This window comes from Nomascus leucogenys, chromosome 10 (assembly GCF_006542625.1).
Source record: "Nomascus leucogenys isolate Asia chromosome 10, Asia_NLE_v1, whole genome shotgun sequence".
Lineage (NCBI taxonomy): Eukaryota > Metazoa > Chordata > Mammalia > Primates > Hylobatidae > Nomascus > Nomascus leucogenys.
The window spans coordinates 54725092-54866165 of NC_044390.1; the positions used below are offsets into that span (position 1 = coordinate 54725092).

General features: G+C 50.4%; 2 protein-coding genes and 1 pseudogene across 14 annotated transcripts; 1 reads left to right on the forward strand and 2 right to left on the reverse strand.

The window, feature by feature from the left end:
- Window positions 1-11659: 11659 nt before the first annotated feature.
- On the forward strand, window positions 11660-99726 carry EPS15L1 (epidermal growth factor receptor pathway substrate 15 like 1). 13 transcript variants are annotated; one of them, XM_030820523.1, is made up of 25 exons: window positions 11661-11954; window positions 12151-12240; window positions 13235-13282; window positions 16592-16687; window positions 17458-17520; window positions 19966-20091; window positions 26259-26318; window positions 30176-30409; window positions 34003-34160; window positions 37370-37526; window positions 37841-37926; window positions 41650-41722; window positions 50997-51158; window positions 51820-52017; window positions 53251-53415; window positions 60334-60457; window positions 60891-61010; window positions 61785-61835; window positions 63304-63440; window positions 69493-69553; window positions 70508-70590; window positions 78317-78449; window positions 81605-81652; window positions 92941-93146; window positions 99125-99726. In XM_030820523.1, exons 1-25 carry the CDS (start codon window positions 11832-11834, stop codon window positions 99269-99271), a joined length of 2949 nt encoding a protein of 982 aa, XP_030676383.1. In that variant the 5' UTR covers window positions 11661-11831; the 3' UTR covers window positions 99272-99726. The 13 variants fall into 13 exon arrangements, 12 of the variants coding, with proteins under 12 accessions (XP_030676387.1, XP_030676393.1, XP_030676383.1 ...); XM_030820528.1 differs by having other exon boundaries at window positions 11910-11954; window positions 13235-13259; XM_030820527.1 differs by lacking the exons at window positions 92941-93146; window positions 99125-99726 and adding an exon at window positions 92798-92933 and having other exon boundaries at window positions 11660-11954.
- LOC100586875 lies at window positions 41914-42800 on the reverse strand (annotated as a pseudogene).
- Window positions 99727-127811: 28085 nt separating the features above from the next.
- On the reverse strand, window positions 127812-130606 carry KLF2 (Kruppel like factor 2). Its single transcript, XM_030820536.1, has 3 exons — window positions 130372-130606; window positions 129322-130138; window positions 127812-128499 (listed from the first exon to the last, which is right to left on the reverse strand). Exons 1-3 carry the CDS (start codon window positions 130444-130446, stop codon window positions 128324-128326), a joined length of 1068 nt encoding a protein of 355 aa, XP_030676396.1. The 5' UTR covers window positions 130447-130606; the 3' UTR covers window positions 127812-128323.
- Between the last annotated feature and the right edge of the window lie 10468 nt (window positions 130607-141074).

Genomic DNA, 141074 nt, shown 5'->3' on the forward strand with positions numbered 1-141074 from the left:
CCATTTGTAAACATTCTGCTGTTTTGACTGCTGTAAGGTATTTGTTCTGTCCCATGGAGACTCAGCAATTTATTAGCAGCTTAACCAGTCCTCTGCTGTTTCCAGTGCCTCGCAGTCTGCATCTGTGCCCTCAAGAGGGGAAAACAGCGAACCCTCTTGCCCTTCCCCCACTCCTGCATCACTTCTCAGTCTCCCAGGAGCAGACCTTGTAGCCATGGTAGGGCACACTTGTGTGTGTTCTAAAGGAATGCCAGTTTGTATTGTTTGACAGAAGCACGATCCTGTCACCAAGCTCTCCTCATTTGTCACACTTAAACCTTACACAGCTTGTGCCATTAGGGTCCTTGCCAAGGCAGAAGCACATCAAATGGCCTTTTTTTTTTTTTATTAATAGAAATTCTTTTTTCTTTCTTGGATTTCAGCTTTTTTTAATTGTAGATACAGAGAGAGTACATGTGCCTATTTGTTACATGAGAATATTGCATGATGCTGAGGTTTGGAATACGGATCCTGTTACCCTGTTAGTGAACATAGTACCCGATAGGTCGTTTTTTTTTTTTATCCTTTTTTTGAGACGGAGTCTCGCTCTGTCGCCCAGGCTGGAGTGCAGTGGCGCGATGTCAGCTCACTGCAAGCTCCGCCTCCCGGGTTCATGCCATTCTCCTGCCTCAGCCTCCCGAGTAGCTGGGACAACAGGTGCCTGCCACTACGCCCGGCTAATGTTTTGTATTTTTAGTAGAGACGGGGTTTCACCGTGTTAGCCAGGATGGTCTCGATCTCCTGACCTCATGAGCCACCCACCTCAGCCTCCCAAAGTGCTGGGATTACAGGCGTGAGCCACCTCGCCCAGCCCAAATGGCCTTTAAACCCATTAAAAGTCGATGGCTGGGCATGCTCACGCCTGCAATCCCAGCACCCTGGGAGGCCCCGGTGGGAAGATCTTTTGAACCCAGGAGTTAGAGACTGGCCTGGGCAACAAAGCGAGACCCTGTCTCTACAAAAAATAAAAAATAGTAATTAGCTGGGTGTGGTGGCATGCACTTATAGACCCAGCTACTTGGAAGGCTGAGGAAGGAGGATCCCTTGAGTCCAGGAGGTTGAGGCTGCAGTGAGCTCTGATGGCACCACTGTACTCTAGCCTGGGTGACAGAGCAAGTCTCTGTCTCTGTGAAAAATAAAATAAAGGCTGGGCGCAGTGGCTCACACCTGTAATCCCAGCACTTCTGGAGACTGAGGCAGGCGGATCACGAGGTCAGGAGATCGAGACCATCCTGGCTAACATGGTGAAACCCCGTCTCTACTAAAAAATACAAAAAAATTAGCTGGGCGTGGTGGCGGGCACCTGTAGTCCCAGCTACTCGGGAGGCTGAGGCAGGAGAATGGCATGAACCCGGGAGGCGGAGCTTGCAGTGAGCTGAGATCACGCCACTGCATTCCAGCTTGAGGGACAGAGCGAGACTCCGTCTCAAAAAAAAAAATAAATAAAAAAAAAAAAAAAAAAATAAATAAATAAATGTAGAGGGAAGGGTTTAATGAATTCCCATGTATCTACCGCCCATTTACAACAGTTATCAATATTTTGCAGGTTTCTTTGTACCACCCTTTGATATTTTTAGTTCTTAGGTTTTTTTTTTTTTTTTCCAGATGACATTTTGCTATGTTGTGCAGGCCGGAGTGCAGTAGCCATTCACAGGCCCAGTGATCATAGCTCACTGCAGCCTGGAATTCCTGGCCTCAGGCAATCCTCCTGCCTCAGCTTCTTGAGTAGCTGGGACTACAGGCGAGTGCCACTACACCTGGCTCTGGCTCCTGTTTTTTTTTTTTTTTTTTTTTTTTTGAGATGGAGTTTCACTCCTGTTGCCCAGGCTGGAGAGCAGTAGCATAATCTCAGCTCACTGCAACCTCTGCCTCCCGGGTTCAAGTGATTCTCCTGCCGCAGCCTCCTGAGTAGCTGGGATTACGGGTGCCCACCACCACGCTTGGCTAATTTTTATATTTTTAGTAGAGACGGGGTTTCACCATATTGGCCAGGCTGATTTAGAACTCCTGACCTCAGGTGATCTACCCGCCTCGGCCTCCCAAAGTGCTGGGATGACAGGTGTGAGCCACTGCACTTAGCCTCCTGTTGTGTGTTTTTTTTTTTTTTTTTTTGAGACGAAGTCACACTCTGTAGCCCAGGCTGGAGTGCAGTGACGTGATCTCGGCTCACTGCAACCTACGCCTCCTGGGTTTAAGCATTTCTCCTGCCTCAGCCTCCAGAGTAACTGGGATTACAGGCACATGCCACCGCACCCGCTAATTTTTTTGTATTTTTAGTAGAGACAGGGTTTCACCATGTTGGCCAGGCTGGTCTTGAACTCCCGGCCTCAGGTAACTGCCTTCCTCGACCTCCCAAAGTGCTAGGATTACAGGCGTGAGCCACTGCACCTGGCCTGTTTTTTTTAATCTTAGAAATTGTAGGCCAGGCGCGGTGGCTCATGCCTGTAATCCCAGCACTCTGGCAGGCCGAGGCGGGCGGATCACGAGGTCAGGAGATCGAGACCATCCTGGCTAACACGGTGAAACCCTGTCTCTACTAAAAAATACAAAAAATTAGCCGAGTGAGGTGGCGGGCACCTGTAGTCTCAGCTACTCGGGAGGCTGAGGCAGGAGAATGGCGTGAACCCGGGAGGTGGAGCTTGCAGTGAGTGGAGATCTCACCACTGCATTCCAGCCTGGCGACAGAGCAAGACTCCATCTCAAAAAATAAAATAAAATAAATAAATAAAAGAAATTGTATTTCAACATGCATCTCTAACAGTTAAGACCGTTTTCCTTTACATAACCACAATGCCTTATCACACCTTACACAACTAATAATAATGCCTTTGGTATTATCTGATACCAAGACCATATTCACATTTCCCTGATTGTCTGCAAATGTCACCTTGCATTTGGTCATTAGGTTTCCTAAGTCTCTAAAGAAAAAAACTCTCATTTTGAGATGATTGTAGACTCACTTGCAGTTGTTAGAGAGTCTGGGTGGGCGCAGTGGCTCACGCCCGTAATCCCAGCACTTTGGGAGGCCAAGGCAGGCAGATCACCTGAGGTCAGGAGTTCAAGACCAGCCTGGCCAACATGGTGAAACCCCGTCTCTACTAAAAGTATAAAAATTAGTCAGGCACAATGGTGGGTGCCTGTAATTCCAGCTACTCGGGAGGCTGAGGCAGGAGAATTGCTTGAACCTGGGAGGCGGAGGTTGTAGTGAGCCAAGGTTGCACCACTGCCATCCAGCCTGGGCAACAGAGCGAGACTCCATCTCAAAAAAAAAAAAAAGAGTCTGTACCATTTATCCAGTTTCCTCTGAAGTAACATTTGCGTAATGGTGGTACAGTATTGCATCCGGGATATTGATGATGATGGCTATGTTCAGGATCTGAAGGAAGAGTCCTGGATTCTCTGGGGACCCAAGTGACCACCTTGCGAGACCAGCAGAAGTTGGACATGCCCTGGCCAGGCAAGGTGGCTCACGCCTTAATCCCAGCACTTTGGGAGGCCGAGGCGGGTGGATCACCTGAGGTCAGGAGGGTGAGGCCAGCCTGGCCAACATGGTGAAACCTTGTCTCTACTAAAAATACAAAAAATTAGCCAGATGTGTTGGCATGCATCTGTAATCCCAGCTACTTGGGAGGCTGAGGCAGGAGAATCACTTGAACCTGGGAGGCGGAGGTTGCAGTGAGCTGAGATCGCACCATTGCACTCCAGCCTGGGCAACAAAGTGAGACTCTGTCTCAAAAAAAAAAAAAAAAAAAAAAGATGGACATGCTCAGGGCCTCCATCCAGCCCAGACAGAACTCAGGGCCTGCAGTGGGGCATGGCACAGGGGTAAGGCATGCATTCCCTGCCCTGGAGAGGAACCGAGAAGCAACAGAACCACCCCTGAGAGTTTAGACATTCAGCAAAGCAGCAAGGTGAGTGACATGGACTGGGGAGGGCGTCAGAGCACAGAATCAAGGTTTGAAAGCTTTTTTTTCTTTTTTAAGAGACAGCTCTGTTGCCCAGGCTGGAGTGCAGTATCACGATCGTAGCTCACTGCAGCCTTGAACTTCTGGGCTCAGGCTATCCTCCTGCCTCAGCCTCCTGAGTTGCTGGGACCACAGGCATGTGCTACCATGCTTGGCTATTTTTTTTTTTTTTTTGTAGAGATAGGGTCTTGTTGATAGCCAGGTACAGAACACGTCCCTCCTGTTGCCCTTTTATAGCCACACCCACTTCCCTCCCAGCCCATCTCTTCCTTATCCCTGGCAACCACCACTCTGTTCATTTCTACAATTTTATCATTTTAATGATGTTATCTAATGGAATTATTCAGTATGTAACCTTTGAGGTTTGGCCTTTGTCATTCAGCATAATTCTCTGGAGATTCATCCAGATTATTGCATGTGTGTCAGCCCTTCATTCCTTTCCATTGCTGAGTAGTATTCCACGGTGTGCTTGGACCACAGTTTGCTGAACCACTCACTTATTGGAGGACATCGAGGTGTTACCAGTTTGGAGCAGTGACATATAAAGCTGTGGCCAACACTGCATACAGGATGTGGTATGAACATCACTCTTCATTTTTCTCGGGTAAATGCCCAGGACAGTTGCTGGTTCATGTGGTAGTTTTGTGTTGTGTTTAGTTTTTTTTTGTTGTTGTTTTTTTTAAGAAACTGCTAGTCTGTTTCCAGAGTCACCGTACCTTTTTACTTTCCCATCAGCAGTGTATGAGTGGCCCATTTTCCCTGCATCCTCACCAGCATTTGATGTTGTCACAATATTTGTTATTTTAGCCACTCTGATGGAGTGCAGTGACATCTCACTGTGGTTTTAATTTGCATTCTCCTGTTTGCTAATGATGTTAAACATATTTTTGTATGTTTATTTGCCATCTGCTATATTTCCTCTTTGGTAAAATGTCTTTTTGCCTTCAGATCTTTTGCCCATGTTTTTTTCTTCTTCGTGTTTTTTTTTTTTTTTTAAGAAATCAGATCTTGTTATGTTGCCCAGGCTGGTCTTGAACTCCTGGGATCAAGCAATCCTCCTGCTTTGGCCTCCTGAGTAGCTGGGACTACAGGTGTGCACCACCACGCCTGGCTTGCCCGTGTTCTAATTTGATTGTTTTCTTTTTTATGCTGTTGAATTTGAGAGCTCTCTAGTATATATTTTAGATAGTAGTCCTTTGTTGGATATGTGCTTTGCAAACCTTTCTTTCTAGTCTGTAGCTTGCCTTTTCATCTTTTTATCTGGCTTTTTTTTTTTTTTTTTTTTTTTGAGACGGAGTCTTGCTCTGTCACCCAGGCTAGAGTGCAGTGGCACAATCTCGGCTCACTGCAGCCTCTGCCCGCTGGGTTCAAGCAATTCTCCTGGCTCAGCCTCCTGGGTAGCTGGGATTACAGGTGCACACCACTACACCCAGCTATTTTTTTTTGTATTTTTAGCCATGTTGGCCAGGCTGGTCTTGAACTCCTGACCCCAGGTGATCCACCTGCCTCGGCCTCCCAAAGTGCTGGGATTACAGGTGTGAGCCACTGCGCCCGGCCTTTTTTTTTTTTCAATACGGAGTTTTGCTCTTGTTGCCCAGGCTGGAGTGCAATGGTGCAATGGTGTGATCTCGGCTCACCTCAACCTCTGCCTCCCGGGTTCAAGCGATTCTCCTGCCTCAGCCTCCCGAGTCGCTGGGATTACAGGCATGCGCCACCATGCCTGGCTAATTTTACATTTTTAGTAGAGATGGGGTTTCTCCATGTAGGTCAGACTGGTCTTGAACTCCCAACCTCTGGTGATCCTCCTGCCTCGGCCTCCCAAAGTGCTGGGATTACAGGCATGAGCCACCACGCCAGGCCTTACGTGGCTCTTTCATAGTGCAAACATAAAGTTTGTCTGCCGATCTTTCCTTTTATGAATCGAGCTTTTGGTGTCAAGTCTAAGAACTCTTTGCCTTGCCCTAGATCCTGAGGATTATGTTTTACATTTGAATTCATGATCCATTTTGAGTTACATTTTGTATGAGGCATAAGACTTTTAGTTCGAGGGCCATGTTTTTCCTATGGATGCCGATTGCTCCAGCGCCCTTTGTGGAAAGGCTGTCCTTCCTCCTGAAATACTTTTGCACCTTTGTCAAGAAATCCACTGGGCGTATCTGTATGTGTCTGTTTCTCAGATTCTCCATTCTGTTCTGTGCATTACTGTCTGTGCCCGCCCCCTGCCAATACTCCACTGTCTTAACTACTCTAGCTATAGAGTCAGTCTTGAAATCAGGTAGACTGACTCTTTCCACTTTATTATTCTTTTTCAGAATTGTTTTGGCTTCTCTGCCTTTTTTTTTTTTTTTTTTTCGAAGATGAAGTCTCACTCTGTCGCTCAGGCTGGAGTGCAATGGCGTGATCTCAGCTCACTGCAGCCTCTGCCTCCCAGGTTCAAGTGATTCTCCTGCCTCAGCCTCCTGAGTAGCTGGGATTACAGGCACCTGCCGCCATGCCTGGCTAATTTTTATATTTTTAGTAGAGACGGGGTTTCGTCATGTTGGCCAGGCTGGTCTTGAACTCCTGACCTCAGGTGATTCACCCACCTCGGCCTCCCTAAGTGGTGGGATTACAGGTGTGAGCCAGCATGCCTGGCCCTGTGATACTTGAATTACTAGTGAGATGGAACATTTTCTTTCTAACTTTGCTGCATCTCTTCTTTCTGAATTGCCTCTCTCTTCTCTTTGCTCATTTTTAATTGAGATGTCTTTTTCCTTGTGATTTGGAAAAGCTCTCTTTTCACTTGCCAAGTCTTCTCCTTCTCTTGGTAACATTTACCTTAGCTCTGGTGTAGAAACCTCTGATGGAGCAGTTGGAGAGAGCTGCCCATCCAGTCCAGGAAGGTTAGACATGCCCCAGCATTTCCCTGATGCCTTTTGAATGTTTTGAGTCAAGTCCCAGTTCTGCCACGTGCTTGCCACATGACTGAGCCAGGTTACCTCACCCGCAGAATGTGGGCTGGCCTGCCGGGCGGGCTGGGCTCACATCGGGTGATGGTTGTGCAAGGCCTGTGGGGGCCTCTAAGGGGAAGGCAGAAATGGAAGGATTACCAAGCAAGCTCTACTCCGGGCTATGTTTTTGCATCCGTATGTTTTTCTAAGTAGGAACTCAGACTGAGATGTGTTTCAGTGTTATGTGCCTAACTTCCTGCAAAACTTGGCAGTGGCATTGAAAAACACAGCCATTATGGGGTCTCAGCTTTCCTGGGGAAATGGCAGGTCATCGAAAACACTGGCTTTCAAGTCCATTTATATGCTCAAATCGAGTGTTGCCTTTTGACCTCTTCTGTTTAATAAAATGCTCCAGCACGTCATCACGGACGTGCATTTTCCCAGGCCAGCATATGCATGAGGCTGTCCTGTGGTCCGGTGCCCAGCCCTGTGACACCTCGGCTGTCATTACGGGGTGCACAGTAGGTGAGGGTCTGACTCCAGGACCACCCATCCTGGGTGCTTCACTCACTGTTGCTCATTGGCTGTTGTGGTCCTAAGTAGGGCAAACTCAGTTTCCCCACCTGTCAACTGGACTAGTAATATTACCTGCTCTTTAGTGTTGTCGGGAGGATGAGAGGTACTGGATAGGAAACAAGGGATTATAGGTACTTCTCTGAACATTTTACAGTGAAAATGGATTGCTTTCCAAAAGTCATTTTGAACCAAGGCTGATGATCATTGGTTTGTTTTGCGCAAGAGCGCGTACTTTGCTGGCAGAGTGAGAGAGTTCGGGCAGGAGGCAGCCAGGCATGAAGATGTAGGAGGTGTCCTGCCCTTGGCCACGTGCGGGGATCAGAGTTGGGTGAACTCTGTTTACGAGTTGTTAGAACACAATCCTGAGACAGTTTCTCCTCCGAGGTGGTTCTGCTGGGTTTCTCCATCTCAACTGCTGTTGTCCTGGGTTACAGTTACAGGCGCTTGTGTGAATTGTGGTGTTTTAAAGCCTTCAGAGCAGAAGGATGTGAACTTGTCCTTCTCCATGTGCCCCTCTCTCTGTCATCCCACTTGTAAATTGTTTCTGGGCTGGAGGATAAGTGAGGAGGCCACAGGAACTTTGCATGTTGTCTCTTAGCATTTTGAGATAGGAAGAGCAACTGAAAGACCGAGCTGAAAGCTACACTGAACCTCATCAATAATTCACACACTGCAGAGGCGAAGATGGCGTCTTCTCAGCACAGTGGGCTGGGTCAGGAGAACACCATCGGGTCAGCTCTGCCACACTTCCTTCCATTCCTACAGCCATCCTGGTGCCACCTGCAGCCTTACGCTGCAGGCCTCATCCCCTGGTGCATCCCCTCTCTGCCTTTGCCTCGGGCTTGCCCCAGGCTCACTTTGGGGTCAGACACGGGTGGGCAGCTCCAGAGGCTGCTCTCAGCACACAGAGGGCTCTTTCCCGGTAGCTGTGAATCTTCCTTTTGGGGGCCAAGAAGTCTCTGCACAGGGACCAGTGACAGACTGCCTGGGGCTGGGGATTCATGTCATTAGCAACATGTATCTTCAGTTCTGTCGCAATGACATATCAGGGCAGTGTGCAGGTGTGACTCCATTGTTCCCAGGAAGAAGCCTGGCATAAGAGGAAGTGGCAGTTGGGGCCTGGTGCTTTACCTTCTTTCTTCCCCCTTCTGCTTTTGCATATGCAAAACCTGACATATGTGTAATTAGATCAAAACCTCTGACCATTGTCATTGTTCCGGGTTACCCAGATGGACTCCCGTGGTGATGAGCAATGGTTGAGCCATACTCCCTGGGCTTTCCCTCAGCTGTAGGTCTTTTGAGAGTGACACCCGGTGGTCATCAAGTGGTCGAGCCTGATGGGCCTTTAGCATGGATGGGCAGAGGTTGGAGCTCTGGGCTGTGTCCTTCAGCGACTCTTCTGGATTAGTCCAGGCTGTGTTTCTCTTGGTTGCGGATCTTGTTGCTCATTAGCGCCTGGGAAGTAGAGCAGAGATTTAATAACCCTGCATGCCTTAAAGACTGAAACTCTTTTTTTTCCACTGGAATCACAGTAACTTGGAAACCTCTTTCCCTTGCTTCCCATGAGATCGTTAAAAAACTCGGCTGGGGCTGGGCGTGGTGGCTCAGGCCTGTAATCCCAGCACTTTGGGAGGCCAAAGCAGGCGGATCACCTGAGGTCAGGACCAGCCTGGCCAACATGGTGAAACCTCGCCTCTACTGAAAATACAAAAATTAATTGGGCATGGTGGCACGCACCTGTAGTCCCAGCTACTTGGGAGGCTGAGGCAGGAGAATGGCTTGAATTCAGGAGTCAGAGATTGCAATGAGCTGAAATTGTGCCACTGCTCTCCAGCTTGGGTGACAGAGCAAGACCCTGTCTCAAAAACAAACAAACAAACAAACAAACAAAAAACTAGACTGGAAATGTGCTTCAGATCCAGACCTCTCTGATCATTGGCAGGAAGGGCACCTTTGTCATCTGAAGTGAGGGCCTCTGGAGTCTGTGAACCCACGGCAGGCGATGTGCTGTTTGCTGCCTAGACCTGACCCCTGTCACCTTTACTGACAGATGAGAAACAGCCTGCCTGCCTTGGCCTCCTTTCTGTGGGTCTTCTTCCTCTGGGGAGACATATTTTGGAAATAAGCTGGAGTTTGAACCCAGAAGGTGACATAGGTGTGATGGCTGGACACTGTCATCTAACGAGGTTGTAAGATGCTAAGGGTGACAGCCACTCCTTCCTGTACCCCTCCCCCAGGAATGGTATTACTGCCTCCAAGCACGAGGGAGGCAGCCATCCGGGGGCTGCTATTGCTATACACTTACCTCCTAAGTCTTTTCCATGATGTCTTTGTCTGTTTTAAAATGATAGCTCCTAAATCTCTGGCATTTCTTGCTTTTTCATGTTGTTCTAGTTTTTTCTGCCTTTTCGGTGTTTCCCCCTTTCTTTTCCTCTTTTTTTTTTGTTTTGATTTTTGCCTCTCCCCTTTCAGATCTTTATGCTATTTTCCTTCTATTTTCATTTTGTCTTGGTAGTTTTCTCTGTACTTTCACTTCTTTTTTTTTTTTTTTTTTTTTTTTGAGACGGAGTCTCGCACCGTCGCCTGGGCTGGAGTGCAGTGGCGCGATCTCGGCTCACTGCACTCTCTGCCTCCCAGATTAATGCGATTCTCCTGTCTCAGCCTCCTGAGTAGCTGGGATTACAGGCGCACACCACCACACCTGACTAATTTTCTGTATTTTTAGTAGAGATGGGGTCTCACTGTGTTGGCCAGACTGGTCTTGAGCTCCTGACCTCGTGATCTGCCTGCCTTGGCCTCCCAAAGTGCTGTTTGGGATTACAACTTTCACTTCTTTGTACATTCACAGGTGTTGGTGTCCCCCAGAGAAGCTGACCGTAATCCAGGCATTATTTTTTTTTCTTTTTATTTTTGAGACAGAGTTTCACTCTTGTCACCCAGGCTGGAGTGCAGTGGTACGATCTTGGCTCACTGCAACCTCCGCCTCCTGGGTTCAAGTGATTCTCCTGCCTCAGCCTCCCAAGTAGCTGGGATTACAGGTGCACGCCACCACGCCTGGCTAATTTTTGTATTTGTTGTAGAGATGGGGTCTCACTTTGTCATGTTGGCCAGGTCTCAAACTCCTGACCTCAGGGGATCTGCCTGCCTCAGCCTCCCAGAGTGCTGGGATTACAGGCGTGAGCCACTGCCCCCGGCCCGGGCATTATTTTTAGCTTGAAATGACCCTTTGTAGCACAACAATATGCAAGTGGTGGGTGCATATTGGTTCATATCCAATGACTATAACTGGAAGGAGTCTGCGTCCCCCTGGTTTTATTCATTGTGAGAAATCGTACAACAGCAGTCCAAGAATTTGTTGGATAAACACTGTAATCCTGCCCCCAAGACAGTCCTCTTTTCCCTGCCCAGTTCTATTCTCTTTAGCTGTTTACACACCCATTCTGTATAATTAGGTGTCATTGTGCATTCTTCACTTTTATCGCTTATTACATCAGTGGCAGGTTTGTGTGCTCTTTTTTCACCTCACTCACTAAAATATCAACACACGTAAACTTTTACAGCCAGCATTTCAGGGACTGCATAATTCCCCGCCAGGTTGGCACACTCCCCTGGGTGTCCCTCCCCTTCCCTGGGAGACGTCTGGAAGAGGTCAGGACACAGTGGGAAGTGTCTGGACTTGGCCGCCAGCCAGGTTGGATCCAGGTGTGGCCTCTGGTGGCCCCGATTAGCGGCGTGACCCTTGATGGGGAAGTGACCTCTGAACAGCGATGTCTTGGGGCTCTGAGGTGTCGGGAAGTGGAATATCTTCAGTGCCAAGCTGAGGACACTGCACTTCCTTCCTGCCGTGGTGGGAACAGTCACTGGCCAGCGCTCTCCGGGTGCGGGCTGGTCAGTGCGCATCTCTGAGCACTCAGGTAGCTGGAGGAGGATGGATGGGATGGGTGAGAACCAGACTCAGGCCAGGGAAACTGGTCGAAAGCTTGCAGGCCCGGTGATTAATGATAACGCGTGGAAACTTCTTTTCTGATTCCGGAGCCAGAGAACAATCTCAGAGGACAGAGTGTCTTTTCCCTCTGAGCTCTCCAGGAGCTGAAATCCCTTTGCCCAGTGAATGGAAATTGACACTGGGCTGCTGCTGCTGTTTCCTGAGTGACTATATTGTTTGCCCTAGAATCAGGATTTATTAAAGAACATTAAGCTTACTTTTTCTAAATCAGGTAAGCATAATAATATCTGTGTCTGAAGATAAACTGAATTCTGTGTTCAGAGGGTGTTTAAAGTGCATGCATTTTGACTCTAACTATCATCATATATTTTGGTCATGACAAAATTGAGGGGCAACCCTTTTGTTCCCCAAGGGGGTGTGTTCACTTTTGACCAATATCTGTGGTTTCATTTACAGATTCCCACTGGAAATTCGTTGTATGAATCTTATTACAAGCAGGTGAGTTTAGCTGATGTCTTTTCAGATGGAACTAGAGCATGCCTGAGCTGAAAGCACAGTACAGAATAGAAGCCCGGCTGAGCGGCCTTTTGTCCTTTTCTGTTCACTGTCAGCGGATAGTTAGCGTGACGGGTGCCGCTTCACCTGCTGCTGCCTTTGCTGAAAAGTTATTTTGCCTCTTGCTCTCCCATCTCAGGTGGATCCGGCATACACAGGGAGGGTGGGGGCGAGCGAAGCTGCGCTTTTTCTAAAGAAGTCTGGCCTCTCGGACATTGTCCTTGGGAAGGTATGTGAAGATGAATAGTGATTTCTCTTCTGTGGCTGCCCTCACAGCTCCCCCTGCAGGTCAGGGCCAGCCTGTGCAGGCCTCCTTCCATGGGGCCGGGCCTCCTGGGGAGCGGCCTGGTCACTGCAGACCTCTCAGGCTGCAGCTGGTAGATCCAAACGCCCAGGAGGCACCCCCAGCACTACTTTGGTAGCAGACAAGAAACCCGAGTACTTTTGGGGTCTTGATAGCTTGTGGACGTTTTTTTTCTTTTTGAGACAGAGTTTAGCTCTTGTTGCCCAAGCTGGAATGCAGTGGCGCGATCTCAGCTCACTGCAACCTCCTCCTCCCGGGTTCAAGTGATTCTCCTGCCTCAGTCTCTCGAATAGCTGGGATTACAGGCGCACGCTACCACACCCAGCTAATTTTTTTTTTTTTTTTTTTTTTTTTTTTTGAGATGGAGTGTCGCTCTGTCGCCCAGGCTGGAGTGCAGTGGCGTGATCTCAGCTCACTGCAAGCTCCACCTCCTAGGTTCACGCCATTCTCCTGCCTCAGCCTCCTGAGTAGCTGGGACTACAGGCACCTGCCACCACGCCCGGCTAATTTTTTGTATTTTTAGTAGGGACGCGGTTTCACTGTGTTAGCCAGACTGGTCTTGCACTCCTGACCTCAGGTGATCCGCCCACCTCGGCCTCCCAAAGTGCTGGGATTACAGGCGTGAGCCACCGTGCTTGGCCACTTGTGGACTTTTGTTGGGGGAGAAGGGTGTCATAAACACCATTGGCTTGGGAGCTGAGTGCACCTGGATGTCCTCTGGGCCCTGCCGCTGACTGGCTGTGCGCCCCTGGGCAGATCATTCACCTGCTCTGAATTGGCCTCTTCATCTGCAGGACAACCTGGGGATGGTCAGTCCTGCCCCGCAAGGCCAGTGATGGGGTGGTGGCGACTCTGGTTTTTGTTATCATATGGACAATGATCAGCAGTCATGCTTATGAGCATTTTTGTGTTTCCGCAGATATGGGACTTGGCCGACCCAGAAGGTAAAGGGTTCTTGGACAAACAGGTATATACACATGTACACAGAGCAAGTGGAGGGACTGGGCAGAGCCCCCAGGCCGGGTGACCTCCACGGCTCCTTCCACATTCCTCCACTGTCAAGTATTACTAGGCATGAGCACAGCTGTCAAACTTAACACGGGAAGTTTTCATTTTGAAATAAAGGTCTTTTAAACACTTGGAGCCATCTTTCATGGCTAGTGTATCTTTTAATTAATTTATTTATTTTTATTTTAATGTTTTGTAACCTTACATGTGATTAAAATGTTGTCCAGACTTTTTATTTTGGACCAGTCTCTCGTGGAAGTTGCACAAATAGCTTGGAGGGTTCCTGTGTATCTTTTGCCAGCTCTCCCCAGTGATGGTGTCTTACATAACCACAGCACAGTGATCAGAGCCAGAAAATAACATTGGTGTTATTTTTTATTTTTTTGACATGGAGTCTCACTCTGTCGCCCAGGCTGGAGTGCAGTGGTGTAATCTCGGCTCACTGCAACTTCCATCTCCCAGGATCAAGTGATTCCCCTGCCTCAGCCTCTGGAGTAGCTGGGATTGCAGGCGAGAACCATCATGCCTGGCTAATTTTTGTATTTTTAGTAGAGATAGTGTTTCACCATGTTGGCCAGGCTGGTCTTGAACTCCTGACCTCAGGTGATCCGCCCACCTCGGCCTCCCAAAGTGCTGGAATTATGGACATGAGCCATCACTCCCAGCCACATTGGTGTTATTAATGTAACAAAGTAGACATTGGTGTAACTTTGACTAAAGGCCTTAATCAGAGGTTTTTTTTTTTTTTTTTTTTTTTCTCTGAGACAGAGTCTCATTCTTGCCCAGGCTGGAGTGCAGTGACACGATCTTGGCTCATTGTAGCCTCTGCCCCCTGGATTCACAAGATTCTCATGCCTCAGCCTCCACAGTGAAAACCCTATCTGAAAAAAAAAAAAATCTGAAATCTGAAACTCTTCTGATCCCAAGCATTTGGGATGAGGAATACTCAGCCTGTACTTATAAGTGATTTTAAGTAGTCGTAGATGGCCATTTTGTTAGAAGGGACCTTGTTTGTGCTGTGCCATGACTTGTGATCCAGTCTGTCAGGAAGCCCCCTTTACTTGTACCTCCCTTCTTTGAGGTTCATGGTGCATGTCTGCATGTTTTTTGTTTTGTTTGTTTTTTTAGTTTTTATTTTTTGAGCCTTGCTCTGTTGCCCAGGCTGGAGTGCACTGGTGCGCTCACGGCTTACTGCAGCCTAGATCTTCTGGGTTCAAGTGATCTTCTGCCTCAGCCTGTCATGTACCTGAGGCCACAGGCACACACTGCCACACCTGGCTAATTTTTATTATTTTTTGTAGAGACAAGGTCTCACTATGTCCAGGTTGGTCTCGAACTCCTGTGCTCAAGCAATCCTCCCATCTTGGCCTCCCTAAGTTCTGGGATTATAGGCGTGAGCCACCATGCCTGGCCTCATGTCTGCATGTTAAAGGTTCTGAGAATTCCTATGGAAAAGAAATTTGACTTTGCTTAATGCAGTTCCCCTAAACTTACTTAATTCCTTTTTCTTTTTTTCTTTACTATTTATTAATTTTTCTCTTTTCTCAGACCTTGCAGGGATGAAAGGTCCCCTTTTCTCAAAACCCTCTTATGATCCTCTACACTCTGCAAGGGCTTCTGAGGACAGCAGGCTGAGAAAGGCCAATCCTAGCACTTATCTCTTTGAAGACACTTTTAAAACTGTTAACAGTGTTTATAACTTTAAAAGTATCCATGTTCTTAGGCCAGTTAATAAAAAAACAACAGGCCGGGCGCAGTGGCTCATGCCTGTAATCCCAGCACTTTGGGAGGCCGAGGCAGGTGGATCACAAGGTCACAAGGTCAGGAAATCGAGACCATGGTGAAACCCCGTCTCTACTAAAAAATACAAAAAATTAGCCGGGCGCTGTGGCAGGCACCTGTAGTCCCAGCCACTCGGGAGGCTGAGGCAGGAGAATGGCATGAACCCGGGAGGCAGAGCTTGCAGTGAGCCGAGATTGCGCCACTGCACTCCAGCCTGGGTGACAGAGTGAGACTCCGTCTCAAAAAAAAAAAAAAAAAAAAAAAAAATTAAACAACAACAACAAAAACAAGCTAAGTGATGCCTCACAAGTCCACTGAGCCTGTGTGTGGTGGGTCCTGGGTTAGGAGGGGAGGCACCTGACAGCCTAGTTCAACTTCCTTCCGCTGTCTAGGTGGGGTCCACGTCAGGCCACTGGGGGTGGGCAGGGGATGTTTCATTCAGCGAAGCTGAGGGGATCGCGATGAACCACAGATATGAGTTTCTGACCAACCGTGTGTATTTAAGACTGCTTTTAAAAAAATTCAACACATAGCCAGGTGCAGTGGCTCATACCTGTAATCCTGTCTACTCAGGAAGCTAAGGCAGGAGGACAGGAATTTGAGACCAGCCTGGGCAACATAGTGAGATCCTACCTCTAAAAAAAAAAAATAAAAACTTAGCTGGGCATAGTGGTGCACACCTGTGGTCCCAGCTACTCAGGAGGCTGAGGCAGGAGGATCACTTGAGCCCATGAGTTTGAGGTTGCAGTGAGCTGTGATTGTGCCACTGCACTCTGGGTGACAGAGTGAGACCCCATCTCTAAAACAAACAAAAATTCAGCATATATTTGGTCCATCATTCGTAACCTTAACCATGTTTAACTTTGCTGCTTTATACAACCTAACATTTCCTAAATGTTGGGAGCTCATAGCTTTTGGAAAATACATGCATCTGAAATTTTACAGATTTCCAGATGCAGTGGAATAAGTCCATTTTATTTTATTTTATTTATTTATTTTGAGATGGAGTTTTGCTCTTTTTGCCCAGCCTGGAGTGAAGTGGCGTGATCTTGGCTCATTGCAGCCTCCACCCTCTGGGTTCAAGCGATTCTCCTGCCTCAGCCTCCCAAGTAGCTGGGATTTCAGGCACCTGCTACCACGCCTGGCTGATTTTTATATTTTTAGTAGAGATGAGGTTTCGCCATATTGGCCAGGCTGGTCTCGAACTCCTGACCTCAGGTGATCCACCTGCCTTGGTCTCCCAAAGTGCTAGGATTACAGACATGAGCCACCACACCCGACCAGGATAAGTCCATTTTAGTGTATTCATTTAAGTGATGTCCCCAAGGTGAGTCTAGTTCAGCCCAACGCTCCAAGGGGTTTTTGCACGGACAGTCTTCCTTGTTGAAGTGGACATCCTCTTTCCCTGAAGCCTGCTGTTAGAGACAGCTCCCCTACCCTCACTGGCGATGTGCTGTTTACTCCTTCCCTTTCTTTGGACTTGCAGGGTTTCTATGTTGCACTGAGACTGGTGGCCTGTGCACAGAGTGGCCATGAAGTTACCTTGAGCAATCTGAATTTGAGCATGCCACCGCCTAAATTTGTGAGTGTCCAAGTCCTTCAAGTTCACATTCTTCTAATACCAGATGTGTGTGCGTGTGTATGTGCATGTGTGTATGTGCATGTATATCTCCATGTTTTCTCTAGCCTTCCCCTTTTATTGTGGTGAAATTCACATAATAGAAAATTAGTAATTTTAAAGTGAACTATTCAGTGGCATTTAGTACATTTACAGTGTTGTGTCGTCATTACCTCTGTCTAGCTCCAGAACATTTTCATCCCCCACCAAGGAGACCCCATCCACATTAAGTAATCACTCCTTGTCTCTCCCTCCCAGTCGCTGGCAACCACTAATTTTATTTCTGTCAATGGATTTGCCTGTTCTGGACATTTCCTATCAATGGAATTCTCTAACATGGTCTTTTGTGTCTGGTCTCTCTCTCAGCATCGTGTTTTCAGGGTTCATCCATGTGGTAGAATGGATCAATGTTTCCATATTCCATTTACTGGATGGACCACATCTTTATCCATTCATCTCTCTGGACATGTGGGTTATTTCCACCCTTTTGACGGTTGTGAATAGTGTTGCCACCAGCATTCCTGTACAAGGATTTGTTTGGATATCCGTTTTTAATTCATTCGAGTCAATACCTAGGAGTGGAATTGCTGGGTCATGTGGTGATTCTGTGTTTAACTTTGTGAAGTCTTCCCTTTTTTGAAAGCACTTTGAAACGTGTATCCTTTTCAGCAAACCTACCCACCTATGATTTAATTCTGTGCCAACCACAAAGAAATGTTTCTCTCTCTTCTCAGCACGACACCAGCAGCCCTCTGATGGTCACACCACCCTCTGCAGAGGCCCACTGGGCTGTGAGGGTAAGTGAACGGGAATAGCTCCCTCCTTGGCTCTCCTTCAGATAGAATTGTTCCAGCAGTTGTTCTAGAATTGTTCTGGAATTGTTCTAGTTTGGTGTTGTTCAGAACATTTTATAGGATGATTGTGTCAGCTCTTCTGTCTCAGTGTGAGTGGCCACAGCACTTGGATGAAACGCCTCTTCTAATGAACACCTTTTACAAAGGCTGTGGCCCTTCACTGGAATTGGGAGTTGCCTACCCAGACAACTAAGTGTCAGGAGTTGGATTATTAAAGGGCTGCAGTTTAAATCTTGCATCTTTAGGTCACATTCTGTGGTTTTTGCTGCTTGTGTTGGTTATTCAGAATAGAAGAGGAAATGGTGAGAGCTTGCAAGCACGTGGACCCCCAAATGTGTCCCTTGCTTTCTCGCTTCTTTCCAGCCACTTTGCATGTTACTATTCTTTCCTCCCTGATGTTCTGATTGCTTTGTGAAAAGCCTCTCTCAGCACTTGAAGTGTTATTTTTAAAACAGAGGATGTTGTGGCTGGAAAGATAAGCTACTGCTTCCAGAAAGAAGAAAAAAAACGAGGGCTGTCTTCTAAGTACAGAATTCCTTCTAAAGGAAGTGAGCATGGTCCCTCCAGATAACGTGAGGCCTCCTCACCTTCCCTTCACTTTCAGACTGTCACATTTCCTCACGTTTATGTGGCTTAAATCCTGACATGAATAACACTCTTGCTATCAAATAAAGGTCCCAAGCACTTTTGTCCCATGTTTACACGGGTGGTTTGTTCCCTTCTTGGAGAAGTCGTGGGCTGGGTAGGGGTATCTGTGCAGGGAGAGGACATGAAGACATGTCATGTGACCGAGGAGTCATGCAGTCACCTCTGTCATCAAGCACTTTGCCAGTGGCGATCACTGTGGTGAAGGGTTTCTCCCTGTCTCCCAGCGCATTGTGTGGACTTTGAAAAAGAGCTACTTTGTCATGGGAAACAGTGCCAAGAGATCTTATTCTTTTAAATGTGATGGCTCTTTTCCAGCAGGGGTTGTGTCCAGGCCTCACTGGAAGAGCTAGGACTGAGGGGCCTGGGGACCTCGCAGAGAGGAGTCAGGGAGCGCAGGACCAGGCGCTGTAATTGGGGTGGACTGTGGTCGAGAGAGATTCTGCATTCCATTCACAGCCACAGTCAGAAAGAACAAGCTGGAAGTGCCAAGTGTTTGTTTCCGTTGTGAACATTTCTGGGCTTCTGAAGGCACTGAGTCAGCAAGTCCGATGGCCGGGAGAGGATCCCAGGCCCCCGAGACAGACCTGCAGCGCTCAGCTTCTTAGCACCAACAGCCATGAGAGCATGCGGTGTCTGCCAGTGATCTCATCTCTGTGACTGAGGGCTCTGTCTTGGTTTTTCTCTTTTAAAAATTACAAAGTTTTTATTGTGGTTGAAAGACACATCACGTAACATTTACCATCTTAACCATTTCTAAGTGTACAGTTCAGGAATGTTAAGTTTCTTTTGGAGGGTGGAACAGACTGGAAGCCACTGCCTCACTCATGGCCCCTTTTACGGGCTGCCTGCCCTGTGTCTTTCAGAACAGCAGGAACTGTGACTCCCCATCCTAATGCTGCACCTTCCCTCTGTTCATGAAGAGCTATTCCTATTTATGTATTAATTTATTTACCATTAGAAATGGAGGGCTTCCTGTGTATGGCCAGGCTTGGTGGCTCATACCTGTAATCCCAGCACTTTGGGAGGCCGAGGCAGGTGGATCACTTGAGGCCAGGAGTTCAAGACCAACCCGGCCATCATGGTGAAACCCCATCTCTACAAAAAATACAAAAATTAGCCGGGCGTGGTGGCGCATGCCTGTGATCCCAGCTACTCGGGAGGTACGAGTGCTGAGGCATGAGAATTGCTTGAACCTGGGAGTTGGAAGTTGCAGTGAGCTGAGATTGTACCACTACACTCCAGCCTGGGCAACAGAGCGAGATTTTTGTCTCAAAAAAAAAAAAAAAAAAAAAGAAAAAAAAAAACAGAGGACTTCCTGTTGATTTTGATAATTATTTGCTCAAGCACTAACATCTGCTCACACTTTTGTCTTTCTGGTACAAGTAGGCTCCTTGGAGGCAGGTGAGACTGATCTTTGTCTCCCTGCAAAGACACTGCCCCACCGTGGGAGACTCCTGCCCCACTCAGGCAGCAGATAGGACGAAGGGCAAGACCGGGGGCCAGGACCTTCCTCCTGAGGACCTTGGCTCCCAGATCCGAGGTTGCCATAACGTTATTTCCTTCAGGGCGTATGTTCGCTTTGGAAACCAAGGGGCCAAGACTGTTTTAAGATCATTTTGTGCTGTTACCCAAGGGTGATGATGGGTCCGTGGCCATTTTCACTTGGCTTTCGGTCAGAGCTCGGTCTGGACACACACAGGTGCGCTCTCCTACTTACTTGGACTATTTCTTTCCAACTAGGTGGAAGAAAAGGCCAAATTTGATGGGATTTTTGAAAGCCTCTTGCCCATCAATGGTTTGCTCTCTGGAGACAAAGTCAAGCCAGTCCTCATGAACTCAAAGCTGCCTCTTGATGTCCTGGGCAGGGTAAGTGGGCCGCGGGTTTGGTTCTTCTGCACTCAGTGTCCCTGCTGTGTGTGGGTGCCACTGTTCTCTTTCCCCACGGTGCTTACAAGGCTCTTGCTCTGTTTTCTCCCTGTGCCATCAGGGGCTTCATCAGCGCTCCTGTGGGTCCAGCCCCAGCTGGCTCAGGGCTTCCTAGGGTGTGGCTTACAGTGTTCACACAGTCCCTGGGGAAGGTGCCAGAATCCTTCCACTTCACAGATGAGGAGGTGGACTCAGAAGTGAAATTGCTGCCTGGGGCTTTGGGACCAGTAGAGCTCAGTCTTAAGCTCCCCAACCTGGGCTTTCCCCCTTTCCATTGTGCTGAATGTGGGAATGTGTGTCTGTATTTATTTATTTATTTATGAGACGGAATCTTGCTCTGTTGCCCAGGCTGGAATGCAGTGGCACGATCTCGGCTCACTGCAACCTCCGCCTCCCTGGTTCAAGCAATTCTCATGCCTCAGCCTCCCAAGTAGCTGGGATTACAGGTGCATGCCACCACACCCAGCTAATTTTTGTATTTATAGTAGAGATGGCGTTTTACCATGTTGGTCAGTCTGGTCTCAAACTCCTGATCTCGTGATTCATCCGCCTCGGCCTCCCAAAGTGCTGGGATTACAGGTGTGAGCCACCACACCCGGCCTTTTTTATTTCTTTTTTTGAGTTTTTAGAGATGGGGTCTCACTATGTTGCCCAGGCTGGTCTCAAACTGCCGGGCTGCAGCCATCCTCCCACCTCAGCCTCCGGAGTAACTGGGAGTGCGAGAGCATACCACCACTCCCGGCTCTTTTCTACTGTTAATTACTCTTTTTCTTCCTATAAAGCTCAAAGTAAAAGTATTTTCAACTCTGCTGCAAATTTAGGAAAAATTTGATGCATTCTCTTTGAAGAAAGTCTTGGCTTGGTGCGGTGGCTCACGCCTGTAATCCCAGCACTTTGGGAGGCTGAGGTGGGTGGATAACTTTAGGTCAGGAGTTTGAGAGCAGCCTGGCCAACATGGTGAAACCCTGTCTCTACTAAAAAAAAAATACAAAAATTAGCCAGTTGTGGTGGTGTTCACTCCCAGATACTTGGGAGGCTGAGGCAGGAGAATCGTTTGAAGCCGGGAGGTGGAAATTGCAGTGAGCTGAGATCGCACCACTGCACTCCAGCCAGGGCAACAGAGCGAGACTGTGTCTCAAAAAAACAAAAAACCCTCAATTTAGGCTGGTGTGGCGGCTCATGCCTGTAATCCCAGCACTTTGGGAGGCTGAGGCAGGCAGATAACTTGAGTCCAGGAGTTTGAGGCCAGCTTGGGCAACATGGTGAAACCCCATCCCTACTGAAAAAAAAAAAAAAATACAAAAAACTAGCCAGTTGTGGTGGTGCGTAACTGTAGTCCCAGCTACTCTAGAGGTTGAGGTGGGAGAATCACACCTGAGCCTGGGAAGTCGAGGCTACAATAAGCTGAGATCGTGCCATGGTACGCTATCCAGGGCAACTGGAGTGAGACTCTGTTTAAAAAAATAATAGGCTGGGCGCGGTGGCTCACGCTTGTAATCCTAGCACTTTGGGAGGCCGAGGCGGGCGGATCACGAGGTCAGGAGGTCGAGACCACGGTGAAACCCCGTCTCTACTAAAAATACAAAAAATTAGCCGGGCATGGTGGCGGGCGCCTGTAGTCCCAGCTACTCGGAGAGGCTGACGCAGGAGAATGGCCTGAACCCAGGAGGCGGAGCTTACAGTGAGCCGAGACTGCGCCACTGCACTCCAGCCTGGGCGACAGAGCAAGACTCCGTCTCAAAAAAAAAAATAATAATAATAATAATTAATTTTTTGTTTTGTTTTGTTTTGTTTTTTTTGTGAGACAGAGTCTCGCTCTGTCACTAGGCTGGAGTGCAGTGGCATGATCTTGGCTCACTGCACCTTTCCTCCCGGGTTCAAGCAATTCTGCCTCAGCCTCCCGAGTAGCTGGGATTACAGGCATGTGCCACCACAGCCAGCTAGTTTTTGTATTTGTATTTGTATTTGTATTTGTATTTATTTATTTTATTTATTTATTTATTTATTTTTTTGAGACAGAGTCTCGCTCTGTTGCCCAGGCTGGAGTACAGTGGCACAATCTCTGCTCACTGCAAGCTCCACCTCCCGGGTTCACGCCATTCTCCTGCCTCAGCCTCCTGAGTAGCTGGGACTACAGGCACCCGCCACCACACCCAGCTAATTTTTCATATTTTTAATAGAGATGGGGTTTCACCGTGTTAGCCAGGATGGTCTCGATCTCCTGACCTCGTGATCCGCCTTGGCCTGCCTTGGCCTCCCAAAGTGCTGGGATTACAGGTGTGAGCCACCATGCCCAGCCAATTTTTGTATTTTTAATAGAGATGGGGTTTCACCATGTTGGTCAGGCTAGTCTTGAACTCCTGACCTCGTGATCCACCTGCCTCGGCCTCCCAAAGTGCTAAGATTACAAGCGTGAGCCACCGTGCCTGGCCAAATTAATTAATTTTAAAAGCCTCAATTTGTTTCTATTAACTAAAAGTACAGTTGTCCCTTGGTATACTTAGGGTGATTGGTTCCAGGGCCCCTATCATACACCAAAATGTACGCATACTCAAGTCTTGCAATCAGCCCTGCAGATGCAAAAGTCAGCCCTCTGTATATTCAGGTTTCACGTCCCACGACTATTGTATTTTGTATCCACGTTTGGTTAGAAAAATACGAGCATAAGTGAGCTCGCACAGTTCAACAAACCATGTTGTTCAGGAGTCAACCGTGTTTTGCTTTATTTTATGTTTTATTATTTTTATTTTTGATGATACATAATAGTTGTAGTGTGGGGTCCACGTGGTGGTTTGATACATGCACACAATGTGTAATGATCCCAGCAGGGTAATTAGCATATCCATCACCTCAAACACTGATCCTTTCTTTGTGTTAGGAACATTCAAATCTTCTCTTCTGGAAGACTTTGAAAGATACGATAAATTATTGTTCGCTATAGTTCCCCTGTTGTGCTATTGAACTTTAGAACTTATTCCTTCTGGCCGGGCATGGTGGCTCACGCATGTAATCCCAGCACTTTGGGAGGCCGAGGCGGGCGGATCACAAGATCGAAAGATCGAGACCATCCTGGCCAACATGGCGAAGCCCCATCTCTACTAAAAATACAAAAATTAGCTGGGCATGGTTGGCACGCTCATGTAGTCCCAGCTACTCAGGAAGCTGAGACATGAGAATTGCTTGAATCTGGGAGGCAGAGGTTGCATTGAGCCTAGATCACACCACTGCACTCCAGCCTGGGCGACAGAGCGAGACTCTGTCTCAAAAAAAAAAAAAAAAAAAAAAGTATACCTTCTATCTAACCATAAATATAAGTATTATTTATTTTTTTATTAAAAAAAAATTTTTTTTTGAGATGAAGTCTCGCTGTCACCCAGGCTGGAGTGTACTGGTGCCATCTTGGCTCACTGCAACCTCCGCCTCCCTGGTTCAAGCAATTGTCCTGTCTCAGCCTCCCAAGTAGCTGGGACCACGGGTGCACCCCATCATGCCCAGCTAATTTTTTTTTTTTTTTTTTGAGATGGAGTCTCGCTCTGTCGCCGAGGCTGGAGTGCAGTGGCGCAATCTCGGCTCACTGCAAGCTCCGCCTTCCGGGTTCACGCCGTTCTCCTGCGTCAGCCTCTCCGAGTAGCTGGGACTACAGGCGCCCGCCACCACGCCGGGCTAATTTTTTGTATTTTTAGTAGAGATGGGGTTTCACCGTAGTCTCGATCTCCTGACCTCATGATCCGCCCGCTTCGGCCTCCCAAAGTGCTGGGATTACAAGCGTGAGCCACCGTGCCCGGCCATAATTTTTATATTTTTAGTAGAGATAGGGTTTCACCATGTTGGCCAGGCTGGTCTCGAACTCCTGGCCTCAGGTGATCCGTCCGCCTTGGACTCCCAAAGTGCTGGGATGGATAACAGGCGTGAGGCACTGCACCTGGCCATGCATACATCTTTGTATCCATGCATCTATGCACCCATGTCCCTCCGCATCCCTATGATCCATTCATCTGTGTGTGCACACGCCCATGCAGTGTATTTATCCACATCTGTGCATGTGTCTTTGTGCCCATACATCTATGCTGCCGTGTCCCCCTGTGTCCATATTTATACATTCATCCGTGCGCACTTGCATCCGTGCTGTCATCCATCTGTGCATCCAGGCACTCACACATCATGCATCTGGTCAGTCATTCAGTAAGCATTTTTCAGAGCCTGCAGTGGACCATGCCTTGTGCTGGGCAGTGGGAAGGTGGGGATGATTAGATGCTGTCAAAGAAGTCAAATAAGTAATAGCTAAGATGCTGAGACTTATTTACTGAGGGTTTAGTATGTGCAGGCCGGGCCCTAGTGCTCTGCATGAAGACACACATCCAGCACTTGCAGCCCTCCTGTTAAGGACTGTGTCTGCTTCCCCATTTTTCAGATGGGGAAGCAGATCAGGGTGGTTGAGAAGTCACCTTGGTCACACAGTTGTGGAAGGGTGGAGAACAGATGAGGTCCTGTTGCGGGCAGGGCGGGGCAGGGTCCAGTGTGCATTCTGGAGCAGCTGTCCCCAGAGCCTGCCCTCTTCACCTGCCCTGTCCATTAGACACCCCCCACAGCATCCCTGATAATCACAGTTTGGCCCAGTGAGGGCAGTGGTAGAGGGGAGGGCCCCTGACCCACCCGAGCACGGGGAGCAGGGCAGCTGGGGAAGACTTTCTAGAAGAGGTGCCTCTGGTCACATCCTCCAGGGTGAGGGGGACTCTGGCAGAAGTCTGGGCATGTGGGCAGCTTGAGTGAAGGCATAGAGGCCTCAGGCAGCCTGGCATGCCAGTTAGGGCCAGTGCTCCCCCTGGGCACTTCCGCCCCCCAGGGGACATTGGGCAATGTCTGGGGACATTTTTGGTTGTCACACCTGGGTTGGGTGCTGCTGGCATCTGGTGGGTCAAGGCCAGGAATGCTGCTCAACACCCTGCAGTGCACAGCATGGCCCACACCCCAGAGCATGATCCAGCCCTAACAGGCAGTAGTGTCGAGGTGGGGAAGCCCTGGGCTGAGGGTGGACTGTGGAGCCAGAAAGGCCTGTTGGAGTCCTGGATCCCTGGCAAAGTAGGTGGAGGTCCCCGTGGAGTCTGTGGAGGCTGGGTTGGGGTGCAGGGACCTGCTACCGTCAGGGGCTCAGCAGCAGCCAGGTCACAGGGCCCCATCTGCCAGGCTGAGGAGCAGGGTGGGGCAGGGTCAGGTGTGTGTTCTGGAGCAGTCCCTGTGGTAGCCACAGGGACAAGACTGGGACAGGGAGGCCAGCTGGAGGTTCTTGGCTCTGCAGGCTAGTGAGGCCTGAGCCTCGGACGCAGCAGCAGAGGTGGAGAGGAGGACCAGATGTGAGAAACCTGCATGGACTGAAGCCCTGGTGATTGGCTAGAGAGACGTGATGCTGACACATGAAGCATCATGGATAGAGCCACGGGCATCTGCTTAGATCCGGGGACTGGCAGCCTGCCCATTGTTGGCCTGGCAGGCAGTGTGCCCATCCAGGAAGGCTGGCATGGGTCAAGAAGCTGGCAGCGTGATGGTGCTTGAGATCTGCACATATCTTAGGCACACTCCAGAACCCACGCCTGCCTGCCTTCTCTTCAGCGCACTGAGTGGCCTGACACCTGTCTCACCATCCACTGCTGGGGAGAGGGGACGCGACCCACAGACCTGCTCAGACATGAGCTCGCAGCCCTGCCCAGCTGAGAATGCAAGGGAGGGGTGGGGTTTGCAGGAGTGAGCATAGGGAGTGTGGGTGTTTAGGGCAACACCTGTACTCAATCAAAGCTGTCTTTTCTAAGATGTCTCTGTAAGACAATAAAGAAGAAACTCAGGCTAAGTTTAAAGTATAGCCTTTAAACTTATAATCTTATAATCAATATGATTATAATCATGATGATTGTCAGACCACGGATCTGGTAGTTGACAGTACTTCACAGGTGATGGTTTTTCTGAGAACTCGCGGACTAGTTCTGAAATGTGTATTGACCGCCGTGTCCTGAGCCCAGTGAGTGCCACGGCTGAGAGTCTGAGTTCCAGCAGGTGGTCTCATTCTCACCCAGTCCTTCCTCCCACAGTAACCCATGCTGGTCTCTCCCTTGCAGGTCTGGGACCTCAGTGACATTGACAAGGATGGGCACTTGGACCGAGACGAGTTCGCTGTGGTAGGTCCTGCTGTTTCCTTCCCACCCAGCCCAGGAAGGAAATGTGCAGTGCGCAGGGGTTGCTAGATTCGTTTGTCTTTCTCTCTTTATTTCTCTTTCTTCTTTTCTTTTCTTTTTTTCCTTTCCTTTCCTTTCTTTCTTTCTGTTTCTCTTTCTTTCTTTCTTTCTTTCTTTCTTTCTTTCCTTCTTTCCTTCTGTCTCTCTCTCTCTGTCTCCTTCCTTCCTTCCTTCCTCCCTTCCTTCCTTCCTTCCCTTTTCTTTCTTTCTTTCTTCTTTTTTTTTTTTTTTTTGAGATGGAGTCTCACTCTATCGCCAGGCTGGAGTGCAGTGGCCCGATCTTGGCCAGGATGGTCTTGATCTCCTGCCTCGTGATCCACCCACCTCGGCCTCCCAAAGTGCTGGGATTACAGGCATGAGCCACTGCGCCCGGCCTTCTTTCTTTTCTTTTTTTTTTTTTTTTTTTTGACATGGAGTCTTGCTCTGTCACACAGGCTGGAGTGCAGTGGTGTAATCTTGGTTCGCTGCAGCCTCCACCTCCCGGGTTCAAGCAGTTCTCTTGCCTCAGCCTCCCAGGTAGCTGGGATTACAGGCACCTGCCACTACGCCCACCTCATTTTTGTATTTTTAGTAAAGACAGGGTTTCACCATGTTGGCCAGGATGGTCTCGATCTCCTGCCTTGTGATCCACCCGCCTCGGCCTCCCAAAGTGCTGGGATTACAGGCGTGAGCCACTGCGCCTGGCCTTCTTTCTTTTTTTTTTTTTTTTTTTTTTGACATGGAGTCTTGCTCTGTCACCCAGGCTGGAGTGCAGCGGTGCGATCTTGGTTCAATGCAGCTTCCGCCTCCCGGGTTCAAGCAATTCCCATGCCTCAGTCTCCCAAGTAGCTGGAATTACAGGTGCACTCCATCACAGCCAGATAATTTTTTTGTATTTTTGATAAGAGATGGGGTTTTACCATATTGGCCAGGCTGGTCTTGAGCTCCTGGCCTCAAGTGATCCACCCGCCTCTGCCTCCCAAAGTGCTGGGATTACAGGCATGAGACACCACACCCAGCCTTCCTTCTTTCATTTTTTAAGTGTTTGTCTTGACATAGTTCTTTGTATGTAGGAAAGTTTCAGTACAGGTTGAGTATCCTTAATCTGTCTGAAACCAGAATGCTTCAAGATCTGAAATTTTCTGAGCACCAACATGACACTCAAAGGAAATGCTCATTGAAGGATTTCAGATTTTGGATTTTTGGATTAGTAATGCTGAACCAGTAAGTGTAATACACACATTCAGAAATTCAGAAAACTCCAGAAATGAAACCCTGTGGTCCCAAGCATTTTGGATAAGGGATACTCAACCTGTAATACAGAGAATTATTTTTTGTTTTTGAGACAGAGTCTTGTTCTGTCACCCCAGCTCCAGTGCAGTGACGTGAACACCCTTGCTGCAGCCTCGAACTCAACTCAAGCGACCTCCCCGCTTGGCCTCCGACAGAAAATTCTTTTGAAAACTCTTCACTCAAATTTCCCAGTGTTGCTAATTTACTACATTTGTTTTATCTTTCTCCTCCCTTCTTCCTCCCTCCCTCCATAACTCTTTCGCCCTCCCCACTGCTGCATGAAGTTTTCCTGTGAACCATTTTAGAGTTAAGTTGCAGACATGATGCCTCTTCATCCACAAACACTTCAGTGCGTATTTCCTAAAAACAAGGACTTCTCTTACACGTAACCATTATCCACTTCAAAATCAGGAAATTCACATGATAGCATTGCATTTATGATGTTTTCATTATATCCTATATATACACCTTATATTCTGTATGAGCATATCTGTTATTATCTAATCCCAGGATATTACTCAGATTTTATCAGTTGTCCCAAAAATGTCCCTTGTGTCTAAAGAGAACCCAGTCCTCTGTGTTACATCCTGTTGTCCTTTGTCTTTCGTTTCCTGGAATCTAGAAAAGTTCTTCCATCTCTCTTCGTGTCTCTCAATGTGGACTTTCTGTTTTTTTGTTGTTGCTGTTTTGTTTTTGAGAGGGAGTCTCACTCTGTCACCTAGGCTGGTGTGCAGTGGCATGATCTCAGCTCACTGCAACCTCCACCTCCTGGATTCAAGCGATTCTCCTGCCTCAGTCTCCCAAGTAACTGGGATTATAGGTGCCCACCACCATGCCCAGCTGATTTTTTTTTTTTTTAATCTTGTTATTTCAAGAGTGTTATACAAATGGAACCATACAGTATATAACATTTTGGGATTTCTTTTTTTTTTTTATATATATGCTTTTATTTTTCTGTGATTACAAACACAACTGAATATCAAATGCACGAAGTAAGAATTATACGGGGAAAAAAATCAGATACGTTCATATATATATCACCTTTTCAAGGCTGTTTCCATCCAGAATAACTTGGTTTGCCAGGGCCGATAGAAAGAAGTCACAAAATCGCCTCTAGTCAAATTTGCATGTTTGCTTTCTTCTATAATTCCAATACCTCCACCATTAACGACTCGAGATAGCTGCCAGGTGTTATACAATCAGTGCCAGTGTCTTCATTCATTCCACAACGAAGGCTGTCACCTCACACTTGGAAGGTTGCACAGCAGCCAGGCAGGGGCGCTCCTCACTTTTCAGATGGGGTGGCCAGGCAGAGGCGCTCCTCACTTCCCAGACGGGGCAGCCCATGCCCGGCTAATTTTTTTTTTTTAATTTTTAGTAGAGATGTGGTTTCTCCCTGTTGGCCAGGCTGGTCTTGAACTCCTGACCTCAGGTGATCTGCCCGTCTCAGCCTCCAAAGTGCTGAGATTACAGGCATGAGCCACCGTGCCTGGCTTCACCGTGGACATTTTGAAGAGCACAGGCCAGCAGTTATGGAGTGTCCCTGGGCCTGGGCCTGGCTGCCGGGTCCTCTTGATGACCCAGGTCATGCAATCTTGTGAGACAGGAATCCCACGGAGGTCACACATGCCCCACATGGTCCTCCCACCTGAGGGAACGTGATGTCAACATGTCTTCTTACTGCCACGTTGACATTCATCACTGGGTCAAGGTGGGTCAAGGTTGTGGGTTCCTGTGGGCAGTTGCTCTTTTTCCGTCTGTGCTCAGTTCATCTCTTGTGGGGGACGCCTTGATACTGTCAACACCCATGACTCTCAGACTCTTCCGTGAGAGTTCCACCATCGCTGATGAGTCTTGCCTTAATCTGGCAAGATTAATTACGATGATGGTGGCTGCCAAATGGTGATATGCTAATCAAAACCATCATTCCTTGCACTTTTATTAGTTGGCCTTCTACAAGGAATTTATTTCTATGGCTGTGGCCTGCCTCATGGATGCATCCTCAGTTCCACTGTTTTTTGTTTTGTTTTGTTTTATAGAGACCGGGTCTCGCTCTGTCACCCAGGCTGGAGTGCAGTGGCGCGATCACAGCTCACTGCAGCCTCCATTACCTGGGCTCAGGCGATCCTCCCACTTCAGCCTCCCAAGTAGCTGGGACTGCTCCTGAACGTCTTGAAGTACAGGTCTCTCTTTTGGTGTCTTTAGACTTCCAAATCCAGTACTGGGAAGGTGCCAGCCCTGGAGCTGGTGGCCTCCCTGAGTGGTGAAGGGATGCATACGGAGTCTGGCTTGATTGGATTCTTTTCTGTGTGCATTTCAGTCTCAAGGAATAATTCAACACATGTCTTGGAAAGTTACACATAAAAGATAACTCATAAGGAACGATTTCTTTTTACTCTGGTCAGCTTGGGAGCGTCCTCACAGAGTGTCCTGTCACTGCAGCCCCCAAAAGGGCTGCCCTCTGCCTTCTCCTGATGGTCCCAGCCCCAGCCTTGCCCCTTCAGTGCCATTGTTGTTTGCACCTGCAGGCCATGCACTTGGTGTACCGAGCCCTGGAGAAGGAGCCTGTGCCCTCTGCCCTGCCCCCGTCCCTCATCCCACCCTCCAAGAGAAAGAAGACTGTGTTCCCTGGCGCCGTCCCCGTCCTGCCTGCCAGCCCCCCACCAAAAGACAGTCTCCGCTCCACGCCGTCCCATGGCAGCGTCAGCAGCCTCAACAGCACAGGGAGCCTGTCCCCCAAGCACAGCCTCAAGCAAACACAGGTACAGAGCCCTCAGCGGGCACAGCCCCCTCTCAGAGCACAATAGGATGTTTCTCGGGAGTTATTAACATGCAACCCCAGAACGGTCAAGCTTGTGATGAAATGTCTTTAAAAAATACTTGTGGCCAGGTGCGGTGCCTCACGCCTATAATCCTATCACTTTGGGAGGCCGAGGTGGGCAGATGTTAAGGTCAGGAGATCGAGACCATCCTGGCCAACATGGTGAAACCCCGTCTCTACTAAAGATACAAAAAAATTAGCTGGACGTGGTAGTGCACACCTGTAATCCCAGCCACTCGGGAGGCTGAGGCAGGAGAATTGCTTGAACCTGGGAGATGGAGGTTGCAGTGAGCTGAGAGTGCGCCACTGCACTCCAGCCTAGGCAACAAGAGCGAAACTCTATCTCAAAAAAAAAAAAAAAGTATTCATTTATCTCATTATTTCAACATGGTGTCCCCATGTTACCCAGGTTGGTCTTGAACTCCTTGGCTCAAGTGATCCTCCTGCCTCGGCCTCCCAAAGTGCTGGGATTACAGGTGTAAGCCACCGTGCCCAGCCTGTGTCTGCAGAGCTCTTGCCAAGAGTTTTATTAAGTATTGAAGGTCAAGTTAGGGGAGGTGCTTTACTGGCAACGAAGCTAGTGGGGCCAAACTCACTGGCGGGCATAGGTCACCCAGCTTCATAACCTGCCTCTCTAGTGATCTTCTGGTGGTTCTCTCAAGACCCTCTGACTAGACCGATTTTACCAGTGGCACCTGTTGGGGCGGGGTGGAAGGGTATAGCTCCTGCCCCCAGGACGGCACTGGTAGGATCACAGTCATGAAAACGAGCATTTCTGGGGGCCTACAGTCCACATGCTCCCCCTACTTCAACTTCCTCATCTCCAGGCCAGCAATGCTCTTGTCTGGGGCTCCCAAGGGCCACCCGATTTTGCCCTCATGCCAGGTTTGAGTGAAGCCACTTCCAGCCACCAGGGTCTGATCTCCTTCCTTTGGGACCTGTGGCTGCTGAGCCGGCCTTAAAGCCCAGCCCTCACTGGGAGAGCCAGCTCCACGGGCAAGGCTGCCCTGTATTGGGTTTATAGTCAAGTTGGCATCAGAATCTTGCTGCTAACATACTCTGAGGCTCCAGAAATCAGGCAGAGTTCATTTTGTTTGCCCAGCAAATATTATTAGGACTCTTGTCATCCCAGAGCTATAATTTCACACATAATTTCTTCTTGGGACCCACGGGACACAGAAACCCCCTTGTTTCTGTGTCCCGCCACAGCTCAGCTTGTCTGACTCCTGTTACCTCTTTGTGATCCCTGGCTTCTGAGGTTAGCTTGCTGTAGCCCCGTGACTTAAAGGCAGCAAGCCCATTTCTCATTAGAATTCCTTTATTTGCATCTTTACGTCCACCAGACTTGAGAAGGCTCACAAAATTTACACAGTACAATGCCACAAGTAAAAATCAGTTTGCTCTTGCCATCTGAACTCTCATCATTTGAATTAGATCCATAGATTTTTTTTTTTGAATATAAGACAGGATCTTGCTCTGCTGCCCTGGCTGGAGTGCAGTGGTGCAATCACGGCTCATTGCTATCTCAACCTCCTGGGCTCAAGTGATCCTTTCACCTCAGCCTCCCTAGTAGCTGGGATAGGTGGATGCCACCACACCTAGCTAATTTTATTTGTTTATTTATTTTGTAGAGATGGGGTCTTGCTGTGTTATGCTGGCTGGTCTTGGACTTCTGGGCTTGAGGGATCCTCCTGCCTTGGCCTCCCAAAGTGCTGGGATTACAGGCATGAGCACTGTGCCTGGCCTAGCTCCATGGATTTTGCTAAATTGTTTGATCAAGTCCTTGCTGTACTTCATCACACATACTTGCTACATGAAACCCCTGAACTAAGCTGATCTGGGTCACATGGTATCCCTTGTTTCCCAAGCTTGCTTTCTGAATTCCCTGAGTTGGTGTCAGGAGCCCGTTAGATTTGGACATCACAGGAGACTTGTTCATGAAGAGTAAATGAGTTTAACCATTGTTTCTCAGTCTTGACCGTGAGTCCCTTCTCCTCAATCCTATGGACATCTTCGGATTGTCAACACTGTGAGAACTCTTTGAGAAATCCTTTTTTTTTTTTTTTTCCCTGTGATGGAGTCTTGCTCTGTCGCCCAGGCTAGAGTGCAGTGGCACAATCTCAGCTCACTGCAACCTCCACCTCCCAGGTTCAAGCAATTCTCCTGCCTCAGCCTCCTGAATAGCTGGGATTACAGGTGCCTATCACCACACCTGGCTAATTTTTTGTGTTTTTAGTAGAGAGGGGGTTTCACCATGTTGGCCAACCTGGTCTTGAACTCCTGGCCTCAGGTGATCCACCCACCTCAGCCTCCCAAAGTGCTGGGATTATAGGCGTGAGCCACTGCACCCAGCCTAAGAAATCCTTTCATAACTAAGAGGAATGACTTTGAGTGGCACTTTCAGGCATCATGGCGTTCATCGAAGGTGAGGAGTGGGGTGCGGCTTTTCTGTACAGTTGCTGCATGGAGGAGGAACAGTCGATCCCTCCAGCCACATTTGCCTGTCCTTTTTCTCTCCACTCCCTCATCATCTAGATAATTCAATCAGGTATTTATTCTCATTGCTATTATGAGATTGTTTAAAGGAGTGATTTGTATAAATATTAAAAAAAGAGAAGAGGAAAAGCACGTCTAGAGTTCGGGACACAGATGCCATGAACTGTGGCGTGGTGGGTGTATTGAAGGCCCGCGGTAATGCAGGCGGAGTAGGCCATGGAAGGGCCTGCTCCTGAGTGCCTGAGGGGCCTCGATGCCTCTGAACCAGGAGGTGACCGGGCCCTGGTTGACCTACGATGGTGTTTGCCTCTCTCAAGTTAACTGTGAGCCGGTGGCGAGAGGGGCCGCACGTGCGGCAGGTGGCCCAGCCCCAGGGGTGTGAACTTCAAGCTGCACTGGGCTTGTGGCTCCATCTGCCCTGGCGGGGTTGGGGCTGCATGAATGTTGGTGGGGCCTCGTGAGTGGTGGCCCTCTTGGATGGTGGGTCTCATTTGTTACCTGTCAGTGACGTGTGTACTCACACCTTGGGGGTATCTTTGTTGTCTCAGGAGTGGGGTCAGGGACATAGAAGGGTGGTCTTCAGAGTCCTGGGATGGGACACTTTGGCTGCCTGCAGGGCGGAGGAGTGGGAGGACCAGGGAGGCTTGCATGTGGCCAGGCTGGCTCTCCAGGGACGGTCCTTCCAAGTGGATGCTCGGGAGGGTCTTTCCTGGCATGCTTGAACCCATCCCTTGAAGATCACAGCCTCCCTCACACCCTGGGTGGCAGGGTGGATGGACAAGGAGAGCGGGTGATGGGGTGGAGAGAGGTGCAGACTGGCATCTGGGTGAGCTTCACAGAGCCAGCCTCAACCTGTCTCAGCCTCAATTTCACCAGTTACAGAACAAGGATCTCATCTGCCCTCTTGGCTCATGTAATTGAGGAGAGTTTGATGCCAAATGTGCATGGAAGTGCTTTAATCACCCCATCATCAAAAAGCATGTGTCTAGGGGTCATAAAAAGCTTCCAGATTAACTGTTTTGCCAAAAACTGTTTCAGCCAACAGTGAACTGGGTGGTGCCTGTGGCAGACAAGATGCGATTTGATGAGATATTCCTGAAGACCGACCTGGACCTGGACGGCTACGTGAGTGGCCAGGAGGTGAAGGAGATCTTCATGCACTCGGGCCTCACCCAGAACCTTCTAGCACACATATGGTAAGGCCGGACAGGTGGCAGTTGTGGCTGTGGGTGGCTCCAGGGGGCCTGTGGGTGAAGACTGTGGAGGGTGGTGGTCAGGGGGCCCCCCTCTAGCCTGTCACAGGCTTCCGCTGTGTCTGGCATCCTTTATTCTCCCTGGCCTGACAGGCTGAGCAAGGTGCACGTGCCAAGGCTCGAAGCCCACGCTCCGTGAAGGTCAGTTCACTGTCTTTTAGTAGGAAGGGCCTCTGGTCCATCTTAAGAGCTCCCAGGCCATTTGCTTACACAGCTGGGCCCTATTCTTGCTGGCCATGATGCTGGTTCTAACAGGAGGCCTGGCCTTTGTCACAGCCGCCTCCGGGAGGTTGGGGCAGCAGGGCCTTGGAGCCTCTAGCACAGTGGCCTGGAGGGGTGAGGGCGGGGGCGGGGGCTACAGCTGCCTCCTGCAGTAGGCCCTGCTCTGGAAAGGCCAGTGCTTTGGCTCCCGGTGGGAGGGTGAGCACAAGGAGACCCTGTCTGTGCCTCAGAGCCCAGTTGAGGAGTCGGCCTCAACCCCTCTTTCCCTGCCAGGGCTGGACACAGCCGACTTCATACGGCTGGGGCGCTCCTCTTGCCATTGGCCAGGGCTGAAGTCACTTTTGAGCTTGTTGCTCAGAGCCCTGTGGCCTTAGAGAAGGCTTCACTTGGGAGCTATCAAAAGGAAAGAATTGCTGGATAATTCTCAAGAGGCAAATCCCTCCAAGTAGAGCAGTGAAATTCAGGATGTTACTTAGTGGCTTAGGGGAAATGACTGTTCTTAGTGGTAATTCACAGATGTCCACACTGTGAGGTGGGAGCCTGAGAACCAGCTGTCCCAGAGTCATCACCCAAATGGCCAAGCTGCCTCCAACTGGCTAGGGACAGTGGGTCTCAGCTGCCTCAGATCCACTGTCCCTTTTAGAAACCAACAAAACACAGTGTCCCCTTTATGACTCTGAAACCAACACACATAGTGCCCTGACACCCTGACTGTCAGGTCCAGGGGGCAGTAGAAGGAAAGTAATTTATAATGCATGCTGCAATTGATACATGATGTAACGACGTGGAAATGACACAGGAAATCACTAATCCACCTGGATCAAAAGAAGGAACTCAGAGGTCATTCCATGTGGGCAGCAAAGGGGAAGGAAAGGATGATCGGGCTCTTGAATAAACAACCATGAGAAAAGAAGTCTAGATATGTCTGCGAGTGGCTGGGGTGGGGCATGGCCCAATGTAGATGACACACCAGGAGGGACTGGGAGGAGGGGGAGCATGAAGACAGAGGCTTTGTCCCTGCGATGTCTGCCACCGTATGGGTCAGCAGAGCAGGATGTGGTGTCAGAGCCAGATGGCCGCTGACTGAGCTACCCCTAAGCTTGCTTCTCCTTCATTCTCTCAGAACCTTCCACAGGTGGGCCTCGGAGCCCACGCTCCTTGAGAGATGGCAGGAGCAGAAAAGGGGCAGGAGTGGAGAGGCAGCTGCAGCCCATGAGCAGGCTCAGGCCCGCATGGGCAGACTGGGGAGAGACAGTGGCAGTACGAAATCGTCAGGGCCTTGAACTGTGGGGACAACTAGGCATTTATCAGCAATGTTCCTTGAGATCTGCTCATTCTCTGCAGCTCTGTTCACGGACCGCATTTGGGTATAAATAAGTCTGTTAGAACGGTCCCAGCTCTGTTTTGGTAAAGAGGGGGAAACTTCTGTCGTAACGGCTTCTGCCGCAACTACACGGGAGGCGGGAAACGAGGTCCCACGTTGAGAAGGCAGCATGGGTGAAGGAAGACATTTTTCATAGATGCCAAAGGCCTTGTCCTTATTCCAAAAGGGTCCCTTCCCTTCCTGGCTGGCTCGTTTTTTTTGAGACAGACTCACTGTTGCCCAGGCTGGAGTGCATTGGCGTGATCTTGGCTCACTGAAACCTCTGCCTCCCGGGTTCAAGTGATTCTTGTGCCTCAGCCTCCTGAGCAGCTGGGATTACAGGCACGTGCCACCATGCCTGGCTAATTTTTGTATTTTTAGTACAGGCGGGATTTCCCCATGTTGGCCAAGCTGGTCTCGAACTCCTGAGGTGATCCGCCCGCCTCAGCTCCCAAAGTGTTGAGAACACAGACATGAGCCACTGCACCCGGCCCTGGCTGGCTCCTTGATTATGAGTGTCGCAGAGCCTCTCACCTCAGCTCCATAGGACCACTGTGTACTGCTATTCAAATGCTGCCTTGGCCCATCTTTCAGGACATCCAAGAGCCATGTGGGCAGGGGACGCTTAGTTGTGGGGGACTGTCCTGTGCATTGTGGCCATGCCCCTGTGGCAGCCTCATCTGGGCACAGGAGGAGTGTTTTAGACCATTGGGCTGCTGTGACAAAGTGCCATAGACAGAGTGGCTTAGAAACAGACGTTTCTTACAGCTTTGGGGGGTGGAAGTCCGTGATCCAGGCACTGGCAGATCCAGTGTCTGGTGAGGGCTCACTGCCTAGTCTGTGGATGGCCACCTGCTTGCTGTGTTCTCACATGGCAAAAGGAGCAGAGAGAGCCTTCTGGGGCCTCTTTTATAAGGGCACTAATCCCACTCCTGAGGCTCCACCCTCATGACCTCATCACTTCCCAGAGGCCCCACCTCCCAACACCATCCCATTGAGGGATAGGATTTGGACATAGGAATCTGGGGGGACATAAACGTTCCGTTCATAACAAAGACAGAGAGTCGTTGCTGATTCTTCCTTCATCATGATGACACCCCAAAGTGCTGCGGTCATCCCCATTGAAGGCCAGTGGCCGGGGCCATTCAGATGACCCAGAGCTACAGGGACAATGCTTGGTCTCAGCACCCATTTCCACGGAAGGGCTGGTCTACTCCACGCCTGCGGCATCAGAGCCTGCCCCACACATGAGATAAGCCAAAGGAAGAGGCAGCTGCATCTTAGCCCTAGTGAGGTTTTCCCAGGGGGTTGGCTCCTCAGCCCATGGTCAGGGGCTTGGGGTTCTTCAGCCCCGACAGCCCTCCTAGGGTGGGGGACACTGGGAGTGGGGAACCCCTGGGTCACTTCCTAGGAAGGAGATGTGAAGTAGGGAAGGAGCTGGCGCTTGCCACCACGCCCTGCCGTTGTTTTCGTCGCTGTCGTTTTTGAAAAGCTTGGGATCGGTGACTTGTGTTCAGGCTGAGTTGGTGCCTGTGATGTGTAATTAGCATCCCCACGTTTCTCCCAGGGCCCTGGCCGATACGAGGCAAACGGGGAAGTTAAGCAAAGACCAATTCGCGTTAGCTATGTATTTCATTCAGCAGAAGGTCAGTAAAGGCATCGACCCCCCTCAAGTCCTCTCGCCGGACATGGTCCCGCCTTCGGAGAGAGGCACGCCCGGCCCGGTGAGTGGTGCTGGTCATGCCCTGGGGGTATTGACATCCCTTCCCACCGCCTGCCACCAGGTGGCACTGGTGGCACACATGAGCCCACAGTCGGTGGCGGGTGCTGCCTGTGGTCCTTGCCTTCCTCAACAGGGGACCCCGGGAGGGTGGCTTGGCTGCCCAGGTATTTCCCCAGGCAGGGGGCTGGCACTTGTGCTACCTCACCCTGTGTACTAAAGGGACAATTTTATCCCTGGGCCCGAGACCTGCTGGTGCCTCCTGTCAGGTGATGTCAGGTTGCTAATTAGAGATCTCGCCTCTGAATTCGATTCTAGGACAGTTCAGGCTCTCTCGGCTCCGGGGAGTTTACTGGCGTGAAGGAGCTTGATGACATCAGTCAAGAGATCGCCCAGTTACAAAGGTATGTTGGAAACGGCCCTTCCCTCCACATCCAAACGTTACATGAACTCTCCCAGGTTGTTATCGGAAATATCAGAGACTCACCTGGAAGTTTGCTCATCATAGGTTTATTCAGAAGGAAGGAAAAGATACAGCTTCTGAGGTCCTAAACTGGCTCAAGGGGCTCAAAGAGTGACATCTTACATTTGAATCAGCCTCAGCCAGAGCCCATAGCAGCTGTGTGGTCCCAGGCAGGTCTTGACCAGATCCTGTGGGTGGCAGCTGTGTGGTCCCAGGCAGGTCGTGGGCAGAGCCCGTGGCAGCTGTGTGGTCCAGGCAGGTCGGGGCAGAGCCCGTGGCAGCTGTGTGGTCCCAGGCAGGTCGTGGGCAGAGGCTGTGGCAGCTGTGTGGTCTCAGGCAGGTTGCAGCTCAGTAACCCCAGGCATCAGCCCCTCCCCAGTGCTAGGAAGGCCTTGTTATCCTTGACAGCTAGAGCAATTGGGTCTCGGATGGCGAGGAGCAGGCTTAGGACCCAGCAGCTGAAGGTGTGAAGGGGCCTCCAGGTCTCTGGCTCCCCTCCTTGCCTAGTGCCTTAGTTTCCTCGTGTGTAAATGAGGGCTTTGGATGAGCTGTCTGTACTTTTAGAGTCTGGTATAAAGAAATGCAGCCACTTCCTGTATTCCCCTCTGGATCCTCTTCAAGAATGACATCCTTTTTTGTTGTTTGTTTTTCAGACAGGGTCTTGCTCTGTCACCCAAGCTGGAGTGTAGTGGCGTGATCATGGCTCACTGTAGCGTCTGTCTCCTAGGCTTAAGCAATCCTCCCATCTCAGCCTCTCAAGTAGCTAGGACGCACCGCCATGCCGGCTAGATTTTTTTTTTTTTTTTAATTTGAGACAGAGTCTCATTCTGTCACCTAGGCTGGAGTGCAGTGGTGTGATCTCAGCTCACTGCAGCCTCTGCCTCCTGGGCTCAAGTGATCTTCCCACTCAGCCTCCCAGGTAGCTGAGAGTACAGGTGCATGCCACCATGCCTGGCTAATTTTTTTGTATTTTTTGTAGAGATAGGGTTTCGCCATGTTGCCCAGGCTGGTCTCGAACTCCTGACCTCAAGTGATCCACCCGCCTCGGCCTCCCAAAGTGCTGGGATTACAGGCATGAGCCACTGTGCCAGCCAGCATCTTTTTTCCAGTCGATTCTAGGACAGGGTGGACTCGTGATGTTAGGGCACCGTGCAGAAGGGCCCAAAGGTGCTTTGCCCTCTGTGGGAAAGAGATTGTTTACTTGGCTGAAAATGGAAAGGGCTTTGACTTTCCCAGGGAGGACTGGATCCTGGTCCTAGCTGGGGGATCCATGGGGGTCATATTAACAGGTGCAGTATTCCGTCAGCTCCTCTGGGCTTGGTTTTGTGCTGTTAGCAGAGCCCTGATGAGCAAAGGCAGGTTAGGTCTTGGAGGGGATCAAGGTGGGTGGCTGGTTAGAAAACCTCAGCCACGGCCTGAGCCAGGCACCCCACTTCATGTTCAGTGCAGCGGACGGTTCCTGTTCTGTCTCGGCTCCTGGGGGCCGTGTTATCCAAACTGGCAGTCAGCAAGGATGTGCAGCCTAACAAGGCTGAGCGTGTCTTGAGGATGCAGGGCCAGCATGCTAGAGCCTGGGCAGGCCTGAGAATCAGGACCAGCAGGCCAAGGATGGAGGGAGCCCCTGTTGTGCAAGGGTCCTGGTTTAGGAAGGGACACTGGGGTGTGAATCACCCCAGTGTGGCCTCAGACAGCCAGGAGCCTTGTTTCCCCAATGTGGAGGTGACAGGCTGGTGTGTGCAGAGCGCCCATCTGTAGGAGGCTGGGGCCTGCAGTGGCCCCTTGAGCAGGTGGCTCTGAGAGTGGCCCTTGGATTCAGGGAGTGTGGGCTGAGCTTTCCTCCTATGATTTCACACTGCCATAAGCCAGCAAGGGCATGTTAGGTCCTTCAGTTTAAAGAGCACTTTGTATTGTAAGTTTCCGAGCTTGTGGAAATGAATATTCCAATGATCACTTATTGTGTGTTTGTCGATATGTCCCTGAGAGGGCCTTACTGTTGCACAAGTCCTGGGTCCCCAGGCAGGAGTCAGGGTCTGTTAGACACATGGTGTTCCTGTCCCTGAGGCAGCCTCTTTGGGCACAAGAGGAGGGTCTTAGTCCATTCAGACTGCTGTAACAAATCACTCTGAATGGGTGGCTTAAACATCAGACATTTTGCACAGTTCTGGAGGCTGCAAAGTCCAACCTCAAGATACCAGCAGATCCGGTCTGCTGAGGGCCCATTTGCTGATTCCTGGAGAGTCACCTTCTTGCCGTGTCCTCACAGGGCAAAAGGAGCAAAGGAAGCTCTCTGGGGTCCTTCTTATAAGGACACTAAACCCTGGGCAGTCACCTTCTTGCCGTGTCCTCACAGGGCAAAAGGAGCAAAGGAAGCTCTCTGGGATCCTTCTTATAAGGGCACTAAACCCTGGGCCTTGTGGTTCACACCTATAATCAGTTTTTCCTGTTCCAAGCCACCCAGCTGGTGATTTGTTACAGCAGTGCTAGGAAATACATGCATGAATTCTATCTCAGTTTAAAAATAAAAGAAGGCCAGGTGCTGTGGCTCATGCCTGTAATCCAAGTGCTTTGGGAGGCCAAGGCAAGAGGATCGGTTGAGCCAACCAGGAGGTCCAGACCAGCCTGGGCCACATAATGAGACCTCGGCTACAAAAAATAAAAAATTAGCCAGGCCTGGTGGGGTACACCTGTGGTCCTAGCTACTCAGGAGGCTAAGGTAGGAGGATTGCTTGAGCCCAGGAGGTCAAGGATGCAGTGAGCTATGATCATGCCACTGCAGTCCAGCCTGGGTGACAGAGCAAAAGCCTATTCCAAAAAAAGGCCTGGCATGTTGGCCCACGCCTATAATCCCAGTACTTTGGGAGGCCGAGGTGGGTGGATCACAAGGTCAAGAGATCGAGACCGTCCTGATTAACACAGTGAAACCCCGTCTCTACTAAAAATACAAAAATTAGCCGGGCGTGGTGGCACGTGCCTGTAGTCCCAGCTACTTGGGAGGCTGAGGCAGGAGAATCACTTGAACCGGGGAGGTGGAGGATGCAGTGAGCTGAGATTGCACCACTGCACTCCAGCCTGGGTGACAGAGCGAGACTCCCTCAAAAAAAAGCAGTAGTTCAGATAGGCTCTCCTGGGCTGTCTGGGGTGTCATAGGCTGTGGTCAAGTTGTCAGCTGGGCTGGGCTCTTGTTGGAGGCTCTAGGGGAAGAATTTGTTTCCAGGCTCATTCAGGTGTTGGCAGAATCCATTTCCCTGTGGCTGGGGGTCCGAGGTCTCTTTTTCCTTGCTGAGTGTCAGCCAGGGCCACTCTGTGCTCCTGGACACTGCCCCTGTTCCCCCTCACGTGGCCCCTCCACCTTCAAAGTCAGCAAGGGCGCGTTGGGTCCTTATTACACTTGGGATGTCTCTGACTTCCACTTGGGCCACCAGGTAGAGAAAGCGTGCTGCTTTTAGAGGGTGGTTACGTTGGGAGCAATCCCTCCCGTGGTCACAGGTCCTACCTACAGTCGACGGGGAAGGGACTGTACAGGGCGAGCGGTCGCTGGGGCTCATTCTTAGACTTCTGCCAGCACACAGAGGGGCTTTTGTGGGGGTAAACAGAATCAGGTCTTGGGAAGGGGTGGAGGATTATTATTCACTCTTGTTTTCACGAAATATTTTTAAACATTCAGAGAGAAATATTCACTGGAACAAGACATTCGAGAAAAGGAAGAGGCAATCAGACAGAAAACCAGCGAGGTGCAGGTAAGGGTCTCACTCGTTTTGGTTACATCTACTTTGTGCTAAATGTAGTTCAGGAAAACTTCCGTCCCTGGCTGGTGGTGGGGAGGGGCGAGGGTCTGCCCTGGATGGAAACATGAGCTCTTGGGGGCTGCAGAATGAAGTTTTTTTTTTTTTTCAGGCTTAATTCACTTTATTTTTCTTGTATAAAATCCCTATGTTGTAGCCACAGCTGGAGCCTGGGTCCTCTGCATGGAGACTCTGGTGTAGGTCTTGGCAAGGTGGTCAGTGAATTCCTGATAGGGAGACTTGGTGAATACAGTCTCCTTCCAGAGGTTGGGGGTCAGGTAGCTGTAGGTCTTAGAGATGGCATCAAAGGTGGCCTTGGCGAAGTTGCCCAGGATGGCAGTGCAGCCCCTGGCTGAGGTGTAGCAGTCATTGATACTAGCCATCATGAGCGGCTTCTTAGGCACAGGTGCTGAGACAATGCCAGTGCCCCTGGGCGTGGGGATGAGGTACACCAGCACAGAGTTGCAGTGGCCTGTCACCTTGCAAGGGACAATGTGGGGTTTGCCGATCTTGTTCCCCCAATAGCCTCTGCACACGGGGACAATGGAGAGCTTGGCCAGGATGATGGCCCTGCGGATGGCAGTGGCCGCCTCCTTGGAGCACTTAACACCCAGACTGATGTGGCCATTGTAGTCCCTGATAGCAACAAACGCTTTGAACCTGGTGCACTGGCCGGCGTGGGTCTGTTTCTGCACTGGCATAATCTTCAAAATCTCATCCTTGAGAGAGGCCCCCGGGCAAAAGTCAATGATCTCAGATTCCTTGATGGGCGGGAGAAGAGATAGCTCTCCTCCAGGGACTTGATCTTCACATCGTTGACCAGGCGGCCCAGCTTGGTGACGGGCATCCACTCCTATCCTTGGCCTTGCTTCTGCAAGCTCCGTGGCCTTGGCCCTGGCCCCGGCCCCGTCCACGGCCGGGACCCCAGCCCCAGATGCCATTGCTGAAACCTCCGTGGAAGTTACTGTGGTTGTCCATCCCAGGGCCTCTGACACCGCCCCCCACCCCCCTCTGCACCGGTGTCATCCGCCATTTGGTGTTTTCTTTTTTTTTTTTTTTTGAGACGGAGTCTCGCTCTGTTGCCCAAGCTGGAGTGCAGTGGCGCAATCTCAGCTCACTGCAAGCTCCGCCTCCAGGGTTCACGCCATTTTCCTGCCTCAGCCTCTCTGAGTAGCTGGGACTACAGGCACCCGCCACCGCGCCCGGCTAATTTTTTGTATTTTTAGTAGAGACGGAGTTTCACCGTGGTCTCAATCTCCTGACTTCGTGATCCGCCCGCCTCGGACTCCCAAAGTGCTGGGATTACAAGCGTGAGCCACCGCGCCCGGCCACCATTTGGTGTTTTCTAGGAGAAGAAGTTGGTTTTTTAAAAAAATAATTTTTTTTTTTCCCCAGATAGAGACTGGATCTCAAACTCTTGAGCTCAAATGATTCTCCTGCCTTGGCTTCTCAAAGCGTTAGGATTACAGGTGTAAGCCACCAAGCCTGGCGAGAGTGAAGTTTTTTTTTTTTTTTAAAACGGAGTCTTGCTCTGTTGCCAGGCTGGAGTGCAGTGGCACGATCTCAGCTCACTGCAGTCTCTGCCTCCTGGGTTCAAGCGATTCCCCTGTCTCAGCCTCCCAAGTAGCTGGGATTACAGGTACACACCACCACGCCCGGCTAATTTTTTGTATTTTAGTAGAGACGGGGTTTCACCATGTTGATTAGGATGATCTCAATCTCCTGACCTCGTGATCTGCCCACCTCAGCCTCCCAAAGTGCTGGAATTACAGGCTGAAGTTTTTAAAGTTGCTTATAACCATAGAGAGTGGCTTCTCTTTTTCTAAAATTGAGACAAGTTGGCCCTCTGTATCCAAGGGTTCTGCATCCTTGGATCTAACCAACCACCGATTAAAGATTAAAAAATAAAAAATAATCCAAATTGATAAAACAATACAATATGATAACTATTTACATAGCATTTACATTATATTAGGTATTATAAATAACCTAGAGATAATTTAAAGTATACGAGGCTGCCTGTGGTGGCTCACACCTGTAATCCCAGCACTTTGGGAGGCCGAGGCCGGAGGCTCGCTTGAGCCCAGGAGTTTGAGACCAGCCTGGGCTCAAGCCCAGGTGTAGTGGCATATGTCTGTAGTCCCAGTTACTCAGGAGGCTGAGGTGGGAGAATCACTTGAGCCCAGGAGTTTAAGGCAGTAGTGAGCTGTGATTGCACTACTGCACTCCACCCTGGGCAACAGAGTGAGACCCTGCCTCAAAAATAAATGGATAAGTAAGTAATATGGGGTGGTGGTAGGGTAGGGGACGTGTGTAGGTTGTATGCAAACACTGAACCGTTTTATGTCACACTTGAGGATCTGCAAATTTTAATACCAATCTGAGGGATGACTATATAGTTCATGTCAAATGTGCTGTATTAAAGTGTACATTTCAGTGGTGTTTCGCATAATCACTGTGTTGATTAACCATCACTCTATCGAGTTAGAACCTGATTGTTTCACCCATAGGCACCAGTAGGCCCATAAAAACATCTAGCCCTGAACAGTAAATGGAAGGTTACTTTCTGAAAGATTCATTGTTAACTATTCTCTTTCAGTGAGTGGAGGAGTTTGACACTAACTTTCCATTAACCCAAAAGGAAACCTCATCCCCATTAAGCAGTTACTTCCCATTCTCCCCTTTCTCAAGCCCCTGGCAACTACTCATCTTTTTTCTGTGTGTATGGATTTGTACCCAGCCACAATAGGGCACATTTTCTTCATCTGTTCCTCCCATCGGTGAATATTTGGGTTTTCCCACTTTTTGGCTGTTGTGAATAATGTTGCTGGGAACATTTGTCTGCAGGTTTTCATGTGAACACCTGTTTGCATTTATCTCAGGTGGATACCTGGGAGTTCCGGACATTTCCTATCAGTGGAATCATACAACACATGACCTTTTGCTCCTGGCTTCTTCCACTCAGCATCATGTTTTTGAGGGTCATCCATATTGCAGCATGTATTAGCATTGCATTCCTTTTTATGGCAGAATAATATTCCATTGTGTTGATGGAGCACATTTTTTGTTTTAAGAGGCAGGGTCTCACTCCGTTGCCCAGGCTGGAGTATAGTGACACAACCTTGGTTCACTGCAACTTCCGCCTCCCAGACTCAGATGATCCTCCCACCTCAGCTTCTCAAGTAGCTGGGACTACAGGCATGCACCACCATGCTTGGCTAATTTTTAATTTTTTTTGTAGAGACAAGGTCTCACTATGTTGTCCAGGTTGGTTCCAAACTCCTGGACTCAAAGCAATCTGCCTGCCTCAGCCTCCCAGAGTGCTGGGATTACAGGCATGAGCCACTGTGCCAAGCCACGATGGGCCACATTTTACTCATCCATCCCTCAGTTGATAGATGTTTGGGTTTTCCCACTTTTTGGCTTTGTAAATATTGTTGCTAGGATCATTTGTCTGCAAGTTTTTATGTGAACACCTGTTTGCCTTTACCTTGAGTGTATACCTGGGAGTGAATTTGCTGGGCCACATGGTAACTGTTGAGGAGCTGCCAGACTGTTTTTCAAAGTGGCTGTACCATTTTACATTCCCATAAGCAGTATACGAGGGTGCCAGCTCTGCACAGCCTCACCAACACTTACCCATTTCTCGTTTTTCCTTCTAGCCGTCGTGGTGGGTGTGGAGCACTGCCTCATTGTAGATTTCATTGGCATGTCCCTCATGCTTCCTTAGCGACATCAAGTATCTTTCCATGTGCTTATTAGCCATTTGTATGTAGTCTTTGGAGAAAAATCATTCCAATTCCTTGCCCTTTTATATTGAAATTTTTTTTTTCTTGCCGATTTTTAAATTGCTTGTTTTTTTTTTTTTGAGATGGAGTCTCACTCTGTTGCCTAGGCTGGAGCGCAAGGGTGCAATCTCAGCTCATTGCAGCCTCCGCCTCCCGGGTTCAACTGATTTTTGTGCCTCAGCTTCCCGAGTAGCTGGGATTACAGGCATATGCCACCACAACTGGTTAATTGGGTTCTTTTTATAGCTGATTTTTTTTTTTTTTTTTTGGAGACTGAGTCTCACTCTGTGGCCCAGGCTGGAGTGCAGTGGTGTGATCTCCGCTCACTGCAACCTCCGCCTCCCAGGTTCAAGTGATTCTCCTGCCTTAGCCTCCCAAGTAGCTGGGATTACAGGTGTGCACCACCACACACAGCTAATTTTTGTATTTTTAGTAGAGACAGGGTTTCACCATGTTGGCCAGGCTGGTCTCAAACTCCTGACCTCAGGTGATCCTCCCACCTCGGCCTCCCAAAGTGCTGGGATTACAGGCGGGAGCCACTGTGCCTGGCCTATAGCTGAATTTGAAGAGTTCTTTATCATTTCTAGGTAGAAGTCCTTGTCAGATATGTGACTTGCAAATACCTTCTCAGCATCCACTGAGAGTCCACTCTGGATTGTCTTTCCACATTCTTGATGGTGTCTTTTGAAGCACAAGTTGTTAATGTTGGTGAAGTCGAGTTTATCCTTTTTTTGCTGCTGTTGCATTTGGTGTCATAGCTGAGAACCCATTGCCAAATCTCAGGTCACATGATGTACTCCTGTGTTTTTTTCTAAGAGTGTTATAGTTTTCGCTTTTCCATGTAGGTCTTTGATCCATTTCTAGTTAATTTTTGGATATAGCATAAGGCAGGGATGCAATGTCATTCTTTTGCATGTGGACATCTAGTTGTCCTGGCACCATTGTTTTTATTATTTTACTTTAAAAAATTTGTTTTTAGAGACAGAGTCTCGCTCTGTTGCCCAGGCTGGAGTGCAGTGGTATGATTCTAGTTCACTGCAGCCTCAAACTCCTGGGCTCAAGGGATCCTCCTGCATCAGCTTCCTGAGTAGCTAGGACTACAGGGTGTGCACTGCCATACCTAGCTAATTCAAAAACAATTTTTTTTTTTTTTTTTTAGGAGACAGGGTCTCGCTCTGTTGCTCAGGCTCATCTCAAACACCTGGCCTCTAGGGATCTTCCCACTCTGGCCTCTCAAAGTGTTGGGATTACAGGTGTGAGCCACTATGCTGGGCCAGTGCCATTTGTTGAAGAGACTCTTCTTTCCCCCATTGAATGGCCCTGGCATCCTTGTCAAGGATGAGTTGACTGTAGCTGTGTGCGGTTTATTTTTGGACCGTCAGCTCTATCCCATTGACCTATCTGCCTCTCCTCATGCCACTACATCACTGGCTTGATTACTGCAGCTCTGTAGAAGTTGTGAAATCAGGAAATGGGCATCCTCCATCTTTTTTTTCTCTGTCAGGGTTGTCATGGCTATTCTGGGTCCCATGTGTTTCCATATGATTTTTTTTTTTTTTTTTTGAGATGGAGTCTCACTCTGTCGCTCAGGCTGGAGTGCAGTGGCGCGATCTCGGCTCACTGCAACCTCTGCCTCCTGGGTTCAAATGATTCTCCTGCCTCAGCCTCCCGAGTAGCTGAGAATGCAGATACGTGCCACCACACCGAGCTAATTTTTGTATTTTTAGTAGAGACTGGGTTTTACCATGTTAGCCAGGCTGGTCTCAAACTCCTGACCTCAGATGATCTGCTTGCCTTGGCCTCCCAAAGTGCTGGCATTACAGGAGTGAGCCACCGTGCCCGGCCCCATATGAATTTTGGAATCAGCTTGTCTATTTCTGCAAAGAGGCCAGCTGGGATTCTGACAGGGATTGTGTGGACTCCATGGACTGTTGGGGTTATTTTTGTCTTCTCTTTGCTCTGAGCTCCCCTTCCTAACCTGGAGCTGGTGGGTCTTTAAGTCCCTCTGGGACTTTCTGATGGCTCCTTCTCCATTACGGAATGAGATCCAGATTCCTTCAGTTCCACACTATTGTTACCTGGTGTCCAGAGCTACCCCACCGGGCCTAACCCTCTTCCCGTCTTCCCTTCCCTTATCCATCACTCCCCTTAGATGTGGCCACCCACATCCCCAGGTCCCACAACTAACTCTGTTTCAATTATTCTGTGTTATCACCCCCAAACTTGTTAGACTTAATGCCTCAGTTCAGGGGTTTGGAGACAGTCACTGTCCCATCAGCAGCCACCCCTTCTGGCCCAGGGTCTCCACTAGTGTCTAGGGGAATCCAGGAGTTGTCATGTCACGGGGGTTGGCTGCGCTGTGGCCTGACTGAGCAATGACATTTTTCAATGAAGGGGGAAGACGGAGACTGCCCTGAAAGAAACTGCAGCTCGGTTTCCTAAATGGGGGAGAAACTATGTGCAAAAAATTACCCAGCAAGGTTTAAACAATTGTGTATTTCAGTTTTATTGATTTTATATATCAAGAAGGGAGAAAGCAAGAATCAAGAAGGGGAACAGAAGGCCAGGCATGGTGGCTCACACCTGTAATCCCAGCACTTTGGGAGACTGAGGCTGGCGGATCACTTGAGGCCAGGAGTTCAAGACCAGGCTGGCCAACATGGTGAAACCCACTCTATACTAAAAATACAAAAAAGCAAAAACAAAAAATCACCCAACTGGGCGTGGTGGCGTGCATCTGTAGTCCCAGCTACTCGGGAGACTGATGCACGAGAATCCCTTGAACCCAGGAGGCAGAGGTTGCAGTGAGCTGAGACTGCACCACTGCACTCCAGCCTGGGTGACAGAGTGAAATTCTGTCTCAAAAGAAAAAAAAATGCTGGGGAGTGGGGAGAAGAAAGGGAAGGGAGAGCCAAGAGTGAGTAGGGCAGGAGCTTCTGAGGAGGGGTTGAGACTGTGAAAACCCTCTTAGAGAAGTGGTGAGGTACCCTGAGCACCTTTGTCACTGCAGACGCTGACATGGCACGTGTGTCTTAGTGCATTCGGCTTGCCATAACAACACACCATGCACTGGGAGGCTTATAAACAACAGAAGTTTACTGCTCACAGTTCAGGAGGCTGGGAAGTCCAAGATCAAGGGGCCTGCAGATTCAGCGTCTGGGGAGGACCCACTTCCTGGTTCATAGGCAGCACCTTCTTGCTGTGTCCTCACTCAGTGGAAAGATTGAGGCAGCTCTCAGGGGCCTCTTTTATAAGGCCACTAATCCCACTCACAAGGGCTGTACCCTTATGACCTAATCACCTCCTAGAGGCCCCACACCTAATACCATCATCTTGGGGAGTGAGAATTTCAACAACAGACATTCAGTACACGGCATGTGGCCAGTGAGTTCCCTCTCGTCCTCCTGTCATGCCTTTTCTGGGCAAATATTCTCTGCTCTGTGCATGAAGAGTGTGGTGTACACATTTTGTCATCTTTGGTTTGAGGAGGAGGTAAAGGAGGGACCTTCTCTGGGCAGGCCAAAGGCATTGGAGCCGCTAGTGTCCTGGAGCCATGGGCCGTGGCCTGGAAGGAGCCAGTGTGGTGCTAACTAGAACCCTGAGGCCCAGGACATCAGGGAGTTGCTGCCAGCGTTACCCGGTGGTGGGGCCAGGGTTAGACTTAGGAGGCTCTAGAGGCTTCTGTCCCTGGTGGGAGCATTGCTCGGAGCATTGGGCTACCTCGGGCTCTCTCCGTGCCCCCCACTGGACACCTCACCCATTCCCACATGTTTAAATACCACCTTGATGCTGACACGCCTGACTTTGTGTTTCCCGCATCTTTCCTTCCTGGCACACTCACTGGAGTCTTTCTCCTGGGTTTCCTGTCGAACACGTCCGGAAGTGACCCTGATTGTCCCCTCCAGCTCCATCCCTCAAGTGAAAGGCCAGGGGCAGGGAGACTGGGGAACAGAGACCCCAGCTTCCCGAGGCGTGATTTGCCTGTCGAGGCAAGGAAGCGCCATGTTTTTGTCCCCATAGTGAGGAGAGGGGAGACCCTGGGCCACCTCTGGTTTTGTTATCTCAGGGCGCCAGCCACCGCAGCAGCCCAGGCCGGCTCTGGGACTTAGCCCCACCACCCAGCCATGGCTCCCTGCAAATCCACCCCTCCTATCCATTCTCACAACCACTACCTCACTCAGGCCCCAGCTGCTGCTGCCTCTCCCTGGACCCCACCCGAGGCCCCTGCAGTTCCTGCGTCCTGATGGCCCCTTGCACCACGCTCCACATGGCAGCTGGAGGGAGGAGGCTTGTCACAATGCCCGTTGTGCTATTTCAGCTTTGGTTATTTATCTTAAAGACAGATAATGCATTTGCATGGTTGAAAATCAGGAGGTGAGAAGCCTCTGCCCCCTCCTTGGGTGTCCCCATTCCTGGAGGTGCTGTTCATGAGCTCCTGGCGGGGGGCCTTCCAGAAAGGTTGATGCACACCACACATACCCTCCCCTTCCCATTCGCACAAATGCAACGTGCTCATGTCCCACTGTAAGGCAGAGCACACAGAGCCATCCCATTCCATGGCCAAGGAGCATCCCACAGTGTGGGCTGTGCTGGAACCTTCCAGCCAGCACTTCATGGACATCTGCATTGTTTACAGATTTTGCTGTCATAGACGTTGTGTGCCTCTGCACACGCTGTACGCTTCCAGGATGCTTTTCTTGGAAGTGGAATCATGGAACGGTGGAGCCTCGGGCTGACCATCTGGATCTATCCCACGGGGTCAGAGAGAGCTTCAGAAACAGAATCATGATGTCCCACCTCCCACGCTCACACATCCCACTGGGCTCCCCATTGCAGAGCCCAGCAGTCTCCTTGGTGTGGCCTGTGGGGTGCAGCCTCTGATGCCTCCACCCATTCCCTTTTGCTCTAGCTGGAGTGCGACACCCCCCCACCCTGGGGTCCCTGTGGTTCCCTCCGCCAGGCTCTGTCCCTGGCTCTTCACCTGCCTGGCACCTGCTCACCTGTTGGCACCCCCTAAATGCTGCTTTTGTGGGCATCTTCCCTGCCCACAAGGTGTGACAGCAGTTTCCCTGTGACCCCCTTGGCGCCACTTGTCCACATTTATTTGCGTTTGGGTGATGTTCCCCTCCGCAGCCAAAGCTGCATGTCATCCGGGAGCTGGGGCCTTTTTCTCACAGGGACCCAGCCCCTTCTCTCGCACCTGGCCTCTGTTAGGCCATCGGGAAATACCTGCTGAGGGAGCTGGTGAGAGAGTGGCCCTGGGCCTCCAGCCCAAGAGGCACACATTGGCTGTGGGTGTGCACGGAATGCTCGCTCTGAGCACGGTCACAGCGGGTGGTTTCGGAGGCTTCCCCTGGACTTCTGGCCCAGGCTGCCCCCCGTTATCTTGGACATGCTTCATTTTTCCCATCCTCACGTAAACCCCTGCAACTCCTCCCTAGGAATTACAAAATGACCTAGACCGGGAAACAAGCAGTTTGCAGGAGCTCGAGGCTCAGAAACAGGATGCTCAAGACCGCCTGGATGAGATGGACCAGCAGAAGGCCAAGCTCCGAGACATGCTGAGCGATGTCCGGCAGAAGTGCCAGGATGAGACTCAGATGGTGGGTCCCGGCCACCTCCGGGGCAGCGCCCTGTGCACGGGCAGGGGCTTCCCAAGGACTCCCCTGAGCTCATGTTACCTGGGAACACAACACTTAGACATCCTACTGGGTCAATAGAGTTCCTCCAAATACCATGTGGAAAAGTGTCTAAGCACCTGTGGCTTGACTTCCTGGCCACCCCCCTGTGCTCCTAGAAGTCAGGTTGTATAAGTGAATGGCCTTGGTCCCTGTGAACCTGTGCCCTGAACACACCCCACCCTGGCTGTGCCCCACAACACAGGGAGTTCCAGGGTGCCTGTGTCCCCTCCTCAGGTGTCTCTGAGGCTCCTCACAGATCTTGGAGGCTGCAACCTCAGAAAACTCTATGGGGACGCTCAGCCTCTGGGGGGATGGAGAGATTGTTCGTGCTTGGTCATGCCCCTCATTATTCCAAAGTGATCTTCCGTTAGCCCCAGCGGGATGAGCCCGTCTGCCTTTTCATTTGTGTCTCTATTTTGGGTGTAGAAAGAGGCCTGTAAGGAAGCCAGGTGTCCGGGCCTGGGTTAGGTGTCTGCCTCCTGGGTTAGCTTGTTTCAGGGATGGGGGCTAAGAGTTCTTTCTCGGAGTCCCATTTCATCCTGCACTGTGAATCCCTTTAACATCTTTTAACATCTCATTTCAGATCTCATCATTGAAAACGCAAATCCAATCTCAGGAATCTGACTTAAAATCCCAGGAAGATGATCTGAACCGAGCCAAGTCGGAGCTGAACCGATTGCAGCAGGAGGAAACCCAGCTGGAGCAGAGCATTCAGGCTGGGCGGGTCCAGCTGGAAACCATCATCAAGTCCTTGAAGTCAACACAAGACGAAATCAACCAGGTACTTCCGTGGAGTTGGGTCCCTGCCACATGCCGGGGACCAGCAAGCCCCAAGAGCCGAGGCTGCCACTGCTGAACTCCTTTGCTCTCACCCTTGTTACTTATGTGAGGGTCTCTTTTGGGAGGCTGTGGTGCTGGCCTGCAGGCGCAGGGCCAAGGACTCCCCAGGGCATGTTCCAGAGTTTGTTGGCATTGGCCTGGAGGAGTTCACTTTCCTTTCCTGAGCACACAGCATCTTCAGGGATTAGGCAGGGCGGAGTGGGAACATTTAATTAATGGCTTATTTGGAGAGAGCTTGGGGTTCCTTCCAGCCTGGTCCTCACACAAACAAGAGGGACAAAGTCAGGGAGATGACTTCTTTGTCCCTGGGCAAGAGAACAGACATCATCCTCCACAGCCACTGGTGTGTTCAGGAGGCGCCACCCTGGAGCATCGCGCCATGCAGGACCCCCATTCTCTAAGCTGCCTGGGACGTCCCACCCTCTTCCCAGTCCAGGGGGTCGCTGGCTTCTCGTGGCCTGCAGCCGTTGCCCTTCCCTGCTCTCCTGTGGGCAGTAGTTGAAGGCCTCTGTCCTGGCCCTGGGCATCCAGTCTACATAGTGGCTGTGACACTGGCCCTCGCTTGTGTCGGAGTGGCCAGGCACACTTCCTTTCCCAATTGAACTGGTCTCTCTCTGTGCTCCATTAGCCAGTTTATAGGCCACAGTTGATCACAAGCATGGACCGCTCAGAGATTTACCACCCTTTCTTGTGCTTTATGGTTAATATCTGTAGGATTACTTTCAGTGTTTTCTCTTCTAACCCTTAGAGTTTGTAGTTGGGTGTCAGGAGCAAAGATATCTTGCTTTGCTCAGTGCAGTGCCTTACACCTGTCATCCCAGCACTTTAGGAGGCTGAGGCAAGAGGATCACTTGAGGCCAGGAGTTCAAGACCAGACTGGGCAACATAGTGAGACCCCCATCTCTACAAAAAATACAGAATTTTTTTGTATTTTTTGCAGAGATGGGGTCTCAGTTTGTTGCCCAAAAATATAGGTGGTGACATGCGCCCGTAGTCCCAGCTACTCAGGAGGCTGAGGCAGGAGGAGCTCCTGAGGCCAGGAGCTCAAGGCTACAGTGAGCTATGATCACTCCAATCTGGGTGACAGAGTGAGACCCTGTGTCTTAAAAAAAAAGATCTTTCCTGACATGTTTTCCTGACCCTGCTTAATGCTGATGATGTCTTTATTGCATAGGCAAGGAGCAAACTTTCCCAGCTGCATGAAAGTCGCCAGGAGGCCCACAGGAGCCTGGAGCAGTATGACCAGGTGCTTGATGGAGCCCATGGTGCCAGCCTGACCGACCTGGCCAACCTGAGCGAAGGCGTCTCCCTGGCAGAGAGGGGCGGTTTTGGAGCCATGGTAAAGGTTGAATAAACATATTACAGTACAGGGCTCTGGTCCCCTGGTGTGACAGCAGAACATCCCACCCGCCAGATCTGTTTATGGCCAACGTTGGTTCCATCCAAGCGCAGGCGGCTGTCTCTTGTTTTTGCTGCCACTTTGCGCGTTCACACCGGGCCTCGCAGCCTGGCACAGTTGGCCATGCTGAATCCTGGCTTCCAGAACAAAGTCCAAGATAGGCCTGGATCCTTTCAGAACCTGTTTTGAATGCCCTCCATCTCTGCAGAAGTATTTACATTGGGCCAACCACCCAAATTCAGAGGGCTTCTCAAACTTAACCAAAATTGGATCAGTTTCTGCTCATTGTGGAAACCCCACATTCTACTAATCAGGGGGCAGGGGACATCTGAGGGGCATGTGTCTATGTGTATGTGTGTTTCCACAAGGAACACCTTGAAAAGCAAATGTGTAACTAAAGATGAGGAAGTGATGACAAGCAGCGCCCCAGGTGTTGCTGTTTCAAGTAAGAATTGGCCTCTCCTGAAATTTTGGTTATGTTTAAAAACCTCTGCACTTTACTCTGACCTCATGACCCTGGAGTTGTGATCAGGCCTGGGGCAGGGGACTGTCAGCCCCTTACATTTTTGAGAGCTCTCGAGCCCCTGATACCAAGACAAGTGTGACCTTTTCCTTACGTAGTCACATCCCCCCTGTTCACACCAGAGTCTGCCCCTGCAGCCTTGAACCTGGGGACATGCAGTTTCTCATTTCGTCTTGGTGCTGTTCCGGGAGTGGACGGGCTGGGCCGCGCAGGTCTGGATGTTTCCTTGGTGCTCTGCTGCCTCCAGCAGCTCTCTCTGTGCTGCCACCCTCTCTCCCAGGGCTCCTCCCTGGAGCCCTTCTGCTCCTGGGCTTCTGTACATCATGGATTCCTCTTCCTCCCTGGAATAAGAGTGAGCACTCATGCTCTCTAAACACCACACTTGCCTCTTTGTGTTCAATGCTTGACGTATTTCTTTTCTCAGCAGCCAAGTCCTCAGTCCCAAGGATTTATGGGGAAGCACACGCATCCCCTGGGCTGCTGGAAAGGCACTGCTGGCGAGCTCATCTGTCTCTTGTGTCTGGCCCCCGCTGGGTGCACCGCCTCCCTCTTTCCTCCCATACTCTCTTTTCTTGTGGACTCGTAATGAGGTGGTTTCCATAGCCGCCCCCGGGCCCGTCATCATCAGCTTTATCGTCTAAATTTAAACGATGAGCATTCATCCTTCATGAGTTACGAGAAGCCAGAACTCCTCGCTTTGCTCCCTGGCTGTTCTCGGTGTGTGTGTTTCCGCCTCACAACCCGGCTCCTACTTTCGCCATCTGGCATTGTCCCCTGGCACCGCTTTTGGCTTGTCCTGCTCAGTCTTCGTTCAGGGAACAGCTTCGTCTTAAACGTCCCTTTTTCAGGTTTTTAGAAACCGGTTTTCTTGGATAAAAGTTGGCAGTGAAGTGGCAGTTTGCAAGTCGCCAGTGATTCCCCCAACTCCAAAGACAGATTTTTACCTTTCTGGTTATTTTTGTTCATCTTTTGGGCAGGGCAAAGGTTACATGAGACACAATTACTTTGGGAATGTAGATATAAAATATGTTACATGGAAACTTGCAACTGGCATCCGAAAGAAAAACTGTTTTTATCTTGTTGTACAAATACAGTTTTTAAAGCATTTTTCTGGCTTGTTTCTATTTCTTAATAAATACTTGGAAGAGAGATTTTTGTTTACTCCTGAACACTTCAAGACTGCTTCAGAACCGACAGAGAGGTGTCTTAGTTCTCCCTTGTGGGTTGAAGTTAGGGGTTTTAGGTCCCTGAGAATAGTGTATCCACAGTGGTACATCTGGAACTTCCTATGTTTGGACAGTTCTACTCAGGTTACTAAATTCCATGTGAAGCTCACGCAGTGTGACTTTTTCTCAAAAGTCAGGGTTTTTTTTTTTTTTTTTTTTTTTTTCTTTTTTGAAACAGAGTCTCACTGTGTCTCCCAGACTGGAGTGCAGTGGCACGATCTCAGCTCACTGCAACCTCTGCCTCCCGGGTCCAAGTGATTCTCCTGCCTCAGCCTCCCAAGTAGCAGAGATTACAGGCACATGCCACCATGCCCAGCTAATTTTTGTATTTTTAGTAGAGATGAGGTTTCACAGTGTTGCCCAGGCTGGTCTTGAACTCCTGACCTCAGGCAATCTGCCCGCCTCGACCTCCCCAAATGCTGGGATTACAGGCGTAAGCCACTGCACCCTGCCAAAGTCAGGGTTCTTAAAGCCATATTTATTTCTTGTCTCTCATCTGATTATGAGAATATTGGCCTCTTGCTCACTATCCAATCAACTTGTGGAGAGAAGCTAATAAATCATCCCAGACTTAGGCCTTACTGAGGACAGATTAAGAAAGGTTGGATGATCTGTCACATCCAGACCCACTGGCATGCTGGAGCCAGTTTTTATTGACTTTCCAGAACCGATTATTAAATAGAAACTGGCTGGGCACAGTGGCTCACACCTGTAATCCCAGTCCTTTGGGAGGCTGAGGTGGGAGGATTGCTTGAGGCCAGCTGTGTGCCACTGCACTCCAGCCTGGGTGACACAGCGAGACTCAGTCTCTAAAAAAAAAAAAAACTCCAAAAAGCAAAAAACAGGAACTTGTGAGCTAGTTGCTCGGAAACTTGAAATCAACCATGATGAGACTGTTTACACCACAGGAATTGGCAGAAGCTCTAAACCAGGGCTTTTTTCTAAGAGAACTGATTCCCAGCACACCCCTGCTGCCCAGCACACCCCTCATTCCCAGCATACCCCTGTGCCCAGGTGTACACCCCTGCACCCCTGCTGCTGTTCCTCTAAAGGGCAGGAATGTCACAGAAGCTTCTTCAGCCCCCTTTCAGAGTTGCTGTGTGTATTTCCTAAGAAGGGCACAACTTCACACTGGTTGCTGAACTTGCTCAAGATATTACATCTCTGCAAAGGGCCGTGTCATTCATCCTGGCCCTTGTCTGCTGTACTCGTGTCCCCCAAGTTGGCAGATGGGTCTGTTCTCCTTGATAGGTTGTCTGCAGGGGGTAGAGTTGATGGTATCTTTGTAACAGGGAAATCTCATTTCCCACTCTGATTCTGTGCAATGGAATCAAAACCACCATTAGTTACCCTGACCTCCTGAATCCTGCTGGGGTCTCAGGCTTCCCCTTGGAAGGGGAAGGAGTGATTGTGGCTTCAGGCCAATGACTCCTGAGAAAGTGATTGCAGGCCTGACTGTCAGTGCAGGGGGCTTGCAGCCAGCATTCCCAGAACCTCAGTCTCTTCTCTGCCATTGTTTACTGTTATTTGGCAGTCTTCCAAGTGACGACTGAAAACACTGAAAAAAAAAAAAACCTTATAAATAAATGCCAATTAAAAACTAAATAGAGCCAGGCGTGGTGGCGAGTGCCTGTAGTCCCAGCTACTTGGGAGGCTGAGGCAGGAGGATCCTTAAGCCCAGGAGTTCTGGGCTGTAGTGTGCTATGCTGATTGGGTGTCTACACTAAGTTAGTCATCAGTATGGTACCTTCTGGGAGTAGGGGACCACCAGTCACCTAAGGAGAGGTAAACCTGCCCTGGTCAGAAACGGAGCAGGTTAAAACCCCCATGCTGATCAGTAGTGGGATTGCATCTGTGAATAGCCATTGCCCTCCAGCCCGGGCAACATAGTGAGATCCTACCTTTAAAAACAAACTAAATAGAAGCTTTCATTCTGAGGTCAAGCTGGCATTCTTAACTCGCTGCTTTATCCAGGTCATGATTCTTCTCTTTCTTCTGGAACAAATACATTCCTCCTTCCATGGGGCAGTGTGAAAGGCAGATTTTCCACGTGGGCCTCCTGGCTTCCGTAGAGTAGGACTTCTCCATCTTTATCTGCATCCGAGACCCCCATCAGATGCTTGCTGGGCGTGTGTGTCTTGTGGTCGTCAGCACCTGACGTCCACTCAGCACTGTCTCCAGCTGCGGTGCTTGTGGACATCTGTACTTAACTTTTCCAAGAACCTGGCTTGGTTTCCCCACCTTGGGAAAACCCTGTGGTCGGAGGCTCCAGCTAATCTTTCCCAGGTAAGAAAAACCATTTCATGTTCATCAGATGGCAGGGATGTGGGTGCATTCTTCTGAAGCGGGGGCCAAGGAAGCGGCACTCACGCTGATTCACACTCATTCACAGCCCAGACCGGTGGCTTGTCTTAACTCTGTACCTCTCATAACTGTCCTGCACCCCTAAGTTGGCTGCCCCAGGGTGGTGGCAGCCTTGCTAGGAAACTTTCTTTTGGACCTTTGATGTCATTGCCCCAAACCATTGTCCCTATTTTCGTGGAAGCCCTGGCTTTTTAATGATTTTGTTTTGGTCGGTTGGAATACTGGACTGGTTTGTGAGCCCTACGCAGGAATGCCAGTGTGTCTGCCAAATTCAATGAGGGTGTTGTGCTGTTTTTTTAATATCACAGTGAAACATTCATGTTTTCACTGAGGGTGTGTCTTTATTAACTAAAACAGAGTCCTTATTTAAACCAACTGTATTGTTCCCATGTATATGACAAACCCACCCTTTTCAGACTACTTTCCATTACAAAAATGTGCTCTTCAAAAGTAAATATTTTTTTCTTCTCGTTTAAATGAACCTGTTTGTTTCTAGAAATACACACTTTAAAAAAAAATGCAAAGCGTTGTGTATGCTCTAGTAATTCTAACTGCATAAGTACTCATTTCCTCATAGGACAGAAACAACCAGCATGTTTCTTGGTATGAAAACTCCATTTTCTCAAATGCCCATCTAGGTACATACTCACTGAGAAAAGGATGATTGAGGAAGGTCACACCTTTGAAATGAGGCCTATGCTGCTGTTGTTGACTGGCTCTTTACAGTTTTCTTCATGGCATTTCCAAGTTTATTATTTTTTTCTGACTCAGTGATTAAAAAAAATTGTTTAAATTTCAGGTAAAATAGACATAAACAGCTAGGCACAGTGGCTCATACCTGTTATCCCAGCACTTTGGGAGGCCAAGGCGGGTGGATCACTTGAGGTCAGGAGATCAAGACTGGCCTGCCCAACATGGTGAAACCCCATCTCTACTAAAAATACAAAAATTAGCTGGGCATGGTGGCGCATGCCTGTAATCCCAGCTACTCAGGAGGCTGAGGCAGGAGAATCACTTGAACCCAGGAGGTGGAGGTTGCAGTGAGCCGAGATCGCACCACTGTACTGCAGCCTGGATGACAAGAGTGAAACTCTGTCTCAAAACAAAACAAAACAAAAAAGACATAAACTTGACCATCTTCACTGTCTTTAAGTGTACAGTTCAGTTGTTAGGTATATTCACATTGTTGTGGAACCCAGCTCTAGAACGTTTTCATCCCCATGAAATACCCACTCCCCATCCCCCCACCCACAGCCCCTGGCAACCACTGTTCTGCTTTGTCACTGTGAATGTGATGACTCTAGGGTCCTCATAGAAGTGGAATCATACCTTGTGCATCATTTTGTGACTGTTATTTCACTCAGCATCCTCTCCTCAAGGTTATTCCATGTTGGAGCATGTGTCAGAATTTCCTTCCTTTTGAAGGCTGAATCAGATTCTGTTGTGTGGCTCTTTACAATTTTCTTGATGACATTTCCAAATTCATTATTTTTTTCTGACTTAGAAACAAATTTTGTTTTTCCATTTTGTTTATCCATTCATTCATCGATGGACATTTGAGTTGCTTCCACTCAATGATTTTTTAACGAACTTTTACTTTAGAATAGTTTTTAGATTTATGAAAAAATTGCAAAGATAGGCCAGCTGCAGTGGCTCACACCTATAATCCCAGTACGTTGGGAGGCTGAGGTGGGAGGATCAGTTGAGCTCAGGAGTTCAAAACCAGCCCTGGCAACATAGTGAGAGACTTCATTTCTGCAAAAAATATAAAAATTAGCCAGGCTTGGTGGTGCGCGCCTGTAGTCCTGGCTACTCAGGAGACCGACGTGGGAGGATCACTTGAGCCTAGATGGTCGAGGCTAGAGTAACCCATGAGCGTGCAACTGCACTCCAACCTGGACAACAGAGTGAGACCCTGTTTCAGAAAAAGAAAAACTGCAAAGATAGTGCATAGTTCCTCTATATCCCACACCCAGTTCCTCCTGTTAGTCACATCATATGTAGTACATTTGTCACAACTATTGAACCAGTATTAAACATTCACTCAAGTTCATACTTCTTCAATGATCTTTAATTTTTTTTTTTTTTAAAAGATACAGGGTCTTGCACTGTTGTGGCTGGAGTGCAGTGGCACAATCATAGCTCACTGTAACCTCCACCTCCTGGGTTCAAGCAGTCTCCTGACTCAGCTTCCCAAGTAGCTGGGATTATAGGTACATGCCACCACACCTGGATTTTTTTTTTTCTTTCTTTTTTTTTTTTTGGAGATATAATCTCACTCACTCTATTGCCCAGGCTGGAGTGCAATGGCGTAACCTCAGCTCACTGCAACCTCCGCCTCCTGGGTTCAAGCAGTTCTCCTGCCTCAGCCTCCCAAGTAGCTGGGATTACAGGTGCCCGCCACAACGCCCAGCTAATTTTTTGTATTTTTAGTAGAGACGGGTTTTCACCATGTTGGCCAGGCTGGTCTGGAACTCCTGACCTCAGGTGATCTGCCTGCTTTGGCCTCCCAAAGTGCTGGGATTACAGGGGTGAGCCACCATGCCTGGCCTCATTTTTAAATTTTTGTTTTTATAGAAATGGGATTTTGCCATGTTGCCCAGGCCAGTCTCGAACTGCTGGCTAAATCATTCTTTTTAGGGTCATGCTACTCAAAGTGGAAATGTGAGTTAAGTATGGAATTCTGTAGTTTGCTTTAACTCAGAAATAATAAAATCCCTGTCCTGTTTCTTCACAAAATTATAGGATGATCCTTTCAAAAATAAAGCCTTGTTATTTAGCAACAACACGCAAGAGTTGCATCCGGATCCTTTCCAGACAGAAGACCCCTTCAAATCTGACCCATTTAAAGGAGCTGACCCCTTCAAAGGTATCTCACTTGCTACCCACTTTCTCATTGAAAGACTGTGTTTTATGTCAAATTTAGAGTGGTTGAAGGGCTAGAAAAGTAAGGACATGCCACAATCTGAAATGGAGGGGGAAAGGAACGCCTTTTTTTTGAGATGAACTCTCGCTCTCTCGCTGTCACCCAGGCTGGAATGCAGTGGCGCAATCTCAGCTCACTGCAGCCTCCATCTCCTGGGTTCAAGCAATTCTCCTGCCTCAGCGTCCATCACCGCACCTGGCTAATTTTTGTATATTTAGTAGAGTCGGGGTTTCACTGTGTTGCCCAGGCTGGTCTCGAACTCTTGACCTCAGGTAATCCACCCGCCTCAGCCCCACAAAGTGCTGGGATTACAGGTGTGAGCCACCGCAGCCAGCAGGAACGCCTTTTAAGCTTCTTATCTCACCCTGTTAACCAGAGAGCCAAGGCATCGAGACGGTGGGAAGCGTTCCAAGCTCACCACAAGACCCACATTTGAAGGCAGCTTGGCCAGGCCTCTTCAATTCTTCAGTACTTCAGTTTCCTAATCCCTCAGCAGGTTAATAAATTTCCTCCTTGCTCACCTCACAGGGTTGATAAAATAATCAGAGCTAGTAATGATCATGAAAGTACCTGGCAAACCATGGATTCCTACATAAACCTAAGGTCTGGATAATTTCAGGAGTCTGTCCAGAGCCACACCTGAGTCAAGAATAACTAAGAATTCCAGAAACAAGATTTCCAAGTTTCTCTCCATGTTTCAGAGCAAAACAGTATTTCCAGGAGGATGGTTCTCTACATTTCTGAGAAAAACACTGAGGTGGGGAGTGGGCAGTGGGAGCTTGAGCTTCAGCTTGGGGTTGAAGCCTGCCAGGTCTGAGAGGCGAATCTGGCAGCCCCTGAAGCCCAGGGGTGCTGCTGTCTCATTGCTGCAGGGCTGGTGATGAAGTGAGGGACAGCCCAGGGTCCTGTGTCCTCTTACCCAAGGAGGTGGCAGGCAGATGGGATAAAGGAAACCCAGCATGGGAAGAGAGGAGTGGCTTCTAGCCCACTCTGTGTCTTCCCCAACTCCAGTCTGTGTGGGACAGCTAGCAGTACCTTCCTTCTCATCTTAAACATTCTAGCCAGAAACAGCTGCCTCCGCCAGGTCCCCCTCTTTGATTTGCCAAGATTTTGAGGGCAGGTGGATAGTAGAGAAGGAACTAACATTCTCTCCCTACACTGGAGGAGTAGAAGGCAATGAAAGGCCTGGCAGGTGGGTGGCTGTGTCCAAGGGCCCGGCCCGCATCCTGTGCTCTAGAGCTAATAAGTGTTTCTCTCCTCTTCCACCCAGGCGACCCGTTCCAGAATGACCCCTTTGCAGAACAGCAGACAACTTCAACAGGTAAAATTCAGTGTTTCCCAGACCAGTCTTTAGACTGTGTCCAGTCCTGGCTCAGAAGTCGCACGTGGTGGGACTTGTGTCCACACGCACCGGGGAAGGATGGCCGTCCATCCGTGTTGCACCCATTCTCGGTCCTGTTCCCTTCTGGAGGTGGCTCCCCTCCCCAGGTGCGGTCACTGCCTGCACCCCACCCTGGAGTGTGGTGGGATCACATTGCTTGCTAATTTATTTATTTATTTTATTTTTTGAGACGGAGTCTTGCTCTGCCACCCAGGCTGGAGTGCAGTGATGTGATCTTGGCTCACTGCAACCCCCGCCTCCCGAGTTGAAGTGATTCTCCTGCCTCAGCCTCCCGATTAGCTAGGACTACAGGCGCCCACCACCATGCCCAGCTAATTTTTTGTATTTTTAGTAGAGACGGTGTTTCACCATGTTGGCCAGGCTCATCTCAAACTCTTGACCTCAGGTGATCTGCCCACCTTGGTCTTCCAAAGTGCTGGGATGACAGGCATGAGCTACCATGCCCGACTGATTTTTTTTTTTTCAGGTGAAATTTATGTAACATAAAAGTCACTGTTTTAAAGCATCCAATTCAGTGGTATTGTGCACACTCACAGTGTTGCGCAATGATCACCTTCATCTAGTTCCACAACATTCTCATCCCCCCAAAAGGAGACCCCATCCCCATCAGCAGTCACTCCCCATTCCCTCCCCCAACCCCTGGCACCCACCAACCTATTTTCTGTCTCTATGGATTTACCTGCATTGTTTATTATTATTATTATTATTATTATTATTATTATTATTATTATATCCAGCTCCTGCAGGATATATTATTTTATTTATTTATTTAGAGATGGGGTTTTACTCTATTGCCCAGGCTAGAGTGCAGTGGCACAATTATAGCTCACTGCAGCCTTGAGCTCCTGGGCTCAAGCAGCCTTTCTGCCTCAGCCTCCTTAGTAGCTGATACTACAGGTGCGTGCCACCACACCTGGCTAATTTTTTATTTTATTTTTTTACAAGCGGGAGTCTCTCTATGTTGCCCATGCTGGTCTTGAACTCCTTGGCCTCAAATGATTCTCCTATCTCAGCCTCCTAAAGTGATGGGATTACAGGCACGAGCCACTGTGCCTGGCCAGGATATTATTATTTTTAAAGTCAATTTTATTGAGTGGTATAATTTACACAGAACAAAATTCACCCATTTTACTATGTAATAAGAGTTTCGATAAATACGCATGGTTGTGTGCAATTTGAGAACACTTCTGTCATTCCTGAGACCCCTTTGTTGTCATCCTTCACTCTCTCCCCAGGGTCCCCTGGCCACCACTGTCCTGTTTTCCGTCACTAGCGTTCTTACCTTTCTAGAATTTCATGTAAATGGCATCATTCTGTGATGTGTTCTTTTATGCCTGGGTTCTTTCACTTGGTATAATGTTTACTTACGGGGCATTTTTCCTTCCAGATCCATTTGGAGGGGACCCTTTCAAAGAAAGTGACCCATTCCGTGGCTCTGCCACTGACGACTTCTTCAAGAAACAGACAAAGAATGACCCATTTACCTCGGACCCATTCACGAAAAACCCTTCCTTACCTTCGAAGGTGAGTGGGGTGGGACATTGTCCGGGAGAGCTGCGTGCCTGCTCTGTGTGTGTAAGGGTGGCACTTCCCGAAGGCCCCCTTCCCTTCATGGAGTGTACGTGGTGCCTGCGAGTGTGGGCCATGGTGTCTGTTCTCCGGGAGCTGGTATCCCAGGCTGATTTCATTCCTGCCGAGTGAGGGAGCTCTCTGGCCTAGTCACTGCATTGACTCATCCTATGAGCCCCAAGGTGCAGTTAGCGGTCCAGTGGCCCCACGTCGGGGCAAGGAGGATGTCACCCATAGTTCTTATTTCTCTATCCCCATTCCTACCCCTCAACTCTAGTCATCTGCCCCCACTGCCCCTTCATCTCCCAAAAAAGACTAAATCACACAAGCACCACATGCTCGCACAGACCCAGCCACCCTGCACGGTCCTTGTAACACACAGCACTGGTGGGGACCTTAGAGTCACGTTTGGTAGGTGCCCCCATCACGGCAGGAGTAAGTACAGGCATCTCAGCCCGGCTGCCTTGCCTGGTGTCGTCTCCTGAGAGCATCAGCCAACTCTGACCCTCCAGTTTCCAACTCCAGCATACCTGTACTCCCATCCTCAGATGTGGCAGACACCGGGTATTTTGCACATTATGCCCAAGAGATTGGGTTAAATAGGTGTCAACTTGGATTTCAAAGCCAAAAAAAAAAAAAAAAAAAAAAAAAAAAAGCCTCTGGTGATGGAGGAGAGGATTTTCATGATGGAGTGAGCGTGCTTCATAGTCTTCTTCCATTTTCTAGGCTGCAACCCAGGCCCGGGGCCTGCTCAGAGACGCGCACTCATCCCTCCTTCTCAGGGCTCCTGCTGTCCTGGTGCCCACCTCGCTCACTCCCTGTGGACCTTTTGGTCTTTAGCGCTTGAAGCTCCTTGAAGGCAAAGATTCATTTGCAGTGTTTTCTTACTGGCCCCTTTTTAATGTCCTTAAGACCTGTAGTGAGAATTTCCCTGGCATTCCTGGTATTGGTGATCTGTTTACCAATTTCATTGACCTTTTCCATAACCAGCTTTTGGCTTCATTTTTCTCTACTGCTTGTTTTCTGTTTCATTGATTTTCTCTTTTCTATTTCTATTTTTTAGAAATTTCCTTCCATTTTCTTACTCCTATTTATTTGGGGTTTACTTTGCTCTTCTAACGTCTTAAGATCCAACCTTCATTCACTGATTTTAGACTTCATTTTCTAGTACAGGCGGTCCCTGACTTACAATGGTTCAACTTACAGTTTTTTGACTTTACAATAGTTTTATTGAGATGCAGTCCCATCATAAGTCAAGGAGTGCCTGGACTTACGTTGGTTTGACTTCTGATTTTTTGCTTTGTGATGGGTTTATTGGGATATTACGTACATTTTCGACTTAAAATATTTTCAACTTACAATGGGTTTATCAGGATGTAACCCCATGGTAAGTCAAGGAGCATCTGTATACATTGAAAGCATGTATTTCATATATTTGAATACTTTGTCTCTTCATTGCCATTCAGTTTTGAGATATTTCCCAGTTTCCCTTATGAATTCTGTTTACTCATGGATTACTTAAAAGTGTGTTGTTTCATTTCCAGATACTTGGCTTCTTTTCCTAGGTATATTATAATACTATTATTATTGATATTTAATCAGATTTGTTATTTGAGAACATATTCTGTATGTTTTCAATACCTTCACATTAATAAAGGGTTGTTGTTTATGGCCTATGTTGGTGAACAAACCATGTACACTTGAGAAGAATGTGTATCTAGTTGTTGAGTGTAATGCTCTACAAATGGCAGTGAGGTTGAGGTTCCTGATAGTGTTCAGATTATCTGTGTCTTCATTGTTTGTTTGTTTTTTAGTCCTACCAATGACTGAGAGAGAGGCATTAAACATTCTCCTATGATTGTGGAATTGTTCATACTGCACTTTAATTTGATCAAGTTTTGCTTTGTGTATTTTGAAGCTTTGTCAGGTGCATAGATGTTTATGATTGTTGTGTCTTTCTGACACAACAACCTTTTTATCATTATAAAAGATTCCCATTTGATCTCTGGTGATGTTCTTTGTCTTGAAGTCTGTTTTATCATTTCATTCTCCTCATGTTATTCACTACATAATACATCATTTTTCAACCATTTACTTTCAACTTACCTGGGTCTTTAAAACTGATAGGTGTCTTTTGTAACTAGCATAGTGTTGGGGCTTGCTTTTTTTTTTTTTTTAATCCAGTCAGAAGTCCCTGCCTTGTAAGTGGAATGTTTAGTCCATTAACATTTAATGTAATTATTGATATGGTTTAAGTCTACTATTTTATTATTTGCTTGCTTTTTGTCCCGTTTTGTTTCCTGCCTTCTTTTGGATTGTTTGAATGTTTTTTTGAATTGTGTCTATTGGCCTTTTATTATTTTAATCATACCTCTTTTAATGATTGTTTAGAGGTTGCTTTAGGAAATATCATGTACAGTTTGAACTTTTCATAGTTTACTTGAGGTTAGTATTGTATTATCTCATGTAAAATGTAGAAAACTTGCAACCATGTAGGTCCATTTGTCCACCCACCCTTGCAGCCAATATGTCTTATGTTATAGCTGTCATGTGAATATCATACATCTAAATACATTAGAAACTCCATAAGACTGTTACAATTTTTATATTAATCCATTGTGGGTATTTTAAAGAAAGAGGAAAAAAGTAGTCATTTAGTTTTACCCAAATATGTACCATTTCTGATACTCTTCATTTGTTTCTGAAGATTGGTTTTCCCTCCATTATCATTTTTCTTCAGCCTAAAGAACTTTCTTTAGCACTTCTTATAGCTCAGGTCAACTGTGTTGTCATTTTTTTATTTTTAGTTTTGAAACAGAGTCTCACTCTGTTGCCCAGGCTGAAGTGCGGTGGTGTGATCTTGGCTCACTGCAGCCTCAACCTCTTGGGCTCAAGCAATTCTCCCACCTCATCCTCCCAAGTTGCTGGGACCACAGGAGTGTACCTCCACACCCAGCTATTTTTTTTTTTATTTTTTATAGAGATGGGATCTCCATATGTTGGCCAGGCTGGTCTCAAACTCCTAGGCTCAAGCAATCCTCCTGCCTCAGCCCCTCCAAAGTGCTGGGATCACAGGCTTGAGTCACTTCACCCAGCTATTTTTTTTTTTTTTCCAACCTCCGCCTCCCAGGTTCAAGCGATTTCTGGCTAATTTTTGTATTTTTAATGGAGACAGAGTTTCACCATGTTGGCCAGGCTGGTCTCGACCTCCTGAACTCAAGTGATCTGCCCGCCTCGTCCTCCCAAAATGCTAGAATTATAGGCATGAGCCACTGTGCTAGGCCTGTTGTCATTCTTGAAGGACATTGTGTTTGATGTAGGTTGTTGGGGTTTTGTTTGTTTGTTTAGCACTTTTAGTGTGTTTTCCCACTGCCTTCCAGCCTCCATTGTCCTTAATGAGAAGAGTATTTTTTTTTTTTAAAACAGAGTCTTGCTCTGTTGCCCAGGCTGGAGTGCAGTGGCATGATCTTGGCTCACTGCAAGCTACCCCTCCCAGGTTCACGCCATTCTCCTGCCTCAGCCTCCCGAGTAGCTGGGACTACAGGCGCCTGCCACCATGCCCAGCTAATTTCTTGTATTTTTAGTAGAGATGGGGTTTCACCATGTTAGCCAGGATGGTCTGGATCTTCTGACCTTGTGATCTGCCCACCTCGGCCTCCCAAAGTGCTGGGATTACAGGCGTGAGCCACCACGCCCGGTGGAGAGGAGTATTCTTTCAGGTCATTGTTATCCTGTATGTAATAGATGGTTTTTCTCTGGCTACTTTCAAGATTCTCTCTTTATCTTTGGTTTTCAGTAGTTTTTGAAGTTTCTGGGTGTAGTTTTCTTGGTGTTTATGCTGTTTAGGCTTTACTCAGCTTCTTGAATCTGTAAATTATGCTTTTCAACAAATTTGGTAAGTTTTCATTGCCCGGTTCGGTGGCTCATTCCTGTAATCCCAGCACTTTGGGAGGCTGAGGCAGGCAGATCACTCGAGGTCAGGAGTTCGAGACCAGCCTGGCCAACGTGGTGAAACCCCATCTCTACAAAAAATACAAAAATTAGCCAGGTGTGGTGGTGCACACTTGTAATCCCAGCTACTTGGGAGGCTGAGGCAGTAGAATCGCTTGAACCCAGGAGGCAGAGATTGCAGTGAGCTGAGATTGCACCACTGCGCTCCAGCCTGGGTGACAGAGTGAGACTCCATCTCAAAACAACAAAACAAATTTGATAAGCTTTCAGCTGTCAGTTCTCCTAATTTGTTTTTTCTGCCCCATTTTCTCTCCCCTCTCTTTCTGGGATTCCAGTTACATGGATGTGAGACCCTTTGTTATTGTCCCACAGGTTCCTGAGGCTCTATTTATTTATTTTTTTCATTCTTTTTTCTCCTTTTTCTTCAGATTGAGTTATTTCTACTGCTCTGTTTTCAACTTCACTTACTCTTTCTTTTATTCTTGGTTATTTAGCTAACCTAATGAAGTGGGTTTTTTGTTTGAGACAGAGTCTCGCTCTTTCGCCCAGGCTGGAGTGCAGTGGCGTGATCTCAGCTCACTGCAACCTCCACCTCCTGGGTTCAAGCCATTCTCCTGCCTCAGCCTCCTGAGTAGCTGGGATTACAGGCATGCACCACCAAGCCTGGCTTACTTATTTATTTATTTTTGAGATGGACTTTCACTTTTGTTGCCCAGGCTGGAGTGCAATGGCCATATCTCGGCTCACTGCAACCTCCGCCTCCTGGGTTCAAGCGATTCTCCTGCCTCGGCCTCCCAAGTAGCTAGGATTACAGGCGTCCACCACCACGCCCGGCTAATTTTTTGTATTTTTAGTAGAAACGGGTTTTACCATATTGGCCAGGCTGGTCTCGAACTCCTGACCTCAGGTGATCCACTTGCCTCGGCCCCCAAAGTGCTGGGATTACAGGCGTGAACTACTGTGCCTCGCCCGCCTGGCTAATTTTTGTATTTTTAGTAGAGATGGGGTTTTGCCATGTTGTCCAGGCTGGTCTTGAACTCCTGACCTTGGATGATCCACTGACCCCGGTGATGAAGTTTTTATTGTAGATACACTTTTTCAGTTCCGGAACTTTCATTTGTTTCTTTTGTATACTTTCTATTTATCTTCTAAGGTCACCTGTGTTTTCACTCATTTTAAGTGTATTTTCCTTTTCCTCATTCAGCACAGTTATAATCACCGTTTTACATTGTCCCTGTCTCAGAGTTCCACCATCTGGGTTATTTTGAGATTGGCTACACTGATTGTCTTTTCTGGTCAGAGTTGGTCACATTTTTCCAGTTATTTGTATGTTTAGAAATGTATCTGATACATGGTGAGCGTTCTGTGTAGAGACTGTAGTCTGTTTTCTCCAAAGAGTAGGAACGGATTTGTTTCAGCAAGCAGTTAACTTGGTGCCACTCACACTGCAGACACTCACCAGCAGATGGCAGAAGCTCCAATCCCAGCTCAGTTCTTGTGGCCTCAGCTACAGGCTGCCTTGAGTCCCCCCAGGCTTGCGTGGGCAGGGGCCAGCCTGAGACTTGGGGGAGAGTGGATCATGAAGTTCAGGGTTTGCATCTCTGCCCCTCCATCCCAATTCCCCTCCCTTTCCCCTGGGAGTGGTTGTCTCTGGGCTCCAACCTCTGGTGTTCGGATTCTACCAGAATCTTAGGCACCTGCACTGTGCCCTCCTGCTGTAGCTGGCGGAATGGAAACTCAACCTCCTGCTGTGTTCTTCTGCCACATTCAAATTCTCCTCCAAAGTCTTCTCCCTGCCTTGTTCACTTCCCAGCCTTCAGGCCACTGCTTTTTGTATTTGTAATTTTGGGGGTATTCTGTCCAGGTTGATAGGTGCTATCTGCAGGAGGGTTGATCTTTTGGGATTTTAGTCTGCCTGGGTTGAGTTTTAATCATTCCACTTTCCCTCTGGCCCAGCACTGGATGTTGTACATCGACGTCAGGAAGGTCTGGTTGAATGAATGGGTGATGGAACAAACGAACTGCTTTTTACTCTTTCCTCTCTCCTTTCACTCAGCTCGACCCCTTTGAATCCAGTGATCCCTTTTCATCCTCCAGTGTCTCCTCAAAAGGATCAGGTGAGACCCATGGCTTATTTTTCTTCCTGACTATTCCTTGGGTAGTAGCAGAGCTCCCCTGCAGTTAACACTTTCACTCCCAAAGCCAGCGTGGCCTCTGTGTTTGTGTCATCTGTCAGTGGCACCCAGATCCTGGCCTGAGCCCATTAGGCCAAAACAAGCACCCCCTGCTGCTCCCCTTCCTGGGCACGGGCTGGCATCTTTCTGGAAAGGAATTTTGGCAGTAGGAATTCAGTAATAGCACCAGTGATATTAACTACTGTTTACTCACTCCTCCTTATAAATCTTTGGTTTGTATCTTTGGGCTTTCTCCCTAAAAGAAATCCAAAATTTGACCCCAGGTACTGGCCTTTGTTGTGGGTTCTGTGTTTGAAGGGACCTCATCTCACAGTGTAGAACTCGCAGATGCACACTTGAGCCTTTACGCAATGGGAGCATCTGTGGACACCCCCTTTCTTTTGGGAACAGACCCCGCTTGGTCCTGCAGCTTGCATGGGGCGGGTAGCAGGGTTTGGTATCATAGGCGAGTGTATCCAGTACTCTAGGCAAATCCTTTCCAGGTTAGAGGAGAAAACACAGCAAAAACGTCTGTCCAAAGACACCACCCTGCATAAATCGTGTGGGTGGCAGGTCGCCCTGGAGTTGCTCCTCCCCTCCTGACCCATTGAGACCCGGTGGGACCAGGGGCCATGCCCCTATGGCAACTTGTCACTCTTCTGATGACCGTGAATGATGCTGGCCCTCCCAGAGCGGTCGTCACAGTGAGAAACCGTCTCGCCACGCCAGAGTGGGCAGGGAGGCCTTGCTGAGGGACCTTCCTGCAGACGTGTCTAATGAATAAATGCAGCGTTCCTGAGTCTCCTGGTTCAGGCGCCATCTAGCATTTTCCCTCCACCCCAGAAGGCATGTTCTCTTAAAGACCTGTAACTCTGACTTTGTTGGTGCCGATTGCAGATCCCTTTGGAACCTTAGATCCCTTCGGAAGTGGGTCCTTCAATAGTGCTGAAGGCTTTGCCGACTTCAGCCAGATGTCCAAGGTAAAGCTCCTCCACGGAGCCCCCGCGCCTCTGCTAGTGTCTTTGTGCCTCTTGTCATGGTGTGGGCTGCCAGGCGTAATTGTTCATGTCACGTGTGTATCTCCCCGGCACCTTTCAAACACAAGGTCGGGTCTGGAAAGCATCCATGGCTGTGATCCGATGCACTTCAGTCCCTCGGGGTGAGCCCTGACCCCTCCCAGTGGCATAGGTGCCCTGGCTCCCCTGGCTCCCACTGGTGTCTGACGACCATCAGGTCTCAGACGGTGAAGTCATTGCCATGGCCGAATAGAAACTTGAGAAGACGTTGGGCACAGGCGTCTCGAGAGGGCCATGGGCAGCAGGCCTGCAGGTGCGAGGCATCCAGGCAAAGTGGGCCAGCGAGGTTCAGAGTCGCCAATGTGACAGAACTCTCAAGGGGTGTTGAAAAGTGAGGGCCAGGCTCTGTGAATAAATGCAGACAGATCCACAGGTGAGGAGTGAACTGTTGAAGGAGGACAGCAGCGAGGCTGGTTACCAGACTGGACCCGTCTGTGTCTGGCCCTCACCATACGGTGACCTGAATTCACTGTGGCTCTGGTCCTAGACGGCTGTAGGGCTTCTCCAGAGGCTGGCAGTGTGGTTGGAGCTCATCTTTAAGGTAGCGTAGAGAATTCAACAGGGAACATCCAGAATGGACAAGTCAAAAAATAACAATAGAAGCCCCTTATGACGCAGGTGCCTTCCGGAAGAAACTGCTGGAAAGTTGGAAATGGGGGCCGTGGTGAGTGGGAAGGATGCCAGGGCTGAGGCACCATTGTGCTTCCTTGTGAGTTGTACGTTTCCCTGTTTGAGCGAGGAGCGTTTTTATTTGGCAGGAATGAAGGAAAGCAGGTGAGGTGTGTCGCGTCCCTGACACGCGCATCCACTCTGTCCCTTCTCGGCAGCCCCCAGGCAGGGGCGGATGGGCATCATCCATGCTGCGGGAAGAGGCAGTGGCCACAAGCAGAACACAGCCCCACTCCTGGAGCCCATGGCCCAGGTGGTAAGGGGTGGTCGGTGGGGGGGTCCCCTGGAGCAGCTGGGCCCAGTCCCTGTGGGCGCTGCTATCAGCCTGAAGGTGGTGAGGGAAGGGAGTCCCGGGAGTACCTGGAAGACGCGTGCCCCAGACATGAGGCCCCCTTGGGCTCCCCACCCCGCTGGCCCCATGCCCAGGTGCCCCAGGTGCCAGTGTGACTGGGCAGCCTCCCTTGGCTGCCCCGTGTTCACTCAGCTGGTGGAGCAGATGAGTCTCTGAGCATCTTGTGGTTGGCAGCGGTCGCAACTTGTGATCACAGAACACAGATTCCGAGAAGCACTTGAGATTCTGTTCAGGTTTTCAAAGACGCGTGTGTGCGTGCCCTGGCGGCGCAGCAGATCCGACTTCTGACCGAGGCAGGGTGTGTGTTTACACAGATGAGCCTGGGCAGAGGGAGCCCAGAGGCCCTGGCGTGGCGCCCCCTCCTTCCAGCACACAGAGAAGGCCTCCATCCCTCATATGCCTTGCTGTGACACAGTTTGGGACTGGTGGAAGGAGATTTAGGGGCCAGTGCACGGGCTCTTGGGCAGGCGGGGAACCATCTCCCGAAAGCAGAAAACGTTGGCCACACGGTGGCAGCAGTCCCTAAGGCAGGGGTCCTGGTCGTTTCTGGTTGTCGCACGTGGACTCCTCTTCCTTTGGGAGGCTGGATCTGTCTTCCGCCTCTCACTGTGAGCAGAGGGAGGGAGAGCTAGCAGAGCGAGAGCTAGCAGAGCCTGAGCTAGAGCCCGGATCTAATGACCGCCCTCTGCCTGTCCTTGGGCCCTGAAACCAGGGGCTCTTCACACACATGCAGCTGTGATTTCAGAGCCGGTCTCACTTCCTATTGGTGGTGCCGGGCCAGGACAGAGTTGGACAGAGCTGTGGAAAATGGGTCTCCAATACTATCTTGTTTTGATTCCAGCGTTCCATCAGCTGCCTTCATGACACTTGTACAGCCGCATTCTGAGCTCAACCCTGACCTTGCAGCTCTGTTTTTCCTTTTTGGTTACCTATCTGTTTTTCAAGAACAACACTGTGGATATAAATAAAATGCTAAGGGAAATGAAAGTGACAAGAAGGTTTTTTTTTTGTTTTTTTTGTTTTTTTTTTTTTTCAAAAAAAAAACCATCATCAACTTTTCCCCATCCGAGCAGGGCGGGGAGGCCCTTTTGTTAAGTCCCTGAATTGAAGTACCTTACCTCTGCGTGGCTTTGCTGAGGAGAGTCACAGCCCACAGTCTGATTCTAGAAGTTTCCTTTGTGAGGCTCTTTAGGCCTGCACTCTTAGTTGAGGCCCCACCCTCACCTGAAGAGATTTTTCTAGACAGTATCAAGCCTACGTGACATCAGCTCACTTTAAAAACAGATTCCCCAGAGTATGTTTCCAGGGAGCATTTGAGAATAAAAATAAGAGTCCAACTTATTTCACCCTCTCCTGCCCTGAAAAAAAAAAAAAAAAAAAAGCCATCTGTGAAATACTGGGTTAGTCGTCAGCCCATTTTTAGCAACTTCTCAATTGTTTAAAGCTGTGCATTGATATTTAGGGCTGCTGTTTAAAAATTCAGTCTTCTGTTTTGAACCAGTTCTTCAACTGGTGAACTCAAACGTGTTTCTCTTAGAGCTGGTTTTCATAGTAGCTGTTTCTGTCTTCCTTTTATTTTAAGCACACTTTACTCTTGCCGAGCCCAGAGAGCCCCTGACAGCTTTGCTGAAACCTTTCTAAAAATAGAGACTTTCCTTGAAGCCGCTGCCCGAGTAGGAAAGAGTTGAGTCCCCAAGGAGGCTTCTTGGGAAATTTGAAGTCATGAAAATTGGGATTCGGAAATGACGCGGGCGTTCTGGCGCTAGGAGTGATCTGATTCACTGCGGAGGCAGTGCCAGGCGTTTATTGAAAGCCTGTCTCCTCGCGAGTTGCCGATTGGCCTCGTGGGTTTAAACACACATGGGAGGTGCCAAGCCGGCTTGGCTCAAGGTGTCCCGGGTCAGCCTGGAGGGTCAGCCGGCTCTGATTTGAGTGTGTCACCAGGTCTTACAACTTTGGACGTCCAGGCTGAGTGTGGTTTTATTGCCCGGGTCCTATTGCGCGACGCAGAGAGTAGAAAGGCTCACTGCACCGGAACCAAGGCCCCACTCCGAGTCTGGAGATGTGGCCCAGAAGCCAGCACACGCCCAGGGAGGACAAGGCCCGGCCGGTCACACCACTTCCCATCTAGACCTGCTTGGCTGCCCATCCCAGGCCGCGGGGGACTCGCACGGGCCCTAGGCCCAGGGACATATTCCATGACTGGCAGAAGCACCCACAGACAGGCCAGTGTTCTTTCCCCCATTCTTTCCCAAGCAGCCAACTGTAAACGGCTCATTTTAAAGCTAAGCTGCAGGCCAACGCTGCCCCTCATATCTCGGACAGGCCTGGGGACAACTGGGGCAGCAGATGGGGCACTCCCAGATTCCATTCGCAGCTTCGTACTTGGTGTGATCATTGTCGTGTGGTCCATGTGCCAACTTTAGTGCCAGTGAGTGGACGGATGCCTGTCACATGTCACCTCATTTCCTTCTTGCTGAAGCCCTCCGTGCTCTGTCACTCTTGCCATTTTACAGATGAAGAAACCGAGGCACAGGGTGTTGAATAGGTGGCAGGGTTGGGGTTCCAGCCTGGGCAGGACAGTCTGCCCAGGACGAGGCCCTGGACCCACCACTGGGGTGGCCCTCGGCAGCTGAGGGCAGCATCTGGAGGCCCTAGCCTGGGAGGCAGACGATGTGGCAGCCCTGGATCCGCCGCGGACCTGCTGTGTGATTTGGGCAGGCTGCGCCTCCTTTGTTTGCCTCAGTTTCCTTGTGTGTAAGGCAGAGGTTCTGACAGTGGGACCCCCTGCCAGGTCACTGGGCCTATTATTAGGTGAGAAGATCAGCACAGAGCAAGTGTCTCCTGCCTGGGCAGCTTCAGAGGGTGGCGTGAAGCCCAGGGAAGGGATCTGGTGGGGTCATCTGTGCAGGAGCCTTTGGGGCCCCTTCCCCTCCCTGGGGGCACCTGCCACTGCCCTCATCAGGGGGACCTGGAATGGGTAGGCTGCCTCTTAGAGGGGCCACCTCCCTGTTCTGTCTCTGATGTGGCTCTGACTGGGCCGAGCAGCCTCAACTGTAGGACTACACAAGGTCCAAGGCAGCCGTGTCTCTGTGACAGGACGCAAGCAGCCCAGATCGATGCATCTCTGTAACTAGATGCTAGAGGCCTAGATGACTGCATCTCTATAACTAGCTGCCAGAGACACAGGTGGCCACATCTCTGACTAGACTCCAGAGGCCTAAACGGCCATGTCTGTGCAACTAAATTCTAGAGACCTAGAGAGTCACATCTGTGTGACTAGATGCCGGAGCCTCAGACGACTGCATCGGTGTGACTGGAAGCTAGAACCTCAAATAGCTGTGTCACTGTGACTGGATGCTAGAGCCTTAGATGGCTGTGTCTGTGTGACTAGACCCTGGAGCCTTAGATGGCCATGTCAGTGTGACTGGATGCTAGAACCTTAGATGGCTGCGTCTGTGTGAGTAGACCCTGGAACCTTAGAGGGCCATGTCTGTGTGACTAGACACTAGAGCCTTAGATGGCTGCATCTGTGTGAGTAGACCCTGGAGCCTTAGATGGCCATGTCGGTGTGACTGGACGCTAGAGCCTTGGACAGCTGCATTGGTATGAGTAGACGCTGGAAGCCCAGATGGCTGCATCTGCGTGACTAGACACTAAAGTCTTAGACGGCTGTGTTTGTGTGACTAGATGCTAGAGCCTTAAATGAGCACGTCTGTGTGATTAGACGCCAGAGCCTTAGGTGGCCATGTCTGTGTGGCTAGATGCTGGAGCCTTAGATGGCCACGTCTGTGTGACTAGATGCTGGAGCCTTACGTGGCCACGTCTGTGTGACTAGATGCTGGAGCCTTAGATGGCTGCGTCTTTGTGACTAGATGCTGGAGCTTTAGATGGCTGCATTGGTGTGAGTAGATGCTGGAGCCTTAGATATGGCTGCATTGGTGTGACTAGATGCTGGAGCCTTAGACGGCTGCATTGGTGTGACTAGATGCTGGAGCCTTAGATATGGCTGCATTGGTGTGACTAGATACTGGAGCCTTAGACGGCTGCATTGGTGTGACTAGATGCTGGAGCCTTAGACGGCTGCATTGGTGTGACTAGATGCTGGAGCCTTAGACGGTTGCATTGGTGTGACTAGACGCTGGAGCCTTAGACGGCTGCATTGGTGTGACTAAACGCTGGAGCCTTAGATGGCCGTGTCTTTGTGACTAGACGCTGAAGGCCTAGATGGCTGTGTCAGTGTGACTAGACACTGGAGGCTTAGTCAGCTGCGTCAGTGTGACTAGATACTGGAGGCAGAGGCAGCCATACCTCTAGGACTGTCTGCTGGAGGTGGTGGTAGACCTTTTCCCCCACATCTGCAATCTGTTGCGTCCAGATTCTTGAGGGAAACCCTGGGAGTGTACCTTTGTGCTCTTGACCTGTTCTCTGTCTCTAGGCCTGCCCTGCTGGGGAGAAAGTTAAAGACCCCTGGCCCCTCCCTCCACCTCTGCCCCACTCTGATCTTTCTCTTCTGTGTTCTTGTAGGAACACATGATCCTTTTTTTTTTTTTTTTTTTTTTTTTTTTGAGATGGAGTTTCGCTCTGTTGCCCAGGAGTGCTGCTGTGGCGGGATCTCGGCTCACTGCAAGCTCCGCCTCCCAGGCTCACGCCATTCTCCTGCCTCAGCCTCCCGAGTAGCTGGGACTACAGGCGCCCACCATTACGACCGGCTAATTTTTTGTATTTTTAGTAGAGATGGGGTTTTTCACTGTGTTAGCTAGGCTGGTCTCGATCTCCTGACCTCGTGATCCACCTGCCTCAGCCTCCCAAAGTGCTGGGATTACAGGCGTGAGCCGCTGCGCCTGGCCAGGAACATATGATCATTTTACCCCTATTTCTGCCCATTCCTTTTGTTTCCTGTTGCAATGTTATCTCTTTGTCCTATAATTTCCTAGTTATTTTGCATTTTTGTAACAATGTTTCCTCTGTTAGTAAAAATGTAGTTATTTTCTATTTTATTACAGACTTAATTATTTTCTGTTTTAGTAAAAGTGGTTACTCATCCTTCTTCTGCCCATAGAAAGTGATTTTCTCCCTCCTGGGACACCCCAGCCCCTTTCCTCAGACGCCTGAGATGCGCCGGCCCTTCTGTGGCTGATGGAGACCCTGGCTCCCCTGTGCCTCACTGGTGCTCCAAGTGAGGGACAAGCATCCCCCCGGGTGGCGGCGCTTAGTATCTACTCATCAGAGGCCTGGAGGCAGCAGGTGCCGGGGAGAGGACCGTGCTTGCCCTCCAGGTGGGAGAGGTCTGGAAGTGCGTCTCTGCGGCTCAGTGAGCAGTGCAGGCGTGGGTGGCAGGAAGCGGCCCCAGGGAGAGCCCTGGGAGAGCTCTGGGGGACGGCAGTGAGGTCCAGCCAGGCTCTGAGCAAGAAGAGAGGTTCCCGGTGGACGAGGTGGGCCGAGTCCCCCAGCAGGAGACCTGAGTGTGCAGGACTTGGAAACAGGAGGCTGAGTCAGCGGCTGGGGGGTCAGTGGGTTCTGGGGACTAAGGAGGCATCGTGAGGGTAGGGGTGACTTCAGAGGTGAGCCTGAAAAATCGGGCAGCCGGGGCAGCGATGAAGTCCCTGCATGCCTTAATGAGAGCTTGGAGCTTCCCTATAGGAAGTGCCTACCTGCCTACCTACTTGCGAGACGTCGCCACATATCTCCCTCACTGTCTACCACCCACCTGCCTCCCTGTCTCTACCTGCCCATCCATCCATCCACCCACTCGCCATTCATTCGTCCATTAATCCACATATATGTCTATCCATTCATCCAACTACCATTCCATCCATCTACCCACCCACCATCCATTCATCTATCCAATTGTTATAACTATTTCTGACTGTCTCACTCTTTAAGCTGGAGGATGTGGTCCCGTTTGAGTTTGAGACAGCAGGTGTGGGGTGGAGGATGTGGATGGGTGTGATGGAGGCTGGCCGAGGGTCCGGGCCAGAGGTGGTCAGAGCCCAATGGAGGTGGCATGGGCATGCTGACCAGTGGGGGTGGGCTGGGCACGTGAGGGTGCGCTCCCACCTGAGGTGCTGCATGTGCAGCCCAGAGGCATGGAGGAGGAAAGTCTGGTGCCAGCTGGCCCAGCACCTGGAGCTGCCCATCACTAACTGAAGGCAGTGACCACCCCAGCCAGCTCAGTGAGGAGGCGGCACACCAGGGCATGCGCCAAGCACCACAGCCAGCATAGGGGTGAGGGTGGGGCATGTCTCTGAAGTGTAAGCAGGAGGCCCAAGGGACCCTGTGTGCCGAGTCCTGGAGTCAGGAAAGACCCAGTGTGCCTCGTGTGGCTGGAGATACCCTTGGTGCTGGAAGCCCGTGGAGGTATGGGACTGCTTTCTGCCACCCTATGTTGGGCAGCTCATCACCCACAGGCCAGAGGGCCCCTGCTGTTGAGGGTGGAGGAAAGCATGGGGCTTGAAAGAGACCCCATGTCCAAGCTGGGCCATGTTGTGCAGTCTAGAGAGTAGGAGGCCTTGCCAGGGCCCTTGGAGCATGAGCGTCTGTTCAGTGGACATCGTCACCTTTGTTTTAACAACTATTTTTGCCTCTCTTTCGTGTCCTCTCTTACAGCCCCCACCTTCTGGCCCTTTCACCTCCTCCTTGGGAGGGGCAGGATTCTCAGATGACCCCTTTAAAAGTAAACAGGACACTCCTGCTCTGCCTCCGAAGAAACCTGCTCCTCCACGGCCTAAACCGCCCAGCGGTCAGTAAGCTTTCTTCTCTCGCAGCCGCCGGCTGCCGGTGCAGGATGGTGGGGGACCAGGGCCTCCCTGCTCACCAGCCCAGAGTAGCAGCAGATGCTGTGGGACCCTGTGTGGGGAGCAAGAGGGTCCCCCCGGCCCAGCCGCCCAGGTCCATGCAAGTGCCGTGTGTGCGTGGTGTGTGCCTCCTGCCTGCCCGCCCTCGCCCCGTCCTGTGGGCCCCTGGGCTTCTGGCTCTGTATTGGAGTGCACAAAGCCTTGGCCGTAGAGCTTGCCTTGTGGCTGGGGGCGCTTCATGCGGCCTCTGCCTGAACATGTCAGTGCCACCCCGACACCCTGGCTACACTTCAGGAGCCACTCATGGCCGGCAGCCCTGTGGCCATTCTGGCCTCTTCTCTTCCATCCTTCTCCCCGTCCGTGCTCAGGGAGGGCCTGTTGGGAGTGAGGGCAGCAGGAGTCACTGCTTGGTCCAGTCCCTCCCCAGCTGCTTCAGGACTGAGTGGAGGGAGCGGGAGATTGTCCTTGGTGGCACCTGATGTGAGGAGGCAGGATGGCTCGGGGCTCCCCTCCGCCCCAGCTCGCCCAGGCATCTCAACGCACGGCTCTGAGGAGGGGGCTTCCTACAGGCCCTACCTCTCTTCCCTATGGCAGGTGCTGCCAGTGTCTCCTAGCCTTGGCCCTCAAGGGTCCCCTGAGGATTCTGAAGCCCTTTAACTCACATGTGGGATTTCTCTCGTGTGACAGAGTTAGGCCAGCGGCCAGTTAGCCAGACTCTCAAACAGAAAGCTGTTGCTTCAAGTGGCAGAAGGAGTCACTTCAGCTCCCTGATCCACTTATCTATCCGGTCATTGCCTGTTCCATCCGTGCCCCGGTCTGGGATGCCTCCTATTCTCTAACCTCCAGGCAGACTGTTCCCCACGCTGTCCCTGAATCGTGGGCAGCCACAGGAGACCCACATACTCCCAGGATCATGCCTTCTGTTACCTGCCTTCCTTAGACAGGGCGTGCCCCCGAGCCCTTTCCATCAGCTCCAGTGAGGGAGGCGGTGCTCACCCTCCTGCCTGCACTTGCCCCTCCCCTGGAATCTGCCACTGGCCTCACTTTGCAGCCCGTGTGTCATCGCAGGTCCTGGAATGGAACTAGCAGGCTCCACATGCCCCCAGCTCACTAGTTACGAGTGACCCTCGGTCCTGCACCTGGGCCACTTGTCAGTAGAGGTGAACATAGGGGAAGTTATTTTTAGAACACCGCCTCTCTCCTCCTGTCCCCTGGGCTGGCCATGGCCTTCTCTCAGGAGGATGGGGACCCAGCCCGCAGTACCCAGGTTGGCTTTCTTGTGGATGAGTCAGGAGAAAAAGTATGACCAAGTATGGGCTGTGTGGATTTAGAGCAGATTTTCTGTGAACTGTTGAGCCGATACAGATGGGTAAAGAGATCATTTCTGTAAGCCACACATCAAAGACATTTACCATCAAGAGGAGGAAAAACAAAACAACAAAGGGACTCCCTTCCATCTGCAAGAGGCCGCTTGTGCCTTACACAGAGGCAGTGGCTCTTCGGGGATCCTTGTTGGCTTCCTAATGGAACGGCAGTGGGCCTCTTCACTCTGCCTAAAAGATGGGAGCAGAAGCACACACACACACACACACACACACACACATGCATAATCACAATGCATGCACACAGCTGGCATACACGAGTGTGCACATTCCCACGTGTGGCCATGTGTTTTTATGCATATATGTGCATGTACACATGTATGCTCTTGCATGCACATGTGTACCCTGTGTACATACACATCCTCCACGCCTGCAGACACATGCATGCATGCACCTGTTTGCACGTGAACACACATGCATACAGGTGAGCACGCACTCACATACATACTGCATCACATGAGTATTCTCACATGTGCCTGCATGTACGCATATGCATGCATGCATGCACTCTCCCATGCACCCCACCGTGCATACTCTCCATGCTTATATGCATCTGTGGACATCTGTGCATATTCTCTTGTCAGCACACACATGCATGCATAGAGATGAGCAGCATGCACTCACATACTGCATTGTGCATGCCTGCACACACAAGCTCTCATAGATAACAGCTAGGCATGCACACCCTCCATGCTTATATATGTGCATGCATTCATTGGGACATGCACATATTCACATGTGAACATATACATGCATACAGGTGAGCAGTATACAGATATTGCATCATGCATGCATGCAAACGTTCACACACATATGCGTGCATGTGTGCTCATACACACCCAGGCATGCACACTCTGTGCTTACACACGTGTACATACATTTACACACATGTGCATGTATTCTCATATGGGTGCACACACTTGCCGAGCAGTGCCGTATTTGCTGGGCCCTGAGGAGGAGCCATCCCACTCAACAGCTCATAGGTGCAAAGCTTCATTTTCAGTGTTTCATGGAAACTGCCACCCCCGCCTCCCCACGTACCTAAACCTGGCGCTGGATCTGCTTTTGAACTTTGCCTCAGTTATCACCTCCCATCGTGTCTCCCTCTGCAAGCCTTCCCACCCCACCTTGGCTTCTGCTCTTAGTGTACTGTGGGCTTCGAAAGCAGAAAAGAATGCTTGTTAAAAGTAGAACGTTTGATAACAGGAGTTTGGGTGACTTCCTTGGGCCTGGCTTCAGGGTTGAGGCTTTTTAGGGAGCTGTTGCACAATTTGAGACCCAGGGGGTCCTGGGCTCCTTTACTCGTGGCACAGGGCACTGCATCTTTGTTCTGCTGTGGTTGATGGTTGCTGTGCCCGTCGGTGCTCTGCAGAAATACATTAACATTGATGGGTCCTTAGGAAGCGCTTGAACAGTTCTTATCTCACTAGGTCCCAGCAAGACCCGTGAGAGAGACAGGCCAGGCCATGCCCATTTCCTGGAAGAGGAAAGGGGGGGGAGGTCATGGGGGCTCCCCAAGGTCACACAGCGAGGTGGCAGCAGAGCCAGGTCTACACCCAGTGACCTGCCTCCTGCCCCAAGACAGGAGTAACGAGAACCAAGCCATGAGCTTCAGAACATTCTCTAAAACAGCCAATGCATGCGCAGCATTTTCAGTCCAGAGCAACTGCAGATCTGTGTGGAGGGCTAAATATTTCTCATTTGATTCTTTTACCCAGAAGCAATGGCTGAACAGGAAAATTCTGCATTGTACACGCTGCTGGGTGGTAGGTACAGACCGTGTGGTGGTTGCCGTTTGAGCTTGCAGCATTATTTGTGCTGTGATTCCGTACTAACTTCTAACAATCCAAACACTGCAGTTGACCCAGTGGTTGACCTTTTGATGAGTCACATGTTGGGGAGAAGTGTTTGGCTCTTTGGGGGATTGCAAAGGAAGATGCTCGCCCTACCCTGGCTCTCTGGTCAAGGGAATCAGAGCCTGGCTCTGTACAATTCCCTTCCCGGTTCCACACGGCACAGACCCACGTGCAGCCCAGGAGGCCTCTGGTTATGGGCAAGAGCGGTCAGCTGTGTGTGGTCTGTAGCCCCCCACCCATCCCCACCCTGCGGCACAGGGACCGGGACGCAGGCTTCTGCCATATGGGCACCTTTTCCAGGAAAGACAGGCTGGGCAGCTGAGGTGGCTGCACACATTCTGGGAGTCATTAATTGGGCCCCTTTCTCCCTGTGAGGTCACAGTTTAGTGGAAATCTTTTCCGTTAAAAAAAGTCAGCGTGCAGGGAGTTGAACTTCAAAGAGGGCTCCAGCGTCCTCTGTGGGTCATCGCTCATACAGAACCAAATGTGAGTTTGGGTCTGAGTCATGTGTGGCTTTGGTGCCGTCTCTTGTGTTCTAGAGGCTGCAGTTTTCAAATTCCATGGGAGCTGCTTGTTTTATTTTGTTTAAAGCTCAATTGAGGTGAAATTGACATTTGGTGTGGCCGGCATGCAGTGTGGGTGCACGGGCAGACAGGTGTTGACCCGGACAGTCACAGGTGGACTCCTCCACCTGGGAACCTGCAGCGGTTCCTCGAGGGAGAGTTCCGGTCACAGCGTACACCTGAGTAGCCCACAGTTGGCCATCTGCCCTCAAGGCCACATGCTCAGTTCTGTCTCGATCTAAGCCAGAAAGTGCACTCTGGGGGACCACCAAGGGCCATCCCCTGGGGCATGCATGGAGCTTTGGTGTGGGCACTAAGTTCTTCTTGCCTGGAGGTCTTTTCTAGAAAGGTGTATCAAGGTATTAAATAACCAGCAGGTGTCTGTTTTGGGCAGAAGAAACTGGTTTCTTTCAGGCAGATGCAGCACAGACCTGGCAGGCCGCCGAAACCTGTCAGTTAGAGTTAGGTTAAAGTTAGCCGTGGCACACACCTCCCCCAGGTAAACAATGGTATATTTTCTGCAACGGACCGGAGATCAAGATCAGTCAGAGCTCACCGCTGAAGAGTTTCTAGGTAAAAGTTGTTGATTTGCAAAGAGAGAAACAGATTTTTTTTTTTAAGTGCAGGAAACGGCTGTGTGGGTGTCAGTGATTGGGCCTCAGCCCCGCTGCGATAGTGGGATCCTGCGACCGGCCCCACCCTTGCCACTTCCTGCCAGCGCGGCCCTGCGTTGCGGTTTCTGCCTGCAGCGCCTGGTGACACCAGCCAGCGCACTTCCACCGCTAACCAGCCAGTCACCTTTAACCTCTCCCCAATTTAATGATTATTTCATTACTGCTAATGACCTTTTCACCTCCTGAACAAAGCTGCATAGGTGATGGTGATGAGCATGTCTTTTCGCCCCCTCCCCACAGTTGCACTAACGAACAGCTTTTACCTAAGTGACATGAGATCCAGTTTAACCAGCAGCTGTCCTGTTTGATTCGAGCAGCTCTCTCACCAAAAGAAGACAAAAGTCATTCTTCCCCCTGCAAACAAGCCCCTCCCGTACCTGTGGGTGGCATCCACCCAGGGTGGCCGTGGGTTCTTGACCTCCCTGCTGGGGGTGCCACACAGGATGCAGCCACCGAGGAAGCCCTGAGGTCCTAAGTGCCGCCAGTTCTGCCGCTTCTCTGAAATGCCAGGCCAACATCAAAACCAGGGCTCAGTGACCTCTCCCCGTCATGTGCCCATGTGGGTTCCAAAACCTTTTGTTGATTGCACAAGATCCACTTTAAAAATGGCATCTCCATTTGAACCCTGCGGTTAGCACCTCAGCCTTGAACTTAACTACTTTAATTCCGTTCCCACGATGATCTCAGAGAGATAATCCGGTGGGTACATGTGAAATTCTACAATGGGACAAGTGGTTCCACCATCTTGAGGGGCCTGGAAAATTCTGGCACTTGCCTGCCAGCCAGGATGGGGAGGGGGTCCCAAGGAGCCTGAAATGGCCAACCAGGTGGAGTCCCTCTTTCTTACCCACACCCCCATCCCCCAGCACTGCTGTGGTCAAGGAAGCTTCGGAGCTTCCGTCTGAGCCCTCTGGAAGGTCTGTCCTAGGGCTGGGTGGGACCCGCTGATGGTGCCAAGGAGTGGTCCCACTCTGAGAGGGAGGAATGTCAGCCTTGTATGTTTAAACTGACTGCAGGCAGAATGCCGTTTGGAGCACTTTCTGTTCTGTAAAGACCACTGAGTTTGAAAATATAAGCATTTGCCTTCCTGGGCACACTGTACCCAGAGACGGATCCAGCGAGTGTCATGTGACTGGATTGTCATCTGGCGTTCAGTGGGGTGCAAATGCTGGGGCCTGGGGGACTGCAGGGTGGGGTGCAGGCCCAGAGTGGCTGGGCTCCCACCCCAGCATCTGAGTATAGGTGTGAACAGATGGGAGCCATCACCCTGGGGACATCGGGTGTACCTGCCTCCAGGACACCTCAACCCCTTGCTTGGCAGAGGCTCCACCTGAGGGAGGTGAGGGCCGGGGCAGACGCCTCAGAAGGGGGCGCCGGCTGCAGCTCTGGGCACCGCCTCCCTGCTTTACTGGTGGGGTGAATATGGCCCCTCATCTTTCATCTCTCCCATTCAAAGCCCTGAGTCAGCGCCCCTTGCCTGCCACTGCTAACTGCAAAATATTACATGCACCCGGGCAACGGAGAATCTGGCCATAAAGAGAGCAAAAGTGTCCCCCACCATGGGAGCTCCTGGTGGGCTCTGCGCCTCACTTCCTTCCCTCCCAGGAGCTCTTTTGGGTCCTTTCACACACGACCCCTAACCAGCTCTCAGACTCGCTGCACGGCGTTCTCAGGGATCTTGTTACATGTGGGCAAGGCGCCTCCCTACCCTTTGCAGAGGTGGCATCTGCGACATTGGCATTCTCCGTAGGGAGGAACAAAACTGGGCCCCCTTGCTCCGTCAGGGCTCCCCGCGCCTGGCTCATGTATAGATAGCATCTCTCCCTGGAAATCCCCCCAGAGGATGGGGCTGACACCCAGGGGTGTTCACGCAGGGTATGTCAAAGGTGCCCGCCAGAGAAAAAATGCAATTTTTCAAAGCAGCCAGAATTGTGACACCTGCCAGTCTGTATTATTTTTGTCATGAAGACTGGCTTGTGATTTGTAAATTCATTTCCAAATCACGTACCCCACCCTACACACACACACACACACACACACCACACACACACACACCCTTTTTTTTCTTCCAGGGCTGGTGCAGCCCTTGCCTGGCAGGTTTTATGTAAATGTCATAGGAGCCTTTTGTGGTAACCTCTAGAAAATTGTTATTTCTCACTTCAAATGATATTTGCCTTTTGAGGACCCCAAAGCACGGCAGCTTTTCCACCCTTTCTTCTTCTTTTAGTGGCAAGATGAGGCCGCAGCCATCGGGTTCAACAGCCCCCTGCCCACCTCACACACCTCACAGTGCAGGAAAACACACTGGGCAGCAGTGGCTCATAGTAAATATTTGTTCAGCTTTTCTCAACAGTTCAGAACCAAACCTCATCCTGTTCCCTTCAATGCATGAAGCAGATTTTCTCAAAATTCGGTAAATATTTTTAGTGGAAAATCTCAACACTGCGATCGCAGGGACCTCAGATTCTTATCTCCCAGGGCTGTGCTGCTTGCTTTGATCTAAGGCAGAGTGCGCACGGGGCTGTTGCCTGCAGGACTCCCAGCCTGCAGGTCCCTTACGTGGTCCTGTGTGTCATATTGTAAAAAACGAACTCCCCTCACGTGTCTTAGATGGGAGCCAGAGGAAGACGTTGACTTGTGTTGGGGAAAAGCACTCTTTTTCAAGACAAGTCCCTGAGCAGTGATGAATTTTAGAACCTATACTGTTTTCCTTCTCCCCTCTCCCCACAGCTAAGCTTTTTTTCTGGCAGGATGGGGAGGGAGGAATAAGACATGTCAGTGGCCTTGGATGAGCTCTGCTGGAGTGGTGCCCCACCCAGGCCACTGCTCTCCTATGCAGTGTGACTCTCAGAAGCCTGGCAGTTGTATGGGCATCTGTGTTGTGTAGGATGAATGACAGTTGTGGTTGTGTGGGATCACCTGTTGTGTAGGGTGAATGACAGTTGCGTAGGTGTCTGTGTTGTGTAGGGTGAATGATGGTTTTGTGGGATCACCTGTTGTGTAGGGTGAATGACAGTTAGGTGGGTGTCTGTGTTGTGTAGGGTGAATGATGGTTTTGTGGGATCACCTGTTGTGTAGGGTGAAAGACAGTTAGGTGGGTGTCTGTGTTGTGTAGGGTGAATGATGGTTGTGTGGGTACCACCTGTTGCGTGGAATGAATAACAGTCGTGTGGGTGTGCATGTTGTGCAGGATGAACGAGAGATGTGTGGGATCACCTGTTGTGTAGGGTGAATGACAGTTGTGTGGGTGTCTGTTCTGTAGGATGAATGGCAATTGTGTGGGCATCCTCTGTTGTGTAGGATGAATGAGAGTTGTGAGTGTCCATATTGTGCAGGATGAATGACAGTTGTGTGGCCATCTCCTGTCGTGTAGGATCAATGATGCTTGTGTGTGTGTGTCTCCTGTTGTGTAGGATCAATGATGATTGTGTGTGTGTCCACTGTTGTGTAGGATCAATGATGCTTGTGTGTGTCCTGTTGTGTAAGATCAATGATGGTTGTGTGTGTGTGTCCACTGTTGTGTAGGATGAGTGACAGTTGTGTGATCGTTCTGTGTTGTATAGGATAATAGCGAAGGTGGGCAGCTTCCCTGACCACAAACCCTTGTTTTGTATTTTTTTGTTTTCTTTTTGTTTTTGTATTTATCTCTCATCTACAGAACTGCATTTTCCAAGTACAGCACTGAACTGAACTGCATAAATAGAACCTAGCCAGTGTCAAACTGTATAAATAGAACCTAGGCAGGATCAAACACACACACACACACACACACACACACACACACCTCTCTCTCTCTCTCTCTCTCTCTCTCTCTCATGTTTATTTCTAATATTTTTATTAATCAGATTGATTGAGACCCTACCTCACCCAAACCCTTTATTCTCCTCCTAAGCAAAAAATTTAAACCAAGAGAGTTTCCTTTCCAATGTTTTTATAGCATTCACCGTTTTTAGGGTTTGCAATTGTATATTTCTATTCAATTTTTTGTTTGTTTGTTTGTTTTTTGTTTTTTGGGTTCTTTTTTTTTTTTGCACCCAGCTCTTGAGGATGCTTTTAAGCGGAGGGCTTCTGCAAAGCAAGATAGAAAAGTCAGAACCTTGAAAAACTTTGCTGACCAAGAACGCTAGTGCAGCAGAGCCAGTCCCATCACAGCCCCGATTCCGGGTGCTAGGGGCGTGCGCAGCCTCAAGAAGAAGCTTGAGAAATAGGAGAATTAAAGATACTTCTATCAGGGTGGAGCCGGCCACCAAGTTTTTTTTTTTTTTTTTTTTTTTTTAACAGTACACACTGTGGTAAACCATTTGGTTCATATTGTTTTTGCTAAAGTCAGTCCTGTGTGTGGTTTCGGTACACCGCTTGGGTAACTGTTGAAACTGCTGTGGTTTGAAAATAAGTTCTATTTTGCCTTTTCTTCAATCTTGTATCCCTTGCCCCCTGTTAATGAAGTCTCCCTGTGGTAGGCAGTCAGCACACCCGAGAGGGTCTTTAATTTCATTTGTCTTTATTCACTGCCGTCTGCTGTGGTCCCCGGTAGTTCCCGCTGCAAATATCTAGGATCGATGGTATCCAACCAGGTGCCAGGATGATGCCTGGCACCTGGTTTAATGCCATCATTCCCAGATGTTTCTATACCAACTTTTTTGGGTTTTGTTTTCATGATTTCCGTCCCCTTTTCTGAAATGCGCATCAGTAAAGCTCTCTCCTTACTCATGTTTTTTGGAGCCATGAAAAAGTATAAAACCCTGGCGTGGGTGCCCGTGGCAGCTTTTGCTTCAGGGCCTGGAGGCAGATTAAAGTTACTTTGTCACGTTTGAGATAAGCTATACCTCACAAAATCGGAAAAAAACGATTAAGGAGTTAGCAGAAGTGGTTACATAAAAGCAGGAACTAGACCTAGAAGGTTTGAAAAATACAGCCGCTAAAAATAAATCGCTGAGCAAAAGTGGGAAGTTTGGGCCGAGGGCCGTGGCCCTGCTGTGATGCTGGGGGCTTTCTTTGCTCAAAGCCTCCGGTCATCAGCAAGGTCGAGAGCTGGACTGGGCGCTCGGCTGACCTCGCACGTGTCAGGTCCAAAATCGCCTCTCTTGCCAAAGCACAAACACTAACAACTGAGAAAAAAACCGTTGTTGTTGTTGTTGATTTTCCTTCTGAAAACAAGAGGCCAGCAGTTGATGTGCCCTGGTTTCATGTTACCGTAGTCATGATTTCTAAATAACAACGGTTTTGGCAACAGAGCAAAACCAGGCACAGGCAGTTCTTGGTGTGAACGAAGCTTTTCATCTCTCCAAACATCTCTTTGCGCATCAGAAACCTCAGCTTGAAATGGTAGCAGGCAGAATTCTTAACCACTCCTCCCAAAAACCAATTTCTTTTTTTTAAACCCCCCAAACCAAGGGAGGAAGATCTTCATTGAAAAGAAGAAGAAAAGCAGCTCAAAAATGACTGCTTTATTTGAACCTTCTGTACTGTGGCGGTCGCTCTTGGGGGCCCGGCTGGGGCGTCCTCCCTTTACACCGCCCTCCACATACTTGCAGATCTGCGTCAGGTGATCATTCCCTGCAGGAATGGCTTCCAGAAATCAAGCAATGTCCACTCTGGACTTGCTGCCCGTCCCAGGGGGCTACACCGTGTCCTGGGACTTTGAGCTTCTCCCCTGGAAACACTTACTGTTTCCTCTGCTAGAATCTTGCCATTTGATCCATATCACATAGGTATTCGAGGAAAAATCAAACACCCAAGCATGCACAGTAACATTGCTGTTTCCTGCAAACCAGAAAGGGCAGATGCCTTTATTCCCTTCTCGCTCCCCAGGGTGTTGCTCCAAAGGGCCCCAGGTCCCTGGAGACCTGTGGAATCTGTAACAGGCAGCTGTAACAGCCCCCAGCCCGGGGGCTGCGGGCTGGGCCAGATCACCCTGCTCTCTGCAGCCCCGGGGAGGTCTGGGGTAGGAGGAGGCCACAGTAGAGCTGAAGGTGGGAGGGGCATCTGGGGATAGAGAAAAGGAGACACCTAGAAAGCTCGGGTGTGGGGACTTCCCTGAGAGGGCAGGCGTTGTTGGAAGGAGAGGGGCCACATTCCTGTCCTGATTCACCAGGACCTCCTGAAGCCCACTGTGTGCCGAGCCCTGGGCTGGAGGGCACCAGGGACATGGGGTGGTATTGGCTGGCATTTGTGGTATGCTGAGCCCGCTTTTCACAGAGCTGACCCTCGGCCATGCCAGAGGCCAGTGCCACGGGAAGCAGAGTGGTGAGGGACCCTGGGGGAAGGGGGGCTTTCCCATGGAGGGAGAGGCTCGGCAGAAGCAGGCAGGGGCTCGAGGGACTGGCTGAGGTCACTGTCCCTATCCCCTGCAAACCCACAGGCTGGGGTGCAGGACACTGTCACACTGTCCCCCAGGGTGCCCCTGCCGGTGGCTTTGGTGGCTCCCTGCTCACACTTGCTCTATCTCAGCCTAAACAGCAGACAGGATTGTCCCGCAGTTCAAGAGGTTCAAAGTCCAAGATCAAGGCGCCAGTGGGGTTGGTTTCTTCTGAGGCCTCTCCTTGGCCTGGTGCATCTTCACATGGCTGTTCTGTGTGTAGATCTGTGTCCTAAGCTCTTTCAGTGAAGACAGTCATTGATCCTTTGACTTCATTTTAACTGTTACCCCTTTAAATATGCTATCTTCAAGTATGGTCATATTCTAAGGCACAGGGGTTAGGACTTGAACATATGAACAATTGTTGGGGAGACACAGCCCTTTGTTTGGATTAAGAAACAGGCTGAGGGGGGTGGCCGCCATGTCCCACACCGTCTTCCAGGGCCACTCCCAGCCCCAGGGCTTGGCTGCAGAGCTGAACACAGGCATGATGGGGAAGGGGCTGCCATTTCTTCCCTGAGAAGGCCACCGCCTGTGATGGCATTCCAGTTGGGAGTGCCTTCCAGGCAGAGGGACAAGGCATAGCCAGGAAAGAAGCCCTGGGTTTGGGGGTTCCTGGGGAAGGAGGTGCCACCTGGACAAGACTGGGGTGTCATCCCCAAGCGGGAGAAGCCCTCAAGCAGTCTGGGCAGGGCTCTGGGGCCCGCCTGTGTTAAGAGGCCACTTTGCTGGGTGGGTTTGGCTCACAGGGAAGGGAGCCGAGCTGGTGGGCAGCCAATAGGGAGACGAGGCTTCTAGGGACGGGAGGGTGGAGGTGAGGGGCCCTCGCCCACCCTCCATCCTGCTCAGGAGCCCTAGGGAGCCCCCTCTGCTCCAGTGGACAGCCTGGGGCTCACAGGAGGCTGGGCAGGCCTCACTTGACCCCCCTCCCGCCTGCCCGTCCCTTAGGAGAGGGAACAGGGCAACTCCGGGAGACCCGGCAGCGAGGCCTTGGCTTACCATTGGCTCATGCCTGGGACCAGGAGTGGCCCTGCATGGGAGGCGGTCTCGAGGTGGGGGTGTGAGGCAGTTCCTCAAGGCCAGTGGAACCAGCCCAGGGGCTGCGGGCTGGGCCAGATCACCCTGCTCTCTGCAGCCCCGGGGAAGTCAAGGGTAGGAGGAGGCCACAGTAGAGCTGAAGGTGGGAGAGGCATCTGGGGATAGAGAAAGGGAGACACCTAGAAAGCTCAGGTGTGGGGACTTCCCTGAGAGGGCAGGTGTTGTTGGAAGGAGAGGGGCCACATTCCTGTCCTGCCCACGTGGGCTGGGCACTGCCCCTCTAGGGAAGGGTCTCCAGCATGGTTTGCCCACAAGTTTTGGCAAAGATAGGCCCTTTCCAGATCCCAGGGCCCCCTTTGCTAACTGGGCCTTGGGGCTGACAGTGAATTGATTTGAGGCCACAGGAGGAGACTGATACCAGGCCTCGACCTCCCCTCTTTCTCATCCATGTGAGTCCTAATAGAGCCCAGGACAGTTCACCCTCCAACCCTGAGGAGCAGCCTCTTAGATGGACTCACACAGACAAGGAGTCTGGAAGGATCTCCCGCAGCTGGTGGCCAGAGGTCAGCTAAGGATGCGACGGCGACCCTGGTGGAACCCTGTGGGACAGGCGGAGGTGGACAGGCAGGCCACAAGGGTGGGCTGCCAGGGAGTTTGTCTCCGAGTCCTTCTGTGCAAACCGTGGGAAGGAAGACTGTTTTTCCTTGAATATGCAAAAAGAAAGCAGCAGTCCTTATGCTGGCCCAGAACTGCCGGTTGAGAGAAAAGTGAATTTCCATTTCCAGAAGTAGGGCTACAGGCAAGGGGGGGCTACAGGCCAGGTTCTCACTGACCCATGCTGGGCACAGCGGTGCAGGACACTGAGTGGGAGCAGACTCCTGGGACCCCTGGCACTCTTCTTCTCATTTCCACTTCACAGATAAGGAAACCGAGGCCAGCTGGGAGGAGGCACTTTCCCTTGCCGAGGCCCAGAGCTAAAGGCAGCAGATGGGGGCTGTAGCTCCGGAGCCCACAAGGACACCTGGCGCCTCAAAAATGATGCCTGGGATGGCTGATCTGCTGGGGGAACAGAGGGAACGGCTTTAGATCTGGGCATGGAGAGGGACCAAGGCTGGCCTGTGTGGGCTCGTTCTACCGGATGAGGAAGGCAGGTGTCCCGGTTTCAGGTGGTGGGTGGGGCAGGTGTGGCTGGAAGTGCAGCCAGAGATCCAAGGTCAACCCTGGAGGGACAGGCAGTTCCTGGTTTCTTCTAAACATTAGCTTCGAAACTTCCAGAGTTAACACAGTGGAATCGTGTTGCATATTATTGAGCTTCCAGTCTGGGGTGCTGCGTGGACCACATTGAATGCCCAGGGACTCCATTGGGCAGATAGAGGGGTGTCAGGAGCATGGAGTCAGCCCGGCTGGCCTGCCAACTGCAGCTGCTGGAAGGCCCGTCAGGTGGGACCTCCCGTCACCAAGCAGATCTTAACAGGGCTCTGCTTCTTGGTGGAGTGTTCTGGTACATTGGCAGGATGCATTGGGAAAAGCTACCTGTCCTCAGGCCATGTCCCCCACACAGTCTCATTTTCCTCCACTTCTGAACACTTCTCTCCCGCTTCCCTGTCAAGATATACCTTGCTGGGACTGGGCATCCTGGAGTTCCCTGCTTGGCAGAAACCCAGAAAGGCCCCGATAAACCCTGCCCCTTGGAGCCACCAACACCAGAGGGACAGAAGTGGGGGCTAAAAAAGAACTTAAGGCCAGGTGCAGTGGCTCATGCCTGTAATCCCAGCACTTTGGGAGGCTGAGGCAGGCAGATGACTTGAGGCCAGGAGTTCGAGGCTAGCCTGGGCAACATGGCAAAATCCCGTCTCTACTAAAAATACAAAAATTAGCCACGCATGGTGGCTCATGCCTGTAGGAGGCTGAGGTGGGAGGATCACTTGAGCCCTGGAGGCCAAGGCCGCAATGAGCCATGATTGCACCACTGCATTTCAGCCCAGGTGACAGAGCGAGACGACTCTGTCTCCAAAAAATAAAAAAAAGAACTTAAACCTCAAAACCTCAGCATGGCAGAGCTGCTGTGTGCAGACCCTTATAACTAACACGCCTGATAACCATACCACGTTGTGAAACTAATCCCTCCTTTTCATTTGCAAGTAACTCTCCCCCCACTTTTTTTTTTTTGTTTTACTGTTAGAAGCTTGCAGTGTATTTTTCTGCTCAGCCATGATTTTTTAAATTAGTATGTTAATAAATGTGTTGCCATGCTAAAATGAATCTGTTTGAAACGTACCTGCATGCAAACTATTCTAGGACAACTCAAGTTTTAGCTGCTCTGTGTGTGTTGTGTGTGGGAGTCATCTGAAGTGTTTTTCCTGTGTTGTTCACAACCCGTTAAGCCCCTGGGATAAAGCTGATTATAACTGGGATTCCCCAGGGTACCTCCGTCCAGCCTGTTAGCCAAGTTCCAAGCTCTTCCCAGAGAAGCGTCCCGGGCTTGTGCCCACCAGCATTCTGCTCTGTCCGGGTGAGTAACTCATGTTTCTTTCTTTCTCCTTTTTTTTCTCCTAAACTTTCCAGGTAAAAGTACACCTGTAAGCCAGCTTGGTTCCGCAGACTTTCCCGAGGCCCCCGATCCATTCCAGCCACTCGGGGCTGACAGCGGCGACCCGTTCCAAAGTAAAAAGGGGTTTGGGGACCCGTTTAGTGGAAAAGACCCATTTGTCCCCTCCTCTGCAGCTAAACCTTCTAAGGCCTCTGCCTCGGGCTTTGCAGACTTCACCTCTGTAAGTTGAGTCCTCCGCCTCCGGGCCACCCCCCTCCCTTCCATTTGCAGCTTCCCTGGGATTTTTGTCTCCTTTTAAAGGCAAACCTCCCAGCTTCTTTCGCCTCTTGGTACCTCACACTCTCTGTCCCTCGCGTTATTTATTCTACACTGCCACTTCTGTAAGAAAAACAGTTTCTCAATAAAAAAAAAAAGAGCCGCGATTTGGATGCTCTATCATAAGGGCACGTTTTCTTCCAGCAGGGAGGCGGGACCTATCTGTCCTTCACGGTAGATTCTTTGTATTCTTTGTATTATTTCTGTCGCACTGAGGCTGTTGTGTTCACTGGTTTTTGGAAGCGAAGATGTCGAACACTTCCGAAGTACGAAAAGAAGATTGCAAAAGTTACATTAGAGTTCTGCTGTCCCCCAAAAGCCCTTTCTTTGTGCACAAGTTCTCACAGTCCCGCCCCATGCATTTTGTGCCACAAGTACAAATTGAAGGACTTTAGGCAGATTGCACCAGGGAAGAGCAATTTGAAGTTTTTTTTTTAAAGCTTTTAAATTTCAGTTACCAGCTCCAATGAAAAAAGAAATCCAGTCTAGAACAGCCACTCTGAAAGCCAAAACAAAAAGAGCTCAAAAAAGCTGTTGAGCAAAGTTAAGTGCCTTTTCAGAAGCACATCCCGGGATGTTGAAAGCCTGGCTTTGTTTTTCTCTGTGTGAAAAAATACTCAAGATTGTAACATGCCGTCGCTTCAAGGAGTTTTTAGTAGCTTCCTTGATACGTGAAAATCTTGTTCTCTGAAAGCTTCAGGTGTTGTCTTCCCAGAATTGGTTTCACTGTATGTGACGCACTCGCTTTCTTCCTTTGGGCTTGTTAGTTCCTTCATCATTAGGTGTGAGGCGTGTTATTTATAGACGCTTCGACTCCTGGGATGGCTCTTTGAACACAAGCCCTGCCATGTCAATGCACAGAAAGCACCCGATTTGTTTCTGGGCCGTCTTGATGATCTCCACCGTGCACAGCTATCCTATGGCTTATTTATCAATTTATTTATTTTAGTGACAAGGTCTCGCTGTGTTGCCCAGGCTGGTCTGCATTGGCGCGATCAGAGCTCACTTGTAACCTCGAATTCCTGGGCTCAAGCGATCCTCCTGTCTTGGCCTCCTGAGTAGCTGGGACGACAGGCGTGCAACACCACGCAAGGCTAATTTTTAATTTTTTTTTGTAGAGATAGGGTCTTGCTGTGTTGCCTGGGCTGGTCTGGAACTCCTGGCCTCAAGCAGTCCTCCCACCTTGAAGTACTGGGGTTACACGTGACTGGCCCGTGTGGCTTATTTAAATGGCCCAAGACCCCGACCTATTTCTGGCTCTTGGTGACCTATAAATATTTTACAACTGCAGTGAGTTTGATTTTGTTGACCCTAGATGTGCACTGGGGGTCTATACAAAATGGTGACATTGTTAATAAAAGCCAGAAACAAAACTTGCTTTATCTAGAGTTTCTTGAATAGCCCTTCATTTATTTTCTGGTGGAAAAATATTAAATGCTGATTTAAAAAAAAAAAACAGAACTCTTCACACATGACTCAGGTACTCTGTCTTGGGTAGGGAAGAGTTAGGTAAGTGGGGTGAACGGCAGCTTGAAGAAATGACTGTTCTCTTTCTGAAAGTCATAGTTCTATTTCCTGTGACCCCAACCCCCAAAGAGCTCGTTTTTTCGAAAAAGCATTAAAAAAAAAAAAAACACCCAAGGTTTCAAGGTATCATTTGGCTTAGCATTTCTGGTAGTTCCAGAACAATTGTTAACTTCAGTTTTAAAATAGTGCCAGCCATTTTATCACCTTCATCTCCTGGTGGGAAAGCAAATTCCACCCAGGCCTGGGTGCAGCCCTGCTGTTTTCTGTTTTTTTTTTTTTTTCCTAATTTTTTGGTTTTTATATTTTCAGAGCTGAGTCTTGCTCTGTTGCCCAGGCTGGAGTGCAGTGGTGCAGTCACAGCTTCACTGCAGCCTTGACCTCCTGGGCTCAAGCAATCGTCCTTCCTCAGCCTCCCATGTAGCTGGGACCTCAGGCGCGCACCACCACATCTGGCTAATTTTAAAATGTTTTAATAGAGACAAGGTCTCACTTTACTTGTCTCTGGTCTTTGAACCCAGTCTGGTCTTTGAACTCTGGGCTCAAATGATCCTCCTGCTTCAGGCTCCCAAAGTGTTGGGATTACAGGCATGAGCCCCTGCGCCTGACCTGTTTTCTGTTTAAAATCACTTTTCCCACTGCAAATACCCCGGTTTTTTCCAGAGGAAATTATCAGATAGTGTACTTCAGCCACTCTGAAGGGATGGTGTGAGTGAAAACAGGACCCTTAATTGTTTTTGTTTGTCCCTTTGGGTCGTATCATTGTCTAAAATCATCCATAACCAGCTCTCCTCTGGGGACTCCAGATGACGTCTCTCCATGTTCACAGCATTCGGGGGCTCAGCCGATCGGCTGGTGGTTTCTAGGTTCACTGGATCTTGACTATTTGTGCTAACTTAGAAGAGGGCACAGCTGCTTCCTCTGGTTTGAATGATTCCACTTCCCTGAGCAAATGCCAAGAGGGCTGTCGGGCTGTCTGACTGCCCGGCAGATTGGCAGCGTGACTCTTTTCAGCGTGGACGTTCTGAGACTGCTGTTCAGGGCACATTTTTACCTGTGCAGGAGCAGCCCAGTCCACGCTGGCAATCGGGGGGCCCAGGTCACCCGCACCTCACTTGTGGAGGTGGTGCCCCGGCTGTGCCTCTCCAGAACCCTCTAATTTACAAGCCCCAAATTTCCATCAATGGGCTATTTGTGTGTGTGGCTGTTCCCGGGAAACCTCTTCCTCTCTGGTATTTCTTTAAAAGCAGGCCTTTCTGTCTCAGGCAAATGTGTGTATTAGGAAGTGGCATTTCTAGGTTAGCAGAACGGTTCTTTTGGAAGTTCGCATTAAGAGCAGTGCAAATACCAGATCAGGTAGGCCATGCTTTGAATTATTGAAGGAGTTGGATGCAATTTCAATGTCAGAGTAAGTGAATGAATGGGAAGTGGCTAGGTGTGTCCTGCACATGGTGGGGTGGAAGTGCCATCAGATGCCTTGGAGTGCCAGTGCCCTTTCCTAGTGAGGACAGGTGCCGGGCGCCTCCCGGGGCCATCCCATGGCCCAACATGCCAAGCTGTCTGAACTGCGGATTTCCAAGAGGCTGCTGAAATGAACCACTTATTTGCTTTTGAAAATGAACCGCATCCTGAGTGGGCAGGCCTCGGCGAGGATGGTGTCCCGCCCCTATGGTGTCTCGGTTCCATGGTAATGCCAGAGGGAAGCAGAAATCAGAGCCAGTGTGTTTCCCAGCCACTATTGGTTTTGCATCGGCCACACCCACAGGCATCCAGATTCTGGCCTGTGTGACCCACCCAGATACGAGAACTAGAAGGTGGCCCCCTCCAGGGCTAAGACAGCAGACACAGAGGGAGCTGCGGAGTCCCCTTTCAGGAGAGCTCTCCCAGGCCTCACAGCGCAGCGTGCCTCCTAAGTGCATGCAGACCTCACCAATGCAAGTCTCCGTAGTGGATTCGTGAGCTGACCTTGAACCAGTCGACTCTGAAGGCACTGGGAACTTTCCTACTGACAGCTTTCATTTGGAAACACAGACCCCCTCAAGGGAAGGCGCTTCAGTGACACTCTGTGACACGGGGGCTCAGCGGGGCCAGAGAAGGCCAGGGGACTGTGGTTCAGATCCAGCCGGCCGGTTACTTGGCCATTCCAGGCTTTGATTTGGATCTGGGCGAACATTACCATCAGCTCCCACCCACCCTGTCCTCAAGGCTGGTGGAGGGTGAGGTCCCTGTCAGCCGCGCTGTCTCCCTCCCGCTGTTGTCAGCAGCACCATGGAATAATTTCCACCTATAGTTGTTGTTTTTTCCTTGTTTTTCTCCCCATGAGGTGTTGGAAAATTCCCCAAACTGGGGCGGGGGGATGCTTATCTGTGCCCGTGGCAGTGACACAATGGCGAGGAGGGAGTCCGACGTGGAGACTCATCAGACCCCCCAAGTGTTTAGCTGGGCAGTGCCTCTTTAAGAAGTCAAGACTCAGCCCTTCCTCCCAGTGACATCTTTTCTTGATACTGACACTCTGCCTGTCCCCCATCTGGGTCCTGAGGCCAGCTAGAGGGAGGCCTCCAGGGCTCCGCATCCCCCTCACTGCCACATCTGCCTTCCAACCAGGTTCCTTGCATGTACCGGCTCCTGCACCTGGCCCAGTCCCCCCAGCCCTGCCATCTGGCCCTCGTCTCTCCTGCTTCCCGCTCATGCCACCATCAAGCCGTGAAATACCAGACGCTGCCAACCTGATCACCAAACTCGCTTGCCCACGGAGCCTCCACGGGGAAATCCCAGCTCCTTTCTGGGGCCTACGAGCCCCTCCTCAGTCTGGCTTATCCCACCCCACGCTTTGTCCTGGTGACCCCAAGGTCGGGCACTGAGCCTCACACCCAGAACCTCACAGGGACGCGTCCTCCCTGTCAGTTTCAGCTGGTATCCTGCTCCCCACAGGCCTGGGAGGGGGGAAGTCTAGAGTGTGAGCCACCCCTTCCATGGCCTCAGTGTCCCCAGCTGTCAGAGGGATGAGATGACAGCGGGCCCACCCCTAGGTTGTCATGCGGACCTATTGCTGCGTGTGGTGGAGAGGCCGTGAGTGTTCCTGTGTGCTTCCTTCCCCCACCCTCCTGGGGGAGTCTGCAGGGCCCTCCTCGAGAGCCTGGGTGCTTGGGTCCTGGATCATTCTGGGATTGTTTGTATATTTCTGCTCCCAAGGGCGCTTGGGGAAGAGCCACTGCGCATGTTATCTTTGGTGTTACTCCAGTGTTGAGCAGAGAGCTGGTCAGAGGCAGTGCATCACAGAGAGATGTTAATAAGGGAATCCTTTGAATCCCTAAGCGGCAGCAGCTTTCCTGAGGGGCCCGATGATGCCAGTGACCTCTCAGGGAAGTCTGCGACATGGGGACCCACCCTGGGGGAGGAGCTTGTGGGATGTGGCTTTTCTTTTCATGACTAAAGTACTTTGAGTTGTTTGAAATCACCTATCTCAGCATCAAGATGGTTTTCTCCCTTTTTTAAGTTTTTATTTTAACTGAACATTTTAGAAAAACACCCCAAGGATAAAAACTTGACTAAATGGCAGTGTAAATGCCACACCTTTTGTCAGCGTTCTGGGAGAAATTGACCCTCAGAGCCGGGTGCAGTGGCTCACGCCTGTAATCCCAGCACTTTGGGAGGCTGAGGCGGGTGGATCACAAGGTCAGGAGTTCAAGACCAGCCTAACCAACATGGTGAAACCCCGTCTCTACTAAACATACAAAAATTAGCCAGGCATGGTAGCGCACGCCTGTAATCCCAGCTACTCAGGAGGCTGAGGCAGGAGAATCCCTTGAACCCGGGAGGCGGAGGTTGCAGTGAGCCGAGATAGTGCCACTGCACTCCAGCCTGGCGACAGAGCAAGACTCCATCTCAAAAAAAAAAATGAAAAAGAAAATGACCCTCAGAGGGACTCAGAGCTCTCTGGAGCATGGCCGGAGGTAGAAATACCGCATTCCCAGAGTGCAGAATTGTCTGTGCCACGGGGCTTTAGAGCTATGCACGCTCGAACTTCCCCATCTTTGCACCTCTTGGCCACCAGCATCAAGGGCCCATCCTCACTTCTCTGCGTGGGGCGGGGTGGCTGGTTTCTTTGAGGCCCAGAGGTCACGGTTAAGGTCACACTCAATCACTTGCATCCTGTCCGTTCTGCTTTCCAGATGGGGGGCCTGAGACAGGCTCTCATGCCCATTGGGCCCAGCCAAGACACGCTTATCCCCTGCACATCGGACCCTCCGCTGGGCGGTGGGCAGGACCCTGCCCCCTCCCACACATTCCCTGCCTCCCTCCAGCTTGCAGGTCCTAGCCCCAGGGCCACATCACCCACTCTCCGTTTTTTCTTTGCAGTTTGGCAATGAGGAGCAGCAGCTGGCGTGGGCCAAGCGGGAGAGCGAGAAGGCGGAACAGGAGAGGCTGGCGCGGCTGCGGCGGCAGGAGCAGGAGGACCTGGAACTGGCCATCGCGCTCAGCAAGGCTGACATGCCTGCCGCCTAGGCGAGGGCCGTGTGTAGGCGGGACAGGGCACGGGCGGGTTCCAGAGAGGGGGCAGTGCAGATGTCTGTATATACACACACACCGTCGCCACCGTACTCCAAGGACCGGGACTCGGGGGCTCGTTCAGGGTGAGCAGACTAGGCTGCAAGACCTGGAAAGGTCACATCTCCTGGGGAAGCCCTTACAGAGGCCTTGGCCACCACTTCTGCAGGTCCGTCTCTCCACTGTGCCATCCCCCCGGGGCTGACTGCCTCCCGCTCTTCCTCTGGGAACGAACACACAGCGGTCAGTCGAGGAGAGGAAGCAACCAGGGCTTTCCCGCCTCCTCCCTACTCGTAGCTGCAGACATCCCCGCCCGCCCTCCCACGCATCAGTCAGACACTCCCCCAATGGTGTATGCACTCGTTGTATAAAATGAAGTTTGAATGATTAATATAAAATATTTTAATACAAAACAAGAGAAGCTTCTTTAATCTCTGTAAACATTGTTTTCCCTACATGGGTATCAGGAAGCAGATCAACCAGGTGGAACATTGCTCTTTAAATCTTAAGTTTTTACTTTTTTTTTTGTAATTTTTTTTTAAAGAGATGAGATCTTGCCGTGTTGCCCAGGCTGGTCTCAAACTCCTTGACTCAAACAATTCTCCTGTCTCAGCATCCCAAAGTGCTGGGATTACAGGCGTGAGCCACCGAGCCCTGCCTATTTTTATGTTGTAACCAACTTTATTTTTTAGGACAGTTTTAAACCTGCAGAAAAATCACAAAGATACAAAGAGTTCCCATAAGCCCCTTAGACAATTTATCCTTAAATAAATTTTTTTTTGAAACAGGGTCTGAGCTCTGTCACCCAGGGTGGAGTGCAGTGGTATGATCTCAGCTCACTGCAACTTCCACTCCCCCGGGCTCAAGTGATCCTCCCACCTCAGCCTCCCAAAGGGCTGGGATTATAGACGTGTGCCACTGTGCCTGGCCAGTTTTAAATTTGCAGAAAGATCGCAAAGAAAATACGAAGGGTTCCCTTAAGCCCCTTAGAGAGTTTACCTTATTTTTAACATCTTACATTACACATTACTTACATCCCAATTAATGAACCAATACAGATTCATTATTATTAACTAGAGTCCACATTTTATTCAGAATTGCTCTGTTTTTTTGGCCGGGTGCGATGGCTCATGCCTGTAATTCCAGCACTTTGGGAGGCTGAGGTGGAGGGGGGGGATCACCTGAGGTCAGGAGTTCGAGACCAGCCTGGCCAACATAGTGAAACCCTGTCTCTACTAAAAAAACATAAAAATTAGCCGGGCGTGGTGGTGCACACCTGTAATCCCAGCTACTCGAGAGGCTGAGGCAGGAGAATCACTTGAAACTCAGGAGGTGGAGTTGCAGTGAGCCAATATCGCGCCATTGCACTCCAGCCCGGGCGACAAGAAAGACACCGTCTAAAAAAAAAAATGCAGGTAGGGCACGGCGGCTCACATCTGTAATCCCAGCCCTTTGGGAGGCCGAGGCAGGTGGATCATTTGAGGTCAAGAGTTCAGGACCAGCCTGGCCAACATGGTGAAACCCCATCTCTACTAAAAATACAGAAAAAATAGCTGGGTGGTAGTGTAGCATGCCTGTAATCCCTGCTACTAGGGAGGCTGACGCAGGAGAATCGCCTGAACCTGGGAGGTGGAGGTTATGGTGAGCCAAGATCGCACCTCTGCACTCCAGTCTGGGCCACAGAGTAAGACTCTGTCAAAAAAAAAAAAAAAAAGAAAAAAAACTGTTTTTCCCCCAATGTCGTTTTTCTGTCCCAGGATCCCCTATGACATTCAGCCCTTACATCTCCTTAGAATTCTCTGGGCTGGGTGGAACCCCGCCTCTACTAAAAATACAAAAATTAGCCGGGCGCGGTGGCAGGCGCCTGTAATCCCAGCTACTCGGGAGGCTGAGGCAGGAGAATTGCTTGAACCCAGGGGACAGAGGTTGCAGCGAGCGGAGATCACGCCGCTGCACTCCAGCCTGGATGACACAGTGAGACTCTTGTCTCGAGAAAAAAAAAAAAAAAGAATTATCTGGGCTGTGTGAGTTTCTCAAACATTGTGTGTTTTTGATGACAGTTACAAGGAGAACTGGTCAGGTGCTTTGTAGAATATCCCTCCACTGGGATTTGTCTGATGTTTTTGCCATGACTAGATGCGGAGCTGCACTTGGGGGAGGAAGACCACGGAGATGAAGTGTATTGACATCAAATCACATCAAAGAGCCATGTCATCAACATGACTTAGAAGGCTGTTGTTGACCTGGATCCACTGGACGTAGATTTATTTTTATTTATTATTTTATTTTATTTTGGGACAGAGTTTTGCTCTTGTCACCCAAGCTGGAGTGCAATGGTGCTATCTCAGCTCACTGCAGCCTCCACCTCCCAAGTTCAAGCAATTCTCCTGTCTCAGCCTCCCGAGTAGCTGGAATTACAGGCATTAGGCAACATGCCTGGCTAATTTTTTGTATTTTTAGTAGAGATGGGGTTTTGCCATGTTGGCCAGGCTAGTCTCAAACTCCTGGCCTCAGGTAGATTTATTTTTAAAAAGCAGTTTTTCAACCTCAGATATTTTGTTACATAGACTCGTCTCAGGGCAGTAATTAATAAGATTGAAAATACAGGGCCGGGCCTGCTGGCTCACGCCTGTAATCCCAGCACTTTGGGAGGCCAAGGCGGGTGGATCAAGAGGTCAGGAGATCGAGACCATCCTGGCCAACACAGTGAAACCCCGTCTCTACTAAAAATACAAAAATTAGCTGGGTGTGGTGGTGGGCACCTGTAATCCCAGCTACTCAGGAGGCTGAGGCAGGAGAGTGGCTTGAACCTGGGAGGCAGAAGTTGCAATGAGCCGAGATCATGCCACTGCACTCCAGCCTGGTGACAGAGCAAGACTCTGTCTCAAAAAAAAAAAAGGCCAGGATCAGTGGCTCATGCCTGTAATCCCAGCACTTTGGGAGGCCGAGGTGGGAGGATAACTTGAGGCCAGGAATTCAAGACCAGCTTGGCCAACATGGTGAAACCCCATCTCTACTAAAAATACAAAAAAATAGCTGGGTGTGGTGACAGGCACCTGTAATCCCAGCTACTCAGGAGGCTGAGACAAGGAGGATTGCTTGAACCCGGGAGGCAGAGGTTGCAGTGAGCCAAGATCGTGTCACTGCACTCTAGCCTGGACAACAGAGTGAGACTCCGTCTCCAAAAATAAAAAAAATCCTCAGGAAAAGGAAAAAATATTGGCCATCCATTAAGTGGAAGTGGATCATCATAAAGGTCTTCTTCCTCATCATCTTCCCATTGAGTAGGCCGAGGAGGAGGAGGAGGAAGGCTTGGTCTTGGGGTGGCAGAGGTGGAAGAAAATCCACATACAGGCAGGGCACAGTGGCTCATGCCTGTAATTCCAGCACTTCAGGAGGCTAAGGCGAGTGGATCACCTGAGGTCAGGAGTTTGAGACCAGCCTGGCCAACATGGTAAAACCCCGTCTCAACTAAAAATACAAAAAGTAGCTGGGCGGCGTGGCAGATGCCTGTAATCCTAGCTACTCGGGAGGCTGAGGCAGGAGAATCACTTGAACCCGGGAGGCGGAGGTTGCAGTGAGCTGAGATCGTCCCACAGCACTCCAACCTGGGCAACAAGAGCAAAACTTGGGCTCAAAACAAAATCCGCATACGACTGAACCCACCCAGTTCAAACCTGTGTTGTTCAAGGGTCATCTATAAACCATAAACTGAAGTTTATGGTAGATTTGGGCGAATGTAGAGATTCCAAACCTTTGGTAATCCCCCTTTTCCAGGTTACAGACCCTCAAGGGGTCCCTGCAGTCCTGGAGACGAGGGTGTTGGGAGGGGACGTCTTCTTGGTTCCCATGGAATGGGCCTGCTTTGTGGATTGGGGCCTGGTGGGGCCTCGTGGGCTTTGTAACCTCTAAGATGCCCCTAATCTTCTCTGCAAAAATGAGCAGCTTCCTGAAAGTGGTCATGGCCCGAGGCAATTCCCAAGACTTCCTTCCTCCGGCAGGAAAACCCCAGAGTGAATCTGAAGGTCCCATGCCACGTGCTTCTGCCATGATAGATCCCTTTGGAGAAGGCGCTGAGTCACCTCTCTCCAGGGTAGTCACAGCTTTGGCACCATTTGAAGGAAGGTGAGGCTCACACTCTATATTTGGTTTGGGATGTCACAATTTTCACAGCGATTCAGCTTCCATTATCTTGTTGGAAACTCAAAGCAACCTTGTAGATGAAGAGGGTGGATGTTAGCCCATTTTCCTGATGGGAAAACTGAGACTTATTCCCCGCAGTCATTTGCTCAGAGCTCGGAAGCCAGCCAGGGACGGAGGCTCGTTTTGCTGATTTGAGAAAATAATTGAGGGTTTCTTCGAAAACTTGAGGGTTTCTAGTTTCTTGTTGTCTTCTGCTTATTTGCATATTCACTGTACCCAGAAGAGGCAGGTGATGGCTCTTGATATCTTAGAAATGGAAAACCATGTATTGAATTAGGAGCTCTTACCCAGGGGATGGGATGTTTCTAGGGAAAGCAGTGAACCCCTGAGTGCACATTTGCCAGTTTTTTGTTTTTGTTTGTGTTTTTTTTTTTTTTTTTTGAATTGGAGTCTTGCTTTGTCGCCAGGCTGGAGTGCAGTGGCGTGATCTCAGCTCACTGCAACCTCTACCTCCCGGGTTCAAGTGATTCTCCTGCCTCAGCCTCCCAAGTAGCTGGGACTACAGGCACGCGCCACCATGCCTGGCTAATTTTTGTATTTTTATTAGAGATGGGGTTTCACCATGTTGGCTAGGATGGTCTCGATCTCTTGACCTCGTGATTCGCCCGCTTCAGCCTCTCAAAGTGCTGGGATTACAGGCATGAGCCACCGCACCCAGCCCTGGTTTGTTTTTTATTGTATGTGAGTTTGCAGAGTGTTCATAACTTTTTATCTTTTTTTTTCCCCTTTTTTTTAGAGATGGGGGTCTCGCTCTCTCACCCAGGCTGGAGTGCAGTGGTGCAATCATAGCCCACTGCAGCCTTGAACTCCTGGGCTCAAGTGATCCTCCTGCCTCAGCCTCCTGAGTAGCTGACCACATCCGGCTAATTTTTTTTTTTTTTTTTGAGATGGAGTCTCGCTCTATCACCCAGTCTGGAGTGCAGTGGCGCGATCTCGGCTCACTGCAAGCTCCGCCTCCCGGGTTCATGCCATTCTCCTGCCTCAGCCTCCTGAGTAGCTGGGACTACAGGCGCCCGCCACTACTCTTGGCTAATTTTTTTGTATTTTTAGTAGAGACGGGGTTTCACCGTGTTAGCCAGGATGGTCTTGATCTACTGACTTCTTGATCCGCCCGCCTCAGCCTCACAAAGTGTTGGGATTACAGGTGTGAGCCCCCATGCCCGGCCCTGGCTAATTTTTTTTAATTTACTTTTTATTTTTATAGAAACAGGGTCTCACTATGTTGGCCAGGCTTATCTCCAACTCCTGGCCCCAAGTGACCCTCCCGCCTCGGCCTCCCAAAGTGCTGCTGATTACAGGTGTGAGCCACTGTGCCCAGCCTCCATCTGATTTTTAAAGAGGTCCTCAGACCCCTTAAAAAGTTAGAAGCCGGTCTCAAATCCTGTTTCCTTCCTTTCCTGCTACACACACACACACACACACACTCCCCTGCTGTCTAAATAGTCAACATCAAATCCACAAATCCATCCCCTCTCCCATTGGCAGTCTCTTCCACGGCAAAGGACACTCACGCCCTTTCCTGAAGAATAGAGTATCCAATTGGAACAAATGTATGATGAAAATTTCCAAACATAATAGTTGAAGAGAAAAGGATAGTAAACACCCCCACCCAGCGTCAACTGTCATCCAGATTTTCCACCTTTGCCACTTGGCTGTCTTCCTTTGCTCTGGAGAAGCGCTTTAGAGCAAGTTGGAGTCAGGATGCCATTTCGCCCACATGCCCTGAAGCGCACGTCACTGAGACATGTGGTGACTGACATGCTACGTATACTCCATGCCAAGGTCACGTCTGAGAAAATGAACAATGACCCCTCCTTCTAGCCATCAGATCTTTCAGATAAGAGGCAACTTTTGATTGTTTTTCAAATGGTTTCTTTCTCTCTCTCTTTTTTTTTTTTTTTTTTTTTTTTGAGATGGAGTCTTGCTCTGTCACCTGGCTGGAGTGCAGTGGCGCGATCTCAGCTCACTGCAACCTCCACCTCCCGGGTTCAAGTGATTCCCCTGCCTCAGCCTCCCAAGTAGCTGGGATTACAGGCACCCGCCACCATGCCCGGCTAATTTTTTGTATTTTAGCAGAGACGAGGTTTCACCATGTTGGCCAAGACGGTCTCGATCTCCTGACCTCGTGATCTGCCTGCCTTGGCCTCCCAAAGTGCTGGGATTAGAGGCGTGAGCCACCGCGCCCTGCCTTTTTTTTTTTTTTTTGAGACAAAGTCTCGCTCTTGTCACCCAGGCTGGAGTGCAGTGGAGTAATCTCCGCTCACTGTAACCTCTGCCTCCTGGGTTCAAGCAATTCTTCTGCCTCGGCCTCCCAAGTAGCTGGGATTACAGGCACCTGCCACCACGCCTGGCTAATTTTTGTGTTTTTAGTAGAGACGGGGTTTGACTGTGTTGGCTAGGCTGGTCTCAAACTCCCAACCTCAGGTGATCCACCCGCCTTGGCCTCCCAAAGTGCTGGGATTACAGGCATGAGCCACTGCCCCCAGCCCTTTTTCAAGTAGTTTCGATCTAGGGTTGGTTGAATCAGCAGATACAGAAACCTCCAATACAGCAGGCAAGAGGCAACTTTTATTTTATTTTTATTTCTTTATCTTTAGAGAAAGGGCCTTACTCTGTCACCCAGGCTGAAGTGCAGTGGTGCGATCATAGTTCACTGCATCCTCGACCTCCTGGGCTCAAGTGATCCTCCCACTTCAGCCGCCCAAGTAGCTGGGACTACAGGTGTGCACCACCATGCCCAGGTAATTAATTTTTTTTTGTAGAGATGGGGTCTCGCTATGTTGCCCAGGCTAGTCTCAAACTCCTGGTCTAAAGCAATCCTCCAGCTTCAGCCTCCCGAAGTGCTGGGATGACAGGCGTGAGCCAACACACCCATCTGAAAGAGGCAACTTTTTTTTTTTTTCTTTTAGAGACAGAGTCTCGCTGTGTCAGCCAGTCTGGAGTGCAGTGGCGTGATCCCAGCTCACTGCAACCTTCACATCCCGGGTATAAGTGATTCTCCTGCCTTACTTAGCCTCTTGAGCTGGAACTACAGGCACATACCACCATGCCCGGGTAATTTCTGTATTTTTTGGTAGAGATGGAGTTTTGCCATATTGCCCAGGCTGGTCTCGAACTCCTGACCTCAGGTGATCCACCTGCCTCGGCCTCCCAAAGTGCTGGGATTACAGGCGTGAGCCACTACACCTGGTCACAAGAGGCAACTTTTGACTGCAACCCCATTGTATTTTGTCTCCCAGATTGTAAGGAGCCGTGTCCCCTTTGTGAGTACCCTCTATCTTCTCCGCATCCAACAGCCCAGTTTGGACTGGTGTTCAACTGGAATTCAAGGGCCCACATTGCCCGGTCCAAGCTGTGTTTTGGAAAAGGATGATGAATGATCTACAGCCTCCTCTGAGTAAATGAAATCACATCTTCAAAGCCCATTTTATGTAAAAGGACATTCTCATCCTGGAACAGTTGTGGAAGGCTATTTTTAAAACTGTCAGGAAGCGTCTGGGAAACAAAGCAACTGCCTCTTGAAATAATGGAGTCAATATTTCTGCCTCTTATCAGATCAAGTTCCTTTGAAACATGCTACTTTTTTTTTTTTTTCAAAAATTTTCCCCAAAGTTACTAGGACCTGTACAAATTGTATCATGAGCTGTTTTTGGAAAAATATAAAAGGAAATGGAAATACGATGGTTATCGCAAGCTTATTCCAAAGAGATGACGTGATGTGGGCTTGCCTGGGTAGAGTCGTGTTTACATTGAGTGGTCTTTATTTTTATTATTTTATTATTATTATTATTATTATTTTTTTTTTTTTGAGACGGAGTCTTGCTGTGTCCCCCAGGCTGGAGGGCAGTGGCGCGATCTCGGCTCACTGCAAGCTCCGCCTCCCAGGTTCACGCCATTCTCCTGCCTCAGCCTCCCGAGTAGCTGGGACTACAGGCACCCGCCAACATGTCCGGCTAATTTTTTTTGTATTTTTAGTAGAGACGGGGTTTCACCGTGGTCTCGATCTCCTGACCTCGTGATCCACCCGCCTTGGCCTCCCAAAGTGCTGGGATTACAAGCGTGAGCCACCGCGCCCGGCCTATTTTTATTATTTTATTATTATTATTATTTTGAGACAGTTTTGCTCTTGGTGCCTAGGCTGGGGTGCAATGGAGTGATCTCGGCTCCCTGCAACCTCCACCTCCCAGTTTCAAGAAATTCTCCTGCCTCAGCTCCCCGAGTAGCTGGAATTATAGGCGCCTGCCACCACGCCAGGCTGATTTTGTTTATTTTTAGTAAAGATGGGGTTTCACCATGTTGGCCAGGCTGGTCTCGAACACCTGACCTCAGGTGATCTGCCCACCTCAGCCTCACAAAGTGCTGGAATTGCAGGCATGAGCCACTGCACCCAGCCGAGTGGGTCTTTAAATATCACTCCTTGATTTGCTTTCTGGTTTGGTTTTGTTTTGGGGACAGGATCTTGCTCCATTGCCCAGGCTGGAGTGCAGTGGTGTGATCATAGCTCACTGGAGTCTCAACCTCCTGGGCTCAGGCCATCCTCCTACCTCAGCCTCCTGAGTAACTGGAACCACAGGCATGTGCCACCATGCCCAACTACTTTTTAAAAATTGACCAGGCACGGTGGCTCACACCTGTAATCCCAGCATTTTGGGAAGCCAAGGCAGGTGAATCATGTGAGGTCAGGAGTTCAAGACCAGCCTGACCAACACGGTGAAACCCCATCTCTACTGAAAATACAAAAAATTAGCCGGGCATGGTGGGGGGTGCCTGTAGTCCCAGCTACTCAGGAGGCTGAGGCAGGAGAATCGCTTGAATCGGGAGGCAAAGGTTGCAGTGAGCTGAGATGGCACCACTGCACTCCAGCCTGGGCAACAGGGTGAGACTCTGCCTCAAAAAAAAAAAAAAAATTGTTCATAGAGATGAGGTCTCTCTATGTTGCCCAGGCTGGTCTGGAACTCCTGGCCTCAAGCAATCCTCCTGCCTCAGCCTCCCAAAGTGCTGAGATTACAGGCGTGGCCACCGTACCCAGCCTGATTTCCTTTCTGACTGACGTGCAGGGGTGCTCTCTATTCATGACCTTGGACCTAACCTCTGTGCACCTCAGTTTTCTCATTTGACTAAGGAGGTTGGACCAGACAACCAGTGAAGACTTTTCTTTTTTCCTTTTTTTTTTTTTTTTTTTGAGACAGAGTGTCACTCTGTCACCCAGTGGCACAGTCTCGGCTCACTGCAACCTCCGCCTCCCGGGTTCAAGTGATTCTCCTGCCTCAGCCTCCCAAGTAGCTGGGATTACAGGCACGTGCCACCATGCCCGGCTAATTTTTGTATTTTTGGTAGAGACAGAGTTTCACCATGTTGGCCAGGCTGGTCTCAAACTGCTGACCTCAAGTGATCTGCCTGCCTTGGCCTCCCAAAGTGCTGGGATTACAGGTGTGAGCCACTGCGCCCAGCCCAGTGAAGACCTTTCTAGCTCTAAAAGCCTTTAAGATGATTATTCAAGTCTCTAAAAAGACACGTATTTTAGGATCTCAGATAATAAAAAAAGAAAAATTGAATAAACATTATCTTGTGAGCCTCATCTTTAAAATATTTTGCTTACTCTTGATAACCTTAATTTCATAGTTAAGGGAGAAATCCTAGTTCAAATAACACTAACATACAGGCCAGGCACAGTGGCTCATGCCTGTAATTCCAGCACTTTGGGAGGCTGAGGCAGAAGGATCACTTGAGGCCAGGAGTTCGAGGCTGAGGTGAGCTATGATGGCACCACTGCTCTCCAGCCTGGGCGACAGAGCAAGACCCCAACTCTAAAAACAACAAAAAACTCGCCTAATATAATGTCTCAATAATATATCAACAATGTGTAATTATATCAATATGTTATATATCAATAATATATCTCATAAACTTTTAAAACACCATCGCAAGAAACACTAGTTTAATAAATGAGCAATTCTGTGACTTTCCATTGTTATTCCTATATTAACCTTCACTTGGGAGAGAGAACACTTTCTGAGGCCAGAAACAAGGACTTTGAGATCCTGCTCTGTGATGAACATTATTTCTTTGTACTAAGGACAAAGGGCAGAATTTCCACTACGAGAGCCAAAAAAAGACTCAAGACAAGATGTAGCAATTGTTCAACTATAAACACACTTTTTAAAGGAAATGAGGATCCTGGTTCTAAGAGAACAATATGGTGGACCAGAACCCTGGTTTATTTTCCGGTTCTAGGTCCTGGAGCAAGATACCTGTGGCTTCTCTTCCCCTAAGGTAGACCAGAGAAGATATTGAAGCCATGGACAGGCAACATGCATCTTGGAAAAGGCACAGCCTAAAGTCAGAATTGGTGTGAAGACAGCTTCACCCCTGGAGAGTGTGACCTTGGGTTGCTCAAATCACTACTTGGAGTCCCCATTTTTCTTCATCTATAAAATAGAGGTCATTGGCCGGGCACGGTGGCTCATGCCTGTAATCCCAGCACTGTGGGAGGCCAAGGCAGGTGGATCACCTAAGGTCAGGAGTTCGAGATCAGGCTGGCCAACATGGTGAAACCCTGTCTCTACTAAAAATACAAAAATTAGCTGGGTGTGGTGGCAGGTGACTGTAATCCCAATTACTCAGGAGGCTGAGGTGGGAGAATTGGTTGAACCTGGGAGGCGGAGGCTGCAGTGAGCTGAGATCACACCACTGCACTCCAGCCTGGTCAAGACAGACTGAGACTCCGTCTCAAAAAAGAAAAAAAAAAAAAAAAAATGGAGGTATAACAGCTATCCCTCAGGGCATATTCTAGATGTTCAAGTAAAGTGGTAGAAACAGTAGTAGTGGTTTTTTTTTGTTTTGTTTTGTTTTGTTTTGTTTTTTTGAGATGGAGTCTCATTCTGTTGCCCAGGCTGGAGTGCAGTGGCGTGATCTTGGATCACTGCAAGCTCTGCCTCCCGGGGTTCACGCCATTCTCCTGCCTCAGCCTCCTGAGTAGCTGGGACTACAAGTGCCTGCCACCATGCTCGGCTAATTTTTTGTATTTTTAGTAGAGACGGGGTTTCACCGTGTTAGCCAGGATGGTCTCGATCTCCTGACCTCATGATCCACCCACCTCAGCTTCCCAAAGTGCTGGGATTACAGGTGTGAGCCATCGCGCCCGGCCAGGTTTTTTTTTTTAATTAAAAATTTTTAATTATGGCCAAGCTCAGTGGCTCACACCTGTAATCCTAGCACTTTGGGTGGCCTAGGCGGGAGAGTCACTTGAGGCCAGAAGTTTGAGACCAGCCTGGCCAATCTGGAGAAACCCCGTCTCTACTAAAAATACAAGAATTAGTGGGGCGTGGTGGCACACACCTGTAATCCCAGCTGCTTGGGAGGCTGAGGCACGAAAATCACTTGAACCTGGGAGGTGGAGGTTGCAGTGAGCAAAGATTGTGCCACTGCGCTCCAGCCTGGGTGACAGAGCAAGACTCTCTCTCTCAAAAAAAAATTGATTATTATAAAAAACATGAAACTTACCATTTTAACCATTTAAAAATTTATTCAGCTGGGCGCGGTCGCTCACACCTGTAATCCCAGCACTTTGGGAGGCTGAGGCGGGTGGATCACGAGGTCAGGAGATCAAGACCATCCTGGCTAACACGGTGAAACACCATCTCTACTAAAAATACAAAAAATTAGCCGAGCGTGGTGGCGGGTGCCTGTAGTCCCAGCTACTCGGGAGTCTGAGGCAGGAGAATGGTGTGAACCCGGGAGGCGGAGCTTGCAGTGAGCCGAGATTGCACCACTGCACCCCAGCCTGGGTGAAAAAGCGAGACTCTGTCTCAAAAAAAAAAAAAAAAAAAGCATTTCATTTATTTTATTTTATGTATGTATTTATTTATTGAGACAGGGTCTCACTCTGTTGCCCAGGCTGGAGTGCAGTGGTGCGATCTCGGCTCACTGCAGCCTTCGCACCCCGGGCTCAAGTGATCCTCCCATTTCAGCCTTCTGAATAGCTGGGGCTATAGGCACGCAGCACCATGCCTGGCTAATTTTTGTATGTTTTCTAGAGATAGAGTCTCACTACATTGTGCAGGCTGGTCACAAACTCCTGAGCTCAAGGGATCCTCCCAAAGTGTTGGGGTTACAGGTGTGAGCCACCGTATCTGGCCTAAATTTATTTATAATTTATAAAACTTTTTATTCATTTTTTATTTTTTTAGAGACAGGGTGTCACTATGTTGCCCAGGCTGGATTCAAACTCCTAGGCTCAAGCAATCCTCCCGCCTCGGCCTCGGGGGTAACTGGGACTACAGATGCATGCCACTGTGTCCAGCCAGCTCCACTTTAACCACTTTTTAAAAAAAAGACACTTTTAAGTGCGTGATTTAGTAATGTTAAATATATTCACACCATTCTGCAACAGATCTCTAGAACTTTTTCATTTTGCGAAATTGACACTCTGTACCCATTGAGCAATTCCCCATAACCCCACTTCCGACTCCCAGCCAGTGGTACTGGTTTTTGTTATTATTCATTCAGATGGGTATTATTCTTATTATTTTAGATGGAGTCTCACTCTGTCACCTGGGCTGTAGCGCAGTGGCACGATCTCAGCTCACTGTAACCTCTGCCTCCTGGGTTCAAGCAATTCTCCTGCCTCAGCCTCCCGAGCAGCTGGGATTACAGGTGCCCGCCACTATGCCCAGCTAATTTTTTTGTATTTTTAGTAGAGACGGGCTTTCACTATGTTGGCCAGGCTGGTCTCGAACTCCTGACCTTGTGATTTGCCCGCTTCGGCCTCCCAAAGTGCTGGGATTACAGGCTTGAGCCACCGCACCCGGCCCAGATGAGTATTATTAAAGCTATGGTTACTATCCAGGGATTGCTTTGAGCTTTTAGAGCAGGGCCTGTATATTCTAGCTCTACTACCCAAGAACCGACTGAGGGGCAGCTCTGTCTGTATTAACTAAGCTACTATATTATTCCTCATTATAGGAATGGAATCTCATTGTAAAGGAAACCGGTGTGGTGGAGGGGAAGTCCCAGCCCTGCGTCTCCATTCCGTGCCATTGTACGAAGGTCATGGGAGAAAAGGGGGCTTGAGTGTCCTGGGTGCCTTCTATGGACCAAGCACTTTCTCGACCACCATTCAGGTGGTCACATCCAAGACCAAGATGTACACTTGGATTCAGAGGCTTGGCCAGGGGACTTTCCATTTGACGGAGACAGATGCCATTGCCTCTCTGTGGCACTGCCTGGCTGCATCACCAGCTTGTCTCTGCTTCGACAGTGGTTATTTTTATAGCTGACAATGAGACTTACTGGAAATGGTTTGGCACTCATGTGTAGAAAGTGCCTGTATTTAAATCTGAGGAGTTGGAGTGCCTGGGCCCTGGAAGATGGGTGGTTCTTCAGGCCCTTGGCCAAGACCTTTAAGCCATAGAGCAGATCCCTTCCAGCCCAGGAAAAATTCCAGGGATTCTCAGCCTTTCTGAGGACTGGTTCTCTCAGAGCATCTGTTTGAAGCCTTGGAGCTGTCATCCTTTCTCTTGTCTCAGGCCCTCACGGCTCACCCCAGTCCATTCATGTTACGCAGCAGAGCTCGTCAGCTTGTAAAACTGAAACTCTGCCCCCACTAAATACTCATTCCCCATTTCCTCCTCCCCCAGCCCCTCGCACCCACCATTCTACTTCCTGTCTCTATGAATCTGATGCATGGACTCATACGGTATTTCCCTTTTTGTGTCTGGCGTATTTCACTTAGGATAATTCCTATTGGAGCATGTATGTGTCAGAATCTTTCTTTTTCTTTTTCTTTTCTTTTTTTTTTGAATTGTAGTCTCGCACTGCCGCCCAGGCTGGAGTGTAATGGCGTTATCTCGGCTCACTGCAACCTCCGCCTCCTGGGTTCAAACAATTCTCCTGCCTCAGCCTCCCGGGTAGCTGGGATTACAGGCACGCACTACCACGCCCAGCTAATTTTTGTATTTTTAGTATAGACTGGGTTTCACCATGTTGGCCAGGCTGGTTTTGAACTCCTGACCTCATGATCCGCCCGCCTTGGCCTCCTAAAGTGTTGGGATTACAGGTGTGAGCCACCGCGCCCGGCCCTATAATCTCTTTCTTTTTAAAAACTGAATACTATTCCATTGTCTGGATAGATGGATAGACAACATTTTGTTTATCCATTCATTCATCAGTGGATACTTGGTCCAAATTTTATGTTATATTGACAAAATAATTGTATTAAAAATAGTAATGTGGCTGGGCGTGGTGGCTCACGCCTGTAATCCCAGCAATTTAAGAGGCCAAGGTGGGTGGATCACTTGAGGTCAGGCATTTGAGACCCTTCTGGCCAACACAGTGAAAACTGTCTCTACCAAAAATACAAAAATTAGCTGGGAGTGGTGGTGGGCGCTTGTAATTCCAGCTGCTCGGGAGGCTGAGGCAGGAGAATCACTTGAACCCGGGAGGCGGAGGTTGCAGTGAGCCGAGATTGCATCACTGCACTCCAGCCTGGGCGACAGAGCAAGACTCCTTCTGAAAAAAAAAGTAAAGTTTTACAACAAAAGCAACTTATTCTCAATTGCTTTTTTTAAATCTTAAAATTGAGCTGAAATTCACATAACATAAAACTAACCATTAAGTGTACAATGTAGTGGCATTTAGTGCATTCACAATGTTGTGCAACCATCACCTCTGTCTAATTCCAGAACATTTGCATCCCCCAAGAGGAGACCCTGTCCCCATCAGCAGCCACTCCCCATTCCCCTCCCCCAGCCCCTGGCAGCCACTCATCTGCTTCCTGTCTCTATGGATTTGCCTGTTCTGGGTATTTCGTATCAGTGGGATCTCACATTATGTGGGCTTTTGTGTCTGGCTTCTCTCACTCAGAATGTTTTGGGGGCTCATCCACATTGTAGCATGGATCAGTGCTTCATTCCTTTTCGTGGCTGAATAATATTCCATTGTATGGATGGATCACAGTTTTCATATTCATTCTCTAATGGACACTTGGGTTCTTTCTACTTTTTGGCTGTTATGAATAGTGCTTTGAGGAACATCCCGATTGTTTTTTGAGACAGTCTCACTCTGTCGCCCAGCAGGTTGGAGTGCAATGGAGCAATATTAGCTCACTGCAGCCTCTGCCTCACGGGTTCAAGTGATCCTCCCACCTCAGCCTCCCGAGTAGCTGGGATTACAGGTGTACTCCACCATGCCTGGCTAATTTTTGTTGGCCAGGCTGGTCTGGAAGTCCTGGGCTCAAGTGATCTGCCCGCCTCGGCCTCCCAGAGTGCTGGGATTACAGGCATGAGCCACTCGCTGCTCTGGGCCCCCAGTTGTTTCTTAAGCAAGCAAACAACAATAAAAGTTAATTGCCAAAACTTTTCCTCCAGGCAACAACCTTTCAGGGACCTCTCCCACTTAAAAAAGCACCAAAGGAGATGCACATTTACATCTGAGAAAGGCCCAGTTCAAGGTCAGCTTATGGGCAGACACCTTCCCTCCCGCCTGTGCTGAAGTTAGCTCCTGGTGGGGCAGTTGCTGGTGACGTCAGGATTCTCCAAAAACATGGAATTTCTCCACCCCCAACCTGCCTCCCAGAGACCAGCGGAATTAAGTAGATTGAATGGGCTTGTTTCCTTGGATTTTTTCTCTCTCTCTCTCATTTATTTATTTAGAGACAAGGTCTCTCTCTGTTGCCCAGGCTGAAGTGCAGTGGCATGATCTTAACTCACTGCAACGTCCACCTCCTGGGTTCAAACAATTCTCAGCCTCCCCAGTAGCTGGGACTACAGCCATGCACCACTACACCCAGCTAATTTTTTTTTTTTTTTTTTTTTTTTTTTTAATTAGAGACACGGTTTCACCATGTTGGCCAGGCTGGTTTCAAAATCCTGACCTCAGGTGATCTGCCCGCCTTGGCCTCCCAAAGTGCTGGGATTACAGGCATGAGCCACCACACCCAGCCTAGAAATTATGTTTAGATTAATTTTTTAGAGATTATTATTAGGCCAGGCACAGTGGCTCATGCTTGTAATCTCAGCACTTTGGAAGGCCGAGGGGGGTGGATCACTTGAGGTCAGGAGTTCACTAAATAATTATTATTATTTTAAGGACAGGGTCTTGCTCTGTTGCCCAGGCTGGAGTGCAGCGGTACAATCACAGCTCATTGCAGTCTCGACCTCCTGGCCTCTAGGGATCCTTCTGCCTCAGCCTCCTAAGTAGCTGGGACCACGGGTGCACATCACCATGCCCAGCCCTGTCTCCCTCTCTCTTACTAATGGGCACCATTCCTTCATTGAGCACCTACTGTGTGCCAGGCATAGCCCGGATTCCATCCATTAGAGATAGAGCCCGGCCAAGATACCTGCTAAGAGCCCAGCTCTACAGAGGAGGAAAGAGGCTGAGAGCTGCCTTCCCATGCCTGAGGTTGACAGCGGTGACATGAGGAACTGAGCTTAGATTTGTCCAGGGCCCCTGGCCAGTGCCTCCCGAGTCACTGAGAGCTCAGATCCAAGCATCAGGGAATAGCAGCCCCGCCAGCAATTCTTGTACAGATGCAGCGAGGGAGGTTGGTGGGAACGGCCTCCAGCTTCTGAGATGAGAAACCCTTCCTTCGACAAATCTCTGTATGACTCAAAACGAGCCCCTGGCAAGGTGGCCTGAGTCACCACCGGGGCGCATTGAGGAAATGAGATGTCAGGATGTGTTTGCGGTTTGGGGTTCAACGGAAACACACCAGGAATGTGGAGAATTCTGCCCCAAGAGCCAGGATCGGTGCGTCTGAGTTACATTAAAGCCAAGAGGAGTGGGAATGGGGCTGGCCAGACTTCTGATTCCTGAGTTTTTTCCCTGGAGCTGGAACATCTCATAGCTCCGAGGCTGCAGACGAGGGCTTGGCTGTGAAGTGCGTCTCTCGATCTTGGGACAGTCCCCAGAAAGGCCAACCTGGGGTCAAGGTTGAAAGCGGAGGGCAATTCAGGAGGCAGCCTGCGGAGTTACAGCAGCCCGCTGAGTGGCGCCTGGCATTCGGTGGGCGAGGTGCTATTTCCTGAATGACTGTGTCCGTTTAGAGCCACGTGTCTCGGAGAGTGGCCCGTGGACAGATGCACGGCCAAGCCAGAGTGCCTGCTCGCGTGCCAGCTCCCGGACCCTGCCAGAGGGCCCCCACTTGGGATTCTACCCACTGGAGAGGATGCGGGTGGAGGGAGGCTGAGCGCCCAGCAGGGTGGCAGGAAACAGCGCTCTCGGTTTACTTTTCTCACCAGCCCTGGTGGGAGGGAGCTGTGGCTCAGAGAGGGCCAGGCGTGCACCCAGGGCCATGGCCAGGGGCAAGGGGCAGAAGTAGGGGCAGCCAGGGCTGAGGGACTCTGAATCCTGTCTACACTACACACTACGTGCTCTACCCAGCATCTCCAGCCAGCCAGGGCCAACGGATCCAAGTCCCCATCTACACTACACGCTGCACGCTTTATCCAGCATCATCTTGGCCTTGGGGCCAGAAATTCTGTCATTCCAGGAAGGCTTGGATTTTGTGTGTTGCTCTCTGTGACTATGACAGGGGAGTAAAACCACTGTCCCCATCATGGTCCTGACCCCTTGGGTCAACCAGGTCCCCTGAGTCATTCAGCCATCCCTCTCTGCTGCTACCCAGCCTAGTGGGATGGAGGAGCCAGCCACAGATGTGGTGCTCCCACTCTGTGAGGTCCAAGCTGGCACAGGGCAGGCTGGGGTGCTTCTATGGGAATCAGGGCAGGCTTCCCAGTGGAGGTGATGCCGGAGCCAGGCCTTGGGGGGTGGACTGGCATCTGCCCCATGGACACACAGGAAGGGCTTTTTGCCATAAGGAACAGCCTGTGCAAAGATGTGGGACTGGGGAAGGGTCACGGGAGTTGGAGGACCTGGAGATGTGGATGGGAGCAGGGGATGCTGTTGTGGGAGGGGTCTTGACTAAAGCTGGGGACACGTGGCAGCCCCCCAGAAGCGGACCTCCAGTGGAGTCCCCACTGGCAGCCTTGAAGCTGTGGGGAGCAGCCACTCTCGTTGTTCCCCACAGTGATCTTGGGGGAATCATCCACTCTAGAAGCCACGAGCCCACAGGAGCCCTCGGAACTCACTAGGGCAACATCCAGAAGAGCCCATGCACATCTCATGTCTGCAGAGAGAGCCCCAGGTGCACTGAGTCCCTGCACAAAGCCAGACTGGTCCCCACTCAGGAGCTCAGGCCCCTAAAGGACCTTCCCACTGCTAGAATGTTCTTTTTTGTCTTTTTTTTTTTTTTTTTTTTGAGGTGGAGTGTCGCTCTGTCACCCAGGCTGGAGTGCAATGGTGCAATCTCAGCTTACTGCAACCTCCGCCTCCCGGGTTCAAGCGATTCTTCTACCTCAGCCTCCTAAGTAGCCGGGATTACAGGTGCCTGCCACCATGCCCAGCTAGTTTTTTTTTTTTTTTTTTTTTTTTTTTTTTTTTTGTATTTTTAGTAGAGATAGGGTTTCACCATGTTGGCCAGGCTGGTCTCGAACTCCTGACCTCAGGTGATTCACCTGCCTCAGCCTCCCAAAGTGCTGAGATTACAGGTGTAAGCCACTACACATGGCCTTTTTCTTTTTTTCTTTTTCTTTTTCTTTTTCTTTTTCTTTTTCTTTTTCTTTTTGAGACAGGGTCTCACTCTGTTGCCCAGGCTGGAGTGTGGTGATGCAATCACGGCTCACTGCAGCCTCCACTTCCCTGGCTCAAGTGATCCTCCCACCTCAGCCTCCCGAGTATCTGGGATTACAGGCGCATGCCACCATGCCTGGCTGAATTTTTTTGTATTTTTTCTATGGATGGGGTCTCACCATGTGGCCCACGCTGGTCTCAAATGCTAGGATTTTCTGATGAATCTTAGAGTAGGTCCTCCTTGTCTTTACAAGTGCATTCTTGAATTTTCACATATTTCTTAAGTTTGCCAAATTCCTCTCTGTTTCTTATTTCTCACTTCATTCCATTGTGGTCAGAGGACATACTTTATAGACTTGCGATCCTTTTCAATGCATTGGATTTCTTCTTTGGCCTCTCCCAGGGAATGTTCCTTGCACCCTCGAGAAGAAAGTGTGTCCTGCTGTTGTGTGGAGTGTCCTATAGCTGCTTGTTAGGTCTCACGGATTCATAAACTCCCTGTGTTTAAAAAAAAAAGGAGGGGGGATGGCGGGGAGAGAAAAAACAAAATGGCTTGCAATGACAAACCATTGACAAAATGTCAATTTTGTGGCAATCGACAAAATGTCAATGCAATGTTCTGTTTACATCGTTCTAGATTATATGATTTATTTACTTATTTTGAGACAGGGTCTCACTCTGTCGCCCAGGCTGGAGTGCAGTGGCGTGATCGTGGCTCATTGCAACCTCCACCTCCTGGGTTCAAGTGATTCTCATACCTCAGCCTCCTGAGTAGCTGGGACCATATCTGCACACCACCACGCCTGGCTTTTTTTTTTGTATTTTTAGTAGAGACAGGGTTTCACCATGTTGGCCAGGCTGGTCTCGAACTCCTGGCCTCAAGTGATCTGCTCGCCTTGGTCTCCCAAAGTGCTAGAATTACAGGCATGAGCTACCTTGCTTTTTTTATTAAATAAAATTAAATTAATTTTTATAAAATTTATGATTTTATAATAAATTATAAAAATAATGTATTTATTTATTTATTAGAGACAGGGTCTTGCTCTGTCACCCGTATCAGAGTGCAGTGGCACAATCATAGCTCACTGCAGCCTCAAACTCCTGGGCCCAAGTGATCTTCCCACCTCAGCCTCCTGAGTAGTTGGGACTATAGATGCATGCTACCACGCCTGGCTAATTTTTTTTTTTTTAAGAGATGGGGTCTTGCTATGTTCCCCAGGCTGGTCTCAAACTCCTGGCCTCAAGTGATCCTCCCACCTCAGACTCCCAGAGTGCTGGGATTACAGGTATGAGCGAGCACACCTGGCTGTTCTAGGTTAAAACGGGGTCAAATCCTGGCAAGCTGCATCCCTGGCAGGAACCCCGCCTGCGGGACAAGCTCCTCCTGTGGGATTTGCGTTTGTGGCTCAGGAAGACCCCAAGACTCACGTAGGTTGGTTGGCGTCTGTCTGCCGGAGGATTTGGATACCCGGGCCTCAGTTTCCCCGCCCTGCAGAGTGAGGGCTTTTCAGCTTAGTCTCCGGCCTAAGAGTCTCTGGGTCTGGTGTGCAGGGATCTGTGTCCCCTCTGGAGGAGGCTGTCTTGGGATGGCCGGGGCCTGCGTGGGGAGGGGAGCTGGCTGCGCAGAGCAGGCTGTGGGCTGAGCAGGCGGCGGGTGTGCCGGGTGTGAGCGGCACCTCCACCGCAGGCCCGTCCATCTCCCTGACAGCCTCTGCCTCTTTGCACAACCCAGGCTGCTGCAAAACCCCGATTTCCGGGCGGCCCCCAAGGCCAGGGCACTGGCCGTGCTCCCACTGCTCTGCGCTGACACCCCCATTTCAAAGAAGAGGAAATCGAGGCCCAGAATGTTGCAGACTGAGGCAACAGATGCCGGCTGGTGTGAATCTGAGCTCTCAGGGATGCTTGCAGAAGATGCTCAGCCTGGGTCAGTGGCTCTTAGGCGAGCTGCTCAGGAAAGAAAAACTCTTTTGAGCGTATCAGCAGCCATGAATAAAGTTTAAAAAAGGATACCCAGGCCAGGCGCGGTGGCTCACGCCTGTAATCTCAGCACTTTGGGAGGCCGAGGCAGGAGGATCGCTTGAGATCAGGAGTTCGAGACCAGCCTGGCCAACATGGCGAAACCTCGTCTCTACTAAAAATATAAAAATTAGCTGGGTGAGGTGGTGCATCGCCTGTAATCCCAGTTACTTGGGAGGCTGAGGCAGGAGAATCGCTTGAACCCGGGAGGCAGAGGTTGCAGTGAGCCGAGATTGCACCACTGCACTGCAGGCTGGGCGACAGAGTGAGACTCTGTCTCAAAAAATACTAACAGTAAAAAATAAAAAAGGGTGTCCAGCCATTCCACTGTTAGGGACACATCCCCAAAAAACTGATAGCAGGGGCTGGAGTGGGTATGTGCACACTCATGTTCATAGCAGCCAAGGGGTGGAAATGACCAAGTGTTCATCAAAGAATGAATGGACGTACAAAATGTGGCCCTTCCACACAATGGAATATTACTGAGTCATAAAAAGGAAGGAAATTCTGACAAACACTACCATGTGGATGAATCTTGAAGACATCATGCTGAGTGAAATAAGCTACAGGAAAGGACAGATACTGTATGATTCCACTCCTAGGAGGTCCTCAGAGTGCTAGAATTTGTAGAGACAGAAGGCAGAAGGGTGGGGGCCAGCGGCTGGGGAGGGAGAATGGGAAGTGAGTGTTTAATGGGATCAGAGTTTCAGTTTGGGAAGAAGGGAAAAGTTCTGGAGATGGATGGTGGTGAAGGTGGCACAATGCTGTGAATGTACTTAATGCTGCTGAACTGAACACTTAAAAATAACCAGTTTTGGGCTGGGTGTGGTGGCTCATGCCTGTATTCCGAGCACTTTGGGAGGCCGAGGTGGGTGGATCACCTGAGGTTGGGAGTTTGAGACCAGCCTGGCCAACATGGTGAAACCCTGTCTCTACTGAAAATACAAAAATTAGCCGGGTGTGGTGGCAGGCGCCTGTAATCCCAGCTACTCGGGAGGCTGAGGCAGGAGAATCACTTGAGGTGGGAGGTTGCAGTGAACTGAGATTGCGCCACTGCACTCCAGCCTGGGTGACAGAGCAAGATTCTGTCGCAAAAAAAAAAAAAAAAAAAAAAAAAAGTGAATTTTAGCCAGGCACAATGGCTCACTCTTGTAATCCCAGCATTTTGGGAGGCCAAGGTGGACGGTTCATTTGAGCCCAGGAGTTTGCAACCGGCCTGGGTAACACAGTGAGACTCAGTCTCTACAAAAAAATAGAAAATTTAGCTAGGTGTGGTGGCACACTCCTATAGTCCCAGCTGCTCCGGAGGCTGAGGCAGGAGGATCACATGAGCCTGAGGAGGTCGAGGCTGCAGTGAGCCGGGATCGCACCACTGCACTCCAGCCTGGACAACAGAGTGAGACCTTGTCTCAAACAAAACAAAACAAAAACAGTCAATTTTATGTTATGTATATTTAATCACAATAAAGAGAAAGAATGAAAGAAAATATGGGATGAGAGAGAAAAGAACAAGGTGATGGGGCAGATCAAATCACGCTGGAGAAAGAGCTCGGGCTATGAGCAGAGGGTTGGTGAGGCCCCTGTCTCCAACCTCCTGGGCTCAGTATCCCTTCTAGAACTGTAGGGATGGCTTCTCTAACTGGCACCAGCTTGGGCCTGGCCTCTGTACCCAGGGGAGCCCCCAGTAAGAACCAGCCCGAGAGGCTGATGTGGGAGGATTGCTTGAACCCAGGGGTTCGAGGCTGCATTTTAGCTGTGATCGCACCTCTGCACTCTGGCCTGGGCAACAGAGTGAGACCCTATCCCAAAAAACAAACACAAAAACCACTGAGTCATATGGATACACCACACTTTTATTGATTCGTGAGTTGATGGGCATTTGGGCTGTTTCCACCGTCTGGCACGTGTAAATAGTGCTGCCTCGAACACGCATGTGCAAGTATCTGTTTGTGTCCCGGTTTTTATTTCTCTTGGGACTATACCTAGGAATGGAATCACTGGGGTCTATGGCAATTCCATGTTTAGCATTTTTTTTTTTTTGAAACAGAGTCTTGCTCTGTCTCCCAGGCCAGAGTGCAGTGGTGCGATCTCGACTCACTGTAACCTCTGCCTCCTGGGTTCAAGCGATTCTCCTGCCTCAGCCTCCCAAGTACCTGGGATTACAGGTGCACACCACCACTCCTGGCTAATTTTTGTTTTTGTTTTTTTTTCAGTAGAGATGGGGTTTCACCATGTTGGCCAGGCTGATCTTGAACTTCTGACCTCCAGTAATCCACCTGCCTTGGACTCCCAAAGTGCTTGGATTACAGGCGTGAGCCATGGTGCCTGGCTCTCAGGCTCCTCTTAACTTATTATTATTTTTTTTGAGATGGAGTCTTCCTCTGTCGCCCAGGCTAGCATGCAGTGGTGTGATCCCGGCTCACTGCAACCTCCGCCTCCCGGGTTCATGCAATTCTCCTGCCTCAGCCTCCCAAGTAGCTGGGATCGCAGGTGCCCACCACTACTCCAAGCTAATTTTTGTATTTTTAGTAGAGACGAGGTTTCACCATGTTGGCCAGGCTGGTCTCCAACTCCTGACCTCAAATGATCCACCTGCCTTGACCTCCCAAAGTGCTGGGATTACAGGCAGAAGCCACCGTGCCCGGCCTCCTCCTAACTTCTTATGGGGCAGCTCAGGGAACCCTATTCACCCAGCCTCTTCCTGGCCCCTTGTCCCTCCCTGTCTGGGATATTCCTGGAAAATGGGCTTCTCAGTTCCTTTTAGACAAAAGCCTAGAAGGAACTCAGCAGGGCTTCCAGGAACCCCTAGAACCTGTGTGTGGAGGGAAACAGGGCAAACCTGATGCATTGGTGCGTTCAGATGTTTCTAGGCACAGGAGGAGTTGCGGTGGCCAGGCCAGGCAGACCCGGGTTGAAGCCTCAGCTCTGCCACCTGCACCAGGTCCCCCAGCTAACCTTCCCCTCTCTGAACCCCATTTTCCACCTCTAGAAAATGGGGGTGCTTAGGCAACCCTCAGACTTGTGGGGAGGTTGAAAAAGATAATTTGTTGAAGGTGCCCAGAATGAAAGCACCCAAGCTCGAGTCACAGGGTCCACCGTTAGCACGAAGTTAGGTCATGCGACAAACATTTTGGCACTGACTCTGGGCAAGGACCAGAGGCTGCATCACTTTTTTTTTTTTTTTTTTTTTGAGACACAGTCTCGCTCTGTCTCTCAGGCTGGAGTGCAGTGGTGTGATCTCGGCTCACTGAAACCTGTGCCTCCCGGGTTCAAGCAATTCTTGTCCCTCAGCTTCCTGAGTAGCTGGGATTATAGGCGCCCGCCACCACACTCAGCTAATTTTTGTATTTTTAGTAGAGACGGGGTTTCACCCTGTTGGCCAGGCTGGTCTCAAACTCCTGACCTCAGGTGATCGCCCGCCTCGGCCTCCCAAAGTGCTGGGATTACAGGTGTGAGCCATTGCGCCCGGCCAGAGTTCACTCCTGAAATTCTGAGTCATATCTGCTTGCCAGGACTCGGCGAGAGGCTGAAGCATACAAAGCATCTGCTGAATGAACAGGTGAATGAATGAATGAATGAATGAGCGAAGAGGGTCGTGGGGAGAGGGAGAGAGAGGGAGGAAGGGGCCTTAAAATTCAGGCACAGCAACCTTGTCAGAGGACACTCACTGTGCTGGCCACACCCCGGGGTGGGCTCTGAGCTTCAGTGTCTCATTTCATTTTCACAGCAGCAAACTCATTTTCCACACAAGGAAACTGAGGCGCAGGCAGGCAAAGTTGCACGGCTGATCTGAGGGTTTCTTTCTTTTTTTTTTTTTGAGATGGACTCTTGCTATGTCACCCAGGCTAGAGTACAGTGGCGCCATCTCAGCTCAGTGCACCCTCCGCCTCCCAGGTTCCAGCGATTCTCCTGACTCAGCCTCCCAAGTAGCTGAGATTACAGCGATTACAGGCGCCTGCCACCACGCCCAGCTAATTTTTTTTTTTTTTTTAAGTGGAGACAGGGTTTCACCATGTTGGCCAGGCTGGCCTCGAACTCCTGAGCTCAAGTGATCCACCCGCCTCGCCCTCCCAAAGTGCTGGAATTACAGGTGTGAGCCACCGGGTCTGGCCAGGGGACGGGTGTTAATTGGCATTGAGTCAGTGAAGGCCAGAGATGCTGTTGAACACTACAGTGCACAGGACGGCCCCGCACTGGAGAATGATTCAGCTCCAAATGTCTTTTGTTTTTTCTTTCTTCTCTCTCTCTCTCTTTTTTTTTCCCCCAGAAACAGGGTCTCTCTATGTTGCGCAGGCTGGTCTCAACTCCTTGGCTCAAGAGATCCCCACACCTTGGCCTCCCGAAGTGCTGGGATTACAGGCATGAGCCACCGCCGTGCCCAGCTCCAAGGCTGATGCTCACTGGTCTGGCACAGCTGACACAGCTCAGGCCGGGGCAATCGGAGCCACCCAGCCCTGGCACCTGACAAGTCAGCTCGAGCCTATGGTCCTGGGACTCCTCCTGGGGCTGCCGGGCGTGGGTGCTGACTCAACCGTGTTGACAGGGCTGGGTGCTGAGTCAGGGGTGAGCCTATACACATCTTGCCCTCTGACAACGCCCCCTTCCTCCTCCCACTTCACACCACATCATTCTGCAGCCTGCCCGGGTGATGGGGCCCCCAGAACTACAGGAAATGCCTAGCAGAAAAATAGCTCCTACATCTCTCCCCAGCACCATGCCAATAAGCCCCTCAAAACCGTCACCTCTCCCCCACCCTCCACCATAGCTGGGCTTGGTGGTCTGCACCTATAATCCCAGCATTTTGAGAGGCTGAGGCGGGAGGATTGCTTGAGCCCAGGAGTTTGAGCCCAGCCTGGGCAATATAGTGAGATCCCCTCTGTACAAAAAAATTTAAAAATTAGCTAGGCATGGTGATGCATGCCTGTAATCCCAACTACTTGGGAAGCTGAGGTGGGAGGATTGCTTGAATCCAGGAGGTCAAGATTGTAGTGATTGTGCCACTGCACTCCAGCCTGGGTGACAGATGAGACCCTATCTCAAACTAAACAAAATAAAACCTTGACCCTTTTCAACCCTTTTACCCACAGTGCTTGTTTGCATAAATAACTCCTGCCATATCTAAAAGGAATATTATGCAGCCATGAAAATGACAATACAAATGTATAACCGGGGGAAAAACAGCATGGACAAATGATTATAACTTTGCCTGGGGAAAAGAAAGAATATCGCGAAAATCACAGCCATGAAAACTAATTCAGCCAGTGACCACAAATCCCCTGCTCTAAAAAGAAAGAGAAAGAGAGAGAGAGTTTGGGTGTGGTGGCTCACGCCTGTAATCCCAGCACTTTGGGAGGCTGAGGTGGGTGGATCACCTGAGGTCAGGAGTTCGAGACCAGCCTGGCCAACATGGTGAAACCGCATCTTTACTAAAAATACAAAAATTAGTTGGGCATGGTGGCGCGCATGTGTAATACCAGCTACTAGGGGGTGCTGAGGTAGGAGAATTGCTTGAACCCGGGAGGCAGAAGTTGCAGTGAGCTGAGATTGTGCCACTGTAATCTAGCCTGGGCAACAGAGCGGGACAGTCTCAAAAAAAAAAAAAAAAAAAAAGAAAGAAAGAAAGAAAAACTTGCATTGGGATTGGGTTGTAGAATCCTAGGTGAAGATGGCCCCAGGGTGAGGTTTTCTTTTTACCTTTTTCTGGGTGGCATTTGCCACCAAAGCTTGCTTCCTGGCACAGAGTCACCTTCTTGCTGGTAAGAGCAATGATCTTTTAGGAACCAGAGGCGATGTCTCAACCTCAGCACTGCTGACATTCAGAGCTGAGCCATTCTCTGTGGTGGGGGCTGTCTGTACACTGCAGAATGCTTAGCAACATCCCCCACCTCTGTCCACCAGATGCCAGCAGCACCCCCGAGTTGACAACCAAAAATGTACCCAGACTGGGTCACTCTCCACTGAGCATCACAGATCCAGAAGATATTTGATGGAAATTGGCATTTGAGTGTCAAAAAGGGGCAGAAAAAAATGATGATGGGATATTTCTGGATTAGTCGGTATGACCTAGCGCTGCCTGAGTTGGTGTCTCTTACGGTGTCTCTTACTGAAATGTGCAACTGTGTGTTCAATGATCACACTTTCTAGTCTGTCTGTTCTCCAACAGAACAGACACACAAGAAACAGAAACTCAACAGCTTCAGCCCCGTGAACGATTTGCCTTTCACTGGACTCAGAAGCTTCCAGGAGAAACCTGGAAGACATTTTCAAATATAGCTTGATCACTAAGTTTAAGCTGAACAGGGAAACCTGGAGACCCTTAAAAAATACTGTTTTAAACCACCCACAAGTCCTTCTTCTGCCCCTGCACTGCAGAGGCCAGCTTTTAAAAAGGAGGATCATCTCCCCAGGTCGAGGGGCCAACATTCTGTCTTGGCACAGTTTTTGCAGAAGCTGCACACGGAGGGTACAAGAGGCTCAAAAACACTCACACCCTTCATCACCAGCGGAAGTGAGGCCAGGCTATTTACTCTCGAAAAATGAATCAGATTGTCAACTCGTATTTCTGCTTTTTGTGGATTACTAAACACCTCTCAGCTGTTTCCAGGGCTGCTGTAGTTGGGGAGGAGGAAGGATGGAGGGAGGGAGGAAATCCCAGCCTCTGTCGCAACGGGGTGAGAGTGTTTTAAAGCAGGCGCTGCTTACGAGCTATTTTCACTTTCTGGAAACTTGTGCAATGGTTGGTGGTCATGGTTACCCGGGGCCCCTGAGAATGGGGAAGGTGAGGGGTGGCAGGGGAAATTTGGGGGGAGAGATACCTCCTTGACTGAGACACTCGGGATGGTGGGATTTAGGGGTCTCCTCTGCTCTCTAGGTGGGTTTCCAGACTGGTCACCTCTCATCATTGAGGCAGTGAATTTTTTGCACCAGGAGACCTACAGGGGAGGCTCTCCTAGCCTTCCAATGCACACAACAGGTGGGTCATTGTAGAAAGCCACCACTCCCTTCCCAGTGGGGTTCAGGGACCCTTGGAGGCAGACAGAGCAGGCTAACAACCCAACTCCACCACCCTGCTGCTACCTCTCTGGGTCTCCATTTCCTCATCTGGAAAAGAGCTTCATGTGTGGCCCTTGAATGCAAGGTTTCACTGTTTTCCCCTAGCAGAATGGGGAACTCACCCCTTAAGAAAAGATTTGCTAAATGTCAAGATGAGTAAAGTGCAGAACATACCAGAAACTCAGCAGGTTAACCCCCTTGAAAAATAAAAACAAAAATAAAGCTGGCACTCCAGAGATTTGGCTAAAACCTCAGAGGCTTCCAGGAAGAGGTAAGTTGTTTTTTTTTTTTTCAACGTAGAGGAGGCCACGTCAGTGGGACCAGCACTTTCCCCAGCTGTGGGGCAAAGAGGCAATTTATGGCTCAAAGAACAACCTTAAAATAACCCTCCCTCAGTCCTAAAATGCAGTGTTTAAATTTACAGAAAAACCCACAGGTTCCTGGCAGGCGGGCACAGCAGCTGGCAGTCCCGGTGCTGGCAGAGGCAGGACCCACTGCACACGATGCTTTAGTGGGGCTGCCCTCCATCAAACTGTCCACTCCCCCCTCCTCCCAAGTGCCCCAAGGCCCCAGTTCCAAGCAGCCAGACCAGTGCTGTGATTTTTTTTTAAAGATGCAAAACTTTTTAATTAAAAAAAAAAGAACCCAGCAAAATCTTATAAAAACGAACCAGGTAGCCCAAAAATGCCCACCTGTCTCTCTATGTACAGTAATACAATATTTGTCACAGTCACTATATACAATATTATAAAAAATGCTGCAGACAGTACAAATTAAGGCCCTTATTTCTCACAAGGCATCACAAGCCTCGATCCTCTAGTGTAGACCCGGTGGGAGAGAAGATGCCACTTAAATTATTGCACCATTTTGAAAAACAAAACTCGTCAAGGAGGATCGTGGTCTTTTCCCACCGGGCCTTCAGTCACAGACGGGGGCTGGGGTGGTTGTGGCGTCGTCGTCATCGTCATCGAGGGAGACCCTCTGTAGCCACGCTGTGCCCGGCCCGGTTCTCTGGGTCCAATAAATACCAGTCACAGTTTGGGAGGGGGCCGCGCCCGGCGCGTGGGACCCGCCACGGCCGCGCGCAGGTGGGCGGGGGTGTCCCGGCTACATGTGCCGTTTCATGTGCAGCGCCAGGTGGTCGGAGCGCGAGAAGGCACGATCGCACAGATGGCACTGGAATGGCCGGTGGCCCGTGTGCTTGCGGTAGTGGCGCGTGAGCTCGTCTGAGCGCGCAAACTTCCAGCCACAGCCGTCCCAGTTGCAGTGGTAGGGCTTCTCACCTGCAGGGAGGGGGCGAGAGTGAGCCTCAGTTTCCCTCCTAGGACAGGGCACGCATGGCTACCCCGGCGAGCGCAACCTATCCCTAACCAGGGCCTTGACGCGCTCCCCGCGGTAGTGTTGCACCCCTGAGGGATCCTCGCCCTACATCCCCAACTCCCCCGACAATCCGGATCCTCACCCCCCGGGGGTCGGAGGAGCGTAAGGTCCACTCCCCACTGTTGTCAGCCACGCCCCCCGACGAGTCCTAAGCATGCACCCTCTCTCCAGCATTCTAAGACACGGAATCTCTCAAGGTTTCCCAGTGCACACTCCCTCCCCAAGGTCCTGAGCCTTGTCCCCAGAGGAGTCCCAAGCCTGCGCCCCCTCCCCAACTTCCTGAGACGCAGCATCTCCCCGGGGTTCCTAAACGCGCACCTACTCCCCAACTACCTGAGCCTCAATCCCGGGGATTCTGCGCCAAGTGCCCAGCGGCTCCTAAACCTGCTCCCCCTCTCCAACTTTCTGAGACTGTCCCCCTAGCCACGCCCCCAGGAGGTTTTCTAAGTGCTCTTCCCAACCTCCTGAGGCCCCCCTAGTCCTAAGGTGCAAGCCCCCACCCCAACCTCTCGGATCACACCTCCTTAGGGAGTGTTCCTGTGTGCCCCCACAACCAACCTCCCGAGCCACGCCTCCCGGGGAGTCCTAAGCGTGCACTCCCTGCCGGATCCCCCTGAGCCACGCCCCAAGGGAGGTCCTAAATTCATTTTCTGGCGCGCGCTGGGAATCCGACCTCTCCTCCCGCGTCCCCCCGCCTGCGTTCCTGGCCGGTGCGTGCCGCCCACCTGTGTGCGTGCGCAGATGCGCCTTCAGATGCGAACTCTTGGTGTAAGTCTTGCCGCAGCCTGCGTAGCTGCAGGTGTGAGTGGCGGTGCGTTTGCGGGGCCAGGAGCGGCGGCCGCGCTTTGGCTTGGCCTCCAGCAGCTCCAGCGGGGAGGCAGGCGGCGTGAGGAGACCGCGGGCGGCGGGGGGCGCCAGGCCCAGGGCTGCCGCGGCGGCGGCCGCGTCGTCGAAGAGACCGAAGGCTGGGGGCGCAGGCGGCGCGTAATGCAGCCCAGGCCCGGGCGCGCCGAAGCCAGGGCCACCGAAAGGCGGCGGGAAGGAGGTGCGCGGGCCGGGCGCGGGCAGGCGCGCGGGGCCGTCGGGGCTGAGAGGCGGGGTGTCGGGCGGCGGCGGGGGGCGGCCCCCGGGACCTCGCATGCACGAAGCCGCCGGGCCCGGGGCGCCCTCGCGCTTGAGGCCGCGCGGTCCACGGGTCAGCCCAGGGGCGCAGCCGTAGCCGCCGCCGCCGTCCGCTTCGGGGGGCTCGGCCTTGACCAGGCGGCCGGGCGGCGCCAGCAGAAAGCGGCCGTGCAGTGCGGGCCCCGGCGGCGCGTCCAGCTCGGGTCGCAGCAGCTCAGACACCAGGCCACCCGCGGGGGCGCTGTAGGGCGGGGGCGCGCCGGGTTCGGGGTAATAGAACGCAGGCGGCGGGGGCGGCGGCGGCGGCTCCGGGGCGGCCTCGGCGCCCAGGCCGTCCAGCCCCATGGACAGGATGAAGTCCAGCACGCTGTTTAGGTCGTCGTCGGTGCCGCTGGGCTCGGGCTCGGCGCGCGGCCAGCGCTGCGGGCGACAGGGCAATGGGCGTGAGCGGGCGGCGGGGCTCGGGGGGCGCTGCCTGCCGCCCCCGCTGCCCGCCTTCTACCACCCTGAGTCCGCGATCCCCGTGGCCCGCATCCTCCTCTCCTGAGTCTGCAGTCCCCGCCTTCGCGTCCTGTCACCCCGCAGCCCATGTTCTACTACCCCGAGCCCGCCGCCCACGGTCCCAGCCGCCCCGCCGTCCCCGCCGCCCTCACCTCCTGCAGGCCGCGCTCGCGGCACGGGCTGGCGAAAGTGGAGAAGGACGGCAGGATGGGTTCACTCAGCGCCATGGCCGGGACCCGGGGAGGAAGGACGCGGACGGGGGACACCGGTGAGTGGCTGCCCGAGGCCGGGCTGGTCGGGGCGCGGGCGGGCGGGGAAGGCTCTGTGGGCCGCGGCCGGGCCCGCCCAAGCCTTATAGGCGCGGCGCGCGCGGGGGCCGGGCCAAAGCGGCGGCGGCGGAAACGCGTCCCGGATGGGGACGAGCTCCGGGCGCAGCCTAAATTTAGCCGCGGTATATAAGCCGGCGGGCGGCGGCGGCCGTGGCCACTGCGGCGGCCTGGGCCCTGCGCTGACAGCCCGGCCCCACGCGCGCCGCCAGGGCCGCGCCTCCCCCTCTCCCGGGCCCCGCCCCCGCCCGTCTCCCCGGCGACGTTGTCAACACGCGCTCCACAACAGCGGCGTGACGCTCAGGGATCCCCCGGGAGCCCCGGGCTCCCGCCTGCGCGAGCATCCCGGGGACCTGGAGTGGGGGCGGTGTCGGGGCCTCTCAGAGACTCTCAGGGGAGCACCGGGATTGGCGGTTTCCCCGGATCCCTTGACGGAAGGGGAGATTGGCTCCAGCCTCAGAGAGGGCCGCAGAACCCTGGGTGAATGGGAAGCCTGGAGTCTCCAGGATTCATGGATGGGTGAGGCTGGGCCCCTCATCTGTCGTGGGACTACCCAGAGGGACCCACCGTGTGCACATCACCCTGTAAAAAAAAAAAAAAAACAGCTTGTGTAGACCGGGCGCAGTGGCTCACATCTGTAATCCCACCGCTTTGGGAGGCTGAGACAGGAGGATCACTCGAGGCCAGGAGTTCAAGACCATCCTGGGCAACACAGTGGCCCCCATCTCTTAAAAAATAAAAAAAATTAGCCGGGTGTAGTGGGAGGCTGAGGTGGGAGGATCACTTGAGCCCAGGAGGTCTAGGCTGCGGTGAGATATGATCACACCACTACACTCCAGCCTGGGTGACAGAGGAGACTCTGTCTCAAAAAAAACAAACAAAACAAGACTTTTGTGTGGTAACATCAAGACACGTTAAATCTTTGACATTTGAGACACCCACTCCCTCCTCCCCAACCTCAAGCCCGTCAAGTGCAGGGAAACTGAGGCAGAGGTGGTTGGGAGAAGTTAGAGGTGCGGCAGGCACAGGCAGGCTGGGTTCCTTTACTGACTTGCATAAGTGAATTAAGTAACTCAGGATGGTGATGACAGTCATTCCCCCAATACAGCTCCAGCATTGGGGGCGTTAGAGGACAATGCTACCCAATGGGTCCCTTCAATGCTCCACCTCTGTCCCCCACACCATATCCCTGCTGGCCAGGGACTGTCACTCCTGTTACAACTGTCTGCCAGCCCTGGGTGGGCACTGGGGACACAGTAACCAAGAGATAGACAAGATCCCTGCCCTAGGGGACCTCCACTTTAGTGGAGGAGGGAAGGATCGAGGTTTATTCATTTGAGTTTTTTTGAGACAGGGTCTCCCTCTGTTGCTCAGGCTGGAGTGTAGTAGTGCAATCACAGCTCACTGCAGCCTCGAACTCCTGGGCTCAAGCGATCCTCCTGCCTTAGCCTCCCAAGTAGCTGAGATTACAAGGTGCATGCCACCATGCCTGGCTAAATTTTTTTTTTTGTATTTTTTTGTAGAGATGGGGTCTCACTATGTTGCCCAGGCTGGTCTTGAAGTCCTGGGCTTAGGAGATCCACCCGCCTCGGCCTCCCAAAGTGCTGGGATTACAGGTGTGAGCCATTGCACCTGGCCTTATTGATAGGAGTATAAAAAGAAAAATGGAGCAGTAGAAGGGACTAGAAAGTGAGTGTGAGATGAGGGAGTGGGAGGGAGGAAATGGGGAAATTTTGAATCTCACCCAGGAGGTGAAATGTGAGCTAATGTGAAAAAGTCATTGGGGACCATGTGGGTATCGGAGGAAGAGCATCCCAAGGAGGAACCTGGAGCCAGGTGGTGAGGGATGCAGGCAACTCCTGCCCTGGAAGCTTGGACTCTCAGCCCCTGCAGATATGCGCTCTGCAGGGTCCCCTCTGCAGTTCCCACCAAACCCAGTCACCGGAGACTTCAAGTTGAATACAAACTTGCTTTCTGCACTTGCCACTGAAATGGCTGTGAGTCAGCGTCAGCCACTGAGCACGTGCTGTGTGACCTTGAACCAGTGGCTTTGGCTGTTTGGGCTTGCCTCCTCAATCTTTGAAATGCAGATAAGAATAGTACCTGACCCCAAATGGCTATTGTGAGTTCACACAGGCGCTTTTTGTTGTGGAAGTAGGTGACATCTTGTGTGACACTGAATTCTCTACCAGTGTTGGGAGATGGGCCTGCTTGTGTGCTTTGGGAATTGAATTGCCTTTCTCTGGGCCTTAGTTTCCCGCTATGATAGTGATGGAAAGATTAAGGGAATCAGAAATTTCTCCGCAAGGATACAGGAAGCCTGGGCAGCTGCCGGGAAGGGTTTTTGTTTGTTCATTCCTTTGCTTTGGCCAAGACCGCCAGCTGGGCGCAGTGGCTCACACCTGTAATCCCAGCACTTTGGAAGGCTGAGGCGGGCAGATCACTTGAGGTCAGAAGTTGGAGACTAGCCTGGTCAACACGGTGAAACCCTGTCTCTACTAAAAATACAAAAATTAGCCGGGCGTGGTGGTGCGTGCCTGTAATCCCAGCTACTCAAGAGGCTAGAATCGCTTGAACTTGGGAGGTGGAGGTTGCAGTGAGCCGAGACCGTGCCACTGCACTCCAGCCTGGGTGACAGAGTAAGACTCTGTCTAATAAAAAAAAAAAAGACCTCCAACCACAGCATCCTTCTAGTTTGTCAGAGAGCACCTTGGTCCCCTGGGCCTCTGAGCCTTGCTCACTGGCACCTGCAGCTTGTCTGAGGCACCTCTCTGCCTTCCTCCTCTCTCACTGTCTCTGGGTCCTGAAACACACCAAGCACATTCCCCTCTGCGCTCACTGCGCCCCCGACCAGCGTTCCTTTCTTTCCATTTCCACTTGTGAAGCTCCATCCGTCTCTGTCTGTCTCTCTCTCTCTTTTTTTTCAACCTCCCTTAACTAACATACTTTATTTATTTGTTTATTTTTGAGACAGAGTCTTGCTCTGTTGCCCAGGCTGGAATGCAGTGGCGCAATCTCGGCTCACTGCAGCCTCTGCCTCCCGGGTTCCAGAGATTCTCCTGCCTCAGCCTCCTAGGTAGCTGGGATTACAGGCACCCGCCACCATGCCCAGCTAATTTCTGTTTGTTTGTTTTGTTTTAGTAGAGACAGGGTTTCACCATGTTGGCCAGGCTGGTCTCAAACTCCCGACCTCAAGTGATCCGCCTGCCTCGGCCTCCCAAAGTGCTGGGATTTGGGAGGCGTGACTCACAGTGCCCGGTCTGGACTTTTATTTTCTACAGCAGTTTTAGGTTTACAGAAAAATTGAGCACAAAGTACATGGCGTTCCCAGGTAGCATCCCTCGCACCACCCCAACCTTTCTCCTATTATCATCTTGCATTAGTGTGGTGCATTTGTGACAATTACTGAGCAGAGAGGAATATACTGTTATTAACTAATAATAATAATAATAATCCATGGTTTATTTATTTATCTTGACACAGGGTCTTGCTCTGTCGTCCAGGCTGGAGTGCAGTGACACGGTCTTGGCTCACTGTAGCCTCAAACTCCTAGGCTCAAGCCGTCCTCCCAGCTCAGCCTCCCAAGTAGCTGGGACTACGGGTGCGCACCACCATGCCTGGCTGATTTTTGTTTGTAGAGACAGGGTCTTGCCATGAGTAATTCAATCCATGAGTAATGGGTTAAATGGTGGCCCCACAAAGAAATGTCTGAGTCTCAATTCCTGGCACCTGTGACTATGACCTTATTTAGAAAGAGTTTCTTTGGCGGGGCACAGTGGCTCATGCCTGTAATCCCAGCACTTTGGGAGGCCGAGGCAGGTGGATCACCGGAGGTCAGGTGTTCAAGACCAGCCTGGCTAACATGGAAACCCCGTCTCTACTAAAAATATAAAATTAGCCAGGCATGGTGGCTTGCGCCTGTAGTCCCAGCTACTTGGGAGGCTAAGGCAGGAGAATCACTTGAATCCGAGAGGTGGAGGTTGCAGTGAGCCGAGATCGCACCCTTGCACTCCAGCCTAGGTGACAAGAGTGAGACTGTCTCAAAAACAAAAAGAGTTTCTCTGCAGACATCATGAAGCGTCTTGAGGTGAGACCATCCTGGATTAAGGTGTGCCCTGATCCATTGACAACAGTCCTTAGGAGAGAAAGGACGCAGGAACACAAACACAGAGAAGAAGAGCATGTGAAGATGGCCAGAGACTGGAGTGAGGCAGCCACAGGCCCAGGGGTATCTCTGGAGCCACCAGCAGCAAAACTGGGAACAGATTCTTTTTTTTCTTTCTTTTTTTTTTTTAGACAGAGTCTCGCTCTGTAGCCCAGGCTGGAGTGCAGTGGCATGATCTTGGCTCACTGCAGCCTCCACCCCTTGGGTTCAAACAATTCTTGTGCCTCAGCCTCCCAAGTAGCTGGGATTACAGGTGCGTGCCACCATGCCCGGCTAATTTTTGTATTTTTAGTAGAGATGGGGCTTCATCCTGTTGGCCAGGCTGGTTTTGAACTTCTGACCTCAAGTGATCTGCCTCCCTCAGCCTCCCAAAGTGCTGAGATTACAGGCGTGAGCCACTGCACCCAGCCAAGGGAACAGATTCTTTCTCAGATGGCTGGGTGTGGTGGCTCATGTCTGTAATTCCAACATTTTGGGAGGCTGAGGCAGGAGGATTACTGGAGCCCAGGAGTTTGAGACCAGCCTGGGTAACAAAGTGAGACCCCCCTCGCTACAAAAAATACAAAAATTGGCTGGGCATGGTGGCGCATACCTGTGGTCCCAGTTACTAGGGAGGTTGAGATGGGAGGATCGCTTGAGCCTGGAAGGCAGAGGCTGCAGTGAGCCGAGATTGCACTCGCTGCACTCCAGCCTGGGCAACAGAGTGAGACTCCATCTAAAAAAAAAAAGGATTCTCCCTCGGAGCCTCCAGAGGGAACCAACCCTGCTGATGCCTTGATTTTGGGCTTTTGGCCTCCAAAACTGTGGGGAATACATTTCCATTGTTGGAAGCCACCCAGTCTGTGTCTTTTGTTGCGGCCACCACAGGAAGCTCATACATCATGGTAACCAGCTGTTTTCCCGCCTGGCTTCCTCTCCAGACGGTGAACCCCTCAAGACAGGGGCCTCCCTTGACTCATCTCTGTGTCCCCCCAGGCCCAGCTGTGGACCCGCTTTGTTGAAACAAAAGTGATGTAAAGACAGTGGCCACCCACTAAGGACCTCCCAGGGCAGCGTGAAACATTTCAGCAGAGTGCCTGGCCAGCAGAACCAATGCAGAGAGCCGCCAGTGCATGGAAAGAACACGAACTTTTCATTTTATTTTATAGAAATGAGGTCTCGTGGGCTGGTCTTGTGGGCCAGGTGCAGTGGCTCATACCTGTAATGTCAGCACTTTGGGAGGCTGAGGCAGGCAGATCACCTGAGGTCGGGAGTTCAAGACCAGCATGAAAAGAGACCATGGTGAAACCCCGTCTCTACAAAAAATACAAAAATTAGCCGGTCATGGTGGCATGTGCCTGTAATCCCAGCTACTCGGGAGGCTGAGGCATGAGAATCGCTTGAACCCAGGAGGCAGAGGCTGCAGTGAGCTGAGTTCGTGGCACTGCTCTCCAGCCTGGGCGACAGAGTGAGACCCTGTCTCAAAAAAAAAAAAAAAAAAAAAAAAAGCGGGAATGTTGGCTCACGCCTGTAATCCCAGCATTACCTTTGGGAGGTCATGGCGGGTGGATCTCGAGGTCAGGAGTTCAAGACCAGCCTGGCCAACATGGTGAAACCTTGTCTCTACTAAAAATACAAAAATTAGCCAGGCGTTGTGGTGGGCGCCTGTAGTCCCAGCTACTCAGGAGGCTGAGGCAGAGAATTGCTTGAACCCGGGAGGTGGAGATTGCAGTGAGCCGAGATCGCGCCACTGCGCTCCAGCCTGGACGACAGAGTGAGATTCTGTCTCAAAAAAAAAAAAAAAAAAGAGAAATGAGGTCTCACTGTGTTGCCCACATTGGTCTTTAACTCCTGGCCTCAAGCGATCCTCCTGCCTTGGCTTCCCAAAGTGCTGGTATTACAGGCATCAGCCACCGTGCCCGACCTAGATGAACTTTAATTGCCACATTAGCTGTGTGACCTTAGGCAAGCCACTTAACCTCTCTGAGCCTCAGTTTCCTTTTGAGAATATGAGATGGCATTTGTCAGTGTTCAACAGTACTTGCTGCCTGATTGTGAGGATGAGTGAATGAGCCTTTTAGGGGATCTGAGGCACTGTGGAATCTCTCTCTGCAGGAGAGGCGTGGCACTGGGAGGGGGCCTGGAGCACAGACCCTCTCCTGCTGTTGTCCTATGAACCTGCTATCTAGTTGGCACCTGCCCGCATAGGTATCTGTCCTCGTGAAGTCTCAGCCTATGATGATGTTGGAGAAAGAGCACTGGGCATGAAGTCACATTCTCAGCCCTGCCTGGAACTAGTTAGGTGACTTTACCCTCAAAGCTCTGCAAGCCTTGGCTGGGTGCGGTGGCCCACGCTTGTAATCCCAGCACTTCGGGAGGCCGAGGCGGGTGGATCATTTGAGGTCAGGAGTTTGAGACCAGCCTGGCCAACACGGTGAAACCTCGTCTCTACTAAAAATACAAAAATTAGCTGGGTGTGGTGGCTCATGCCTGTAATCCCAGCACTTTGGGAGGCTGAGGTGGGTGGATCACCTGAGGTTCAAGACCAGCCTGACCAACATAGTGAAACTCCGTCTCTGCTAAAAATAGAAAAATTAGCCAGGGATGGTGGCAGGCGCTTATAATCCCAACTACTTGGGAACTTGGGAGGCTGAGGCAGGAGAATCCCTTGAACCTGGAAGGCGGAGGTTGCAGTGAGCTGATTGTACTCCATCCTGGGCAACAGAGCGAGACTTCATCTCAAAAACAAAGCAAAATTAGCCAGTCATGGTGGCACACATCTGTAGTCCCAGCTACTTGGGAGGCTGAGGTAGGAGAATCACTTGAACCTGGGAGGCAGGGTTGCAGGGAGCCAAGATCACGCCACTGCACTCCAGCCTGGGTGACAGAAGGAGACTTGGTCTAAAACTCCTGACCTCAGGTGATCCACTCACCTAGGCCTCCCAAAGTGTTGGGATTACAGGCGTGAGCCACCATGCCTGGCCACTGTTGGGAACTTTATGTTTCCTGATGATAATTTGTTTTTTGGAAACAGGATCACTCAGGCTGGAATGCAGAGATGCGATCATAGCTCACTGCAGCCTTCAACTTCCAGGCTCAAGCAATACTCCCGCCTCAGCCTCCTGAGTAGCTGGGATTACAGGTGTGCACTACCTCGACTGGCTAATTTTTATTTAATTTAATTAATTAATTAATTAATTTTTGAGATGGAGTTTTGCTCTTGTTGTCCAGGCTGGAGTGCAATGGCGTGACCTCTGCTCACTGCAACCTCTGCCTCCTGGGTTCAAGCAATTCTCCTGCCTCAGCCTCCCGAGTAGCTGGGATTGCAGGCATGTGCCACTATGCTCGGCTAATTTTGTATTTTTAGTACAGACAGGGTTTCTCCATGTTGGTCAGGCTGGTCTCGAACTCCCAACCTCAGGTGATCCGCCTGCCTCAGCCTCCCAAAGTGCTGGGATTGCAGGCGTGAGCCACCACACCTGGCCCGGCTGGCTAATTTTTAATTTTTGTTTGTAGAGACAGGGTCTCACTATGTTGCCCAGGCTGGTCTCGAACCCCTGGGCTCAAGTGATCTTCCTGCCTAAGCCTCCCAAAGTGCTGGGATTACAGGCATGAGCCACAGTGCCCAGCCTCGATGGTGATTATCTTATTGTCATCTCTTTCTTGCTGCCCCTTCTCCTAACAACTCAACATTATAAATGTAGACCAAGGAGGCAGAATATTTTCCTCAAATCTGTTGATAATAGTTGCTTTTAGCACTGTGCTGGTGCAGATTCTGTAGCCAGGCCCAGTGTTGTGATGGATTGGTCATGTCTGTGATTGACTGATTGACTGGTGATGTCTGTCACCAACAGGGGATTGGATAAGTGGTACATGTGCAGCTTTGCATTTGTTGTCTCCTGCCAGGCTGTCTTCAAGGGCTCAGGAAACTTGCAAACAAGAAGTTTTTCATCTGAGCCACAAATAAATACTGAGCTTCCGCTCCATGCTGAGCTGGGCATGGAGAGGAAACTGATGAAGTATATGGCCTGTTTCTGCACATAGAGAGATTACAATCTTCTTTTACGGGGCCCTGGACATTTCTAGTAACCTTGAATTCTTTCCACTTTTCTTCTAGAGTCTAAGCTGCCTTTCTCTTTACCAGCTATTTTGCCCCAAATAGCTATTGTGTGCACTTGGCTCAGATCCCAAGAGCAAGTACTCAGGAATTCTACAGAAAACACGTCATGTAAAATACAGCTGAGCTTCCAAGACAAATTATGAACACTGGAGGAATTACAATCACATTACAGCAGCAACTGGATGATGACTCCCAGCTGGGGCGATTGGGGTGTTTCTGCTGAGGTTTGCACAACCCTTTTTCAGTATGTTGCAAAACTTGGCTCCTCATGTTGCAAAAATGTTTGATAGTTCTCTGTTTCTTGAGGATGCGGAGAGATACGGGCAGAGGCACCCTCTGCCAGTGCGCTTTGTATCTCGGGTCACCACCTTGTCGCTGCCATGCTTGCAGCTGAGGTCTGATAGGAACGGTCACTTTGTGATTTGCCTGGTTGTCTCTGGAGTGTGTGTGTGTGTGTGTGTGTGTGTGTGTGTGTGTGTGTGTGTGTGTTTTGACAGGGTCTCGCTCTGTCTCCCAGGCTGGAGTGTAGTGGTGTGATCATAGGTCACTGCAGCCTCAAGCCCCTGGGCTCAAGCGATCCTTCTGCCCTTGCCTCTCAAAGCACTGGGATTACAGACCTAAGCCACCGCGCCTGGCCCTGCCTCTGGAGTTTTCTTACTACTATATAAATAGGTCACGAGTGCTTGGGGAAGATGCGGGATTGCACTGGGCTGATGACTGATGGGTTCCCATCAGAACCTCTCCTCATCTTCTTGCCAGCCAGGCCATTACTGCCTCGGTCTTATTGACACGCAGGACAGAAGGGGGGAGACAGCAATACTTACTGAGCACCTAATGTATACCAGGCCCCATGCTGAGGATCTGGATGTATTTTCTTTTTTTTTTTTTTTTTTTTTTTTTTTTGAGGCCAGGTCTCACTCTGTCACCCAGGCCGGAGTGAAGTGGCATGATTTCGGCTCACTGCAACCTCCGCCTCCGCCACCCAGGTTCAAGTGATTCTCCTGCCTCAGCCTCCCGAGTAGCTGGGATTACAGGCACACGCCACTACACCCGGCTAATTTTGGATTTTAAGTAGAGACGGGAGTCTCATCATGTTGGCCAGGCTTGTCTGGATGTATTTTCTCATTTAATCCTCCCAGTTGGTCTGTTCAGTGAGGTAAGCGATGGACAGCTGGAACCCTGAGTTTAGATTCCGGCTCTTGTACTTGTTGACCTTGAGTGAATGATATTCTTTTTTTTTTTTTTTTTTTTTTTTTGAGATGGAGTCTCACCCTGTTGCCCAGGCTGGAGTGCAGTGGCGCAATCTCGGCTCACTGCAACCCTCTGCCTCCCAGGTTCAAGCGATTTTCCCACCTCAGCCTCCTGAATAGCTGGGATTGCAGACATGTGCCACCACGCCCGGCTAATTTTTATATTTTCAGTAGAGACGGGGTTTCACCATATCGGGTAGGCTGGTCTCAAACTCCTGATCCCAGTGATGATCCACCTGCCTCAGCCTCCCAAAGTGTTGGGATTACAGGTGTGGGCCACTGCGCCGGCCTGATGTTTTCTTTTTGAACTTCAGTCCCTCATTCATCAAAGGGGCATGAGAATGCCTGCCCATCATGTGTTTATGAAGGTAGCAAACAGGAGAATCGCTTGAACCCTGGAGGCGGAGGTTGTAGTGAGCCAAGATCGCGCCATTGCACTCCAGCCTGGGCAACAAGAGCGAAACTCTCTCTCTCAAAAAAAAAAAAAAAGATTTTCCTAGAAGAACCCTTCCACCCCTGGGAGCTATTTCTATTTATCTTAATTGGAGGTTGGCAAATGGTGGCTTGCAGCTTAAAAAAAAAATCAAAATATCAATAGTGTAATTCTTTGTATTCTATGCATATTCCTATATAAATTATATATATATGTATATACACTTTTATCGAGGTGAAGCTCACATAACCTGAAATTAACCATTTTATTTTATTTCATTTATTTATTTATTTTTGAGACAGTCACTCTGTCTCCCAGGCTGGAGTGCAGTGGCACAACCTCAGCTCACTGCAGCCTCCATCTCCCAGGTTCAAGTGATTGTTCTGTCTCAGCCTCCCAAGTAGCTGGGATTACAGGCACGCGCCATTCCACCTGGCTAACTTTTGTATTTTTTGTAGATATGGGGTTTCACCGTGTTGGTCAGGCTAGTCTCAAACTCTCAACCTCAGGGGATCCACCCGCCTCGGCCTCCCAAGGTGCTGGGATTACAGATACGAGCCACTGCGCCCGGCTGAAATTAAC

Coding starts and splice junctions, on each gene's coding strand:
- EPS15L1 (XM_030820523.1), top strand. CDS start 11,832: ATGACAAAATTGAGGGGCAACCCTTTTGTTCCCCAAGGGGGTGTGTTC. Junction 26,319..30,175: donor ACCGAGACGAGTTCGCTGTG/GTAGGTCCTGCT, acceptor TTGCACCTGCAG/GCCATGCACTTGGTGTACCG. Junction 37,927..41,649: donor GAGATCGCCCAGTTACAAAG/GTATGTTGGAAA, acceptor TTAAACATTCAG/AGAGAAATATTCACTGGAAC.
- KLF2 (XM_030820536.1), bottom strand. CDS start 130,446: ATGGCGCTGAGTGAACCCATCCTGCCGTCCTTCTCCACTTTCGCCAGC. Junction 130,139..130,371: donor GCGAGCGCGGCCTGCAGGAG/GTGAGGGCGGCG, acceptor TGTCGCCCGCAG/CGCTGGCCGCGCGCCGAGCC. Junction 128,500..129,321: donor GCATCTGCGCACGCACACAG/GTGGGCGGCACG, acceptor CCCTCCCTGCAG/GTGAGAAGCCCTACCACTGC.